The sequence below is a fragment of the Oncorhynchus tshawytscha genome, unplaced genomic scaffold, assembly GCF_018296145.1.
Source record: "Oncorhynchus tshawytscha isolate Ot180627B unplaced genomic scaffold, Otsh_v2.0 Un_contig_5383_pilon_pilon, whole genome shotgun sequence".
Classification (NCBI taxonomy): domain Eukaryota; kingdom Metazoa; phylum Chordata; class Actinopteri; order Salmoniformes; family Salmonidae; genus Oncorhynchus; species Oncorhynchus tshawytscha.
In genome coordinates, this window is record NW_024609457.1 from 1 (window position 1) to 144,179 (window position 144,179).

The 144,179-nt window shown below is 46.2% G+C and overlaps 6 protein-coding genes and 2 long non-coding RNA genes across 9 annotated transcripts in view; 3 read left to right on the forward strand and 5 right to left on the reverse strand.

The window, feature by feature from the left end:
- Positions 1-1,629: 1,629 nt before the first annotated feature.
- drg2 (developmentally regulated GTP binding protein 2) lies at positions 1,630-41,929 on the reverse strand (the record flags this gene model as incomplete). Its single annotated transcript, XM_042315392.1, is given in 5 exon segments — positions 1,630-1,690; positions 34,986-35,075; positions 35,396-35,556; positions 40,409-40,514; positions 41,853-41,929. Coding segments are annotated over 4 exon segments (376 nt in total), but the record flags the coding sequence as incomplete, so codon positions are not given.
- Positions 41,922-45,635, forward strand: gfer (growth factor, augmenter of liver regeneration (ERV1 homolog, S. cerevisiae)). Its single transcript, XM_042315391.1, has 3 exons — positions 41,922-42,355; positions 44,670-44,878; positions 45,202-45,635. The coding sequence occupies exons 1-3, from the start codon at positions 42,143-42,145 to the stop codon at positions 45,362-45,364; spliced, it is 585 nt and encodes a 194-aa protein (XP_042171325.1). The 5' UTR covers positions 41,922-42,142; the 3' UTR covers positions 45,365-45,635.
- Positions 42,369-43,050, forward strand: LOC121844905. Its single transcript, XR_006082210.1, has 2 exons — positions 42,369-42,816; positions 42,848-43,050. It is a non-coding gene; the product is annotated as an uncharacterized LOC121844905 (long non-coding RNA).
- Positions 45,636-54,473: 8,838 nt separating the features above from the next.
- Positions 54,474-59,253, forward strand: syngr3a (synaptogyrin 3a). Of its 2 annotated transcripts, XM_042315394.1 has the most exons (5): positions 54,474-55,020; positions 55,061-55,387; positions 56,973-57,207; positions 57,306-57,451; positions 57,774-59,253. In XM_042315394.1, the coding sequence occupies exons 2-5, from the start codon at positions 55,286-55,288 to the stop codon at positions 57,984-57,986; spliced, it is 696 nt and encodes a 231-aa protein (XP_042171328.1). In that variant the 5' UTR covers positions 54,474-55,020; positions 55,061-55,285; the 3' UTR covers positions 57,987-59,253. The 2 variants fall into 2 exon arrangements, with proteins under 2 accessions (XP_042171328.1, XP_042171327.1); XM_042315393.1 differs by having other exon boundaries at positions 54,474-55,387.
- Positions 59,254-65,297: 6,044 nt separating this feature from the next.
- On the reverse strand, positions 65,298-65,805 carry LOC121844906. Its single transcript, XR_006082211.1, has 3 exons — positions 65,585-65,805; positions 65,401-65,446; positions 65,298-65,364 (listed from the first exon to the last, which is right to left on the reverse strand). It is a non-coding gene; the product is annotated as an uncharacterized LOC121844906 (long non-coding RNA).
- Positions 65,806-66,225: 420 nt separating this feature from the next.
- znf598 (zinc finger protein 598) lies at positions 66,226-95,217 on the reverse strand. Its single transcript, XM_042315387.1, has 12 exons — positions 94,621-95,217; positions 86,230-86,342; positions 84,983-85,048; positions 83,439-83,690; positions 80,240-80,457; positions 80,047-80,155; positions 77,071-77,241; positions 76,715-76,879; positions 73,623-74,533; positions 68,445-68,568; positions 67,718-67,895; positions 66,226-66,938 (listed from the first exon to the last, which is right to left on the reverse strand). Exons 1-12 carry the CDS (start codon positions 94,789-94,791, stop codon positions 66,573-66,575), a joined length of 2,844 nt encoding a protein of 947 aa, XP_042171321.1. The 5' UTR covers positions 94,792-95,217; the 3' UTR covers positions 66,226-66,572.
- Positions 95,218-107,722: 12,505 nt separating this feature from the next.
- On the reverse strand, positions 107,723-119,462 carry ccdc97 (coiled-coil domain containing 97). Its single transcript, XM_042315389.1, has 7 exons — positions 117,614-119,462; positions 117,240-117,404; positions 116,651-116,810; positions 115,559-115,850; positions 115,269-115,281; positions 110,967-111,172; positions 107,723-107,989 (listed from the first exon to the last, which is right to left on the reverse strand). The coding sequence occupies exons 1-7, from the start codon at positions 117,785-117,787 to the stop codon at positions 107,860-107,862; spliced, it is 1,140 nt and encodes a 379-aa protein (XP_042171323.1). The 5' UTR covers positions 117,788-119,462; the 3' UTR covers positions 107,723-107,859.
- A 13,835-nt stretch (positions 119,463-133,297) lies between these two features.
- The window catches only part of LOC112215497 (E3 ubiquitin-protein ligase SMURF1), a gene marked incomplete at its 5' end in the record, with an annotated part of 42,140 nt that continues 31,258 nt past the window's right edge, over positions 133,298-144,179 (reverse strand). The window contains 3 exon segments of the mRNA XM_042315390.1: positions 133,298-133,376; positions 133,847-134,025; positions 134,128-134,242. Coding sequence (XP_042171324.1) covers positions 133,298-133,376; positions 133,847-134,025; positions 134,128-134,242 — 373 coding nt within the window.

Consider the following 144,179-nt stretch of genomic DNA (forward strand, 5'->3'; position numbering starts at 1 on the left):
TATTAATAGCTCAGAGATAACACAGTGCTCTATATTAATAGCTCAGAGATAACACAGTGCTCTATATTAATAGCTCAGAGATAACACAGTGCTCTATAACACAGTGCTCTATATTAATAGCTCAGAGATAACACAGTGCTCTATATTATAGCTCAGAGATAACACAGTGCTCTATATTACTAGCTCAGAGATAACAGTGCTCTATATTACTAGCTCAGAGATAACACAGTGCTCTATATTAATAGCTCAGAGATAACACAGCGCTCTATATAAATAGCTCAGAGATAACACAGTGCTCTATAACACAGTGTTCTATATTAATAGCTCAGAGATAACACAGTGCTCTATATTACTAGCTCAGAGATAACACAGTGCTCTATATTACATAGCTCAGAGATAACAGTGCTCTATATTAATAGCTCAGAGATAACACAGTGCTCTATATTACTAGCTCAGAGATAACACAGTGCTCTATAACACAGTGCTCTATATTACTAGCTATATTAATAGCTCAGCTCAGAGATAACACAGTGCTCTATATAACACAGTGCTCTATATTAATAGCTCAGAGATAACACAGTGCTCTATATTAATAGCTCAGAGATAACACAGCGCTCTATATTAATAGCTCAGAGATAACACAGTGCTCTATATTACTAGCTCAGAGATAACACAGTGCTCTATATTACTAGCTCAGAGATAACACAGTGCTCTATATTAATAGCTCAGAGATAACACAGTGCTCTATATTAATAGCTCAGAGATAACACAGTGCTCTATAACACAGAGCTCAGAGATAACAGTGCTCTATATTAATAGCTCAGAGATAACACAGTGCTCTATATTAATAGCTCAGAGATAACACAGTGCTCTATATTAATAGCTCAGAGATAACACAGTGCTCTATAACACAGTGTTCTATATTACTAGCTCAGAGATAACACAGTGCTCTATATTACTAGCTCAGAGATAACACAGTGCTCTATATTAATAGCTCAGAGATAACACAGTGCTCTATATTAATAGCTCAGAGATAACACAGCGCTCTATATAAATAGCTCAGAGATAACGCAGCGCTCTATAACACAGTGCTCTATGTTAATAGCTCAGAGATAACACAGTGCTCTATATTAATAGCTCAGAGATAACGCAGCGCTCTATATTAATAGCTCAGAGATAACACAGTGCTCTATATTAATAGCTCAGAGATAACAGTGCTCTATATTATTAGCTCAGAGATAACAGTGCTCTATATTACTAGCTCAGAGATAACAGTGCTCTATATTACTAGCTCAGAGATAACACAGTGCTCTATATTAATAGCTCAGAGATAACACAGTGCTCTATATTAATCCCACCCACATTATTAAGAGATAACACAGTGCTCTATATTAATCCCAACCACATTATTGAGAGATAACACAGCGCTCTATATTAATCCCAACCACATTATTAAGAACGTTCAGATAGATAGAAATACGTTATGTAGAACAAACATGCCTCTCAGACATGTATAACAAGGCTCAACTTGTGTCATCTGTATCTGCAACGTTCAACACCGTTTGGCTACTGAACGTGGCAGCAACCCCCTCTACAGTAGACAACCATCACGGTAACCAGTTACTGTACCTTGGGAAGCTCCTTCTATGATTCCTGGCAGATCCAGCAGCTGGATGTTGGCTCCATTATACTGCAGGACAACAGGATGGGTTATTATACACTACTGTCAGCTGGATGTTGGCTCCATTATACTGCAGGACAACAGGATGGGTTATTATACACTACTGTCAGCTGGATGTTGGCTCCATTATACTGCAGGACAACAGGATGGGTCATTATACACTACTGTCAGCTGGATGTTGGCTCCATTATACTGCAGGAGGACAACAGGATGGGTCCATTTATACACTACTGTCAGCTGGATGTTGGCTCCATTATATTGCAGGACAACAGGATGGGTTATTATACACTACTGTCAGCTGGATGTTGGCTCCATTATACTGCAGGATGGGTCATTATACACTACTGTCAGCTGGATGTTGGCTCCATTATACTGCAGGATGGGTCATTATACACTACTGTCAGCTGGATGTTGGCTCCATTATACTGCAGGACAACAGGATGGGTTATTATACACTACTGTCAGCTGGATGTTGGCTCCATTATATTGCAGAACAACAGGATGGGTTATTATACACTACTGTCAGCTGGATGTTGGCTCCATTATACTGCAGGATGGGTCATTATACACTACTGTCAGCTGGATGTTGGCTCCATTATACTGCAGGACAACAGGATGGGTTATTATAAACTACTGTCAGCTGGATGTTGGCTCCATTATATTGCAGGACAACAGGATGGGTTATTATACACTACTGTCAGCTGGATGTTGGCTCCATTATACTGCAGGACAACAGGATGGGTCATTATACACTACTGTCAGCTGGATGTTGGCTCCATTATACTGCAGGATGGGTTATTATACACTACTGTCAGCTGGATGTTGGCTCCATTATACTGCAGGACAACAGGATGGGTTATTATACACTACTGTCAGCTGGATGTTGGCTCCATTATACTGCAGGATGGGGTCATTAAACACAACTGTCAGCTGGATGTTGGCTCCATTATACTGCAGGATGGGGTCATTAAACACTACTGTCAGCTGGATGTTGGCTCCATTATACTGCAGGATGGGTTATTATACACTACTGTCAGCTGGATGTTGGCTCCATTATACTGCAGGATGGGTTATTATACACTACTGTCAGCTGGATGTTGGCTCCATTATACTGCAGGACAACAGGATGGGTCATTATACACTACTGTCAGCTGGATGTTGGCTCCATTATACTGCAGGATGGGTCATTATACACTACTGTCAGCTGGATGTTGGCTCCATTATATTGCAGGACGGGTTATTATACACTACTGTCAGCTGGATGTTGGCTCCATTATACTGCAGGACAACAGGATGGGTTAATATACACTACTGTCAGCTGGATGTTGGCTCCATTATACTGCAGGACAACAGGATGGGTTATTATACACTAATGTCAGCTGGATGTTGGCTCCATTATACTGCAGGATGGGTGATTATACACTACTGTCAGCTGGATGTTGGCTCCATTATACTGCAGGACAACAGGATGGGTTATTATACACTACTGTCAGCTGGATGTTGGCTCCATTATACTGCAGGACAACAGGATGGATTATTATACACTACTGTCAGCTGGATGTTGGCTCCATTATACTGCAGGACAACAGGATGGATCTTTATACACTACTGTCAGCTGGATGTTGGCTCCATTATACTGCAGGATGGGTCATTATACACTACTGTCAGCTGGATGTTGGCTCCATTATACTGCAGGACAACAGGATGGGTTATTATACACTACTGTCAGCTGGATGTTGGCTCCATTATACTGCAGGACAACAGGATGGGTTATTATACACTACTGTCAGCTGGATGTTGGCTCCATTATACTGCAGGATGGTCATTATACACTACTGTCAGCTGGATGTTGGCTCCATTATACTGCAGGATGGGGTTATTATACACTACTGTCAGCTGGATGTTGGCTCCATTATACTGCAGGATGGGTTATTATACACTACTGTCAGCTGGATGTTGGCTCCATTATACTGCAGGATGGGTTATTATACACTACTGTCAGCTGGATGTTGGCTCCATTATACTGCAGGACAACAGGATGGGTTATTATACACTACTGTCAGCTGGATGTTGGCTCCATTATACTGCAGGATGGGTTATTATACACTACTGTCAGCTGGATGTTGGCTCCATTATACTGCAGGACAACAGGATGGGTTATTATACACTACTGTCAGCTGGATGTTGGCTCCATTATACTGCAGGACAACAGGATGGGTCATTATACACTACTGTCAGCTGGATGTTGGCTCCATTATATGCAGGACTGCAGGATGGGTTATTATACACTACTGTCAGCTGGATGTTGGCTCCATTATACTGCAGGATGGGTCATTATACACTACTGTCAGCTGGATGTTGGCTCCATTATACTGCAGGACAACAGGATGGGTTATTATAAACTACTGTCAGCTGGATGTTGGCTCCATTATACTGCAGGACAACAGGATGGGTTATTATACACTACTGTCAGCTGGATGTTGGCTCCATTATACTGCAGGATGGGTTATTATACACTACTGTCAGCTGGATGTTGGCTCCATTATACTGCAGGACAACAGGATGGGTCATTATACACTACTGTCAGCTGGATGTTGGCTCCATTATACTGCAGGATGGGTCATTATACACTACTGTCAGCTGGATGTTGGCTCCATTATACTGCAGGATGGGTTATTATACACTACTGTCAGCTGGATGTTGGCTCCATTATACTGCAGGATGGGTTATTATACACTACTGTCAGCTGGATGTTGGCTCCATTATACTGCAGGACAACAGGATGGGTCATTATACACTACTGTCAGCTGGATGTTGGCTCCATTATACTGCAGGATGGGTCATTATACACTACTGTCAGCTGGATGTTGGCATTATACTGCATTATACTGGCTCCATTATACTGCAGGATGGGTTATTATACACTACTGTCAGCTGGATGTTGGCTCCATTATACTGCAGGACAACAGGATGGGTTATTATACACTACTGTCAGCTGGATGTTGGCTCCATTATACTGCAGGACAACAGGATGGGTCATTATACACTACTGTCAGCTGGATGTTGGCTCCATTATACTGCAGGATGGGTTATTATACACTACTGTCAGCTGGATGTTGGCTCCATTATACTGCAGGACAACAGGATGGGTCATTATACACTACTGTCAGCTGGATGTTGGCTCCATTATACTGCAGGACAACAGGATGGGTTATTATACACTACTGTCAGCTGGATGTTGGCTCCATTATACTGCAGGACAACAGGATGGGTGGATTATACACTACTGTCAGCTGGATGTTGGCTCCATTATACTGCAGGATGGGTTATTATACACTACTGTCAGCTGGATGTTGGCTCCATTATACTGCAGGACAACAGGATGGGTTATTATACACTACTGTCAGCTGGATGTTGGCTCCATTATACTGCAGGATGGGTTATTATACACTACTGTCAGCTGGATGTTGGCTCCATTATACTGCAGGACAACAGGATGGGTTATTATACACTACTGTCAGCTGGATGTTGGCTCCATTATACTGCAGGACAACAGGATGGGTTATTATACACTACTGTCAGCTGGATGTTGGCTCCATTATACTGCAGGAGGACAACAGGATGGGTTATTATACACTACTGTCAGCTGGATGTTGGCTCCATTATACTGCAGGATGGGTTATTATACACTACTGTCAGCTGGATGTTGGCTCCATTATACTGCAGGATGGGTTATTATACACTACTGTCAGCTGGATGTTGGCTCCATTATACTGCAGGACAACAGGATGGGTTATTATACACTACTGTCAGCTGGATGTTGGCTCCATTATACTGCAGGACAACAGGATGGGTTATTATACACTACTGTCAGCTGGATGTTGGCTCCATTATACTGTCAGGACATACAGGATGGGTTATTATACACTACTGTCAGCTGGATGTTGGCTCCATTATACTGCAGGATGGGTTATTATACACTACTGTCAGCTGGATGTTGGCTCCATTATACTGCAGGACAACAGGATGGGTTATTATACACTACTGTCAGCTGGATGTTGGCTCCATTATACTGCAGGACAACAGGATGGGTTATTATACACTACTGTCAGCTGGATGTCGGCTCCATTATACTGCAGGATGGGTCATTATACACTACTGTCAGCTGGATGTTGGCTCCATTATACTGCAGGACAACAGGATGGGTCTTTATACACTACTGTCAGCTGGATGTTGGCTCCATTATACTGCAGGATGGGTCATTATACACTACTGTCAGCTGGATGTTGGCTCCATTATACTGCAGGATGGGTTATTATACACTACTGTCAGCTGGATGTTGGCTCCATTATACTGCAGGATGGGTTATTATACACTACTGTCAGCTGGATGTTGGCTCCATTATACTGCAGGACAACAGGATGGGTCATTATACACTACTGTCAGCTGGATGTTGGCTCCATTATACTGCAGGATGGGTCATTATACACTACTGTCAGCTGGATGTTGGCTCCATTATACTGCAGGATGGGTTATTATACACTACTGTCAGCTGGATGTTGGCTCCATTATACTGCAGGATGGGTTATTATACACTACTGTCAGCTGGATGTTGGCTCCATTATACTGCAGGACAACAGGATGGGTTATTATAAACTACTGTCAGCTGGATGTTGGCTCCATTATACTGCAGGACAACAGGATGGGTCATTATACACTACTGTCAGCTGGATGTTGGCTCCATTATACTGCAGGATGGGTCATTATACACTACTGTCAGCTGGATGTTGGCTCCATTATACTGCAGGCAGGATGGGTTATTATACACTACTGTCAGCTGGATGTTGGCTCCATTATACTGCAGGACAACAGGATGGGTCATTATACACTACTGTCAGCTGGATGTTGGCTCCATTATACTGCAGGATGGGTCATTATACACTACTGTCAGCTGGATGTTGGCTCCTACTGCAGGACAACAGGATGGGTTATTATACACTACTGTCAGCTGGATGTTGGCTCCATTATACTGCAGGACAACAGGATGGGTCATTATACACTACTGTCAGCTGGATGTTGGCTCCATTATACTGCAGGCAGGATGGGTTATTATACACTACTGTCAGCTGGATGTTGGCTCCATTATACTGCAGGACAACAGGATGGGTTATTATACACTACTGTCAGCTGGATGTTGGCTCCATTATACTGCAGGACAACAGGATGGGTCATTATACACTACTGTCAGCTGGATGTTGGCTCCATTATACTGCAGGATGGGTCATTATACACTACTGTCAGCTGGATGTTGGCTCCATTATACTGCAGGACAACAGGATGGGTTATTATAAACTACTGTCAGCTGGATGTTGGCTCCATTATACCGCAGGACAACAGGATGGGTCATTATACACTACTGTCAGCTGGATGTTGGCTCCATTATACTGCAGGATGGGTCATTATACACTACTGTCAGCAGGATGTTGGATACATTATACTGCAGGATGGGTTATTATACACTACTGTCAGCTGGATGTTGGCTCCATTATACTGCAGGATGGGTTATTATACACTACTGTCAGCTGGATGTTGGCTCCATTATACTGCAGGACAACAGGATGGGTCATTATACACTACTGTCAGCTGGATGTTGGCTCCATTATACTGCAGGATGGGTCATTATACACTACTGTCAGCTGGATGTTGGCTCCATTATACTGCAGGATGGGTTATTATACACTACTGTCAGCTGGATGTTGGCTCCATTATACTGCAGGATGGGTTATTATATACTACTGTCAGCTGGATGTTGGCTCCATTATACTGCAGGACAACAGGATGGGTTATTATACACTACTGTCAGCTGGATGTTGGCTCCATTATACTGCAGGACAACAGGATGGGTTATTATACACTACTGTCAGCTGGATGTTGGCTCGATTATACTGCAGGACAACAGGATGGGTTATTATACACTACTGTCAGCTGGATGTTGGCTCCATTATACTGCAGGATGGGTTATTATACACTACTGTCAGCTGGATGTTGGCTCCATTATACTGCAGGATGGGTGATTATACACTACTGTCAGCTGGATGTTGGCTCCATTATACTGCAGGACAACAGGATGGGTTATTATACACTACTGTCAGCTGGATGTTGGCTCCATTATACTGCAGGACAACAGGATGGGTTATTGTACACTACTGTCAGCTGGATGTTGGCTCCATTATACTGCAGGATGGGTTATTATACACTACTGTCAGCTGGATGTTGGCTCCATTATACTGCAGGACAACAGGATGGGTTATTATACACTACTGTCAGCTGGATGTTGGCTCCATTATACTGCAGGATGGGTCATTATACACTACTGTCAGCTGGATGTTGGCTCCATTATACTGCAGGACAACAGGATGGGTCTTTATACACTACTGTCAGCTGGATGTTGGCTCCATTATACTGCAGGATGGGTCATTATACACTACTGTCAGCTGGATGTTGGCTCCATTATACTGCAGGACAACAGGACGGGTTATTATACACTACTGTCAGCTGGATGTTGGCTCCATTATACTGCAGGACAACAGGACGGGTTATTATACACTACTGTCAGCTGGATGTTGGCTCCATTATACTGCAGGACAACAGGATGGGTTATTATACACTACTGTCAGCTGGATGTTGGCTCCATTATACTGCAGGATGGGTCATTATACACTACTGTCAGCTGGATGTTGGCTCCATTATACTGCAGGATGGGTTATTATACACTACTGTCAGCTGGATGTTGGCTCCATTATACTGCAGGATGGGTTATTATACACTACTGTCAGCTGGATGTTGGCTCCATTATACTGCAGGATGGGTTATTATATACTACTGTCAGCTGGATGTTGGCTCCATTATACTGCAGGACAACAGGATGGGTTATTATACACTACTGTCAGCTGGATGTTGGCTCCATTATACTGCAGGACAACAGGATGGGTTATTATACACTACTGTCAGCTGGATGTTGGCTCCATTATACTGCAGGATGGGTTATTATACACTACTGTCAGCTGGATGTTGGCTCCATTATACTGCAGGACAACAGGATGGGTTATTATACACTACTGTCAGCTGGATGTCGGCTCCATTATACTGCAGGATGGGTCATTATACACGACTGTCAGCTGGATGTTGGCTCCATTATACTGCAGGACAACAGGATGGGTCTTTATACACTACTGTCAGCTGGATGTTGGCTCCATTATACTGCAGGATGGGTCATTATACACTACTGTCAGCTGGATGTTGGCTCCATTATACTGCAGGACAACAGGATGGGTTATTATACACTACTGTCAGCTGGATGTTGGCTCCATTATACTGCAGGACAACAGGATGGGTTATTATACACTACTGTCAGCCTGATGTTGGCTCCATTATACTGCAGGATGGATCATTATACACTACTGTCAGCTGGATGTTGGCTCCATTATACTGCAGGATGGGGTTATTATACACTACTGTCAGCTGGATGTTGGCTCCATTATACTGCAGGATGGGGTTATTATACACTACTGTCACCTGGATGTTGGCTCCATTATACTGCAGGACAACAGGATGGGTGATTATACACTACTGTCAGCTGGATGTTGGCTCCATTATACCGCAGGACAACAGGATGGGTCATTATACACTACTGTCAGCTGGATGTTGGCTCCATTATACTGCAGGATGGGTCATTATACACTACTGTCAGCTGGATGTTGGCTCCATTATACTGCAGGATGGGTTATTATACACTACTGTCAGCTGGATGTTGGCTCCATTATACTGCAGGATGGGTTATTATACACTACTGTCAGCTGGATGTTGGCTCCATTATACTGCAGGACAACAGGATGGGTTATTATACACTACTGTCAGCTGGATGGGTTATTATACACTACTGTCAGCTGGATGTTGGCTCCATTATACTGCAGGACAACAGGATGGGTTATTATACACTACTGTCAGCTGGATGTTGGCTCCATTATACTGCAGGATGGGTCATTATACACTACTGTCAGCTGGATGTTGGCTCCATTATACTGCAGGATGGGGTTATTATACACTACTGTCAGCTGGATGTTGGCTCCATTATACTGCAGGATGGGTTATTATACACTACTGTCAGCTGGATGTTGGCTCGATTATACTGCAGGACAACAGGATGGGTGATTATACACTACTGTCAGCTGGATGTTGGCTCCATTATACCGCAGGACAACAGGATGGGTCATTATACACTACTGTCAGCTGGATGTTGGCTCCATTATACTGCAGGATGGGTCATTATACACTACTGTCAGCTGGATGTTGGCTCCATTATACTGCAGGATGGGTTATTATACACTACTGTCAGCTGGATGTTGGCTCCATTATACTGCAGGATGGGTTATTATACACTACTGTCAGGATGGGTCCATTATACACTACTGTCAGCTGGATGTTGGCTCCATTATACTGCAGGACAACAGGATGGGTCATTATACACTACTGTCAGCTGGATGTTGGCTCCATTATACTGCAGGATGGGTCATTATACACTACTGTCAGCTGGATGTTGGCTCCATTATACTGCAGGATGGGCAGGATGGGTTATTATACACTACTGTCAGCTGGATGTTGGCTCCATTATACTGCAGGATGGGTTATTATATACTACTGTCAGCTGGATGTTGGCTCCATTATACTGCAGGACAACAGGATGGGTTATTATACACTACTGTCAGCTGGATGTTGGCTCCATTATACTGCAGGACAACAGGATGGGTTATTATACACTACTGTCAGCTGGATGTTGGCTCGATTATACTGCAGGACAACAGGATGGGTTATTATACACTACTGTCAGCTGGATGTTGGCTCCATTATACTGCAGGATGGGTTATTATACACTACTGTCAGCTGGATGTTGGCTCCATTATACTGCAGGATGGGTGATTATACACTACTGTCAGCTGGATGTTGGCTCCATTATACTGCAGGACAACAGGATGGGTTATTATACACTACTGTCAGCTGGATGTTGGCTCCATTATACTGCAGGACAACAGGATGGGTTATTGTACACTACTGTCAGCTGGATGTTGGCTCCATTATACTGCAGGATGGGTTATTATACACTACTGTCAGCTGGATGTTGGCTCCATTATACTGCAGGACAACAGGATGGGTTATTATACACTACTGTCAGCTGGATGTTGGCTCCATTATACTGCAGGATGGGTCATTATACACTACTGTCAGCTGGATGTTGGCTCCATTATACTGCAGGACAACAGGATGGGTCTTTATACACTACTGTCAGCTGGATGTTGGCTCCATTATACTGCAGGATGGGTCATTATACACTACTGTCAGCTGGATGTTGGCTCCATTATACTGCAGGACAACAGGACGGGTTATTATACACACTGACAACAGGATGGGTTATTATACACTACTGTCAGCTGGATGTTGGCTCCATTATACTGCAGGACAACAGGATGGGTTATTATACACTACTGTCAGCTGGATGTTGGCTCCATTATACTGCAGGATGGGTCATTATACACTACTGTCAGCTGGATGTTGGCTCCATTATACTGCAGGATGGGTTATTATACACTACTGTCAGCTGGATGTTGGCTCCATTATACTGCAGGATGGGTTATTATACACTACTGTCAGCTGGATGTTGGCTCCATTATACTGCAGGACAACAGGATGGGTGATTATACACTACTGTCAGCTGGATGTTGGCTCCATTATACTGCAGGACAACAGGATGGGTTATTATACACTACTGTCAGCTGGATGTTGGCTCCATTATACTGCAGGATGGGGTTATTATACACTACTGTCAGCTGGATGTTGGCTCCATTATACTGCAGGATGGGGTTATTATACACTACTGTCACCTGGATGTTGGCTCCATTATACTGCAGGATGGGTTATTATACACTACTGTCAGCTGGATGTTGGCTCGATTATACTGCAGGACAACAGGATGGGTTATTATACACTACTGTCAGCTGGATGTTGGCACCATTATACTGCAGGATGGGTTATTATACACTACTGTCAGCTGGATGTTGGCTCCATTATACTGCAGGACAACAGGATGGGTTATTATACACTACTGTCAGCTGGATGTTGGCTCCATTATACTGCAGGACAACAGGATGGGTCATTATACACTACTGTCAGCTGGATGTTGGCTCCATTATACTCAGCTGGATGTTGGCAGGATGGGTTATTATACACTACTGTCAGCTGGATGTTGGCTCCATTATACTGCAGGAGGACAACAGGATGGGTTATTATACTGCAGGATGGGTCATTATACACTACTGTCAGCTGGATGTTGGCTCCATTATACTGCAGGACAACAGGATGGGTTATTATACACTACTGTCAGCTGGATGTTGGCTCCATTATACTGCAGGATGGGTTATTATACACTACTGTCAGCTGGATGTTGGCTCCATTATACTGCAGGACAACAGGATGGGTTATTATACACTACTGTCAGCTGGATGTTGGCTCCATTATACTGCAGGATGGGTTATTATACACTACTGTCAGCTGGATGTTGGCTCCATTATACTGCAGGATGGGTTATTATACACTACTGTCAGCTGGATGTTGGCTCCATTATACTGCAGGACAACAGGATGGGTTATTATACACTACTGTCAGCTGGATGTTGGCTCCATTATACTGCAGGATGGGTCATTATACACTACTGTCAGCTGGATGTTGGCTCCATTATACTGCAGGATGGGTCTTTATACACTACTGTCAGCTGGATGTTGGCTCCATTATACTGTCACTGCAGGATGGGTCATTATACACTACTGTCAGCTGGATGTTGGCTCCATTATACTGCAGGACAACAGGATGGGTTATTATACACTACTGTCAGCTGGATGTTGGCTCCATTATACTGCAGGACAACAGGATGGGTTATTATACACTACTGTCAGCTGGATGTTGGCTCCATTATACTGCAGGATGGGTCATTATACACTACTGTCAGCTGGATGTTGGCTCCATTATACTGCAGGATGGGTTATTATACACTACTGTCAGCTGGATGTTGGCTCCATTATACTGCAGGACAACAGGATGGGTGATTATACACTACTGTCAGCTGGATGTTGGCTCCATTATACTGCAGGACAACAGGATGGGTCATTATACACTACTGTCAGCTGGATGTTGGCTCCATTATACTGCAGGATGGGTCATTATACACTACTGTCAGCTGGATGTTGGCTCCATTATACTGCAGGATGGGTTATTATACACTACTGTCAGCTGGATGTTGGCTCCATTATACTGCAGGATGGGTTATTATACACTACTGTCAGCTGGATGTTGGCTCCATTATACTGCAGGACAACAGGATGGGTTATTATACACTACTGTCAGCTGGATGTTGGCTCCATTATAGTGCAGGATGGGTTATTATACACTACTGTCAGCTGGATGTTGGCTCCATTATACTGCAGGATGGGTTATTATACACTACTGTCAGCTGGATGTTGGCTCCATTATACTGCAGGACAACAGGATGGGTCATTATACACTACTGTCAGCTGGATGTTGGCTCCATTATACTGCAGGATGGGTCATTATACACTACTGTCAGCTGGATGTTGGCTCCATTATACTGCAGGATGGGTTATTATACACTACTGTCAGCTGGATGTTGGCTCCATTATACTGCAGGATGGGTTATTATACACTACTGTCAGCTGGATGTTGGCTCCATTATACTGCAGGACAACAGGATGGGTCATTATACACTACTGTCAGCTGGATGTTGGCTCCATTATACTGCAGGATGGGTCATTATACACTACTGTCAGCTGGATGTTGGCTCCATTATACTGCAGGATGGGTTATTATACACTACTGTCAGCTGGATGTTGGCTCCATTATACTGCAGGACAACAGGATGGGTCATTATACACTACTGTCAGCTGGATGTTGGCTCCATTATACTGCAGGATGGGTTATTATACACTACTGTCAGCTGGATGTTGGCTCCATTATACTGCAGGATGGGTTATTATACACTACTGTCAGCTGGATGTTGGCTCCATTATACTGCAGGACAACAGGATGGGTTATTATACACTACTGTCAGCTGGATGTTGGCTCCATTATACTGCAGGACAACAGGATGGGTTGGATTATACACTACTGTCAGCTGGATGTTGGCTCCATTATACTGCAGAACAACAGGATGGGTTATTATACACTACTGTCAGCTGGATGTTGGCTCCATTATACTGCAGGATGGGTTATTATACACTACTGTCAGCTGGATGTTGGCTCCATTATACTGCAGGATGGGTGATTATACACTACTGTCAGCTGGATGTTGGCTCCATTATACTGCAGGACAACAGGATGGGTTATTATACACTACTGTCAGCTGGATGTTGGCTCCATTATACTGCAGGACAACAGGATGGGTTATTGCAGGACAACAGGATGGGTTATTATCACTACTGTCAGCTGGATGTTGGCTCCATTATACTGCAGGATGGGTTATTATACACTACTGTCAGCTGGATGTTGGGCTCCATTACTGTCAGCTGGATGTTGGCTCCATTATACTGCAGGACAACAGGATGGGTTATTATACACTACTGTCAGCTGGATGTTGGCTCCATTATACTGCAGGATGGGTCATTATACACTACTGTCAGCTGGATGTTGGCTCCATTATACTGCAGGACAACAGGATGGGTTATTATACACTACTGTCAGCTGGATGTTGGCTCCATTATACTGCAGGACAACAGGATGGGTTATTATACACTACTGTCAGCTGGATGTTGGCTCCATTATACTGCAGGATGGGTTATTATACACTACTGTCAGCTGGATGTTGGCTCCATTATACTGCAGGATGGGTTATTATACACTACTGTCAGCTGGATGTTGGCTCCATTATACTGCAGGATGGGTTATTATACACTACTGTCAGCTGGATGTTGGCTCCATTATACTGCAGGACAACAGGATGGGTTATTATACACTACTGTCAGCTGGATGTTGGCTCCATTATACTGCAGGATGGGTTATTATACACTACTGTCAGCTGGATGTTGGCTCCATTATACTGCAGGATGGGTGATTATACACTACTGTCAGCTGGATGTTGGCTCCATTATACTGCAGGACAACAGGATGGGTTATTATACACTACTGTCAGCTGGATGTTGGCTCCATTATACTGCAGGATGGGTCATTATACACTACTGTCAGCTGGATGTTGGCTCCATTATACTGCAGGACAACAGGATGGGTCTTTATACACTACTGTCAGCTGGATGTTGGCTCCATTATACTGCAGGATGGGTCATTATACACTACTGTCAGCTGGATGTTGGCTCCATTATACTGCAGGACAACAGGATGGGTTATTATACACTACTGTCAGCTGGATGTTGGCTCCATTATACTGCAGGACAACAGGATGGGTTATTATACACTACTGTCAGCTGGATGTTGGCTCCATTATACTGCAGGATGGGTCATTATACACTACTGTCAGCTGGATGTTGGCTCCATTATACTGCAGGATGGGTTATTATACACTACTGTCAGCTGGATGTTGGCTCCATTATACTGCAGGAGGACACTACTGTCAGCAGGATGGGTCATTATACACTACTGTCAGCTGGATGTTGGCTCCATTATACTGCAGGACAACAGGATGGGTGATTATACACTACTGTCAGCTGGATGTTGGCTCCATTATACCGCAGGACAACAGGATGGGTCATTATACACTACTGTCAGCTGGATGTTGGCTCCATTATACTGCAGGATGGGTCATTATACACTACTGTCAGCTGGATGTTGGCTCCATTATACTGCAGGATGGGTTATTATACACTACTGTCAGCTGGATGTTGGCTCCATTATACTGCAGGATGGGTTATTATACACTACTGTCAGCTGGATGTTGGCTCCATTATACTGCAGGACAACAGGATGGGTTATTATACACTACTGTCAGCTGGATGTTGGCTCCATTATAGTGCAGGATGGGTTATTATACACTACTGTCAGCTGGATGTTGGCTCCATTATACTGCAGGATGGGTTATTATACACTACTGTCAGCTGGATGTTGGCTCCATTATACTGCAGGACAACAGGATGGGTCATTATACACTACTGTCAGCTGGATGTTGGCTCCATTATACTGCAGGATGGGTCATTATACACTACTGTCAGCTGGATGTTGGCTCCATTATACTGCAGGATGGGTTATTATACACTACTGTCAGCTGGATGTTGGCTCCATTATACTGCAGGATGGGTTATTATACACTACTGTCAGCTGGATGTTGGCTCCATTATACTGCAGGACAACAGGATGGGTCATTATACACTACTGTCAGCTGGATGTTGGCTCCATTATACTGCAGGATGGGTCATTATACACTACTGTCAGCTGGATGTTGGCTCCATTATACTGCAGGATGGGTTATTATACACTACTGTCAGCTGGATGTTGGCTCCATTATACTGCAGGACAACAGGATGGGTCATTATACACTACTGTCAGCTGGATGTTGGCTCCATTATACTGCAGGATGGGTTATTATACACTACTGTCAGCTGGATGTTGGCTCCATTATACTGCAGGATGGGTTATTATACACTACTGTCAGCTGGATGTTGGCTCCATTATACTGCAGGACAACAGGATGGGTTATTATACACTACTGTCAGCTGGATGTTGGCTCCATTATACTGCAGGACAACAGGATGGGTTATTATACACTACTGTCAGCTGGATGTTGGCTCCATTATACTGCAGAACAACAGGATGGGTTATTATACACTACTGTCAGCTGGATGTTGGCTCCATTATACTGCAGGATGGGTTATTATACACTACTGTCAGCTGGATGTTGGCTCCATTATACTGCAGGATGGGTGATTATACACTACTGTCAGCTGGATGTTGGCTCCATTATACTGCAGGACAACAGGATGGGTTATTATACACTACTGTCAGCTGGATGTTGGCTCCATTATACTGCAGGATGGGTTATTATACACTACTGTCAGCTGGATGTCGGCTCCATTATACTGCAGGACAACAGGATGGGTCATTATACACTACTGTCAGCTGGATGTTGGCTCCATTATACTGCAGGATGGGTCATTATACACTACTGTCAGCTGGATGTTGGCTCCATTATACTGCAGGACAACAGGATGGGTCTTTATACACTACTGTCAGCTGGATGTTGGCTCCATTATACTGCAGGATGGGTCATTATACACTACTGTCAGCTGGATGTTGGCTCCATTATACTGCAGGACAACAGGATGGGTTATTATACACTACTGTCAGCTGGATGTTGGCTCCATTATACTGCAGGACAACAGGATGGGTTATTATACACTACTGTCAGCTGGATGTTGGCTCCATTATACTGCAGGATGGGTCATTATACACTACTGTCAGCTGGATGTTGGCTCCATTATACTGCAGGATGGGTTATTATACACTACTGTCAGCTGGATGTTGGCTCCATTATACTGCAGGATGGGTTATTATACACTACTGTCAGGATGGGTTATTATACACTACTGTCAGCTGGATGTTGGCTCCATTATACTGCAGGACTGTCAGCTGGATTGGCTCCATTATACAGGACAACAGGATGGGTGATTATACACTACTGTCAGCTGGATGTTGGCTCCATTATACTGCAGGACAACAGGATGGGTTATTATACACTACTGTCAGCTGGATGTTGGCTCCATTATACTGCAGGATGGGTTATTATACACTACTGTCAGCTGGATGTTGGCTCCATTATACTGCAGGATGGGTTATTATACACTACTGTCAGCTGGATGTTGGCTCCATTATACTGCAGGACAACAGGATGGGTCATTATACACTACTGTCAGCTGGATGTTGGCTCCATTATACTGCAGGATGGGTTATTATACACTACTGTCAGCTGGATGTTGGCTCCATTATACTGCAGGACAACAGGATGGGTTATTATACACTACTGTCAGCTGGATGTTGGCTCCATTATACTGCAGGACAACAGGATGGGTTATTATACACTACTGTCAGCTGGATGTTGGCTCCATTATACTGCAGGACAACAGGATGGGTCATTATACACTACTGTCAGCTGGATGTTGGCTCCATTATACTGCAGGACAACAGGATGGGTCTATTATACACTACTGTCAGCTGGATGTTGGCTCCATTATACTGCAGGATGGGTCATTATACACTACTGTCAGCTGGATGTTGGCTCCATTATACTGCAGGACAACTGTCAGGATGTTGGTTATTATACACTACTGTCAGCTGGATGTTGGCTCCATTATACTGCAGGACAACAGGATGGGTTATTATACACTACTGTCAGCTGGATGTTGGCTCCATTATACTGCAGGACAACAGGATGGGTTATTATACACTACTGTCAGCTGGATGTTGGCTCCATTATACTGCAGGATGGGTCATTATACACTACTGTCAGCTGGATGTTGGTTCCATTATACTGCAGGATGGGTTATTATACACTACTGTCAGCTGGATGTTGGCTCCATTATACTGCAGGATGGGATTATTATACACTACTGTCAGCTGGATGTTGGCTCCATTATACTGCAGGATGGGTTATTATACACTACTGTCAGCTGGATGTTGGCTCCATTATACTGCAGGACAACAGGATGGGTGATTATACACTACTGTCAGCTGGATGTTGGCTCCATTATACTGCAGGACAACAGGATGGGTTATTATACACTACTGTCAGCTGGATGTTGGCTCCATTATACTGCAGGATGGGTTATTATACACTACTGTCAGCTGGATGTTGGCTCCATTATACTGCAGGATGGGTTATTATACACTACTGTCAGCTGGATGTTGGCTCCATTATACTGCAGGACAACAGGATGGGTCATTATACACTACTGTCAGCTGGATGTTGGCTCCATTATACTGCAGGATGGGTTATTATACACTACTGTCAGCTGGATGTTGGCTCCATTATACTGCAGGACAACAGGATGGGTTATTATACACTACTGTCAGCTGGATGTTGGCTCCATTATACTGCAGGACAACAGGATGGGTTATTATACACTACTGTCAGCTGGATGTTGGCTCCATTATACTGCAGGACAACAGGATGGGTTATTATACACTACTGTCAGCTGGATGTTGGCTCCATTATACTGCAGGACAACAGGATGGGTCTTTATACACTACTGTCAGCTGGATGTTGGCTCCATTATACTGCAGGATGGGTGATTATACACTACTGTCAGCTGGATGTTGGCTCCATTATACTGCAGGACAACAGGATGGGTTATTATACACTACTGTCAGCTGGATGTTGGCTCCATTATACTGCAGGACAACAGGATGGGTTATTATACACTACTGTCAGCTGGATGTTGGCTCCATTATACTGCAGGACAACAGGATGGGTTATTATACACTACTGTCAGCTGGATGTTGGCTCCATTATACTGCAGGATGGGTCATTATACACTACTGTCAGCTGGATGTTGGCTCCATTATACTGCAGGATGGGGTTATTATACACTACTGTCAGCTGGATGTTGGCTCCATTATACTGCAGGATGGGTTATTATACACTACTGTCAGCTGGATGTTGGCTCCATTATACTGCAGGATGGGTTATTATACACTACTGTCAGCTGGATGTTGGCTCCATTATACTGCAGGACAACAGGATGGGTTATTATACACTACTGTCAGCTGGATGTTGGCTCCATTATACTGCAGGACAACAGGATGGGTTATTGCAGGATACACTACTGTCAGCTGGATGTTGGCTCCATTATACTGCAGGATGGGTTATTATACACTACTGTCAGCTGGATGTTGGCTCCATTATACTGCAGGACAACAGGATGGGTTATTATACACTACTGTCAGCTGGATGTCGGCTCCATTATACTGCAGGATGGGTCATTATACACTACTGTCAGCTGGATGTTGGCTCCATTATACTGCAGGACAACAGGATGGGTCTTTATACACTACTGTCAGCTGGATGTTGGCTCCATTATACTGCAGGATGGGTCATTATACACTACTGTCAGCTGGATGTTGGCTCCATTATACTGCAGGACAACAGGACGGGTTATTATACACTACTGTCAGCTGGATGTTGGCTCCATTATACTGCAGGACAACAGGATGGGTTATTATACACTACTGTCAGCTGGATGTTGGCTCCATTATACTGCAGGATGGGTCATTATACACTACTGTCAGCTGGATGTTGGCTCCATTATACTGCAGGATGGGGTTATTATACACTACTGTCAGCTGGATGTTGGCTCCATTATACTGCAGGATGGGTTATTATACACTACTGTCAGCTGGATGTTGGCTCATTATACTGCAGGACAACAGGATGGGTGATTATACACTACTGTCAGCTGGATGTTGGCTCCATTATACGCAGGACAACAGGATGGGTCATTATACACTACTGTCAGCTGGATGTTGGCTCCATTATACTGCAGGATGGGTCATTATACACTACTGTCAGCTGGATGTTGGCTCCATTATACTGCAGGATGGGTTATTATACACTACTGTCAGCTGGATGTTGGCTCCATTATACTGCAGGATGGGTTATTATACACTACTGTCAGCTGGATGTTGGCTCCTGGGTTATTATACACTCAGCTGGATGTTGGCTCCATTATACACTACTGTCAGCTGGACATTATAACAGGATGGGTTATTATACACTACTGTCAGCTGGATGTTGGCTCCATTATACTGCAGGACAACAGGATGGGTTATTATACACTACTGTCAGCTGGATGTTGGCTCCATTATACTGCAGGATGGGTTATTATACACTACTGTCAGCTGGATGTTGGCTCCATTATACTGCAGGATGGGTTATTATACACTACTGTCAGCTGGATGTTGGCTCCATTATACTGCAGGATGGGTTATTATACACTACTGTCAGCTGGATGTTGGCTCCATTATACTGCAGGACAACAGGATGGGTCATTATACACTACTGTCAGCTGGATGTTGGCTCCATTATACTGCAGGATGGGTCATTATACACTACTGTCAGCTGGATGTTGGCTCCATTATACTGCAGGATGGGTTATTATACACTACTGTCAGCTGGATGTTGGCTCCATTATACTGCAGGATGGGTTATTATACACTACTGTCAGCTGGATGTTGGCTCCATTATACTGCAGGGATGGGTTATTATACACTACTGTCAGCTGGACTGTCACTGTCAGCTGGATGTTGGCTCCATTATACTGCAGGACAACAGGATGGGTTATTATACACTACTGTCAGCTGGATGTTGGCTCCATTATACTGCAGGATGGGTTATTATACAACTGTCAGCTGGATGTTGGCTCCATTATACACAGGATGGGTTATTATACACTACTGTCAGCTGGATGTTGGCTCCATTATACTGCAGGATGGGTTATTATACACTACTGTCAGCTGGATGTTGGCTCCATTATACTGCAGGATGGGTTATTATACACTACTGTCAGCTGGATGTTGGCTCGATTATACTGCAGGACAACAGGATGGGTTATTATACACTACTGTCAGCTGGATGTTGGCTCCATTATACTGCAGGACAACAGGATGGGTTATTGTACACTACTGTCAGCTGGATGTTGGCTCCATTATACTGCAGGATGGGTTATTATACACTACTGTCAGCTGGATGTTGGCTCCATTATACTGCAGGACAACAGGATGGGTTATTATACACTACTGTCAGCTGGATGTCGGCTCCATTATACTGCAGGATGGGTCATTATACACTACTGTCAGCTGGATGTTGGCTCCATTATACTGCAGGACAACAGGATGGGTCTTTATACACTACTGTCAGCTGGATGTTGGCTCCATTATACTGCAGGATGGGTCATTATACACTACTGTCAGCTGGATGTTGGCTCCATTATACTGCAGGACAACAGGACGGGTTATTATACACTACTGTCAGCTGGATGTTGGCTCCATTATACTGCAGGACAACAGGATGGGTTATTATACACTACTGTCAGCTGGATGTTGGCTCCATTATACTGCAGGATGGGTCATTATACACTACTGTCAGCTGGATGTTGGCTCCATTATACTGCAGGATGGGGTTATTATACACTACTGTCAGCTGGATGTTGGCTCCATTATACTGCAGGATGGGTTATTATACACTACTGTCAGCTGGATGTTGGCTCCATTATACTGCAGGACAACAGGATGGGTGATTATACACTACTGTCAGCTGGATGTTGGCTCCATTATACTGCAGGACAACAGGAGGATGGGTGCAGGATGGGTTATTATACACTACTGTCAGCTGGATGTTGGCTCCATTATACTGCAGGATGGGTTATTATACACTACTGTCAGCTGGATGTTGGCTCCATTATACTGCAGGATGGGTTATTATACACTACTGTCAGCTGGATGTTGGCTCCATTATACTGCAGGATGGGTTATTATACACTACTGTCAGCTGGATGTTGGCTCCATTATACTGCAGGACAACAGGATGGGTCATTATACTACTGTCAGCTGCTCAGCTGGATGTTGGCTCCATTATACTGCAGGACAACAGGATGGGTTATTATACACTACTGTCAGCTGGATGTTGGCTCCATTATACTGCAGGAGGACAACAGGATGGGTACTGCAGGACAACAGGATGGGTTATACACTACTGTCAGCTGGATGTTGGCTCCATTATACTGCAGGACAACAGGATGGGTTATTATACACTACTGTCAGCTGGATGTTGGCTCCATTATACTGCAGGACAACAGGATGGGTTATTATACACTACTACTGTCAGCTGGATGTTGGCTCCATTATACAGGCAGGATGGGTTATTATACACTACTGTCAGCTGGATGTTGGCTCCATTATACTGCAGGATGGGTTATTATACACTACTGTCAGCTGGATGTTGGCTCCATTATACTGCAGGACAACAGGATGGGTCATTATACACTACTGTCAGCTGGATGTTGGCTCCATTATACTATTATTATACACTACTGTCAGCTGGATGTTGGCTCCATTATACTGCAGGATGGGTTATTATACACTACTGTCAGCTGGATGTTGGCTCCATTATACTGCAGGATGGGTTATTATAACAGGATGGGTTATTATACACTACTGTCAGCTGGATGTTGGCTCCATTATACTGCAGGACAACAGGATGGGTTATTATACACTACTGTCAGCTGGATGTTGGCTCCATTATACTGCAGGATGGGTTATTATACACTACTGTCAGCTGGATGTTGGCTCCATTATACTGCAGGACAGGGATGGGTTATTATACACTACTGTCAGCTGGATGTTGGCTCCATTATACTGCAGGATGGGTTATTATACACTACTGTCAGCTGGATGTTGGCTCCATTATACTGCAGGACAACAGGATGGGTTATTATACACTACTGTCAGCTGGATGTTGGCTCCATTATACTGCAGGACAACAGGATGGGTTATTATACACTACTGTCAGCTGGATGTTGGCTCCATTATACTGCAGGCAGGATGGGTTATTATACACTACTGTCAGCTGGATGTTGGCTCCATTATACTGCAGGACAACAGGATGGGTTATTATACACTACTGTCAGCTGGATGTTGGCTACCATTATACTGTCAGCTGGATGGCTCCATTATACTGCAGGACAACAGGATGGGTTATTATACACTACTGTCAGCTGGATGTTGGCTCCATTATACTGCAGGACAACAGGATGGGTTATTATACACTACTGTCAGCTGGATGTTGGCTCCATTATACAGGATGCAGGATGGGTCATTATACACTACTGTCAGCTGGATGTTGGCTCCATTATACTGCAGGAGGACAACTGGAGGCTCCATTATACTGGGTTATTATACACTACTGTCAGCTGGATGTTGGCTCCATTATACTGCAGGACAACAGGACAGGTTATTATACACTACTGTCAGCTGGATGTTGGCTCCATTATACTGCAGGACAACAGGATGGGTTATTATACACTACTGTCAGCTGGATGTTGGCTCCATTATACTGCAGGATGGGTCATTATACACTACTGTCAGCTGGATGTTGGCTCCATTATACTGCAGGAGGGGGTTATTATACACTACTGTCAGCTGGATGTTGGCTCCATTATACTGCAGGATGGGTTATTATACACTACTGTCAGCTGGATGTTGGCTCCATTATACTGCAGGATGGGTTATTATACACTACTGTCAGCTGGATGTTGGCTCCATTATACTGCAGGACAACAGGATGGGTTATTATACACTACTGTCAGCTGGATGTTGGCTCCATTATACTGCAGGACAACAGGATGGGTTATTATACACTACTGTCAGCTGGATGTTGGCTCCATTATACTGCAGGATGGGTTATTATACACTACTGTCAGCTGGATGTTGGCTCCATTATACTGCAGGACAACAGGATGGGTTATTATACACTACTGTCAGCTGGATGTTGGCTCCATTATACTGCAGGATGGGTCATTATACACTACTGTCAGCTGGATGTTGGCTCCATTATACTGCAGGACAACAGGATGGGTTATTATACACTACTGTCAGCTGGATGTTGGCTCCATTATACTGCAGGATGGGTTATTATACATTACTGTCAGCTGGACATTATACTGTGGGTTATTATACACTACTGTCAGGATGTTGGCTCCATTATACTGCAGGACAACAGGATGGGTTATTATACACTACTGTCAGCTGGATGTTGGCTCCATTATACTGCAGGACAACAGGATGGGTTATTATACACTACTGTCAGCTGGATGTTGGCTCCATTATACTGCAGGATGGGTCATTATACACTACTGTCAGCTGGATGTTGGCTCCATTATACTGCAGGATGGGTTATTATACACTACTGTCAGCTGGATGTTGGCTCCATTATACTGCTCCATTATACTGCAATGGGTTATTATACACTACTGTCAGCTGGATGTTGGCTCCATTATACTGCAGGACAACAGGATGGGTTATTATACTACTCAGCTGTCAGCTGGAACCATTATATACTGTCAGGACAACAGGATGGGTTATTATACACTACTGTCAGCTGGATGTTGGCTCCATTATATACTGTCAGCTGGATGTTGGCTCCATTATACTGCAGGATGGGTCATTATACACTACTGTCAGCTGGATGTTGGCTCCATTATACTGCAGGATGGGTTATTATACACTACTGTCAGCTGGATGTTGGCTCCATTATACTGCAGGATGGGTTATTATACACTACTGTCAGCTGGATGTTGGCTCCATTATACTGCAGGACAACAGGATGGGTTATTATACACTACTGTCAGCTGGATGTTGGCTCCATTATACTGCAGGACAACAGGATGGGTCATTATACACTACTGTCAGCTGGATGTTGGCTCCATTATACTGCAGGATGGGTCATTATACACTACTGTCAGCTGGATGTTGGCTCCATTATACTGCAGGATGGGTTATTATACACTACTGTCAGCTGGATGTTGGCTCCATTATACTGCAGGATGGGTTATTATACACTACTGTCAGCTGGATGTTGGCTCCATTATACTGCAGGACAACAGGATGGGTTTTATACACTACTGTCAGCTGGATGTTGGCTCCATTATACTGCAGGACAACAGGATGGGTCATTATACACTACTGTCAGCTGGATGTTGGCTCCATTATACTGCAGGATGGGTTATTATACACTACTGTCAGCTGGATGTTGGCTCCATTATACTGCAGGATGGGTTATTATACACTACTGTCAGCTGGATGTTGGCTCCATTATACTGCAGGATGGGTTATTATACACTACTGTCAGCTGGATGTTGGCTCCATTATTATACAACAGGATGGGTTATTATACACTACTGTCAGCTGGATGTTGGCTCCATTATACTGCAGGACAACAGGATGGGTTATTATACACTACTGTCAGCTGGATGTTGGCTCCATTATACTGCAGGATGGGTTATTATACACTACTGTCAGCTGGATGTTGGCTCCATTATACTGCAGGACAACAGGATGGGTTATTATACACTACTGTCAGCTGGATGTTGGCTCCATTATACTGCAGGACAACAGGATGGGTTATTATACACTACTGTCAGCTGGATGTTGGCTCCATTATACTGCAGGATGGGTTATTATACACTACTGTCAGCTGGATGTTGGCTCCATTATACTGCAGGACAACAGGATGGGTTATTATACACTACTGTCAGCTGGATGTTGGCTCCATTATACTGCAGGATGGGTTATTATACACGACTGTCAGCTGGATGTTGGCTCCATTATACTGCAGGACAACAGGATGGGTCTTTATACACTACTGTCAGCTGGATGTTGGCTCCATTATACTGCAGGATGGGTCATTATACACTACTGTCAGCTGGATGTTGGCTCCATTATACTGCAGGACAACAGGATGGGTTATTATACACTACTGTCAGCTGGATGTTGGCTCCATTATACTGCAGGACAACAGGATGGGTTATTATACACTACTGTCAGCTGGATGTTGGCTCCATTATACTGCAGGATGGGTCATTATACACTACTGTCAGCTGGATGTTGGCTCCATTATACTGCAGGATGGGTTATTATACACTACTGTCAGCTGGATGTTGGCTCCATTATACTGCAGGATGGGTTATTATACACTACTGTCAGCTGGATGTTGGCTCCATTATACTGCAGGACAACAGGATGGGTGATTATACACTACTGTCAGCTGGATGTTGGCTCCATTATACTGCAGGACAACAGGATGGGTTATTATACACTACTGTCAGCTGGATGTTGGCTCCATTATACTGCAGGATGGGTTATTATACACTACTGTCAGCTGGATGTTGGCTCCATTATACTGCAGGATGGGGTTATTATACACTACTGTCAGCTGGATGTTGGCTCCATTATACTGCAGGATGGGTTATTATACACTACTGTCAGCTGGATGTTGGCTCCATTATACTGCAGGACAACAGGATGGGTTATTACACACTACTGTCAGCTGGATGTTGGCTCCATTATACTGCAGGATGGGTTATTATACACTACTGTCAGCTGGATGTTGGCTCCATTATACTGCAGGACAACAGGATGGGTTATTATACACTACTGTCAGCTGGATGTTGGCTCCATTATACTGCAGGACAACAGGATGGGTCATTATACACTACTGTCAGCTGGATGTTGGCTCCATTATACTGCAGGATGGGTCATTATACACTACTGTCAGCTGGATGTTGGCTCCATTATACTGCAGGACAACAGGATGGGTTATTATACACTACTGTCAGCTGGATGTTGGCTCCATTATACTGCAGGACAACAGGATGGGTTATTATACACTACTGTCAGCTGGATGTTGGCTCCATTATACTGCAGGATGGGTCATTATACACTACTGTCAGCAGGATGTTGGATACATTATACTGCAGGATGGGTTATTATACACTACTGTCAGCTGGATGTTGGCTCCATTATACTGCAGGATGGGTCATTATACACTACTGTCAGCTGGATGTTGGCTCCATTATACTGCAGGACAACAGGATGGGTTATTATAAACTACTGTCAGCTGGATGTTGGCTCCATTATACCGCAGGACAACAGGATGGGTCATTATACACTACTGTCAGCTGGATGTTGGCTCCATTATACTGCAGGATGGGTGATTATACACTACTGTCAGCTGGATGTTGGCTCCATTATACTGCAGGACAACAGGATGGGTTATTATACACTACTGTCAGCTGGATGTTGGCTCCATTATACTGCAGGATGGGTCATTATACACTACTGTCAGCTGGATGTTGGCTCCATTATACTGCAGGACAACAGGATGGGTCTTTATACACTACTGTCAGCTGGATGTTGGCTCCATTATACTGCAGGATGGGTCATTATACACTACTGTCAGCTGGATGTTGGCTCCATTATACTGCAGGACAACAGGACGGGTTATTATACACTACTGTCAGCTGGATGTTGGCTCCATTATACTGCAGGACAACAGGATGGGTTATTATACACTACTGTCAGCTGGATGTTGGCTCCATTATACTGCAGGATGGGTCATTATACACTACTGTCAGCTGGATGTTGGCTCCATTATACTGCAGGATGGGGTTATTATACACTACTGTCAGCTGGATGTTGGCTCCATTATACTGCAGGATGGGTTATTATACACTACTGTCAGCTGGATGTTGGCTCAATTATACTGCAGGACAACAGGATGGGTGATTATACACTACTGTCAGCTGGATGTTGGCTCCATTATACTGCAGGACAACAGGATGGGTTATTATACACTACTGTCAGCTGGATGTTGGCTCCATTATACTGCAGGATGGGTCATTATACACTACTGTCAGCTGGATGTTGGCTCCATTATACTGCAGGATGGGTTATTATACACTACTGTCAGCTGGATGTTGGCTCCATTATACTGCAGGATGGGTTATTATACACTACTGTCAGCTGGATGTTGGCTCCATTATACTGCAGGACAACAGGATGGGTTATTATACACTACTGTCAGCTGGATGTTGGCTCCATTATACTGCAGGATGGGTTATTATACACTACTGTCAGCTGGATGTTGGCTCCATTATACTGCAGGATGGGTTATTATACACTACTGTCAGCTGGATGTTGGCTCCATTATACTGCAGGACAACAGGATGGGTCATTATACACTACTGTCAGCTGGATGTTGGCTCCATTATACTGCAGGATGGGTCATTATACACTACTGTCAGCTGGATGTTGGCTCCATTATACTGCAGGATGGGTTATTATACACTACTGTCAGCTGGATGTTGGCTCCATTATACTGCAGGATGGGTTATTATACACTACTGTCAGCTGGATGTTGGCTCCATTATACTGCAGGACAACAGGATGGGTCATTATACACTACTGTCAGCTGGATGTTGGCTCCATTATACTGCAGGATGGGTCATTATACACTACTGTCAGCTGGATGTTGGCTCCATTATACTGCAGGATGGGTTATTATACACTACTGTCAGCTGGATGTTGGCTCCATTATACTGCAGGACAACAGGATGGGTCATTATACACTACTGTCAGCTGGATGTTGGCTCCATTATACTGCAGGATGGGTTATTATACACTACTGTCAGCTGGATGTTGGCTCCATTATACTGCAGGATGGGTTATTATACACTACTGTCAGCTGGATGTTGGCTCCATTATACTGCAGGACAACAGGATGGGTTATTATACACTACTGTCAGCTGGATGTTGGCTCCATTATACTGCAGGACAACAGGATGGGTTATTATACACTACTGTCAGCTGGATGTTGGCTCCATTATACTGCAGGACAACAGGATGGGTTATTATACACTACTGTCAGCTGGATGTTGGCTCCATTATACTGCAGGATGGGTTATTATACACTACTGTCAGCTGGATGTTGGCTCCATTATACTGCAGGATGGGTGATTATACACTACTGTCAGCTGGATGTTGGCTCCATTATACTGCAGGACAACAGGATGGGTTATTATACACTACTGTCAGCTGGATGTTGGCTCCATTATACTGCAGGACAACAGGATGGGTTATTATACACTACTGTCAGCTGGATGTTGGCTCCATTATACTGCAGGATGGGTTATTATACACTACTGTCAGCTGGATGTTGGCTCCATTATACTGCAGGACAACAGGATGGGTGATTATACACTACTGTCAGCTGGATGTTGGCTCCATTATACTGCAGGACAACAGGATGGGTTATTATACACTACTGTCAGCTGGATGTTGGCTCCATTATACTGCAGGACAACAGGATGGGTTATTATACACTACTGTCAGCTGGATGTTGGCTCCATTATACTGCAGGATGGGTTATTATACACTACTGTCAGCTGGATGTTGGCTCCATTATACTGCAGGATGGGTTATTATACACTACTGTCAGCTGGATGTTGGCTCCATTATACTGCAGGACAACAGGATGGGTTATTATACACTACTGTCAGCTGGATGTTGGCTCCATTATACTGCAGGATGGGTTATTATACACTACACTACTGTCAGCTGGATGTTGGCTCCATTATACTGCAGGACAACAGGATGGGTTATTATACACTACTGTCAGCTGGATGTTGGCTCCATTATACTGCAGGACAACAGGATGGGTTATTATACACTACTGTCAGCTGGATGTTGGCTCCATTATACTGCAGGATGGGTCATTATACACTACTGTCAGCTGGATGTTGGCTCCATTATACTGCAGGATGGGTTATTATACACTACTGTCAGCTGGATGTTGGCTCCATTATACTGCAGGATGGGTTATTATACACTACTGTCAGCTGGATGTTGGCTCCATTATACTGCAGGACAACAGGATGGGTGATTATACACTACTGTCAGCTGGATGTTGGCTCCATTATACTGCAGGACAACAGGATGGGTTATTATACACTACTGTCAGCTGGATGTTGGCTCCATTATACTGCAGGATGGGTTATTATACACTACTGTCAGCTGGATGTTGGCTCCATTATACTGCAGGATGGGTTATTATACACTACTGTCAGCTGGATGTTGGCTCCATTATACTGCAGGACAACAGGATGGGTCATTATACACTACTGTCAGCTGGATGTTGGCTCCATTATACTGCAGGATGGGTCATTATACACTACTGTCAGCTGGATGTTGGCTCCATTATACTGCAGGACAACAGGATGGGTGATTATACACTACTGTCAGCTGGATGTTGGCTCCATTATACTGCAGGACAACAGGATGGGTTATTATACACTACTGTCAGCTGGATGTTGGCTCCATTATACTGCAGGACAACAGGATGGGTTATTATACACTACTGTCAGCTGGATGTTGGCTCCATTATACTGCAGGATGGGTTATTATACACTACTGTCAGCTGGATGTTGGCTCCATTATACTGTCAGCTGGGCTCCATTATGCAGGATGGGTATTATACACTACTGTCAGCTGGATGTTGGCTCCATTATACTGCAGGACAACAGGATGGGTTATTATACACTACTGTCAGCTGGATGTTGGCTCCATTATACTGCAGGACAACAGGATGGGTTATTATACACTACTGTCAGCTGGATGTTGGCTCCATTATACTGCAGGATGGGTTATTATACACTACTGTCAGCTGGATGTTGGTTATTATACACTACTGTCAGCTGGATGTTGGCCATTATACTGCAGGACAACAGGATGGGTTATTATACACTACTGTCAGCTGGATGTTGGCTCCATTATACTGCAGGATGGGTCATTATACACTACTGTCAGCTGGATGTTGGCTCCATTATACTGCAGGACAACAGGATGGGTCTTTATACACTACTGTCAGCTGGATGTTGGCTCCATTATACTGCAGGATGGGTCATTATACACTACTGTCAGCTGGATGTTGGCTCCATTATACTGCAGGACAACAGGATGGGTTATTATACACTACTGTCAGCTGGATGTTGGCTCCATTATACTGCAGGACAACAGGATGGGTTATTATACACTACTGTCAGCTGGATGTTGGCTCCATTATACTGCAGGATGGGTCATTATACACTACTGTCAGCTGGATGTTGGTTCCATTATACTGCAGGATGGGGTTATTATACACTACTGTCAGCTGGATGTTGGCTCCATTATACTGCAGGATGGGTTATTATACACTACTGTCAGCTGGATGTTGGCTCGATTATACTGCAGGACAACAGGATGGGTGATTATACACTACTGTCAGCTGGATGTTGGCTCCATTATACTGCAGGACAACAGGATGGGTTATTATACACTACTGTCAGCTGGATGTTAGCTCCATTATACTGCAGGATGGGTTATTATACACTACTGTCAGCTGGATGTTGGCTCCATTATACTGCAGGATGGGTTATTATACACTACTGTCAGCTGGATGTCGGCTCCATTATACTGCAGGACAACAGGATGGGTCATTATACACTACTGTCAGCTGGATGTTGGCTCCATTATACTGCAGGAATGGGTCATTATACACTACTGTCAGCTGGATGTTGGCTCCATTATACTGCAGGACAACAGGATGGGTTATTATACACTACTGTCAGCTGGATGTTGGCTCCATTATACTGCAGGATGGGATTATACACTACTGTCAGCTGGATGTTGGCTCCATTATACTGCAGGATGGGTCATTATACACTACTGTCAGCTGGATGTTGGCTCCATTATACTGCAGGACAACAGGATGGGTTATTATACACTACTGTCAGCTGGATGTTGGCTCCATTATACTGCAGGACAACAGGATGGGTCTTTATACACTACTGTCAGCTGGATGTTGGCTCCATTATACTGCAGGATGGGTCATTATACACTACTGTCAGCTGGATGTTGGCTCCATTATACTGCAGGACAACAGGATGGGTCTTTATACACTACTGTCAGCTGGATGTTGATTCCATTATACTGCAGGATGGGTCATTATACACTACTGTCAGCTGGATGTTGGCTCCATTATACTGCTGGACAACAGGATGGGTTATTATACACTACTGTCAGCTGGATGTTGGCTCCATTATACTGCAGGATGGGTCATTATACACTACTGTCAGCTGGATGTTGGCTCCATTATACTGCAGGATGGGTCATTATACACTACTGTCAGCTGGATGTTGGCTCCATTATACTGCAGGATGGGTCATTATACACTACTGTCAGCTGGATGTTGGCTCCATTATACTGCAGGACAACAGGATGGGTCATTATACACTCCTGTCAGCTGGATGTTGGCTCCATTATACTGCAGGATGGGGTTATTATACACTACTGTCAGCTGGATATTGGCTCCATTATACTGCAGGATGGGTCATTATACACTACTGTCAGCTGGATGTTGGCTCCATTATACTGCAGGATGGGTCATTATACACTACTGTCAGCTGGATGTTGGCTCCATTATACTGCAGGATGGGTTATTATACACTACTGTCAGCTGGATGTTGGCTCCATTATACTGCAGGACAACAGGATGGGGTTATTATACACTACTGTCAGCTGGATGTTGGCTCCATTATACTGCAGGATGGGTCATTATACACTACTGTCAGCTGGATGTTGGCTCCATTATACTGCAGGACAACAGGATGGGTTAATATACACTACTGTCAGCTGGATGGTATATGGTATGGTGTGTGGTATGGTGTGTGGTATGGGGTGTGGTGTATGGTATGGTGTGTGGTATGGCGTGTGGTGTATGTGGTATGGTGCATGTGGTGTGGTTGGTATGGTGTGGGGTGTGTGGTATAGTGTGTGGTATGGTGTGGTATGTGGTATGGTGTATGAGGTGTGGTATATGGTATGGTGTATGAGGTGTGGTATATGGTATGGTGTATGAGGTGTGGTATGGGGTATGGTGTATGAGGTATGGTATGGGGTATGATGTATGAGGTATGGTGTGGTATGGTATGTGGTGTGGTGGTATGGTGTGGTGTATGGGGTGTGGTGTGTGTGGTATGGTGTGTGGGGTATGGTATGGTGTGTGTGGTGTGGTTGGTATGGTGTGGAGTGTGTGGTATATGTGGTATGGTGTGGTGGTATGGTGTGTGGTGTGTGTGGTATGGTGTGTGTGGTATGGTATGGGGGTGGTGTGGTGTGTGGTGTGTGTGGTGGTGTGTGGTATGGTGTGCGTGGTGTGTGGTGGTGTATGGTGTGTATGGTATATGGTGTGTGTGGTATGGGTGTGTGGTATGGTGTGTATGTGGTGTGGTGTGTGGTATGGGTGTGTGGTATGGTGTGCGTGGTGTGGTGTGAGGTGTGGTATGTGTGTGTGTGGTGAGGTATGGTATGGATGGTGGTGGTATGGTGTGTGGTGTATGGGTGTGGTGGTATGGGTGTGGGTGTGGTGGTATGGTGTGTGGTGTGGGTATGTGTGTGGGGTTTGTGGTATGGTGTGTGGGGTATGGTGTGTGGTGTGGTATATGGTGTGTGTGGTATGGTATGGTGTGTGTAGTATGGTGTGTGTGGTATTGTGTATGAGGTGTGGTATGGTGTGTGTGGTATGGTGTATGAGGTATGGTATGGTATATGGTGTGTGTGGTATGGTATGGTGTGTGTGGTATGGTGTGTGGGGTGTGGTATGGTGTATGGGGTGTGTGGTATGGTATGGTGTGTGGGGTGTGGTATGGTGTATGAGGTATGTGTGTGTGTGGTATATGGTGTGTGTGGTATGGTGTGTGTGGTATGGTGTGTGTGGTGTATGGTGTATGGGGTGTGTGTGGTATGGTGTGTGGGGTGTGGTATGGTGTGTGGTATGGGTGTGTGGTGGTGTGTGGGGTGTGTGGTGTGGTGTGTGTATGGTGTGGTGTATGGGGTGTGTGTGTGTATGAGGTGTGGTGTGTGGTGTGGTGTGTGGTATGGTGTGTGGTATGGTGTATGAGGTGTGGTATGGTGTGTATGGTATGGGGTGTGTGGTGTGGTGTGGGTGGTGTGTGTGGTGTGTGGTATGGGTGTGTGTGGTGTATGGTGTATGGTGTGTGTGGTATGTGTGTGTGGTATGGTGTGGTATGTGTGTATGGGGTATGGTGTGGTGTGGGTATGGTGGTATGGTGTGTGTATGGTGGTGTGTGGTGTGGTTTGGGGTGTGGTGGTGTGGTATGGGTGGTGTGGTGGTGGTGTGTGGTGGTGTGGTGTGTGGGTGTGGTATGGGTGTGGGTGGGTGTGTGGTGTGTGGTGGTGTATGGTATGGTGTGTGTGGTATGGTGTGTGTGGTGTGGTGTGTGGTGGTGGTGTGAGGTGTGGTGGTGTGTGGTGTGGGTGTGTGTGGTATGGTGTGCGTGGTGTGGTGTATGAGGTGTGTGTGGTATGGTGTATGAGGTGGTGTGGTGTGGTGGTGTGTGGTATGTGTGGTGGTGTGGTGTGTGGTATGTGTGTGGTATGTGTGTATGGTGTGGTGTGGTATGGTGTGTGTGGTATGGTATGGTGTGTGTAGTATGGTGTGTGTGTATGAGGTGTGGTATGTGTGTGTGGTATGGTGTATGAGGTATGGGTGTGGTGTGGGGGTATGTGTGTGGTGTGTGTATGAGGTGTGGTATGGTGTATGGTGTGGTATATGAGGTGTGGTTTGGGGTGGATGTACCTCTATAACTCCAGGGATACAGGTCAGGGTGGTGAACTCATAGGAAGCTGCTTCACTGGCTGTTGCTGTCATCAGACTGAGGAAGGTGGACTAGAAGACAGAGACATGAGTTAACACAGGACTAGAAGACAGAGACATGAGTTAACACAGGACTAGAGGACAGAGACAGAGACATGAGTTAACACACAGGACTAGAAGACAGAGACATGAGTTAACACAGGACTAGAGGACAGAGACATGAGTTAACACAGGACTAGAGGACTAGAAGACAGAGACATGAGTTAACACAGGACAGGACAGAGACAGAGACAGAGACATGAGTTAACACAGGACTAGAAGACAGAGACATGAGTTAACACACAGGACTAGAGGACACGTTGTAAGCGTGCTCAGTCTGTTTCCTGTCTGACCTTTCCGACGGAGGGGAAGCCAATCAGTGCAACACGTGCGTCTCCAGATTTCATGACATCGAAGCCCTCTCCTTTGGCTCCTGCAGACTTGGACGGTTCCAGCAGCTGGGCGCGGTACTTCGCTAGCTTAGCCTTCAGCAGGCCCAGATGGTACTCCGTGGCTACACACACAGGGGGAAATACTGGGACTTAGCCTTCAGCAGGCCCAGATGGTACTCCGTGGCTACACACACAGGGGGAAATACTGGGACTTAGCTAGCTTAGCCTTCAGCAGGCCCAGATGGTACTCCGTGGCTACACACACAGGAGGAGATACTGAGACTTAGCCTTCAGCAGGCCCAGATGGTACTCCGTGGCTACACACACAGGGGAAAATACTGAGACTTAGCCTTCAGCAGGCCCAGATGGTACTCCGTGGCTACACACAGGGGTAAAATACTGGGACTTAGCTAGCTTAGCCTTCAGCAGGCCCAGATGGTACTCCGTGGCTACACACACAGGGGTAAAATACTGGGACTTAGCTAGCTTAGCCTTCAGCAGGCCCAGATGGTACTCCGTGGCTACACACACAGGGGTAAAATACTGGGACTTAGCTAGCTTAGCCTTCAGCAGGCCCAGATGGTACTCCGTGGCTACACACACAGGGGGTAAAATACTGGGACTTAGCTAGCTTAGCCTTCAGCAGGCCCAGATGGTACTCCGTGGCTACACACACAGGGGGAAATACTGGGACTTAGCCTTCAGCAGGCCCAGATGGTACTCCGTCTGGAGTACAACAAGCTGCACAAGAACTCACTACTGTAATGGTCCAGGTGAAGACACACACACACACACACACACACACACACACACACACACACACACACACACACACTACACACACACACACACACACACACACACACACACACTACTATACAGACACACACACACACACACACTACTATACAGACTACACACACACACACACACATACACACTACTATACAGACACATACACACACTACATACACACACACTATACAGACACATACACACACACTACAGACACACACACACTATACACACACACTACACACACACACACACTACACACACACACTATACTACACACACACACACTACTATACACACACACACACACACTACTATACAGACACACACACTACTATACAGACACACACACACACACAGACACACACTACTATACACACACACACACACACACACACTACACACACACACACACACACACACACACACACACACAGACACATACACACACACACACACACTACTATACAGACACACACACACACACACAGACACACACACACACACACACTATACAGACACACACACACACACACTATACAGACACACACACACACTACTATACAGACACACACACACACACACTACTATACAGACACACTACTATACACACACACACATACACACACTACTATACAGACACACACACACACTACTATACAGACACACACACACACTACACAGACACACACACACACTACTATACAGACACACACACACACACTACTATACAGACACACACACACACACACTACTATACAGACACACACACACACACTATACACACACTACTACTACAGAAACACACACACACACACACTACTATACAGACACACACACACACTACTATACAGACACACACACACACTACTATACAGACACACACACACTACTATACAGACACACACACACACTACTACACACACACACACACACTACTATACAGACACACACACACACACACACACACACACACACACACACTACAGACACACACACACACACACTACTATACAGACACACACACACACACACATACACACACTACTATACAGACACACACACACACACACTACTATACAGACACACACACACACACTACTATACAGACACACACACACAGACACACACTACTATACAGACACACACACACACACTACTATACAGACACACACACACACACTACTATACAGACACACACACACACACACTACTATACAGACACACACACACACACACTACTATACAGACACACACACACACTACTATACAGACACACACACACACTACTATACAGACACACACACACACTACTATACAGACACATACTCACTACTATACAGACACATACTCACTACTATACAGACACATACACACACTACTATACAGACACACACACACACACTACTATACAGACACATACACACACTACTATACAGACACATACACACACTACTATACAGACACATACACACACTACTATACACACACATACACACACTACTATACAGACACATACTCACTACTATACAGACACACACACACACTACTATACAGACACACACACACACTACTATACAGACACATACACACACTACTATACAGACACACACACACACACACACACACACACACACACTACTATACAGACACATACACACACTACTATACAGACACATACACTCACTACTATACACACACATACACTCACTACTATACACACACATACTCACTACTATACAGACACACACACATGTATTTAGTGTTGTAGATATGTGGTAGTGGAGTAGGGGCCTGAGGTGTGTAGTGAATTCTGGTGGAGTAGGGGCCTGAGGGCAAACACATAGTGTGTAGTGAATTCTGGTGGAGTAGGGGCCTGAGGGCAAACACATAGTGTGTAGTGAATTCTGGTGGAGTAGGGGCCTGAGGGCAAACACATAGTGTGTAGTGAATTCTGGTGGAGTAGGGGCCTGAGGGCAAACACATAGTGTGTAGTGAATTCTGGTGGAGTAGGGGCCTGAGGGCAAACACATAGTGTGTAGTGAATTCTGGTGGAGTAGGGGCCTGAGGGCAAACACATAGTGTGTAGTGAATTCTGGTGGAGTAGGGGCCTGAGGGCAAACACACAGTGTGTAGTGAATTCTGAAATGAATGTATTGTAATGTTTTTAAAATTGTGTAACTGCCTTCATTTTGCTGGATCCCAGGGAGAGTAGCCGAGCTAATGGGGATCCATAATAAACCCCAGGAAGAGTAGCCGAGCTAATGGGGATCCATAATAAACCCCAGGAAGAGTAGCAGAGCTAATGGGGATCCATAATAAACCCTGAGCTAATGGGGATCCATAATAAACCCCAGGAAGAGTAGCCGAGCTAATGGGGATCCATAATAAACCCCAGGAAGAGTAGCCGAGCTAATGGGGATCCATAATAAACCCCAGGAAGAGTAGCTGAGCTAATGGGGATAAACCCCAGGAAGAGTAGCCGAGCTAATGGGGATCCATAATAAACCCCAGGAAGAGTAGCTGAGCTAATGGGGATCCATAATAAACCCCAGGAAGAGTAGCTGAGCTAATGGGGATCCATAATAAACCCCAGGAAGAGTAGCTGAGCTAATGGGGATCCATAATAAACCCCAGGAAGAGTAGCTGAGCTAATGGGGATCCATAATAAACCCCAGGAAGAGTAGCTGAGCTAATGGGGATCCATAATAAACCCCAGGAAGAGTAGCTGAGCTAATGGGGATCCATAATAAACCCCAGGAAGAGTAGCCGAGCTAATGGGATCCATAATAAACCCCAGGAAGAGTAGCCGAGCTAATGGGGATCCATAATAAACCCCAGGAAGAGTAGCTAATGGGGAGCTAATGGGGATCCATAATAAACCCCAGGAAGAGTAGCTGAGCTAATGGGGATCCATAATAAACCCCAGGAAGAGTAGCTGAGCTAATGGGGATCCATAATAAACCCCAGGAAGAGTAGCTGAGCTAATGGGGATCCATAATAAACCCCAGGAAGAGTAGCTGAGCTAATGGGGATCCATAATAAACCCCAGGAAGAGTAGCTGAGCTAATGGGGATCCATAATAAACCCCAGGAAGGAAGAGTAGCCGAGCTAATGGGGATCCATAATAAACCCCAGGAAGAGTAGCCGAGCTAATGGGGATCCATAATAAACCCCAGGAAGAGTAGCCGAGCTAATGGGGATCCATAATAAACCCCAGGAAGAGTAGCCGAGCTAATGGGGATCCATAATAAACCCCAGGAAGAGTAGCTGAGCTAATGGGGATCCATAATAAACCCCAGGAAGAGTAGCTGAGCTAATGGGGATCCATAATAACCATAATAAACCCCAGGAAGAGTAGCTGAGCTAATGGGGATCCATGATAAAAATACACTAATTCGTGCTCACACTCTAACTGTGACATAAGTTGATTGAAATGTCCTGGTTAGACAGACCCCACTAACGAGGCCTGACAGAGGAACTGGCTAGCTAAAATTGTCCAAGTTCACCTTTTCCCCCCGATGCCTTGAGATGGATGAAATCATATCTTGAAGGCAGAACTCAGTGTGTCAGAGTGATCCTTAATGGCCTGGCTCCCCCTCCACTCAGTACTTTTGTTTAACAGAAAACCCAAACATATGGCAACAGATCCACAAGGTCTGCCATGAGAGGTGACTACAGTTCCCTTAAGGAAAAGCACCTTTAGTAAATCCCTTTTCTCTGTGAGAGCTTCCCATGTCTGGAATACACTGCCATCAGACACACAACTGCACCACATATCACACTTTCACAAAATGCTTGAAGACATGGCTAAAGGTCAATCAGATTTGTGAACATGGTCCCTAGCTGTGTGTTGCCGCTCTCCATGTTGTCTGTTGTCTGTAGCTTGTGAGGTGTGGAAACACTTTGTTGCTTTTATGAATTTTGTCTTGCTGCTTTTTGTCCTATGTTGCTCTGTCTGTATGCTACGTCTTGCTTGTCCTATGTTGCTCACTGCTCAATGATTGTCTGTATTGTAATTGTTTTTAATAACCTGCCCAGGGACTGCGGTTGAAAATTAGCCGGCTGGCTAAAACCGGCACTTATACTGAAACGTTGATTAATGTGCACTGTCCCTGTAAAAATAAAATAAACTCAAACTCAACCCAGCCGGCCACTCTCGGCACACCTCTGTCTTACCTTTGTTTTTCTGTGTTCGAGAGATCTCTCTCTCTATCTCTCCTATCTTCTCCAAGATACCCATGTTGTCGTAGCGGGCAGGTTACACTTCTAGTCTGGTTACTGCCTGGAGAGAGACACACATCAGACTGGTTACTGCCTGGAGAGAGACACACATCAGACTGGTTACTGCCTGGAGAGACACACACATCAGACTGGTTACTGCCTGGAGAGAGACACACATCAGACTGGTTACTGCCTGGAGAGAGACACACACTACATCAGACTGGTTACTGCCTGGAGAGAGACACTACATCAGTCTGGTTACTGCCTGGAGAGAGACAGGCATCAGACTGGTTACTGCCTGGAGAGAGACAGACATCAGACTGGTTACTGCCTGGAGAGAGACACACATCAGACTGGTTACTGCCTGGAGAGAGACACACATCAGACTGGTTACTGCCTGGAGAGAGACACTACATCAGTCTGGTTACTGCCTGGAGAGAGACAGGCATCAGACTGGTTACTGCCTGGAGAGAGACAAGCATCAGACTAGTTACTCTCCTGGAGAGAGACAGACACACTACATCAGACTGGTTAGTGCCTGGAGAGAGACAAGCATCAGACTAGTTACTCTCCTGGAGAGAGACAGACACACTACATCAGACTGGTTAGTGCCTGGAGAGAGACACACACTACGTCAGACTGGTTACTGTCTGGAGAGAGACTGACATCAGACTGGTTAGTGCCTGGAGAGAGAGACACTACATCAGACTGGTTAGTGCCTGGAGAGAGACACACACTACATCAGACTGGTTACTGTCTGGAGAGAGACTGACATCAGACTGGTTAGTGCCTGGAGAGAGACACACATCAGACTGGTTACTCTCCTGGAGAGAGACACACTACATCAGACTGGTTACTGTCTGGAGAGAGACACACTACATCAGACTGGTTACTGTCTGGAGAGAGACACACTACATCAGACTGGTTACTGTCTGGAGAGAGACACACTACATCAGACTGGTTAGTGCCTGGAGAGAGACACACTACATCAGTCTGGTTACTGTCTGGAGAGAGACACACATCAGACTGGAACCACTGGAGGCTGCTGGGTGGAGGACGGCTCATAATAATGGCTGGAACGGAGCGAATGGAAACCATGTGTTTGATACCATTCCACTCCAGCCATTACCACGAGTCCACCCTCCCGAATGAAGGTGCCACCAACCTCCTGTGACTGAAACGTGTCAACACTGCTACTCCCCAATAGCCTAGCAAGCTCGCTAACTAGCGGTAGCTTCCTGTGTTAGGCAACTAGTGAGAAGACCGCAACATTCATTTGTCAATCAAATAAAAACTACAGATTTAACTAAAAATTAAGAAGTTAACATACAAACACAAAACTGATCAGCCAGTAGTAATATCTATGAAAAATATACACTTTAAATGTGTTCGACTCAACTGCATGCATAGAAAAATGACATCACAAACCGGAACTACAGGGTTCCGTTCTCTTTTGATTCCGGTGGGGAACAAAACATCTAACGTTAAATACCTGGAAAAATAGTTCCTGGTCAAATATCAAGTAGTTTACAGAACACTATTCGAGTGGACTTACTGCCCTACATGTTTAGAATAAATTCAGACGTGTAGTTGGTGAACATGGAGGCCGGGTGTCATATATAGAACACATGGAGGAGGAGTTATAAAGCGTTATAACGGAAGCGTCCTTCAGCCGCGGGTTCTGGTCCGATGACAGATCCTTCCCACGGTAACACAGCGGACATGGCCGCGTCCACCGGAGGATCATCCACCGCGGGCATCCAGGGGTTCCCCATCATAACCGGCAGGCCCCCGGAGGACAGCACCGGTAAGGACCCGGAGCAGACCGGAGAACCGAAGAAAAAGCCGTGCAGGGCTTGTACCGACTTCAAGTCGTGGATGAAGGTCCAGAAAACGCCACAGGTGAGCATGGCTCTCGACCTTCGCCCCTCCCGAGTCCGTACGGGAGTTGCAACGATGGGACAAGACTGGAACTACTACCAATTGGATTTCACTAAATTGGAGAGCGAACGGAATTTTAAAAAATAAGATTTTTAATTTTTTTATTCCATGGGAGAGAAACTGTGAATTTAATTATCTGCAGTTGACATAGCTAAGTAAATGGAAGAATACTCTTATTGCAATGTGGGTGGCTCTTAAAATAGTATTTGGTTGTGCATAGTGTAGTCTTCGGCACAAGGTGTTGCCAGGGAACAGCACCCTCTTAGATGTAGGAGGTGACGATCTGCAACACGGATTGGCTCCCGTGCTGAGGTGAAGAGCTCAGAAGTCCCTGCCCTATCCAGAGGTCCCTGCCCTATCCAGAGGTCCCTGCCCTATCCAGAGGTCCCTGCCCTATCCAGAGGTCCCTGCCCTATCCAGAGGTCCCTCCAGAGGTCCCTTCCCTATCCAGAGGTCCCTGCCCTATCCAGAAGTCCCTGCCCTATCCAGAAGTCCCTGCCCTATCCAGAAGTCCCTGCCCTATCCAGAAGTCCCTGCCCTATCCAGAAGTCCCTGCCCTATCCAGAATAGCCTTCTCTCTAGATCTTTGACAGCTGGATCTGCTATCCTTTCACCCTCCTCCATGGCCATAAATTCATTAAACTATTTACCCATTTAATAACCAGACCTTCATACAAACTTGCTATATGCTGAATTCTTGACGCACAATCGACTGTTCTGCAATATGCTGCCAGCACACCCACAAGTGAGCTACGCATGATGTACTGACGCGCACGGCCAGTTTCACTACCGTGCATTCTAATTCCAGCGTCTGCACTCTCCTTCACGTGTATAAAAACACACGTTTCTTTTGATTTGGCCTTTAGAAACTGACTGTCCTCTCAGACTGAAGGTTATGAGCGTCAACCTACCGTAAAGCTACTTGTTTGAGACAAACGTCAACCGGCCATAAAGCTACTTGTTTGAGACAAACGTCAACCGGCCATAAAGCTACTTGTTTGACACAAACATCAACTGACCATAAAGCTAATTGTTTGACACGACCATAAAGCTACTTGTTTGAGACAAACGTCAACCGACCATAAAGCTACTTGTTTGAGACAAACGTCAACCGACCATAAAGCTACTTGTTTGACACAAACGTCAACCGACCGTAAAGCTACTTGTTTGAGACAAACATCAACCGACCGTAAAGCTACTTGTTTGAGACAAACATCAACCGACCGTAAAGCTACTTGTTTGAGACAAACATCAACCGACCATAAAGCTACTTGCTTGACACAAACGTCAACAGACCATAAAGCTATCACTGTTTATGTAGCTGATAAGATGTTTCCTCATGGACACCTCTGTAAGCTGCCACTTTGTTCTGACTCGGCCAGGCCTCTACTATTATCTAATAGAGGATCTATTTAGATTAGTAGACCTGACTGATGTCAGTGTGGATAGCCTACTAACTCTGCCAGGCCTCTACTATTATCTAATAGAGGATCTATTTAGATTAGTAGACCTGACTGATGTCAGTGTGGATAGCCTACTAACTCTGCCAGGCCTCTACTATTATCTAATAGAGGATCTATTTAGATTAGTAGACCTGACTGATGTCAGTGTGGATAGCCTACTAACTCTGCCAGGCCTCTACTATTATCTAATAGAGGATCTATTTAGATTAGTAGACCTGACTGATGTCAGTGTGGATAGCCTACTAACTCTGCCAGGCCTCTACTATTATCTACTGATGTAGAGGATCTATTTAGATTAGTAGACCTGACTGATGTCAGTGTGGATAGCCTACTAACTCTGCCAGGCCTCTACTATTATCTAGTAGAGGATCTATTTAGATTAGTAGACCTGACTGATGTCAGTGTGGATAGCCTACTAACTCTGCCAGGCCTCTACTATTATCTAATAGAGGATCTATTTAGATTAGTAGACCTGACTGATGTCAGTGTGGATAGCCTACTAACTCTGCCAGGCCTCTACTATTATCTAATAGAGGATCTATTTAGATTAGTAGACCTGACTGATGTCAGTGTGGATAGCCTACTAACTCTGCCAGGCCTCTACTATTATCTAATAGAGGATCTATTTAGATTAGTAGACCTGACTGATGTCAGTGTGGATAGCCTACTAACTCTGCCTGTGTTTCATCATGTGGTAATGCCCATCAGACAACGCAGTCAAGCAGAATGTGTGTCTATCTGTATCCCTGTGTGTGTGTGTCTATCTGTATCCCTGTGTGTGTGTGTCTATCTGTATCCCTGTTTGTGAGTAGGCGGCCCCAGCTGAGCATGTGGAGCGGCAGCCGGAGTGTCCGCTGGACAGGGAAGAGTTAGGGCGTAACACCTGGTCCTTCCTGCACACCATGGCAGCTTACTACCCAGACCGGCCCTCCCCCAGACAGCAGACAGACATGGGACAGTTCATCAACCTCTTCTCTAAGGTCTTCCCCTGCGAGGAGTGTGCTGAGGACCTGCGGACAAGGTCAGGGGTTAGAGGTTATGTTATTGTGTGTTACGTTGGCTGGTGTTGAGAGTTGTATAATTGGTTCTAGTGGGTTAAAGGTCACAGATGATTGGCAGTAGATACAGGTCCACTTCCTGCCCAACTAGATACCCAGGAGTTGCATTGCATCAATCAATGGTTGCATGCCACGTCATCCACTATGCAGTCGGGCGTCAGATTGCTATATTATATGTGGTTAGCTGATCTGTTAAATACCTGTCCAGGCATTGTAAGATCGTCTGCAATGTAGTCGAGTAGGGACTCCACCACAGTGTTGATGACATCACTTCCTGTTTCCTCAGGCTGAAGACCAATCAGCCAGACGCCAGTAGTCGCCACGCCCTCTCCCAGTGGCTGTGTGGCGTCCATAACGACGTCAACGCTCGGCTGGGGAAGCAGCCGTTTGACTGTTCCCTCGTGGATGAGAGGTGGAGGGACGGTTGGAAAGATGGCAGCTGTGACTGATTCATTACTGTTACCTGGGAACTGAGAGATACAGGACACGTCTATTCACATCCTGTTCCCTGTATAGTAGCGTTTAGGGAACTATCTGGCATCTGACACAGAGACTGTTCTATTTTCTGATTGGCTACGGATCTACATGATGTTCACTATCAATCTGTTGTCCAGTTCCTTCAGAAAGTATTCAGACCCCTGGACTTATTACACATGTTGTTGTGTTACAGCCTGAACTCAACATGGATTACATACCCCATAATGACATCACAATACCCCATAATGACATCACAATACCCCATATTGACATAATGACATCACAATACCCCATAATGACATCACAATACCCCATAATGACATCACAATACCCCATAATGACATCACAATACCCCATAATGACAAAAGTGAAAACAGGTTTTTAAAAATGTTATCAAATGTATTGAAAATTAAATACAGAAATATCTAATTTTACAAGTATTCACACCCCTGAGTCAGTACATGTTAGAATCATCTTTGGCATCGATTTACAGCTGTGAGTCTTTCTGGGTAACCTTTGTGGGTAATTCTCTAAGAACTTTACACACTTGGATTGTACAATATTTGTACATTATATTTTTTGCATGTTTTGGAATACTCCCCGTATCTGTTGGGAAGCAGACAACCAGGTTTTCCTCTGGGATTGTGTCTGTGCTTCGCTCTATTCCGTTTATTTTTATCCTAAAAAACTCCCCTAGTCCTTGCCGATGACAAGCATACCCATAACATGATGCAGCCACCTCATCTTTGAAATTATGAAGAGTGGTACTCAGTGATGTTGTGTTGGATTTGCCCCAAACATAACGCTTTGTATTCAGGACATAAAGTTAATTTCTTTGCCACATTTTTGAAGTTTTACTTTAGTGCCTTATTGCAAACAGAATGTATGTTTGGAATATTTTTATTCTGTACAGGTGTCCTTCTTTTCACTCTGTCAATTGGGTTAGTATTGTGGAGTAACTACAATGTTGTTGATCCATCCTCGTTTTTCTCATATGATCACAGCCATTAAACTCTAACTGTTTTGCAGTCGCCATTGGCCTCATGGTGAAAACACTGAGCGGTTTCCTTCCTCTCCGTTAACTGAGTTAGAAAGGACGCCTGTATCATTGTAGTGACTGGGTGTATTGATACACCATCTAAAGTGTAATTACTAACTTCACCATGATCAAAGGTTTGATTCTGTGTTTGAAATTCACTGCTCAACCGGAGGGACCTTACAGATAATTATATGTGTGGGGTACAGAGATGAGGTAGTCATTGTATGTGTGGGGTACAGAGATGAGGTAGTCATTCAAAAATCATGTTATTATTGCACACAGAGTGAGTCCATGTGACTTGTTAAGCACATTTCTACTCCTGAACTTATTTAGACCGTAACAAAGGGGTTTAATCAAATCAAATGTTATGTGTCACATGCGGCGAAATGCTGAATACCAACTATGCAGTTAAGAAAAATACATGTTAAGTAAAATATAAGAAAGAAAAGTAACAAATAATTAAAGAACAGCAGTTCAATAACAAGGCTGTATACAGGGGGTACCGATACAGAGTCAATGTTCGGGGGCACTGGTTAGTTGAGGTAATATATATACACTACCGGTCAAAAGTTTTAGAACACCTCATTCAAGGGTTTTGATTTATTTTTCTTTTGTAGAATAATAGTGAATTGACTACAGGACTATTGACACATGGAGTCAAGTAGTGACCAAAAAAGAGTTAAACAAATCAAAATAGATTTTATATTTGAGATTCTTCAAATAGCAGCCCTTTGCTTTGATGTCAGTGTTGCACACTCTTGGCATTCTCTCAACCAGCTTCATGAGGTAGTCACCTGGAATGCATTTCAATTAACAGGTGTGCTGCCTGAATTTGTGGAATTTATTTCCTTAATACGTTTGAGCCAATCAGTTGTGTTGTGACATGGTAGGTGTGGTATACAGAAGATAGCCCTATTTAGTAAAATACCAAGTCCATATTATGGCAAGAACAGCTCAAATAAGCAAAGAGAAACGACAGTCCATCATTACTTTAAGACATGAAGGTCAGTCAATACGGAAAGTTTCAAGAACTTTTAACGTTTCTTCAAGTGCAGTCGCAAAAACCATCAAGCGCTGTGATGAAACTGGCTCTCATGAGGACTGCCACAGGAAAGGAAGACCCAGAGTTACCTCTGCTACAGGAAGACCCAGAGGTAACTACAGGAAGACCCAGAGTTACCTCTGCTGCAGAGGATAAGTTAATTATAGTTACCAGCTTCAGAAATTGCAGCCCAAACAAATTGCTTCACAGAGTAACAGTAACAGACAAATCTCAACATCAACTGTTCAGAGGAGACTGTGAATCAGGCCTTCATGGTCAAATTGCTGCAATGAAACCACTACTAAAGGACACCAATATGAAGAAGAGACTTGCTTGGGCCAAGAAACACGAACAATGGACATTGGACCGCTAGATATTTGTCCTTTGGTCTGGAGTCCAAATTGGAGATTTTTGGTTCGTACCGCTTTGTCTTTGTGAGATGAGGTGTGGCAGAATGGATGATCTCTGCATGTATGGTTCCCACCGTGAAGCATGGAGGAGGAGGTGTGATGGTGTGGAGGTGCTTTGCTGGTGATGCTGTCTGTGATTTTTTTTTACATTCAAGGCACTCTTAACCAGCATGGCTACCACAGCATTCTGCAGCGATGCGCCATGCCATCTGGTTTGCTCTTAGTGGGACTATCATTTGTTTTTCAACAGGACAATGACCCAACACACCTCTAGGCTGTGTAAGGGCTATTTGACCAAGAAGGAGAGTGATGGAGTGCTGCATCAGATGACCTGGCCTCCACAATCCCCCTACCTCAACCAAATTGAGATGGTTTGGGATGAGTCGGACCGCAGAATGAAGGAAAAGAGGCCAACAAGTTCTCAGCATATGAGGAAACTCCTTCAAGACTGTTGGAAAAGCATTCCAGGTGAAGCTGGTTGAGAGAATGCCAAGAGTGTGCAAAGCTGTCATCAAGGCTATTAGTTGTGATGTCTTCACTATTAGAAAATAGTGACAATAAAGAAAACCCCTGAATCAGTAGGTGTTCTAAAACTGTTGACCAGCAGTGTACATGTAGGCAGAGTTAAAGTGACTATGCATAGAATAGCAGCAGTGTACATGTAGGCAGAGTTACAGTGACTATGCATAGAATAATCAGAGAATAGCAGCAGTGTACATGTAGGCAGAGTTAAAGTGACTATGCATAGAATAATCAGAGAATAGCAGCAGTGTAAAAAAGAAGGGGGGTCTTATAGCTGGGGGTAGAAGTCTTATAGCTGGGGGTAGAAGCTGTTGAGGAGTCTTATAGCTGGGGGGGGTAGAAGTCTTATAGCTGGGGGGGGTAGAAGCTGTTCAGGAGTCTTATAGCTGGGGGTAGAAGCTGTTCGGGAGTCTTATAGCTGGGGGTAGAAGCTGTTCAGGAGTCTTATAGCTGGGGGGGGTAGAAGCTGTTCAGGAGTCTTATAGCTGGGGGTAGAAGCTGTTGAGGAGCCTTTTGGACCTAGACTTGGTGCTCCGGTACCGCTTGCTGTGCAGTAGCAGAGAGAACAGTCTATGACTTGGGGGTAGAAGCTGTTGAGGAGCCTTTTGGACCTAGACTTGGCGCTCCGGTACCGCTTGCTGTGCGGTAGCAGAGAGAACAGTCTATGACTTGGGGGTAGAAGCTGTTGAGGAGCCTTTTGGACCTAGACTTGGCACTCCGGTACCGCTTGCCATGAGGTTGCAGAGAGACCAGTCTATGACTGGGGTGGCTGGAGTCTTTGACAATTTTTAGGGCCTTCCTTTGACACCTCCTGGTATAGAGGTCCTGAATTGCAGGAAGCTTGGCCCCAGTAATGTACTGGGCCGTACGCACTACCCTCTGTAGTGCCTTGCTTTCGGAAGCCGAGCAGTTGCCATACCAGGCAGTGATGCAACCAGTCAGGATGCTCTCGATGGTGCAGCTGTATAAATCCTTTTGAGGATCTGAGGACCCATGACAAATCTTTTCAGTCTCCTGAGGGGGAATAGGTTTTGTCGTGCCCTCTTCATCACTGTCTTGATGTGCTTGGACCATGTTAGTTTGTTGGTGATGTGGACACCAAGGAACTTGAAGCTCTCAACCTGCTCCATTACAGCCCCGTCAATGAGAATGGGGGCGTGCTCAGTTCTCCTTTTTCCTGTAGTCCACAATCATCTCCTTTGTCTTGATTACGTTGAGGAAGAGGTTGTTGTCCTTGCACCACACGGTCAGGTCTCTGACCTCCTCCCTATAGGCTGTCTCATCGTTGTCGGTGGCCATGCAGTCATGAGTGAACAGGGAGTACAGGAAGGGACTGAGCACGTACCCCTGAGGGGCTCTTGTGTTGAGGATCAGCGTGGCGGATGTGTTGTTACCTACCCTTACCACCTAGGGGGCGGCCCGGCCGTCAGGAAGTCCAGGATCCAGTTGCAGAGGGAGCTGTTTAGTCCCAGGATCCTTAGCTTAGTGATGAGCTTTGAGGGCTCTATGGTGTTGAACGCTGAGCTGTAGTCAATGAACAGCATTCTCTCATAAGTGATCCTTTTGTCCAGGTGGGAAATACTTCATGACTGAAGATTTGTATTAATTTAATTTGTAAAAATGTCTAAAAACATAATTTCACTTAGACATTTTGTATTGTGTGTATTATTGATCCCCAAAATCTCAATTGAATCCATTATAAATTCAGGCTATAACACAACAACCACGTGGAAAAGTCAAGGGGTGTGAAAACATTCTGAAGGCTCTGCAGATATTCAAACATATCGAAGATACTTGCACATATTTCCCTGGGGAAAATCCCTTTGAATTTACAGTACCTGACCTATCCAACTACAGAGCTCCTGGTGTACCTGAACTATCCAACTACAGAGCTCCTGGTGTACCTGACCTATCCAACTACAGAGCTCCTGGTGTACCTGACCTATCCAACTACAGAGCTCCTGGTGTACCCTGACCTATCCAACTACAGAGCTACCCTGGTGTACCTGACCTATCCAACTACAGAGCTCCTGGTCTACCTGACCTATCCAACTACAGAGCTCCTGGTGTACCTGATCCAACTACAGAGCTCCTGGTCTACCTGACCTATCCAACTACAGAGCTCCTGGTCTACCTGACCTATCCAACTACAGAGCTCCTGGTCTACCTGTCTACCTATCCAACTACAGAGCTCCTGGTGTACCTGACTACTATCCAACTACAGAGCTCCTGGTCTCCAACTACAGAGCTCCTGATCTATCCATCTACAGAGCTCCTGGTCTACCTGACCTATCCATCTACAGAGCTCCTGGTCTACCTGACCTATCCATCTACAGAGCTCCTGGTCTACCTGACCTATCCATCTACAGAGCTCCTGGTCTACCTGATCTATCCAACTACAGAGCTCCTGGTCTCCAACTACAGAGCTCCTGACCTATCCAACTACAGAGCTCCTGGTGTACCTGACCCTATCCAACTACAGAGCTCCTGGTGTACCTGACTACAGAGCTCCTGGTCTACCTGACTACAGAGCTCCTGGTCTACCTGACTACAGAGCTCCTGGTGTACCTGAACTACAGAGCTCCTGGTCTACCTGACCTATCCAACTACAGAGCTCCTGGTGTACCTGACTACAGAGCTCCTGGTGTACCTGAACTACAGAGCTCCTGGTCTACCTGACTACAGAGCTCCTGGTCTACCTGACCTATCCAACTACAGAGCTCCTGGTGTACCTGAACTACAGAGCTCCTGGTCTACCTGACTACAGAGCTCCTGGTGTACCTGACTACAGAGCTCCTGGTACCTGACTACAGAGCTCCCTGACTACAGAGCTCCTGGTGTACCTGACTACAGAGCTCCTAGTGTACCTGAACCACCTGACTACAGAGCTCCTGATCTACCTGAACTACAGAGCTCCTGGTCTACCTGACCTATCCAACTACAGAGCTCCTGGTGTACCTGACTACAGAGCTCCTGGTCTACCTCAAATCAAATCAAATCAAATGTATTTATATAGCCCTTCGTACATCAGCTGATATCTCAAAGTGCTGTACAGAAACCCAGCCTAAAACCCCAAATAGCAAGCAATGCAGGTGTAGAAGCACGGTGGCTAGAAAAACTCCCTAGAAAGGCCAAAACCTAGGAAGAAACCTAGAGAGGAACCAGGCTATGTGGGGTGGCCAGTCCTCTTCTGGCTGTGCCGGGTAGATTATAACAGAACATGGCCAAGATGTTCAAATGTTCATAAATGACCAGCATGGTCGAATAATAATAAGGCAGAACAGTTGAACTGGAGCAGCAGCACAGTCACCTGTGTCACCAGTCACCAGTCTACCTGACCTATCCAACTACAGAGCTCCTGATGTACCTGGCTACAGAGCTCCTGATGTACCTGGCTACAGAGCTCCTGGTGTACCTGGCTACAGAGCTCCTGGATCTGACTACAGAGCTCCTGGTGTACCTGACTACAGAGCTCCTGGTGTACCTGACTACAGAGCTCCTGGTGTACCTGATCTACAGAGCTCCTGGTGTACCTGACTACAGAGCTCCTGGTGTACCTGACTACAGAGCTCCTGGTCTACCTGACTACAGAGCTCCTGGTCTACCTGACTACAGAGCTCCTGGTCTACCTGACTACAGAGCTCCTGGTCTACCTGACTACAGAGCTCCTGGTCTACCTGACTACAGAGCTCCTGGTCTACCTTACAGTCTGTCTGGGTGTTAATACATGTCCTGGATGTTACATAGTAGATGTTAGTGTATGATCTATATAGTGTATGATCTACATAGTGTATGATCTACATAGTGTATGATCTATATAGTGTATGATCTATTTAGTAGATGTTAGTGTATGATCTATATAGTGTATAATCTACATAGTGTTTGATCTACATAGTGTATGATCTATATAGTGTATGATCTATATAGTGTATGATCTATATAGTGTATGATCTATATAGTAGATGTTAGTGTATGATCTATATAGTGTATGATCTATATAGTAGATGTTAGTATATGATCTATATAGTGTATGATCTATATAGTGTATGATCTATACATAATGTATGATATATATAGTGTATGATCTATATAGTGTATGATCTATATAGTAGATCTATATAGTGTATGATCTATATAGTAGATGTTAGTGTATGATCTATATAGTAGATGTTAGTGTATGATCTATATAGTAGATGTTAATGTATGATCTATATAGTGTATAATCTACATAGTGTTTGATCTACATAGTGTAAGATCTATATAGTGCATGATCTATATAGTGTATTATCTATATAGTGTATGATCTATATAGTAGATGTTAGTATATGATCTATATAGTAGATGTTAGTGTATGATCTATATAGTAGATGTAGATAGTGTATGATCTATATAGTGTATCTATATAGTAGATAGTGTATGATCTATATAGTGTATGATCTATAAGTGTATGATCAGATATATAGTGTATGATCTATGTAGTAGATGTTAGTGTATGATCTATATAGTAGATGTTAGTGTATGATCTATATAGTAGATGTTAGTGTATGATCTATATAGTAGATGTTAGTGTATGATCTATATAGTGTATGATCTATATAGATGTTAGTGTGTGATCTATATAGTGTATGATCTATATAGTGTATGATCTATATAGTAGATGTTAGTGTATGATCTATATAGTAGATGTTAGTGTATGATCTATATAGTAGATGTTAGTGTATGATCTATATAGTAGATGTTAGTGTATGATCTATATAGTAGATGTTAGTGTATGATCTATATAGTAGATGTTAGTGTATGATCTATATAGTAGATGTTTGTGTATGATCTATATAGTAGATGTTAGTGTGTGATCTATATAGTAGATGTTAGTGTATGATCTATATAGTGTATGATCTATATAGTGTATGATCTATATAGTAGATGTTGTGTATGATCTATAGTAGATGTTAGTGTATGATCTATAGATGTAGTAGTGTGATCTATAGTAGATAGTATGATCTATAGTCTAGATGATCTATATAGTAGATGTTAGTGTATGATCTATATAGTAGATGTTAGTGTATGATCTATATAGTAGATGTTAGTGTATGATCTATATAGTAGATGTTAGTGTATGATCTATATAGTAGATGTTAGTGTATGATCTATATAGTGTATGATCTATATAGTAGATGTTAGTGTATGATCTATATAGTAGATGTTAGTGTATGATCTATATAGTGTATGATCTATATAGTAGATGTTAGTGTATGATCTATATAGTGTATGATCTATATAGTAGATGTTAGTGTATGATCTATATAGTGTATGATCTATATAGTAGATGTTAGTGTATGATCTATATAGTGTATGATCTATATAGTAGATGTTAGTGTATGATCTATATAGTGTATGATCTATATAGTAGATGTTAGTGTATGATATATATAGTAGATGTTAGTGTGTGATCTATATAGCTCCTCAACAGATGTGTAGTCTAGACCTCCTATAGCTCCTCAATAGATGTGTAGTCTAGACCTCCTATAGCTCCTCAACAGATGTGTAGTCTAGACCTCCTACCTCCTCAACAGATGTGTAGTCTAGACCTCCTATACCTCCTCAACAGATGTGTAGTCTAGACCTCCTACCTCCTCAACAGATGTGTAGTCTAGACCTCCTATAACTCCTCAACAGATGTGTTGTCTAGACCTCATACCTCCTCAACAGATGTGTAGTCTAGACCTCCTTTAACTCCTCAACAGATGTGTAGTCTAGACCTCCTACCTCCTCAACAGATGTGTAGTCTAGACCTCCTTTAACTCCTCAACAGATGTGTAGTCTAGACCTCCTTCGTCCTATACCTCCAACAGATGTGTAGTCTAGACCTCCTATAGCTCCTCAACAGATGTGAAGTCTTGACCTCCTATAGCTCCTCAACAGATGTGTAGTCTAGACCTCCTATAGCTCCTCAACAGATGTGTAGTCTAGACCTCCTATAGCTCCTCAACAGATGTGTAGTCTAGACCTCCTATAGCTCCTCAACAGATGTGTAGTCTAGACCTCCTATAGCTCCTCAACAGATGTGTAGTCTAGACCTCCTATAGCTCCTCAACAGATGTGTAGTCTAGACCTCCTATAGCTCCTCAATAGATGTGTAGTCGAGACCTCCTATAGCTCCTCAACAGATGTGTAGTCTAGACCTCCTATAACTCCTAAACAGATGTGTAGTCTAGACCTCCTATAGCTCCTCAATAGATGTCTAGTCTAGACCTCCTATACCTCCTCAACAGATGTGTAGTCTAGACCTCCTATAGCTCCTCAACAGATGTGTAATCTAGACCTCCTATAGCTCCTCAGATGTTTAGTCGAGACCTCCTACCTCCTATAACTCCTCAACAGATGTTTAGTCGAGACCTCCTACCTCCTATAACTCCTCAACAGATGTTTAGTTGAGACCTCCTACCTCCTATAACTCCTCAACAGATGTTTAGTCGAGACCTCCTATAACTCCTCAATAGATGTGTAGCGTAGACCTCCTATAGCTCCTCAACAGATGTGGTCTAGACCTCCTTCGTCCTATGGCTCCTCAACAGATGAGTAGTCTAGACCTCCTATAGCTCCTCAACAGATGTGGTCTAGACCTCCTTCGTCCTATAGCTCCTCAACAGATGAGTAGTCTAGACCTCCTACCTCCTCAACAGTAGATGCTACTGCTGTTTTCATGCCACAGCAGCCCTGTGCGTGTTCCCGCTCCGTCGAGCACGCCCCCGCCCAGTAGGAGCGTGCACATCGTGTGCGCGCAGGACCCTTCCCTAGACTACAAGACAGTACCAAACCCAGCCTGGAGCCTGACGCAAGGTAGCGCACCCAGAGAACAGAGAGAGAGAGAGAGAGAGAGATGGACGGAGTGGGATCGTTCGGAGCGGGCCTGGCGGGTGCTGCCTTCGACCCGGTTTCCTTCATCAAGCAGCCGACCACCATCCTCAGGGTCTTGTCCTGGGTAAGAGACCGACAGATAACGGGGTCTGTCACGGCGTCCTCCCTCGGCCTGCCGCTCGGTGGCGAGTGTTCGCTCCGTAGAGCGCAGCAGATAAGAGTCTGGAAACGGCAGTAGGCTTATAGATGGACGGGGTCCAGGGGAGAGGAGGCTGTCGAAGAACGGTCCATCCTGTTCAGATACACGGATATGTACCATGTTTTAGAACCTACGGTCGTTTTAGAAAACAGATTTGTAAAGAATGTCAAAAAATGAATGTGGCCTTAAAATGTATTGAATTAGGTAGCTAGGCTACAGATGATAACTAGACTGTTGCGTTGAGAGAAACGTATCTTTATGATGTCTATCTGTAGGCCTTAAGCAGGTCTATATCATAGTGTTATTATTAAATCCCGTGTGTGTATATAGGCTGTGGGTTTGTGATATGGATAATTCCACCACTCCTCGGGAGGGGGCCGTATAGTGGCGTCGCATCCTCTCTCTATTCGCCAGTGTGGATCATTCTCCATGTGTTAATACCCCGGGTGGTTTGTCGTTATATTGACCGGATAGTTCTACTACAGAGTGGTGATATATACACATGTGTTAATACCCCGGGTGGTTTGTCGTTATAGTGACCGGATAGTTCTACTACAGAGTGGTGATATATACACATGTGTTAATACCCCGGGTGGTTTGTCGTTATAGTGACCGGATAGTTCTACTACAGAGTGGTGATATATGCACATGTGACCCCGGGTGGTTTGTCGTTATATTGACCGGATAGTTCTACTACAGAGTGGTGATATATACACATGTGTTAATACCCCGGGTGGTTTGTCGTTATAGTGACCGGATAGTTCTACTACAGAGTGGTGATATATACACATGTGCGATCTACAGTGGAAAAGGATTTGTCCCCTTTCTGATTTTCTCTACTTGTGAATATTTTGTAAACTGAACGTTATCAGGTGTTCAACCAAAACCTAATATTAGATAAAGGGGAACCTGCGTTTACAAATAACAAATAAATGTTATGTATTTAATTTAATTAATACAGTAAATAAGTCTGCACTTTTGGTCCACACAGGTGTACCCCTCCCTCCCCCTCCCTCCTCCCCTCCCTCCCCTCCCCCCCCTCCCTCCCCCCCCTCCCCTCCCCCCCCCCCCCCCCTCCCCTCTTCAGGTATTCTCCCTGGTGGTGTTTGCCTCTATAGTGAACGAGGGCTATGTGAACCTGGGTAGTGAACGTCTCTTCTCCCTCCCCCCCCCCCCTCCCCTCTCCTCCTCAGGTATTCTCCCTGGTGGTGTTTGCCTCTATAGTGAACGAGGGCTATGTGAACCTGGGTAGTGAACGTCTCTTGAACGAGGGCTATGTGAACCTGGGTAGTGAACGTCTCTTCTCCCCCCCCTCCTCCTCTCCCTGGTGGTGTTTGCCTCTATAGTGAACGAGGGCTATGTGAACCTGAACGTCTCTTCCTCCCCTCTCCCCTCCCCTCTTCAGGTATTCTCCCTGGTGGTGTTTGCCTCTATAGTGAACGAGGGCTATGTGAACCTGGGTAGTGAACGTCTCTTCTCCCCCTCCCCTCTCCTCCCCTCTCCTCCTCAGGTATTCTCCCTGGTGGTGTTTGCCTCTATAGTGAATGAGGGCTATGTGAACCTGGGTAGTGAACGTCTCCACTGTGTGTTCAATAAGAACCCTGATGCGTGTAACTACGGAGTGTTCTGTGGTCTGGTGGGCTTGTTGCTGTGCTCCTTCTTCTTCCTGTTGGATGTGAAGTTTCAACAGATCAGCTCTATTAAGGACAGGAAGAAGGCTGTGATGCTGGAGGTCGGGGTTTCAGGTAGGCTAAAACACACAGACGGACACTCTTTATTTCAATGTGTATGCTGTGATTGGTTGGCTGTCCTCTGACTGTGTGCTGTGATTGGTGGTTTTCAGGTTTCTGGACGTTCCTGTGGTTTGTGAGTTTCTGTTTCCTGGCCAATCAGTGGTCTAGGACCGCCCCTGAGGACCTGCCACTCAATCAGGGGGCTGACGCAGCCAGGGCATCTATCGCCTTCTCATTCTTCTCCATCCTCACCTGGGTACACACACACACACACACACACACACACACACCCTATAGCTGCTCCAGGGGCACTGCACTGTGGCATTGTACTTCTCATTCTTCTGCTCCTGCTCTCCTTCTCCTCTTAATCCTTCTCCTCCTACTCTTCCTTCTCCTCTTCCTTCTTCTCTCCTCCTACTCTTCCTTCTCCTCTTCATTCTTCTTCTCCTCCTCTCCTCTTCCTTCTCCTCCTCTTCATTCTTCTCCTCCTCCTTCTCTTCCTTCGCCTTCTCTTCCTTCTCCTTCTCCTCCTTCTCCTCCTCATTCTTCTTCTCTCCTTGTTCTTCTTCTCCCTCCAGGCTGGTCTGACGGTGCGTGCAGTCCAGAAATATCTCCTGGGAACAGACATGACCCTCTTCACCACCGACCATCTGGACGGAGTCGCCCCTGTAACACCATACCCCCCCACCACCACCGGGGGCACCATCGAACCCAGCGACAACTACCAGAGCCCCCCGTTCACAGAGGGGCTGGAAGCCCCTGCCCCCACATACCAGGTCCCCATATACTAGTCCCTCCCTGTCCCCACATACCAGGTCCCCATATACTAGTCCCTCCCTGTCCCCATATACTAGTCCCTCCCTAGTCCCCACCTCCCTGTCCCCCTAGTCCCTCCCTGTCCCCACATACCAGGTCCTATCCACTAGAGAACATAGTGCTGGAAGCGCTGAAGGGGACCTAGTTACATGTACAGTCCCTCCATGGTAATGTTTTTAAGGGGATGTTCTGTTCTTGGGTTCGGTGTTATCTGCATGTTCTGTAAGACTGACTAAGTGCCAAACTGTCTTGTGTGTCTGACAGTGACTGTAGATAGTAACTTTCACCACTATGATGTTAACGTGACCAAGTGCAATATCTCCCTCCACCCAGTAGCCACTCTGCAGACCAGTCATACACTATTCCCTATGTAGTGCATTAATGATGGCCAGCTGAGCCTTTACCACCAGTGCACTTTGTAAGGTAATAGTGGTTTCAGATGCGCCCTAAACTAATGTGTGCAAACATCACAGAAGATTCTGGCTGGTTTATGTTTACATTCTAGAAGTGGTTTGTTTACATTTAGCTGTTTATTTATGTTTTAGAAGCTGTTTATTTATGTTTTAGAAGCTGTTTGTTTACTTTCTAGAAGCTGTTTGTTTACGTTCTAGAATCTTTTTGTTTCTTTTCTAGAAGCTGTTTGTTTACATTCTAGAATCTTTTTATGTTTCTTTTCTAGAAGCTGTTGGTTTCATTCTAGAAGCTGTTTGTTTACGTTCTAGAAGCTGTTTTTACATTCTAGAATCTTTTTGTTTCTTTTCTAGAAGCTATTTGTCATTCTGGAAGCTGCCAAACTGCCCTGCTAGTTGTCTTCCTTCACAGAGCATCAGTCAGTCAGCTACCCAGAGATAAACTAGACATACCATGATGGCTCTTTATTACTGTATATACCCTGGGTCTGGGTCTCTCTAAATCTGCTCTGTGGAATACAACCGTGCCCATTGTTACCATGGTGACAACACACCCACACACACTCACTAGTGAACCTCACTGCCCAGTGTGTGTGTGTGTGTGTGTGTGTGTGTGGTATTTGTTGTTTCAGGTCTGAAGAAAAAGAAAGACAAGTAAAGCGTTCTTCTGTTGGTGGTGTTCCGGAACAGAGGTGTTCCGGAACAGAGGTGTTCCGGAACAGAGGTGTTCCGGAACAGTCTGTCTCACCATCTTGTACAGTGTCTCTAGGTGAAGCCTAGACATTACATGTCACTGTCTGTATTGACAGTCATATTACATATTATATTACAATTCAAGAGGTTTTGTGTTTCTTGATATAACAGTCAACAGATGAATATAATGCTGAATATAACTGACCTCCAGAAAGCCTCGTCTGTGGTGCCATCTGCTCCTTGTAACACTAGTGGTGTATCAGCGCCCTCTAGCTGCCGAGGGACTCAAGCTTTTGTACTAAACGAATTAGTACATATCTGTTATTCCTTTTGACCATTTTAATTGAAAACAAACAAAAAAATAGCAATATCTCAAGCAAGAATTTAGCTAGGACTGTCGGAGTGGTGAGGGGGAAACTAGCTGTTATTGGCAGAGAGATTTCGAACTCTCTTATTGGTCTATTAACTAATTAACCGCCGGGTGACGTCACCAGGCAGGCCAAAACTCCATCCCACCAAAACAGACAAATTTCAGACGGTCTTTTCAAACAGCTCTTCAACTAAAACGGCATTATGAATTTCACAGTATTCTTCCAACATCATAGCGTGGAAATATATCAAACACAGGAACGTTTGACTGCCTTGGGCCTTTAAAATACGCTTGAAAGTGATATTGTGGGCAAAATGTTCTGTTGAATTCTGTGTAATTTTGATTTAAAGAGCCGTTTTGTTTTGATTTGAAAATTCATTTGATTTGAATTGATATGGAAAAACGTTGATTTACCCCAAAAAACCCCTGAAAGGTTGAATAAATTGACACATAGGACCTACAGTATAACGAAGGGAGTTCTATGTTCAGATAGAGGATTTTCAGTATGTAGATCAGGGACGGGTAACTCAAGGATGGCCAATATACAGCACCAGTCAAAAGGTTGGACACCTACTCATTCCAGGGTTTTTATTTATTTGTATTACTATTTTCTACATTGTAGAATAATAGTGAAGACATCAAAACGATTAAATACTCCCTATTAATGTAGAATGTCCTCTGGGTCTAATAGACCTATTAAGGATTAATCGTATAACTTTTAAAATGTTTTCCCTTTTAAATGTGTTGTAAACACAACCAGTCATGTTTTCAGCTTGCCAAACAATCACTTCCCTAAAGGTGCTCCTGTTGGCTTGCCGCGCATGCGCCGGTCGTTTGATGAATGGAAAGAAATCTGTTACAAAATAAACGAGAAGTGTAATGACATTCAGTGATTGTCAATGGTAACCATTAGGCTTGTAGTCTGAATTGATGCGTCCGCTGCTGTAAGAGCGCGTCTGTCTCTCTGCCTTGGTAGAAATGTTGTCGAACGCAATTTGGAGGGAATTACTGCCCGTTTTAATGTCAATTCGCTCATTTTCATGCAGCTGACATGCGGTAATGTTAATCCTTAAGAGTTTGAGTTTAGTGCGTCAATCTCAGTAACATAATACAAAAATCCCCATCTAAACATGTCAGTTTAAAGATAGAGATGGCCTGGGCTCAATGCACCGCATCCTCCTGTCGGGATTCCGCATCAGCGGGGGAAGGTGGCCGAGCTAAAGCAGTGTTTGACAGAACATGAGACATCCCGAAAATCAGAGAACCGTTTGGGCTTCTCCGTTTAGCTCTACGAACCCCACAAGTGTCATAGGACTCCTCTGAAGGTAACCAGGTACCGGTACAAAAACAATCAATAAATGGAAGTATGGAGGTAGTTTTGTTAAATATGTCCAAAAAACTACAATATTTCCTGATCTTATATCTCCTAGATATACAGAACCAATCAAACGTTTGGACACACCTACTCATTCAATGATGTTTTATTTTTTAAACTGTTTTCTACATTATAGAATAATAGTGAAGAAGTCAACTATGAAACAACACATGGAATCATTTAGTAAACAAGAAAGTGTTAAACAAATCAAAATATATTTTAAATTTGAGATTCTTCAAAGTAGCCACCCTTTGCCTTGATGACAGCTTTGCACACTGGTCTCTGCAATCACCTGACCTCATCCCAATTGAGATGGTTTGGGATGAGTTGGATCGCAGAGTGACGGAAAAGCAGCCAACAAGTGCTCAGCATATGTGGGAACTCCTTCAAGAATGTTGGAAAAGCATTCCAGGTGAAGCTGGTTGAGAGAATGCCAAGAGTGTGCAAAGCTGCCATCAAGGCAAATATATTTTGATTTATTTAACACTTTTTTGGTTACTGCATGATTCCATATGTGTTATTTCATCAGTTTTGATGTCTTCACTATTATTCTACAATGTAGAAAATAGTACAAATAAAGAAAAGCCCTGGAATGAGTAGGTGTGTCCAAACTTTTGACTGGTACTGTAGGACAGACACTTCAAAAACCTTGTTTCGTATCATTTCTTGTTTTGCCATTGCTGAATGTGTTATTCAATGTGTTTCTATAGGTCATTAGTAGTAATAATAAATATTAAAGGCCAAATTCAATATTTGAAATGGCTCCATACGGAACACACTTACTTACTCTACACATCACAGCAGCGTGTCTGTTCTATATCCTATAATTCTATGTTGTGTTGATGTTCTCAGTACTCTAGTCTGAGTGATAGAGGGGTCAGGAGACAGGGAGGAGGGGTCTGGAGACAGGGAGGAGGGGTCTGGAGACAGGGAGGAGGGGTCTCCTTCAGTAGAATGAGTAAGACATTTCAGACGTGTCAACTCATTTCTGCCCAGACTGTTGATCCTCAGAGCAACACAGCTGGGGTGTGTTTACAGTGGACAGGTATCTCAGTCAACCAATCCCTATACTGTAGTGCTTCAGTCTGCTGTTCCTCTGTTGGAAATGGACATGCTTCATGTGAGGGCCACCTGGTTCCTGTTTTTAAAGGAAAGCACCTAAGGTAACTGTCCTTCCATTGTTCTCTCTCTGATGTCTGACTGCCGATCACCTCACTGAAATAAAGCACTCATTTTTCATGACTGGTCATCATGAAGTCCTGTTGAGACACTATCAAGGACCAATCACCTCCACCCTGTGACACCCTGTTGTGACCCACTCCCTTTGTTGTTACCGCCCAAATAAAGGTCCACCCTTCGATGTTAATCTCAACCACACTGCACATGCCCTCTGTTGGACAATGGAATACCTATGTGAGAATGCTGTTCATAAAGACTACAGTCGGCATTCAAACCATAGTACCCTCCATGTTTTGAGCTCGTCATCAGGTGCTTCCTGAGACCCTGGATGTCTCTGATTGGAGTCCCCTGTGCAACTGGGACATGATTTGGACTTCCTGATAAGGCAGAACAGGTTGTGAGGGTGAGGTTGAAGGAATTGTCCATCCCCGTCTGATAACAGTCTTGGGGCCAGATCAGGGTTGTGTTACATCTATATCCCTGGTCCCCTGTTGTGGCCTCCACATCTCCAATAAGTTTGGTCAAGTTTCCTGGACCTGGCCAACCTTCTGAAGGTGTGACCAAGAACATCTATAAGAGGTCCCCTCTGTTGTCAGGAAAATAACCATCTATAAAACTAAGGAGATGATTGTGTTCAGGAAACATCTAGGGAACAGGTCCCCGATGGAACAGTAGTGGAGAGGGTCAAGTTTTAAGTTCCTCGGCCAATCACAGACAAACTGAATTGGTCCACTCACACAGACAGCATCGTGAGGAAGGGGACAGACTAGCGCCTCTTCAACCTCAGGAGGCTGAAGAAATTCAGCAGCTTGGACCAAAAGCACTCACAAACTTCTACAGATGCATTGATCATCCTGGGATGTTTCTAACCTGGTATTGACTGGAGTCCCTCAACCGTGATAAAGGACCTCCTCAGAGGGTAGTGATCTGCACAACATCACTAGGGTAGGGGCAAACTACCTGCCCTGGAAAGGCACAACACCTGTGCTACAGGAAGGTCCATAAAGATAGGGTCAGAGGACAAAACCAAGCCACTGAGGTGTGAAGCTGTCATTGTCCAGGTAGTACAGCTGCATCAAAGCTGGGACCGAGAGGAAGACAGGGGAAAAACAGCTTTCTCTATCTTGAGGGGTCAGACTGTTAAACAGCCACCACCAACATTGAGTGGCTACTGGCCAACACACTGTCAATGACACTGACTCAGACTCCAGCCACTTAACACTAGAGTTGGATCATGGGAATTGATGGGAAATTATGAAATATATCACTAGCCACTTGGAAACAAGCTACCTTAACATGTTACTTACCCTACATTGAGGACCTCTAACACTAGGGTAGGGGATCATACTGGTGAGGAGACAGACTGCATCCTTAACATGGTCACAGTATCAGAAGCCACTTAACACTATGGTTGGGGACATACTTATCTCATATAGGGAGATAGACTGGACCTCCTCTAACACTAGGGTAGGGGACAGCTGCTAGGACCATCACTAGGGTAGGGGACAGCACTATGGACATATTCTCCTAACACTAGGGTAGGGGACAGTAGTTTTTTTTTAATTGTTAGTTATGGACAGACTAGACCTCCTCTAACACTAGGGTAGGGACAGACTAGGACCTCCTCTAACACTAGGGTAGGGGATGGGGACAGATAGACCTCCTCTAACACTTGGGTAGGGACAGACTAGGTCCCCCTAACTGTTGGAGGGGAGACAGACCTCCTCTAACACTAGGGTAGACAGCTATAAAGGTCCCCCTTCTGTTGGTAAAGGTCCCCCTTCTGGGTGTTACATCTATAAAGGTCCCCCCTTCTGTTGTGTTACATCTATAAAGGTCGCCCCTTCTGTTGTGTTACATCTATAAAGGTCGCCCCTTCTGTTGTGTTACATCTATAAAGGTCCCCCCTTCTGTTGTGTTACATCTATAAAGGTCCCCCTTCTGTTGTGTTACATCTATAAAGGTCCCCCCTTCTGTTGTGTTACGTCCATTAAAAAAATGTACGTAAATATTCAGACCCTATGTTTTGAGACTCGAAATTGAGGTCAGGTGCTTCCTGTTTCCATTGATCATCCTTGAGATGTTTCTACAACTTGATTGGAGTCCACCTGTGATAAATTCAATTGATTGGACATGATTTGGAAAGGCACACACCTGTCTATATAAGGTCCCACAGAGTATGTCAGAGAAAAAACCAAGCCATGAGGTTGAAGGAATTGTCCATAGAGCTCCGAGATAGGATAGTCTTGAGGAACAGATCAGGGGAAGGAACCAAAACATTTCTGCCATATTGATGGTCCCCAAGAACACAGTGGCCTCCATCATTCTGAAATGGAAGAAGTTTGGAACCAAGACTATTCCTGGACCTGGCCGCCCGGCCAACTGAGCAATCGGGGGAGAAGGACCTTGGTCAGGAGGTGACCAAGAACCCGATGGTCACTCTGAAAGAGCTCCAGAGTTCGTCTGTGGAGATGGGAGAAACTTCCAGAAGGATAACCATCCCTGCAGCACTTCACGAATCAGGCCTTTATGGTAGAGTGGCCAGACAGAAGCCACTCCACTAGGGTAGGGGACAACAGTATGGTGGAGACAGACTAGGACCTCCTCTAACACTAGGGTAGGGGACAGACTAGGACCTCCTCTAACACTAGGGTAGGGGACAGACTAGGACCTCCTCTAACACTAGGGTAGGGGACAGACTAGGACCTCCTCTAACACTAGGGTAGGAGACAGACTAGGACCTCCTCTAACACTAGGGGTAGGGGACAGACTAGGGTAGGGACCTCCTCTAACACTAGGGTAGGAGACAGCAGTATGGAGGAGACAGACCTCCTCTAACACTAGGGTAGTGGACAGACTAGGACCTCCTCTAACACTAGGGTAGGGGACAGACCTCCTCTAACACTAGGACTAGACAGACCTCCTCTAACACTAGGGTAGGGGACAGACTAGGACCTCCTCTAACACTAGGGTAGGGGACAGACTAGGACCTCCTCTAACACTAGGGTAGGGGACACAGACCTCCTCTAACACTAGGGTAGGGGACAGACTAGGACCTCCTCTAACACTAGGGTAGGGGACAGACTAGGACCTCCTCTAACACTAGGGTAGGGGACAGACTAGGACCTCCTCTAACACTAGGGTAGGGGACAGACTAGGACCTCCTCTAACACTAGGGTAGGGGACAGACTAGGACCTCCTCTAACACTAGGGTAGGGGACAGACAGACCTCCTCTAACACTAGGAGGGGACAGACCTCCTCTAACACTAGGGTAGGGGACAGACTAGGACCTCCTCTAACACTAGGGTAGGGGACAGACTAGGACCTCACTCTAACACTAGGGTAGGGGACAGACTAGGACCTCCTCTAACACTAGGGTAGGGGACAGCAGTATGGAGGAGACAGACCTCCTCTAACACTAGGGTATGGGGACAGACTAGGACCTCCTCTAACACTAGGGTAGGGGGACAGACTAGGAAACACCTCCTCTAACACTAGGGTAGGGGACAGACAGACCTCCTCTAACACTGGAGGGGAGACTAGACCTCCTCTAACACTAGGGTAGGGGACAGACTAGGACCTCCTCTAACACTAGGGTAGGGGACAGACTAGGACCTCCTCTAACACTAGGGTAGGGGACAGCAGTATGGAGGACAAATAGACCAAAATGGACCAAAGCTGTTTAATCAAAATTGGGGCAAACAGAAATATTCTGGTTTTATATGATGTGGGTTTACAGACTGGTTGTGGGTTTACAGACTGGGTTTACAGACTGGGGTCTTACAGACTGTTGAGAGAGGAGTAGACAGAAGAGAAACTGTCTGACTGTCTCCAGAGGGTCAACTATCTGAGGGAGTAGTACCTGACTGACTGTCTCCGAGGGAGTAGTAGAGGGTCTGACTGACTGTCTTAACAAGGTCTGACTGACTTACCGAGGGAGTAGTAGAGGGTCTGACTGACTCTGAGGGAGTAGTAGAGGGTCTGACTGTCTCCGAGGGAGTAGTAGAGGGTCTGACTGTCTCCGAGGGAGTAGTAGAGGGTCTGACTGTCTCCGAGGGAGTAGTAGAGGGTCTGACTGTCTCCGAGGGAGTAGTAGAGGGTCTGACTGTCTCCGAGGGAGTAGTAGAGGGTCTGACTTAATAAACTCTCCTCAGTCATCAAACCTGATAAAAGAACCAACGCGTCACTCCTTCAACACTTTATCAACATCATGAAAATGTGATCAGAAGAGAGAGGGGAGAAAAATCAAATATATAGAACCATTCTTCTTATTAATACACAACATGTGGTACTTGTAGGGCCCTCCAGGTTCGGGTCGCCAGGCTGGGTCCAGGTCCAGCCGGAATCACACCGGGAATCAGGTCAACATCTGGCAACCAGAATTCAGTTCAACCTCCTGCTGGCCCCAGCCTTGCCATCAAATACACTACCCAACGTCCTCTCTGGCCATGGTCACCATGGAAACAGGCTCCCCCTGAATGGCAACAGGCAGGGCTGAGATTGGGCAGTGTGCATGTCTGTCCCAGGCCAGGGCTAGCTGATGATGCGGCTGATGTCCTGCAGGGAGGGGAAGTCCTCGTTGTCCCCCAGGTGCAAGGTCTTATGGGAGTTGAAGTCTTTAGGGTCCAGCACCTGGCAGCAGGTGGGGCATACCTGGCAGTCCAGCGCGGCTGCATTAGAGATGGCGCTGGAGGGGGTCTGCCAGGCACTCTTCCTGTTCTTCCTGGTCCCGCCCCCTCCCTGTCTTTCCATGGCCCGGTTGTCTGCGTGGGCCGTCAGCAGCTCCTGCTGTTTCCTCGTGTCAGGAAGTAGCACCAGCAGCTCATTGAAGACGCCGCCAAAGTTGTCCCCTAACAGAGTCCTACAGCTCTGGTGGTAGAGCACGGCTGACATCAGACCCTGTTAGAGAGAGAGAGAGAGATGTTACCGAATTCACTGTCCCCATGAGAGAGATGTTAGGGTCTACATCAGACCCTGTTAGAGAGAGAGAGAGAGATGTTAGGGTCTACATCAGACCCTGTTAGAGAGAGAGAGAGAGATGTTAGGGTCTACATCATCTGCTGGTCTTACTGAGTCTATAGGAACATTAGCCTGCTGGTCTTACTGAGTCTATAGGAACATTAGCCTGCTGTTCTTACTGAGTCTATAGGAACATTAGCCTGCTGGCCTTACTGAGTCTATAGGAACATTAGCCTGCTGGTCTTACTGGCTCTATAGGAACATTAGCCTGCTGGTCTAACTGGGTCGAAAGGAACATTAGCCTGCTGGTCTTACTGGGTCTATAGGAACATTAGCCTGCTGGTCTTACTGAGTCTATAGGAACATTAGCCTGCTGTTCTTACTGAGTCTATAGGAACATTAGCCTGCTGGCCTTACTGAGTCTATAGGAACATTAGCCTGCTGGTCTTACTGGCTCTATAGGAACATTAGCCTGCTGGTCTAACTGGGTCGAAAGGAACATTAGCCTGCTGGTCTTACTGGGTCTATAGGAACATTAGCCTGCTGGCCTTACTGAGTCTATAGGAACATTAGCCTGCTGGCCTTACTGAGTGTTTGGTGTCAGGGTTAGGAGTCAGGATTAGGAGTCAGGGTTAGGGGGTTAAGGTTAGGAGTCAGGGTTAGGGGGTTTAAGGTTAGGAGTCAGGGTTAGGGGGTTAAGGTTAGGAGTCAGGGCTTACCTGTCTAAACTGTCCAGAGTAGTCCTTGAACTGGTTGAATCGTGACTGGTCGTTCTGCAGGAGGTTCTTAATGGACTGGATCAGTTCCATGTTCCTCTGCTGGAAGTTCTCTGGAGCCAGGTACACCCCCGGGGACTGGGGAGAGCTGAACACCCCCCATATGGAGTCATTTAGAACACACAGTTTGAATCAAATATGTGTTGTTGTGTCTGTAAAGGTGATGTCTGGTCTGTAATGGTGATGTGATGCTTGGTCTGTAAAGGTGATGTCTGGTCTGGAAAGGTGATGGTTGGTCTGGAAAGGTGACGTGATGGTTGGTCTGTAATGGTGATGTGATGGTTGGTCTGTAATGGTGATGTGATGGTTGGTCTGTAATGGTGATGTGATGGTTGGTCTGTAATGGTGATGTGATGGTTGGTCTGTAATGGTTGGTCTGGAAAGGTGATGTGATGTCTGGAAAGGTGACGTGATGGTTGGTCTGGAAAGGTGATGGTTGGTCTGTAATGGTGATGTGATGGTTGGTCTGTAATGGTGATGTGATGGTTGGTCTGTAATGGTGATGTCTGGTCTGTACGTGATGGTCTGTAATGGTCTGGTCTGTAATGGTGATGTCTGGTCTGTAAAGGTGGTGTGATGTCTGGTCTGTGTCTCACCGGGGCTGGATGCAGGGGGCAGGCTCCACCACGTTGCTGTTGAGGGGGATGCCAGTAAACCCTGGGGGGCTTACTGGGAGGGGTGGTGCTGCCCTGGCCTGTAAAGGTGATGACAGGTCTGTAAAGGTGGGGGGAGGGGGACAGGTTTCTGGAAAGGGGTCTGGTCAGAACTCTTCAGGACGAAGGAACTTTTAAAGCCTGGAGGAGACAAACAGCATGGTCAACATCAGGGGGACAGGTTTCACTATCACATTACGAAGGAACTTTTAAAGCCTGGAGGAGACAAACAGCATGGTCAACATCACTACATTATCACTGATACTATCATCCATTACCCCAACTTAAAACCTAGAGACAAACAGCATGGTCAACATCACTACATTATCACAGTTACTATCATCCATTACCCCAACTTAAAACCTAGAGACAAACAGCATGGTCAACATCACTACATTATCACAGTTACTATCATCCATTACCCCAACTTAAAACCTAGAGACAAACAGCATGGTCAACATCACTACATTATCACTGATACTATCATCCATTACCCCAACTTAAACAGCATGGTCAACATCACTACATTATCACTGATACTATCATCCATTACCCCAACTTAAAGCTGCAATTTGGAACTTTGGTCACAGAACTAAATTCACATAGAAAAGTATGTTAAAGATCTGTCATTATCATTGACGGCAAGTCTAAGAAGCGGTAGGACTGTTCTGTGACCTATTTCTATGCTCCCTGTTCTTATGTTTAGTTTGTGCGTCTTGTACTTTCGGTGTTCAACAGCAGCATCAAAACAACTGAAGACACAATACTTTAGGTTATTGCATAGGCATTTCACAGCGGTTTAGATGGACAATGATCCGCCATGCGATTGGCTAAAACATGAATACTTCAATGTCCATAAATAAAATGGCTGAGGTCCAAATTGTTCTGGAGAAGAAAAAATCCATTGCTAAATAATGATGGAAACCCAGTGGACGAGTTCCAACTTCAAAGACCAATGTACCTCATAGACCAACACATCCTCACTGCCGAGACGTTACGCCCTCATAGACCAACACATCCTCACTGCCGAGACGTTACGCCCTCATAGACCAACACATCCTCACTGCCGAGACGTTACGCCCTCATAGACCAACACATCCTCACTGCCGAACACGTTACGCCCTCATAGACTGCCGGACGTTACGCCCTCATAGACCAACACATCCTCACTGCCGAGACGTTACGCCCTCATAGACCAACACATCCTCACTGCCGAGACGTTACGCCCTCATAGACCAACGCCCTCACATCCTCACTGCCGGACGTTACGCCCTCATAGACCAACACATCCTCACTGCCGAGACGTTACGCCCTCATAGACCAACACATCACTGCCATTGCTGAGACGTTACTCCCTCATAGACCAACACATCCTCACTGCCGAGACGTTACGCCCTCATAGACCAACACATCCTCACTGCCACGTTACGCCCTCATAGACCAACACATCCTCACTGCCGAGACGTTACGCCCTCATAGACCAACACATCCTCACTGCCGAGACGTTACTCCCTCATAGACCAACACATCCTCACTGCTGAGACGTTACTCCCTCATAGACCAACACATCCTCACTGCTGAGACGTTACTCCCTCATAGACCAACACATCCTCACTGCTGAGACGTTACTCCCTCATAGACCAATACAAATCCCACTGCTGAACGTTACGCCCCAGGGGTAAGACCAACACATCCTCACTGCCGGACGTTACGCCCTCATAGACCAAAAGATACGCCCTCATAGACCAACCTCACATAGACCAACACATCCTCACTGCCAGACGTTAATCCCTCATAGACCCCTCCTAAGTGCCAAAACCCCTGAGACGTTACGCCCTCATAGACAAACCCCCTTAACACATCCTCAGGGGTTACTGCACAAAACACCCCCCAGGGGTACGCCCTCTGACCAACACATCCTCACTGCAGGGGTAATACTGCACAAACCCCCCTCACTCTCCCAGACCAACACATCCTCACTCCCGGGACGCATTACGCCCTCAGGGGTAGACCAACCCCCCCATCCTCAAAACCCCCCTCCCGTAATACTGTAAAACCCCCTAACCCACTGCACAAAACCCCCACCAGGGGTATACTGCACAAAATCCTCACTGCCAGGGTTACGCACCCTAACCTCCATAGACCAACACATCCTCACCCTGCCGGGGTTACGCCCTCCAGGGGTAGACCAACACATCCTCACTGCTGAGACGTTACGCCCTCATAGACCAACACATCCTCACTGCCAAAGACGTTACCCCGGGGTGACCAACACAAAAACAAAAACCCCCCAATGTACGCCCTGCACATAAACCAACACATCCTCACTGCTGAGATCCTTCACGCCCTCCTAACCAACACATCCTCACTGCCGAGACGTTACGCCCTCATAAGACCAAAACATCCTCACTGCCGGGGTAATACGCACAAAACCCTCACTACGCCAAAACCCCCAGGGGTAATACTGCACCCCATAACCAACACATCCTCCTGCCCAGGGGTTACGCCCTCATAAACCAATACATCACTCACCCCCCCAGGGGTGATACTGCACAAAAAGACGTTACTGCCAAAAACTCCCCATAGACCAACACATCCTCACTGCTGAGACGTTACTGCCCTCATAGACCAACACATCCTCACTGCTGAGACCCTCAGACCAACCATCCTCACTGCCGAGTAATACGTTACGCCCTCATAGACCAACACATCCTCACTGCCAAACCCCGTTACGCCCTCATAGACAAAACATCCTCACTGCCCAGACGTTACGCCCTCATAGACAAAAACATCCTCCTGCCGGACGTTACTGCAAAAACATCCCCTGCTGAGACGTTACTCCCTCATAGACCAACACATCCTCACTGCTGAGACGTTACCCTCAAGACCAACACATCCTCACTGCTGAGACGTTACCCCTAACCCCAATACTGCACAAAACCCCCTAACCCTCCCAGGGGTAATGCTGCACAAACCCCCAGGGTAATACTGCACACCCCTAGACCTAACAAAACCTCCCAGGGGTAATACCACAAAACCCCCGTTACGCCCACATAAAAACCCCCCAACCACAACCCCCACCAGGGGTAATACTGCACAAACCCCCTTAACTCTCCCAGGGGTAATACTGCACAACCCCACCCTCCCAGGGGTAATACTGCACAAAACCCCCTAACCCTCCCAGGGTAATACTGCACAAAACCCCCTAACCCTCCCAGGGGTAATACTGCACAAAACCCCTCCTAACCCTCCCAGGGGTAATACTGCACAAACCCCCTAACCTAACCCTCCCAGGGGTAATACAACAAAAACCCCCCGGGTGTATCCCCACTGCTGAAACCCCTTAACGCCCCCCAGGGGTAATACTGCACAAAACCCCCCTGCACAACCCCCCCAGGGGTAATACTGCACAAAACCCCTAACCCTCCCAGGGGTAATACTGCACAAAACCCCCCAGGGGTAATACTGCACAAAACCCCCAAAACCCTCCCAGGGGTAATACTGCACAAAACCCCCACCCCTAAACCACCCCCCCCAGGGGTAATACTGCACAAAACCCCCCTACTGCACCCTCCCAGGGGTAATACTGCACAAAAACACAACCCCAACCCCCCAGGGGTAATCCTTCACAAAACCCCTCCTAACCCCCCCAGGGGTAATACTGCACAAAACCCCCCAGGGGTAATACTGCACAACCCCCACCAGGGGTAATACTGCACAAACCCCCTTAACTCTCCCAGGGGTAATACTGCACAAAACCCCCTAACCCCCCAGGGGTAATACTGCACAAAACCCCCCACCCTCCCAGGGGTAATACTGCACAAACCCCTCCTAACCCTCCCAGGGGTAATACTGCACAAAACCCCCCTAACCCTCCCAGGGGTAATACTGCACAAAACCCCCCCAGGGGTAATACTGCACAAACCCCTAACCTAACAAAACCCCTCCCAGGGGTAATACTGCACAAAACCCCCCCCCCAGGGGTAATACTTCACAAAACCCCCCTGCACAACCCCCCAGGGGTAATACTGCACAAACCCCCTTAACCTCCCAGGGGTAATACTGCACAAAACCCCCTAACCCTCCCAGGGGTAATACTGCACAAAACCCCCTAACCCTCCCAGGGGTAATACTGCACAAAACCCCCCTAACCCTCCCAGGGGTAATACTGCACAAAACCCCCCTAACCCTCCCAGGGGTAATACTGCACAAAACCCCCCTAACCCTCCCAGGGGTAATACTGCACAAAACCCCCCACAACCCCCCAGGGGTAATCCTCACAAAACCCCCTAACCCTCCCAGGGGTAATACTGCACAAAACCCCCCCCCAGGGGTAATACTGCAAAACCCCCCCCAGGGGTAATACTGCACAAAACCCCTAACCCTCCCAGGGGTAATACTGCACATAAAACCCCCCAGGGGTAATACTGCACAACCCCCCTAACCTAACAAAACCCCCCCAGGGGTAATACTGCACAAAACCCCCCCAGGGGTAATACGGCACAAAAACCCCCCAGGGGTGATACTGCACAAAACTCCCGGGGGGTGATACTGCACACAAAAACTCCCCCGGGGTAATACTGCACAAAAACTCCCCAGGGGTAATCCTTCACAACCCCCCCCAGGGGTAATCCTTCACAAAACCCCTCCTAACCCCCAGGGGTAATACTGCACAAAAACCCCCCAGGGGTAATACTGCACAAAAACCCCCCAGGGGTAATACTGCACAAACCCCCCCTAACCCTCCCAGGGGTAATACTGCACAAAAACCCCCTAACCCTCCCAGGGGTAATACTGCACAAAACCCCTAACCCTCCCAGGGGTAATACTGCACAAAACCCCTCCTAACCCTCCCAGGGGTAATACTGCACAACCCCCCTAACCTAACAAAACCCCTCCCAGGGGTAATACTGCACAAAACCCCCAGGGGTAATAAAAAACCCCCCCAGGGGTGATACTGCACATAAAACCCCCCCAGGGGTGATACTGCACAAAAACTCCCCCCCCAGGGGTGGGGTGATACTGCACAAAAACTCCCCCCGGGGGTAATACTGCACAAAAACTCCCCCCGGGGGTAATACTGCACAAAAACTCCCCCCGGGGGTAATACTGCACAAAAACTCCCCGGGGGTAATACTGCACATAGAAATGTATTGTGTAGAGCAAATATGAATTGGGATAGTTATGTTATGTACCTGGGGGGGGTTTCTTGGAGATGAGGGCAGGGAACTCCTCCTCTACCTCCAGGGGGGGTTCCGGCTGGGCTTTAGGGAGGGGGGCCACTGTGACTGGTTTATCCAGGTGGCCGTTAGCCAATCCACTTGCTTTGACCTTTGCTTTTACAGCTGTTTTAACTGCTGCCGTCGTCATAGCAACCAGTGGCTTGGAGGCGTGGCTCTCCGGAACGTTCTCCTTCTGTACCCTGGAGACCGTTTCCATGAGAACAGGAACTTGGTTCCCAAATGATGATGGAGGGGGCGTGGCCTGTTTCTTCTTCTTGGCTGTCTTGGATGGGGGGCTTGGGGCGGGAATAGGAGTGGGGTTAGATGTCACGGGGGAGGGCTTAGAGGTTGGTGGGAGGGGCTTAGCTGTCAATTGGAGGGGCTTAGAGGCAGTAGGGGCAGATTTAGAGGGTCCTTTGACGATGAGAAGAGAGGAGATATCCAACATGGTTGGAACTGCTCGGTGCTCCTGCATCGTCTTGGCAACGCAATTGTCATCATCAGATGGGGGGGAGGGGCGGCGGACGGGGTGCTTTTTCCTCCGAGAGGAGGAGGAGAGGAGCTGGGGGCCAGCGGGGAGGGGGAGAGGAGGGTTGTTAGGGGGAGGTCTAGAGGAAGAGGAGGGAAGGATGACCGTCTTGGAGGTGTTGCTGCTGCTGCTGGCTTGGCTCCAGGCTGAGGTAGCTCCGCCCGCTGGTCTGGGAGGGCGGATCTTAGAGACCAGGGCGGGGAAGTCTTCTTCTTGGAAGGAGGAGTGCTTCCTGGGTTGGGCGGAGTAGGCAGGGGTCATGGGGGTCATAACCATGGAAGCAGATAGACTGGGGAAGTCATCCTCCTTCAGAGGGACCTGGGCTGGAGTCTTCAGGGCTGGGGGGGGCTTTACACTGTAACACACAATATATATATACCTATAACATACATCACTACAGAGAGACCTGGGGGGGGGTAACACACAATAGATATTAACACTAGACACACACATATATATCACTACAGAGAGACCTATAACATACATCACATCACTCCAGAGAGACCTGGGGGGGCTTTACACTGTAACACACAATAGATATACCTATAACATACATCACTACAGAGAGACCTGGGGGGGCTTAACACTAACACACAATATATATACCTATAACATATACACTATATAACACTACAGAGAGACCTGGGGGCTTTACACTAACACACACCTATAACATATATCACTACAGAGAGACCTGGGGGGGGCTTTACACTGTAACACACAATATATACACCTATAACATACATCACTACAGAGAGACCTGGGGGGGGCTTTACACTGTACACTGTAACACAATATATATACCTATAACATACATCACTACAGAGAGACCTGGGGGGCTTTACACTGTAACACACAATATATATACCTATAACATACATCACTACAGAGAGACCTGGGGGGGGCTTTACACTGTAACACACAACATATATACCTATAACATACAGTACCAGTAAAAAGTTTGGACACACCTACTCATTCAAGGGTTTTTCTTTATGTTTTCTATTTAATAAGAGAAGACATCAAAACTATGAAATAACATAAAGTGTTAAATCAAAATATATTGTATATTTTAGATTCTTCAACAGTAGCCACCCTTTGCCTTGATGACAGCATTGCACAGTCTTGGCATTCTCTCAACCAGCTTCATGAGGAATGCTTTTCCAACAGTCTTGAAGGAGTTCCCACATATGCTGAGCACTTGTTGGCTGCTTTTCCGTCACTCTGCGATCCAACTCATCCCAAACCATCTCAATTTGGTTGAGGTCAGGTGATTGTGGAGGCCAGCTCATCTGATGCAGCACTTCATCACTCTCCTTCATCAAATAGCCCTTACCCAGCCTGGAGGTGTGCTGCGTCATTGTCCTGTTGAAAAATCAATGATAGTCCCACTAAGCCCAAACCAGATGGGATGGCGTATCGCTGCAGAATGCTGTGGTAGCCATGCTGGTTAAGTGTGCCTTAAATAAATAACAGACAGTGTCACCAGCATTTCAGTTGAATACAGTCAGTGGGATAACTGACTAGGTATCCCCCTTTCCCAAAGCACCCCTACACCATCACACCACCTCCTCCATGCTTCACGGTGGGAACCACACATGCAGAGATCATCCTTTCACCTACTCTGCGTCTCACAAAGACACGGTTGGAACCAAAGATCTCAAATTTGGACTCACCAGAAGGACAGATTTCCACTGGTCTAATGTCTATTGCTTGTGTTTCTTGGCCCAAGCAAGTCTCTTCTTCTTATTGGTGTCCTTTAGTAGTGGTTTCATTGCAGCAATTTGACCATGAAGGCCTGATTCACACCGTCTCCTCTGAACAGTTGATGTAGTGGTAGTAGTGGTAGTGTAGTGGTAGTAGTGGTTTCTTTGCAGTAATTTGACCATGAAGGCCTGATTCACACCATCTCCTCTGAACAGTTGATGTTGAGATGTGTCCGTTACTTGAATTCTGTGAAGCATTTATTTGGGCTGCAATCTGAAGTGAGGTTACCTGTAATCTCTTTGCTTCTTGCCATAATGTGGACTTGGTCTTTTACCAAATAGGGCCAACTTCTGTATACCACCCCTACCTTGTCACAACACAACTGATTGGCTCAAACGCATTAAGGAAAGAAACTCCACAAATGAACTTTTAACAAGGCACACCTGTTAATTGAAAAGCATTCCAGGTGACTACCTCAAGAAGCTGGTTGAGAGAATGCCAAGAGTGTGCAAAGCTGTCATCAAGGCATCTTTGAAGAATCTCAAATATAGAATAATTTTGATTTTGTTTAACACTTTTTTGGTTACTACATCATTCCATATTTGTTATTTCATAGTTTTGACATCTTCATTATTGTTCTACAATGTAGAAAATAGTACAAATAAAGACAACCCCTGGAATGAGTAGGTGTCCCAACTGTTGACTGGTACTGCACATCACAACAAAGAGACCTGGGCCGGGGAGTGGGGGGGGGCTTTACAGTGTAATATACACATAAATGATAACACAGCTGGTATACACCTTCACCTCGGGGTGTGTGTGTGTGTACCTCAGTGTGGGTGCTGCAGCCCCCAGGAGAGCTGGGAAGTCGTCTCCTGTTAGAGGGTTACTCTTCATGGTCCTCACTGGGGGAGCTTCTGCTGGAGGTTTGACAGGAATACTCCTGTGTCTCTCCTCAGTCTCCATCCGCTCGGGCCTCTCCATCCGCTCGGGCCTCGGGCCGCTCCATCCGCTCGGGCCGCTCCATCCGCTCGGGCCGCTCCATCCGCTCGGGCCGCTCCATCCCGCTCCATCCGCTCGGCCTCTCCATCCGCCGGGCTCCATCCGCTCGGGCCTCTCCATCCGCTCGGGCCTCTCCATCCCTCGGGCCTCTCCATCCGCTCGGGCCTCTCCATCCGCTCGGGCCTCTCCATCCGCTCGGGCCTCTCCATCCGCTCGGGCCTCTCCATCCGCTCCTCTTTGCGGTGTTTGGGCGCTGCGCTCCTGTCCTGGGTGTCTCGTCCTCCGTCCTCCTGTCTCCTCTGCTGCATCAAAGAGGCTCTGACTGCTACTGCCAACTCCCTGTCCTCCTCCTCACTACCAAAACACAGCACTGTTATAGTCTATCACAGAGTCATAATACCCAGAAAACACTGGTGAAACACGCAAACGGTTCCAATCGTTTATCCACAATTCATTTTTATTCATTGTGGATATTAGAGTCACTTCAAATAAGGACTGTTTGGTGTAGGCTCACCCTGGCCCTGTTGTGATAACCATGGAGGCTCACCCTGGCCCTGTTGTGATAACCATGGAGGCTCACCCTAGCCTGATGTTGTGATAACCATGGAGGTTCACCCTGGCCTGATGTTGTGATAACCGTGGAGGTTCACCCTGGCCTGATGTTGTGATAACCATGGAGGCTCACCCTGGCCTGATGTTGTGATAACCATGGAGGCTCACCCTGGCCTGATGTTGTGATAACCATGGAGGTTCACCCTGGCGTGATGTTGTGATAACTGTGTAAATCTCTAAGACAAGGTGACTTGTATCAATATAGTCGCCTGTATTTACAACCCCCAAAAATGATATGCTAATTAGCTGCTAACGTGGCTATCATACAGAACTAGAAACGCCTGTCAAGCTTCACGTCACTCACCAGGGCCGTGATGATCTGGACCAGACTGACGAATCAAGGTTTTTAAATTGAAAACGCCTCTAACCTAGCTAGCTAGCTCATGGTTAGCTAGCAAGCAACATTAGCCTGGCTAGATACATTCGTAACTTGTTTAGGTTTTTATAAACCAACAGCCTAGCTTGCTAGTTGACTAGCTAGCTAACTTAGATGGTGAAGCTGGGGCTACGTGTTCATGATGTTTGTTTGTGTCTGCGGGTGAGAGGTGGGTAGCCTACTTCAAGTAACGTAAACTCACGTAAACTCATACATCGCCTTGGTCCGTACAATTGCCCTTATTTTAGCGCCTCCAAAACGTAATACTTCCAGATCAACTGTAATGTCAATACCAGTGTAAAGCACAATTTCTCCCCTTTCCAACAGAATCAATTACATGACCTAAACGCTGCCCGTTTCTGCATAATTCAAGCAGGCAATGAGCCTGTCGGGTCTTTTTAAAAATGGCAGGTGGGGAAGCGAAACTAATGCGTGATAGTGAGAAGGAGAGAGATGTTAATTAAACTAATGCGTGATGAGAAGGAGAGATGTTAATTAAACTAATGCGTGATGAAAAGGAGAGATGTTAATTAAACTAATGAGTGATGAGAAGGAGAGATGTTAATTAAACTAATGCGTGATGATGAGAAGGAGAGATGTCGTCGTGTGGGAAAATAGTTTTTTTCACTCGGATCTGTCCAACTTATCACCTTATCGCCTCTAAAATGTCAATAAAACTCTATAAAGAGTTTATATAATGTGTCATTACATACCTATTTGAAGGTTTGTGTCGAATTTAAATCGGGTTATTAGGGCGGTTCTAAAGTGATCTTAGAAGTAAACAGCGGCTTTGAGAATGATGATCGCATGCAATGATGATGGAAAAAATGACTAGGATGATAGAAGTGCTACACCTGGTGGAGAGAGATTGTAAGACAGAAATAGTTGCTTTATGCTGTACGTTACGACACGTCGAGATGTAACGGAGGGTTTTCTCAACTTTTCTCCAATACTATAGAGCCGTTACCATGTCGATCAACGCTTGAATAGAAACCTACCGTAATTTCCGGACTATAAGCTGCTACTTTTTTCCCACGCTTTGAACCTCGCGGTTTATACAATGACGCGGCTAATTTATGGATTTTTCCCGCTTTCACAAGATTCATGCCGCCAAAAAACTGAGCACCGTCACATAATGTGACGTAAATCGAGTGCGCTCAAACTTCCCATCATTCTGATTACGGTAGTAATTTTGTCACCCTCATCATGGCAAAGACACAGAGAAATGCATCTGATGCAGCTTTCAAGTTGAAGGCGATCGATCTGGCTGTTGGAAAAGGAAATGGAGCTGCTGACAGCGTGGAGCATTGTCAAAAAATCCACTATCATCTACGGGTTTCGAAAGGCTGGACTGCTGCGTGTTGAAGAGGGCAGCGATCCAACATCGGATGAAGCAATTCTGAGGCTATTCAACTCCGACACGGAAGGAGATGACTTCAGTGGTTTCAGTGCACAGGAGGAGGAAGACAGTGACCAATGACTTTCTTGGTAGGCTGCTGTTTAATGTTTGTTACAAGCCGTGTTTCGTTTAAAGGCTGTGTAAAGTCCATTTGTTTCAATGTACCGGTAGGCACCTGTGGCTTATAGACATGTATTTTGTACATAAATAAGCCGCACATCTTTTTTAATAATTCAGTGGGTGCGGTTTATATTCAGGTGCGCTTAATAGTCCAGCAATTACGCTAGTTCACACCCCCGATTTTGACGTCAACACAGTCGCTACAGTCCCATTAGTTTTCTTTGTAGCCTTGTTTGAATGTTGCGGACATTTGTACGGAATGGGGCGAGTTTACGTTACTTGGGGGTATGATATAAAATGCTAACCTCCCCTGTTATTGTAATGGTGAGAGTTTAGCATGTCCTGGGGTATGATATAAAATGCTAACCTCCCCTGTTATTGTAATGGTGAGAGGTTAGCATGTCTTGGGGGTATGATATAAAATGCTAACCTCCCCTGTTATTGTAATGTAATGGTGAGAGGTTAGCATGTCTTGAGAGTGATCAGCTAACTTTAGCCACCGCTAGCTAGAAATCAATAAGAATAATGGGTGCAACCCAGCAATGTTTTGGACAAATGAACTGAAATCAACTGCTTTGAAGTTACTTAAAGTTGATTAGTGTGATGTGTCACGGATGTCATGGTGGTCTCATAGTGATGATGTCATACTGACCGGTTGTATCTCCAGCTACCTCTGGTGTTCGGTTGGTTCCCTTGGCTCCTTCCTCTTCCCCCCCGACCCGACCTCGCCTCCTCATAGTCCTCTCCAGACACCATGCCTCCTTGAAGGAACACACAGTGTGTTGTTACCAAGCAGGCCTGAAATCTAGTTTGTTGAGACAGAAAAGCACAGTATCCAGTCTCACCATCGTTGCGTCGGGTCTGGCGAGGGGCATAGCTGAACTGCAGGTCTATGTGTCGGTTCTGTCGTGCTTCGGCTCGGTTCTTGCTGTGTGCTGAGGCCTTGTGGGCTTTGTAGTCGATCTGGCTCCTGAAGGCGTGGGTGAACTGCTCCGTAGCACAGCGCCCCTCCTCACACAGGTAGTGGGCCTCCCGGAAGTGTTCGCTCAGGTACTGGTAGTCACTGTGGAGAGAAGGGGGGCACCAACATGCTTAGGACAGATACAGGGGGGGGGGGTGTACACACCTACTCATTCAAGAGTTTCTCAATTTTGACCATTTTCTACTTGGTAGAATAATAGTGAAGACATCAAAATTATGAAATAACACATTTGGAATCATGTAGTAACCAAAACAATTTTTAAAAAACGTCCCTTTTTCAGGACCCTGTCTTTCAAAGATAAATTGTTAAAATCCAAATGACTTCACAGATCTTCATTGTAAAGGGTTTAAACACTGTCCCATGCTTGTTCAATGAACCATAAACAATTAATGAACATGCACCTGTGGAACGGTCGTTAAGACACTAACAGCTTACAGACGGTAAGCAATTAAGGTCACAGTTATGAAAATTTAGGACACTAAAGAGGCCTTTCTATGGACTCCGAAAAACACCAAAAGAAAGATGCCCAGGGTCCCTGCTCATCTACGTGAATGTGCCTTAGGCATGCTGCAAGGAGGCATGAGGACTCCAGATGTGGCCAGGGCAATAAATTACAATGTCCGTACTGTGAGATGCCTAAGACAGCGCTACAGGGAGACAGGACGGACAGCTGATCATCCTTGCAGTAGCAGACCACGTGTAACAACACCTGCACAGGATCGGTACATCCGAACATCACACCTGCGGGACAGGATGGCAACAACAACTGCCCAAGTTACACCAGGAACGCACAATCCCTCCATCAGTGCTCAGACTGCCCGCGAAAAGCTAAGAGAGAGGCTGGACTGAGGGCTTGTAGGCCTGTTGTAAGGCAGGTCCTCTCCAGACATCACCGACAACAACGTCACCTATGGGCACAAACCCACCGTCGCTGGACCAGACAGGACAGACAAAAAGTGTTCATTCAAAAAGTCCTCCTCACTGACGCGTCGAGGTTTGTCTCACCAGGGGTGATGGTCGGATTTGCGTTTATCATCGAAGGAATGAGCGTTACACCGAGGCCTGTACTCTAGAGCAGGATCGAGGTGGAGGCTCCGTCTTGGTCTGGGGAGTGTCACAGCATCATCGGACTGAACTTGTTGTCATTGCAGGCAATCTTAACGCTGTGCGTTACAGGGAAGACATCCTCCTCCCTCATGTGGTACCCTTCCTACAGGCTCACCCTGACATGACCCTCCAGCATGACAATACCACCAGCCATACTGCTCATTCTGTGCGTGATTTCCTGCAAGACAGGAATGTCAGTGTCCTGCCATGGCCATCGAAGAGCCTGGATCTCAATCCCATTGAGCACGTCTGGGACCTCTTGGATCAGAGGGTGAGGGCTAGGGCCATTCCCCACGGAAATGTCTGGGACCTCTTGGATCAGAGCGTGAGGGCTAGGGCCATTCCCCACGGAAATGTCCGGGAACTTGCAGTGCTTGGTGGAAGAGTGGGGTAACATCTCAAAGCAAGAACTGACAAGTCTGGTGCGGTCCATGAGGAGGAGATGCAGTGCAGTACTTAATGCAGCTGGTGGCCACACCAGATACTGACTGTTACTTTTGATTTGGACCCCCCCTTTGTTCATTCCATTTCTGTTAGTCACATGTCTGTGGAACTTGTTCAGTTTATGTCTCAGTTGTTGAATCTTGTTATGTTCATACAAATATTTACACGTAAAGTTTGCTGAAAATAAACGCAGTTGACAGTGAGAGGAAGTTTATTTATTTTACAGAGTTTATATTTGAGATTCTTCAAAGTAGCCACCCTTTGCCTTGATGACAGCTTTGCACACTCTTGGCATTCTCTCAACCAGCTTCATGAGGAATGCTTTTCCAACAGTCTTGAAGGAGGTCCCACATATTCTGAGCACTTGTTGGCTGCTTTTCCTTCACTCTGCGATCCGACTCATCCCAAACCATCTCAATTTGGTTGAGGTCGAGTGATTGTGGAGGCCAGGTCATCTGATGCAGCACTTCATCACTCTCCTTCATCAAATAGCCCTTACCCAGCCTGGAGGTGTGCTGCGTCATTGTCCTGTTGAAAAATCAATGATAGTCCCACTAAGCCCAAACCAGATGGGATGGCGTATCGCTGCAGAATGCTGTGGTAGCCATGCTTGTTAAGAGTGCCAGTGTCACAAGCAAAGCACCCCCACCCCATCACACCTACTCCTCCATGCCTCCTCCATGCTTCACGGTGGGAACCACACATGCGGAGATCTTCCGTTCATTGCTTGTGTTTCTTAACCTAAGCAAGTCTACAGTCTATTGGTAAATAGCCCACCCATTTTCACCTACCTCATCATACCTCATCCCCATACTGTTTTTATTTATTTATTTACTTTTCTGCTCTTTTGCACACCAATATCTCTACCTGTACATGACCATCTGATCATTTATCACTCCAGTGTTAATCTGCAAAATTGTAATTATTCGTCTACCTCCTCATGCCTTTTGCACACATTGTATATAGACTCCCCCTTTGTTTTCTACTCTGTTATTGACTTGTTTATTGTTTACTCCATGTGTAACTCTGTGTTGTCTGCTCACACTGCTATGCTGTATCTTGGCCAGGTCACAGTTGCAAATGAGAACTTGTTCTCTACTAGCCTACCTGGTTAAATAAAGGTGAAATAAAAATAAAATAAAAAAAGTATCTTCTTATCGGTGTCCTTTAGTAGTGGTTTCTTTGCAGCAATTCAACCATGAAGGCCTGATTCACTCAGTCTACTCTGAACAGGTGCATTTAACTAATACACTTATCCTCTGCAGCAGAGGTAACTCTGGGTCTTCCTTTCCTGTGGCGGTCCTCATGAGAGCCAGTTTCATCACAGCGCTTGATGGTTTTTGCGACTGCACTTGAAGAAACGTTCAGAGTTCTTGGCATTTTCCGTATTGACTGACCTTCATGTCTTAAAGTAATGATGGACTGTCGTTTCTCTTTGCTTATTTGAGCTGTTCTTGCCATAATATGGACTTGGTCTTTTACCAAACATGTGACTGGTTGTGTGTGTGTACCTGTAGTACTCCTGGGCTCCGTCAGCATCACAGAAGTGACAGAAGTAATGGTCTCTACGGAGGTGTTTCAGCAGCTCGTCGTTGTCAAGGTAACGGTCATCACAGAACTTGCAGAGCGGGTGTCCGCGGTGAGACGTGTCATCTGGGTCACCATGGGTACGGTGACGTGCCAGATCCTTCCGGTTATACCACTTCCTCTCATGGGAGAAGATCTGGTGGGAACAGGTTACATACATATTAGACAGACAGGTATAACAGGCAGACAGGTATAACAGGCAGACAGACAGGTATAACAGAGACAGGTATAACAGGCAGACAGGTATAACAGGCAGACAGGTATAACAGAGACAGGTATAACACAGACAGGTATAACAGGCAGACAGGTATAACAGGCAGACAGGTATAACAGAGACAGGTATGACAGCCAGACAGGTATAACAGGTATAACGGGCAGACAGACAGGTATAACAGGCAGACAGACAGGTATAACAGGCATAACAGCAGACAGGTATAACAGCAGACAGACAGGTATAACAGGCAGACAGACAGGTATAACAGAGACAGGTATAACAGGCAGGTATAACAGAGACAGGTATAACAGGCAGACAGGTATAACAGACAGACAGGTATAACAGGCAGACAGGTATAACAGGCAGACAGGTATAACAGAGACAGGTATAACAGGCAGACAGACAGGTATAACAGGCAGACAGGTATGACAGCCAGACAGGTATAACAGGTATAACGGGCAGACAGACAGGACAGACAGGTATAACAGGCAGACAGGTATAACAGGCAGACAGGTATAACAGGCAGACAGGTATAACAGGCAGACAGGTATAACAGGCAGACAGGTATAACAGAGACAGGTATAACAGGCAGACAGACAGGTATAACAGGCAGACAGGTATAACAGGCAGACAGACAGGTATAACAGAGACAGGTATAACAGACAGACAGGTATAACAGAGACAGGTATAACAGGCAGACAGACAGGTATAACAGAGACAGGTATAACAGGCAGACAGACAGGTATAACAGAGACAGGTATAACAGGCAGACAGACAGGTATAACAGAGACAGGTATAACAGAGACAGGTATAACAGGCAGACAGACAGGTATAACAGAGACAGGTATAACAGGCAGACAGACAGGTATAACAGAGACAGGTATAACAGAGACAGGTATAACAGGCAGACAGACAGGTATAACAGAGACAGGTATAACAGAGACAGGTATAACAGGCAGACAGACAGGTATAACAGAGACAGGTATAACAGGCAGACAGACAGGTATAACAGAGACAGGTATAACAGGCAGACAGACAGGTATAACAGAGACAGGTATAACAGAGACAGGTATAACAGGCAGACAGACAGGTATAACAGAGACAGGTATAACAGAGACAGGTATAACAGAGACAGGTATAACAGGCAGACAGACAGGTATAACAGAGACAGGTATAACAGAGACAGGTATTAGACAGACAGGACACACAGGACAGGTATAACAGGCAGACAGACAGGTGCAGCAGTGTCCTAACAGGCAGACAGGTATAACATGAGAAGAGACTCTGGACACACAGGACAGGTCAGACTGCAGCAGTGTCCTAACAGGCAGACAGACAGAGACAGAGTAGACAGAGACAGGTATAACAGACAGACAGGAAGACAGAGGAAGACAGGTATAACAGACAGGGGAAACAGAGACAGGAGGAAGAGAGACAGGACAGGAGACAGACAGGGACAGAGACAGGTATAACAGGCAGACAGACAGGTAGAGGAAGAGAGGGACAGGAGGAAGGAGAGAGAGGTCCAACAGGCAGACAGGAGAACAAGACAGGTAACAGGCAGACAGACAGGATAACAGAGAGAGGAAGACAGGCAGACAGGTAAACAGAGACAGGTATAACAGGAGACAGGACAGGAGGGAAGAGCAGGTCCAGGAGGAGGACAGGAGAGGAAGAGCAGGTCCAGGGGAGGACAGGAGAGGAAGAGCGGTCCAGGGGAGAGGACAGAGAGGAAGAGCAGGTCCAGGAGACAGACAGGAGAGGAAGAGAGGTCCAGGAGGAGAGACAGGAGAGGCAGACAGACAGGACAGGAGGAAGACAGGCAGACAGGTATAACCAGGGGAGAGACAGGTATAACAGGGAAGAGAGGTCCAGGAGGAACAGGCAGACAGGGAAGACAGCCAGACAGACAGGTAAGGGCAGGTGAGGTACAGAGAGCAAGAAGGTTCAGGCTGAGGACAGGAGAGGAAGAGCTGTCCAGGAGGAGGACAGGAGAGGAAGACTCTGGACCACAGGACACAGACTGCAGCAGTGAAAAGGCAGAGGAGGACAGGAGACAGAGACTGAGGAAGAGACGGTCCAGGAGGAGGACAGGAGAGGAAGAGCGGTCCTGGAGGAGGACAGGAGAGGAAGAGCAGTGTCCTACAGGCAGAGACATGAGGAAGAGAGACAGACAGAGACTGATAGTAGATAGAGAGGTCCAGGGGGAAGACAGGAGAGGAAGAGAGGGATAGGAGGAAGAGAAGAGAGGGCCAGGGGGAGGACAGGAGAGGAAGAGCGGTCCAGGAGGAGGACAGGAGAGGAAGAGCGGTCCAGGAGGAGGACAGGAGAGGAAGAGCGGTCCAGGAGGAGGACAGGAGAGGAAGAGCGGTCCAGGAGGAGGACAGGAGAGGAAGAGCGGTCCAGGAGGAGGACAGGAGAGGAAGAGCGGTCCAGGAGGAGGACAGGAGAGGAAGAGCGGTCCAGGAGGAAGAGGAGAGAGGGATAGGAAAGCAGTGTACCTGAACTGAGCGTATATCTTGGAGTCTGTAAAGTAGATGTCATGTTTCCTTTCCACCTGCAGCGTCTGGAGGGGCTGAGAGGAGAACGCCACCAACTTCTGCACAAACAGCACCTAGACACAAACACCCTGTCAATGGGAATCAGCCTTTACCTGACCTGTCCACTGGTAGCTGGGGTCAAGCCCTTGGGGGTTTACTTGTTATCCCAACCAACATTACAGTGACAATCAAAGTACAGCTGTTAAATGAAGCTAACCCTACCCTGGGGCACTAGCTCACAAACTAACAGAGACAGGGATTAGCCAGCTAGTTAAAGTGAGTGAAGAGTAGTGAAATCAGTCTGTAGTCCCACTACTGAACAGACCAGAGTAGTGTTTATAATGAGATGGAGAATCTGTCTCAGAGACCAGACTTATTTTGGGAGACTGCAAAAAACAGGATAAAATATTGTTTCAGGTGTTTAGTTACTTTTTCCTCAACTAGTTTCTCTAATTTTAGCTTGCACTGCAGGCTAGGTTGAAGGTACCACTGTAGCTAGCTGAATGCTAGGCTAGGTTGAAGATACCACTGTAGCTAGCTGAATGCTAGGCTAGGTTGAAGATACCACTGTAGCTAGCTGAATGCTAGGCTAGGTTGAAGATACCACTGTAGCTAGCTGAATGCTAGGCTAGGTTGAAGATACCACTGTAGCTAGCTGAATGCTAGGCTAGGTTGAAGATACCACTGTAGCTAGCTGAATGCTAGGCTAGGTTGAAAATACCACTGTAGCTAGTGGAGTGGAATCCCAATATCCCTTGTGGTTCAAGGCTCAGTTGCGAGAAACACCACACACTTTACATTTTTCCTAACTCTGGGTGTTCTTCAGTCCTGCCAGAGTGCCCTGAAGAACAGGAAGTTGCCATACCACAGAAGATTAAAATATGTGTTGGGGGGGTTATGGGATAGCTAGCAACTTGTAAACAATGACCTGTTAAGACAGTTATACTTTGACTGTTGCCTCCAGTTTCAAAAGAACAAATGTCAGGCTCTTTTTTTCTGGCAATTGTGCTGTTATCAGATATCAAACCTACAAAATGTTATAAAATGGCCTATTAGCGAGATTGACTTGTCATTTCAATAGGCACAGGATACTAACTAAAATCTGGTTGTATGATTGGAATTAAACGTTACCATGGTTTGCTTAGCTAAATACAGGTAGCCTATAGCCCCTGATAAAACGTAATCTCATTTCAGATAGCCTACAGTAGCCAAGACAATGTGGAGGCTAAATGTAAACTGAATGATTTAGCAGTTTGCTTAGTTCAAATTCAACATGAATAGAGAGGACATTGAGGCAAGTGCTTGTGTTTCCCAATAGCCTAATCTGATTTACCTTCAATCTAATGCTGATCACCTGTTGTCTAATTACCTTCAATCTAATGCTGATCACCTGTTGTCTAATCTGATTTACCTTCAATCTAATGCTGATCACCTGTTGCCTAATCTGATTTACCTTCAATCTAATGCTGATCACCTGTTGTCTAATCTGATTTACCTTCAATCTAATGCTGATCACCTGTAACCTAATCTAATGCGGATCACCTGTTGTCTAATCTGAGTTACCTTCAATCTAATGCTGATCACCTGTTGTCTAATCTGACTATCAGCTTCAATCTAATGCTGATCACCTGTAACCTAATATAATGCTGATCACCTGTTGCCTAATCTGACTATTACCTTCAATCTAATGCTGATCACCTGTTGTCTAATCTGACTATTACCTTCAATCTAATGCTGATCACCTGTTGCCTAATCTGACTATTACCTTCAATCTAATGCTGATCACCTGTTGCCTAATCTGACTATTACCTTCAATCTAATGCTGATCACCTGTTGCCTAATCTGACTATTACCTTCAATCTAATGCTGATCACCTGTTGCCTAATCTAATTTACCTTCAATCTAATGTTGATCACCTGTAGCCTAATCTAATGCTGATCACCTGTAGCCTAATCTAATGCTGATCACCTGTAGCCTAATCTAATTTACCTTCAATCTAATGTTGATCACCTGTAGCCTAATCTAATGTTGATCACCTGTAGCCTAATCTAATTTACCTTCAATCTAATGCAATCTAACAGCTGATGGGAAGATATATTGCAGTTGCCAATGTAATGAACTAAACATGGCCATTAATAAGTGCTTAACAACACAAGGCTAAAACAAACTGAACGTAGACCATTACATCTGACTGCCAGATCCAGGCATGACACACAGTCTGCACACATTGATGTGTAATGACTCCAGTGACAGTCATTTCCACAGGTTTACTGTCTCAAATGGTAGGCTACAGTAGCACGACAGTCTGTTCCACAGGTTTACTGTCTCAAATGGTAGGCTGCAGTAGCACGTTGAAGATACCACTGTAGCTAGCTGAATGCTAGGCTAGGTTGAAGAAACCACTGTAGCTAGCTGTGTTCCACAGGTTTACTGTCTCAAATGGTAGGCTGCAGTAGCACGACAGTCCTTTCCACAGGTTTACTGTCTCAAATGGTAGGCTACAGTAGCACGTTGAAGATACCACTGTAGCTAGCTGTGTTCCACAGGTTTACTGTCTCGAATGGTAGGCTGCAGTAGCACGACAGTCATTTCCACAGGTTTACTGTCTCAAATGGTAGGCTACAGTAGCACGACAGTCATTTCCACAGGTTTACTGTCTCAAATGGTAGGCTACAGTAGCACGACAGTCCTTTCCACAGGTTTACTGTCTCAAATGGTAGGCTACAGTAGCAGGACAGTCATTTCCACAGGTTTACTGTCTCAAATGGTAGGCTGCAGTAGCACGACAGTCCTTTCCACAGGTTTACTGTCTCAAATGGTAGGCTGCAGTAGCAGGACAGTCCTGGTCTCAAATGGTAGGCCACAGGCAAATTTATCTGTCTCAAATGGTAGGCTCAGTAGCAGGAACTTTTCCCCACAGGTTTACTGGAACTTTTCCCCATAACAGAGGCCCTGGACTGTCCCCCCCCAATAACAGAGGCCACTGGACTGTTCCCCCCCCAATAACAGAGGCCCTGGACTGTTCCCCCCCCCCAACAGAGGCCACTGGACTGTCCCCCCCCCCAATAACAGAGGCCACTGGACTGTTCCCCCCCCAATAACAGAGGCCACTGGACTGTTCCCCCCCCAATAACAGAGGCCACTGGACTGTTCCCCCCCCAATAACAGAGGCCACTGGACTGTTAACAGAGGCCACTGGACTGTTCCCCCCCCAATAACAGAGGCCACTGGACTGTCCCCCCCAATAACAGAGGCCACTGGACTGTTCCCCCCCCCCAATAACAGAGGCCACTGGACTGTTCCCCCCCCAATAACAGAGGCCACTGGACTGTTCCCCCCCCCCCCAATAACAGAGGCCACTGGACTGTTCCCCCCCCCCAATAACAGAGGCCACTGGACTGTTCCCCCCCCCAATAACAGAGGCCACTGGACTGTCCCCCCCCCCAATAACAGAGGCCACTGGACTGTTCCCCCCCCCCAATAACAGAGGCCACTGGACTGTTCCCCCCCCAATAACAGAGGCCACTGGACTGTCCCCCCCCCCAATAACAGAGGCCACTGGACTGTTCCCCCCCCAATAACAGAGGCCACTGGACTGTTCCCCCCAATAACAGAGGCCACTGGACTGTTCCCCCCCCCCCCAATAACAGAGGCCACTGGACTGTTCCCCCCCCCCCAATAACAGAGGCCACTGGACTGTTCATAACAGAGGCCACTGGACCCCCCCAATAACAGAGGCCACTGGACTGTTCCCCCCCCCCAATAACAGAGGCCACTGGACTGTTAAGCCCCCCCCCCCCCAATAACAGAGGCCACTGGACTGTTCCCCCCCCCCAATAACAGAGGCCACTGGACTGTTCCCCCCCCCCAATAACAGAGGCCACTGGACTGTTCCCCCTCCCCAATAACAGAGGCCACTGGACTGTCCCCCCTCCCCAATAACAGAGGCCACTGGACTGTTCCCCCTCCCCAATAACAGAGGCCACTGGACTGTTCCCCCCCCCCAATAACAGAGGCCACTGGACTGTTCCCCCCCCCCCAATAACAGAGGCCACTGGACTGTCCCCCCCCAATAACAGAGGCCACTGGACTGTCCCCCCCCCCAATAACAGAGGCCACTGGACTGTTCCCCCCCCAATAACAGAGGCCACTGGACTGTCCCCCCCCAATAACAGAGGCCACTGGACTGTTCCCCCCAATAACAGAGGCCACTGGACTGTTCCCCCCCCCCAATAACAGAGGCCACTGGACTGTTCCCCCCCCCAATAGAGGCCACTGGACGGTCCCCCCCCACTGGAACAGAGGCCCTGGACGGTTCCCCAATAACAGAGGCTCCTGGACGGTTCCCCAATAACAGAGGCTCCTGGACTGTTCCAGAATAACAGAGGCCCCTGGACTGTTCCAGAATAACAGAGGCCCCTGGACTGTTCCAGAATAACAGAGGCCCCTGGACTGTTCCAGAATAACAGAGGCCCCTGGACTGTTCCCCAATATCAGAGGCACGGAAGGGAGTTGCATAAATTCCACTCGAGACCCAAGAACTGAGCATGCGTAAAAACCCTCCACTTGATACGGTTTTCCATAAGCAGAGTCGATATTACAATGCAGTTTAAACCACCTACAACCGAATGTATCTAATGCGCTGTAGTGCCTAGTGGTTTTCCAGTGCTTTAACACACTAGAACTGCTATGTTTCATGGAAAAAGATGTCTCCACAATGACAAATTAAACAGCCTAACTACAACCGGTGAAACAGTTGTCAGGACGTGCGTCTGCTGTTCACATGCTAGTCGGAATTGGAAGCTCAGAAACGTCCGACTTGCTGATTGATTGAACGAGGCACGTGTAGAACTACAACCAGTTAAGCAAGTCGGACATTTCAGACTTTCCTAGTTCCGACTAGCATGTGAAGGCCGCAAATGTCTCCGCTCACTCAGGTGACTCAGCTGCCTGCTGCAGCGCTCTCTCAACGCACACCCAAAGACCGTAGGAACATGGGCAGGAACTCACCCAAAGACCGTAGGAACATGGGCAGGAACTCACCCAAAGACCGTAGGAACATGGGCAGGAACTCACCCAAAGACCGTAGGAACATGGGCAGGAACTCACCCAAAGACCGTAGGAACATGGGCAGGAACTCACCCAAAGACCGTATGAAGATGGGCAGGAACTGCTTTTCCAATACAAATCCAAGCTCATGCTTGTAGGTGATGTCATTGCGACATTGGCTAGCTCAGCTCATACGCAGGAACATGTCATCAGGTTTAACGCTCGTTTTGCGCTTGTGCAGGCTGTCAAATCAAAGGCGTATGAGCCTTTCATAGAAAAAGGGTTTTTACCCCCTTTTTCATGACATCCAATTAGTAGTTACGATCTCGTCTCAACTCCCCAACGAGCTCAGGGGGAGGTTGAAGGTCAAGTCTTGCGTCCTTCGTAACATGACCCGCCAAGACGAGCTACTTCTTCACACTGCTCGTTTTACCCGGAAGCCAGCCACAACAATGTGTCGGAGGAAAACCCATTCAACTGACAAACGAGGTTAGCTTGCAGGCGCCCGGGCCCACCACAAGGAGTCGCTAGAGCGCAGTGAGCCAAGGAAATTCCACCGGTCAGCTGCGCCACTCGGGAGGCGCCACTCGGGAGGCCGATGAAGTTGTTTTTTGCCAAAAATGAAAACGTGTCAGTTTGTCACCTTTATGAGGTTGGAGAAATAACATGTCCAACTACTTAAGACTTAAGCTCAAATCTAGGTTGCGCCTTTAGATTAAAAAAATGAACAACTAAAGCCAGAATTGTTCACTTATATTTATTGACTTCTCAAACCCCAAACCGGTCTGGTCTGCTTCAAAAGCGTTCCCGGAAGTCTTGCGATTTTGCACTTCTGGGTTTAGAAACTCTGACACACCCCTACGGCCCTCCCCTTCCCCACCACTCACTCAGCAACAGCTGGCCTCACTGCCTGATCACAGATCGAACAATGAGACAGATATTTCACCGGATGTATAAATGTGAAGCATCCGGTCGGCGTTTCAACTCACTACCAAATATGGTGATGAGAGGAAACCCACCCGGTCGGCGTTTCAACTCACTACCAAATATGGTGATGAGAGGAAACCCATCCGGTCGGCGTTTCAACTCACTACCAAATATGGTGATGAGAGGAAACCCATCCGGTCGGCGTTTCAACTCACTACCAAATATGGTGATGAGAGGAAGCCCAGTGGGAGAAGATGGAGCGGGATGGATTTTGGCCGACATTCTGCAAATGTTCTCGTCGATGAAACGTTTGATCTCAATACAGTTCCCAAAACTAAAATCAGTTATGAACAGAGTGGACTAAGTTGAGTTTACTTTTTCTTCCCCTCATCATTTGCCAATATTTCCAAAAAGTGCAAAGGCGAATTTAGTTTTGCACACCCGCACTTCAGAGTAGGCGTTCCCTAATGAAAATATGCAAATACACGCATAAAATGAGCCAATAGGATCTTGGGAGCTTGTGCTTTGCTCTGCCTCCATCCTTACTTGTTCTGCCAACTATGACTCATTTGTTCCCATTGCAAACCACAGGTTGTGGTCTCTCTTGGATTAGCTATAAACATCTTTGGCCTGATTCTCTGACAGTCAGCAGGTCACAGTGAAATATAGATTTTTGTTGTTGTTGAGAAATGCCATGGCGACCGCGGTGCAATTTAGAAGTAGTCCGAAAAACCTGCAACCAATACATTTTCACATTGATTTCAAAGTAGCTCAATTTCAGGAAAACCGCGGACATGGCATCCCCGCCGTCCCGTAGCGAAAACCACGGCAACCCCGCCGTCCCGTAGCGAAAACCAAGGCATCCCCGCCGTCCCGTAGCGAAAACCACGGCATCCCCGCCGTCCCGTAGCGAAAACCACGGCAACATCGTTGGAAGCAACATCGTTGGAAGCTTCATGAAAATGGGTTTCCATCCCCGAGCTGCCACACACAAGCCTAAGATCACCGTGCGCAATGCCAAGCGTCAGCCGGAGTGGTGTAAAGCTTGTCGCCATTGGACGTAGGAACAGTGGAAACTGTTATAGCAGCAAAGGGGGGGGGACCAACTCCATATTAATGCCCATGATTTTGGAAGGAGATGTTGGATGAACAGGTGTCCACATGCTTTTGGTCATGTAGTGTACTTCACAATGTAAACAGGGCATAATGCCTGCCTCATGCCGCAGAACTAGGACACTTGGAAATGACCGAGTTGCCAAACGAGACAAACATAGAATCACATGGCTTATCCGTCTGAACGCTGATGACGTCAGAACAAAGTCGACTACAAAGTTCAACGTCTTTGATGTGAAGTATGAAAAGCTACTTCAAGTGAAAGAAATTAGATGAATGCATTCAAATTTAAACATTAGGCTATAGGCTCATTTCACGTATATTGACATTACATTTCATGTTCAATTAATTGATTTCTATTTTCCTACTTTTCACAAAATCTGTAATTTGTCAAAAATATATCATGTGTAGCCTAACATGCGAGCAATGACGTGCCAAATCTGTGATTTAGTGCATTTTTATTGAGTAAGCATTAGGCCTAATGTCTGTCTAGGAGCTGATCCGTCGTCTGCATTGTGAAATAATTACCATGTTAATAAGGTCATATTTGAATGGAGAAAACTTATCCTAGAGCAGTGATCCCTTTCTTCAGATCCATCAGACCGCTGTCTCTACGTGGTGTTTTTGGGAAACGCATGTAACATCATCGGCCGTTGTAGGAAAGATGGATAGGATAGTTAAAACAGTCCAACTAAAATGCTGTCGGGAAACCGGGCCCTGGTCAATATAATGGATCATCTGTGGCTAGGTCCATGGTACGGGGAGGGGTGACTGTCCCGTCCCCGGTAGTAAATTACAAACCATTACATAACCACCACCCTTCATGAAGCCTGACAGCTCTCTCTCATAAGACAACCTTACATGGCCTTATAGCATCGGTTACATACTTATTAGTTACCTACATAAATACAAAAACTACTTACCTGGTGACAATAACACCAAAATATGTGTTATAACGAGCCTCTTTGTTCTACTTGTGATAACACTCAAGCTAACGTTAGTCATTACGTTTCTTAGATCATTTAACTGTGTGTGGAGGGGTTAGCTCGTGCCTGCCTATTACCACTTACAAACTACAAATATATGTGTTGACTTTGACGAATAACTATCTAAGTAAGTAAATAAACCCCCTCCGACCTAACTGAAGTAGTTAGATAAGAGTCCGTGAGAGATCATTAGAAACGTAGCTGAGCAGATACCACGGCCTGCAGTGTTCCCAGCGCATCCCCGCTGTAGAGTAGTCGGGCCGGTAGTCGGTGTTACCTTGTCGAGCTGCTCCCGGCACACGGCGCAGTACTTCTGGTCGCACAGCACCCTCATTTTGGTCGAGCAGCGGTAACACACCGGGTGGTCGCATTTCCCCAGGGCGAAGATGTCGAGCTCCTGACAACACAGAACACAGTTCCGCTCGTAGTTGTTAGATGTTGATTCCATGGTGGTTATTTGTTTTTAAAGGAGTTAAAACCCGGAGTTATATTTGGTTTTCCGGTCTGAATCGTAGACGTCAGGAAGTAGCTGGGTGGTTCAATAGAAGGAGGTATCGTCTGTTTGTGTAATGACACGGAAGTCCTAAAGTCACTCGCCAATGCAGAGATTTACTGGTGTATAAACCATAAGGATAGACTGTTGAATGGTAGCTGTGCTTCTCCTATCCCTCGCCAATAGAGATTTACTGGTGTATAAACCATAAGGATAGACTGTTGAATGGTAGCTGTGCTTCTCCTATCCCTCGCCAATAGAGATTTACTGGTGTATAAACCATAAGGATAGACTGTTGAATGGTAGCTGTGCTTCTCCTATCCCTCGCCAATAGAGATTTACTGGTGTATAAACCATAAGGATAGACTGTTGAATGGTAGCTGTGCTTCTCCTATCCCTCTAGACTGTTGAATGGTAGCTGTGCAAGCCAATAGAGATTTACTGGTGTATAAACCATAAGGATAGACTGTTGAATGGTACACAGGCTGGGTGCCATCTCCACGTGCCTGTCTCAGTGACTCAAAACATGTCAGATGATTCTTTATGTCAATCCGACACGCATTACATATAGTATGTATTTATTTGTGGGTGTCCATCATCCATAATATGTATATATTATGAAGACGTGTCAGACTTTGGTGAGTTTTCCGGCTGTTCAGGCACACATCTACAGGCGAGCCGCAGCGCGGACCCGCAGCCCCTTCGCCGGTGATTGGTCAACGGTGGGGATTCTTCAATAAAGTCTGTCATTCAACGAGATACGACTTGTTTCCATGCAAATGTTTTATTTAAAAATACTTTACCAAATATCTTAGTTCAATGTAAAATTGCGCAACTAGGATCTCTAAAGGAAAAAATGTCAAAACTAACGTCAGATTTCTTGAGTTATTTTGGCTACAGCCTCTCAAAATGGACAAACAGTACTATTGACACTTTTTTCTCGTTTTTTAAAATCAAATCAAATGTTATTTGTCACATACACGTGTTTAGCAGATGTTATTGCGGGTGTAGCTTGTGTTTCTAGCTCTAACAGTGCAGTAATATCTAACAGTAATATTTAACATTTCACAACAATCCACACATCTAAAGTAAAGGAACTGCCTTTAAGAAGGAGGCCTTTAGCTAACATGTAAAGGAGATGCCTTTAGCTAACATGTAAAGGAGATGCCTTTAGCTAACATGTAAAGGAGATGCCTTTAGCTAACATGTAAAGGAGATGCCTTTAGCTAACATGTAAATGAGATGCCTTTAGCTAACATGTAAAGGAGATGCCTTTAGCTAACATGTAAAGGAGATGCCTTTAGCTAACATGTAAAGGAGATGCCTTTAGCTAACATGTAAAGGAGATGCCTTTAGCTAACATGTAAAGGAGATGCCTTTAGCTAACATGTAAAGGAGATGCCTTTAGCTAACATGTACTGGAGATGCCTTTAGCTAACATGTAAAGGAGATGCCTTTAGCTAGCTAACATGTAAAGGAGATGCCTTTAGCTAACATGTAAAGGACATGTAAAGGAGAGGCCTTTAGCAAACATGTAAATGAGATGCCTTTAGCTAACATGTAAAGGAGATGCCTTTAGCTAACATGTAAAGGAGATGCCTTTAGCTAACATGTAAAGGAGATGCCTTTAGCTAACATGTAAAGGAGATGCCTTTAGCTAACATGTAAAGGAGATGCCTTTAGCTAACATGTAAAGGAGATGCCTTTAGCTAACATGTAAAGGAGATGCCTTTAGCTAACATGTAAATGAGATGGCCTTTAGCTAACATGTAAAGGAGATGCCTTTAGCTAACATGTAAAGGAGATGCCTTTAGCTAACATGTAAATGAGATGCCTTTAGCTAACATGTAAATGAGATGCCTTTAGCTAACATGTAAAGGAGATGCCTTTAGCCTTTAGCTAACATGTAAAGGAGATGCCTTTAGCTAACATGTAAAGGAGATGCCTTTAGCTAACATGTAAAGGAGATGCCTTTAGCTAACATGTAAAGGAGATGCCTTTAGCTAACATGTAAAGGAGATGCCTTTAGCTAACATGTAAAGGAGATGCCTTTAGCTAACATGTAAAGGAGATGCCTTTAGCTAACATGTAAAGGAGATGCCTTTAGCTAACATGTAAAGGAGAGACCTTTAGCTAACATGTAAAGGAGATGCCTTTAGCTAACATGTAAAGGAGATGCCTTTAGCTAATGGAGATGCCTTTAGCTAACATGTAAATGAGTGGCCTTAAGCTAACATGTAAAGGAGAGGCCTTTAGCTAACATGTAAAGGAGAGGCCTTTAGCTAACATGTAAAGGAGAGGCCTTTAGCTAACATGTAAATGAGTGGCCTTAAGCTAACATGTAAAGGAGATGCCTTTAGCTAACATGTTAAGGAGAGGCCTTTAGCTAACATGTAAAGGAGAGGCCTTTAGCTAACATGTAAAGGAGAGGCCTTTTGCTAACATGTAAAGGAGATGCCTTTAGCTAACATGTAAAGGAGGTGCCTTTAGCTAACATGTAAATGAGATGCCTTTAGCTAACATGTTAAGGAGATGCCTTTAGCTAACATGTTAAGGAGATGCCTTTAGCTAACATGTAAAGGAGATGCCTTTAGCTAACATGTAAAGGAGAGGCCTTTAGCTGACATGTAAAGGAGATGCCTTTAGCTAACATGTAAAGGAGATGCCTTTAGCTAACATGTTAAGGAGATGCCTTTTGCTAACATGTAAAGGAGATGCCTTTAGCTAACATGTAAAGGAGGTGCCTTTAGCTAACATGTAAATGAGATGCCTTTAGCTAACATGTAAAGGAGATGCCTTTAGCTAACATGTAAAGGAGGTGCCTTTAGCTAACATGTAAATGAGATGCCTTTAGCTAACATGTTAAGGAGATGCCTTTAGCTAACATGTAAAGGAGATGCCTTTAGCTAACATGTAAAGGAGATGCCTTTAGCTAACATGTAAAGGAGATGCCTTTAGCTAACATGTTAAGGAGAGGCCTTTAGCTAACATGTAAAGGAGAGGCCTTTAGCTAACATGTAAAGGAGAGGCCTTTTGCTAACATGTAGGGGAGATGCCTTTAGCTAACATGTAAAGGAGGTGCCTTTAGCTAACATGTAAATGAGATGCCTTTAGCTAACATGTTAAGGAGATGCCTTTAGCTAACATGTTAAGGAGATGCCTTTAGCTAACATGTAAAGGAGATGCCTTTAGCTAACATGTAAAGGAGAGGCCTTTAGCTAAAATGTAAAGGAGATGCCTTTTGCTAACATGTAAAGGAGATACCTTTAGCTAACATGTAAATGAGATGCCTTTAGCTAACATGTAAATGAGATGCCTTTAGCTAACATGTAAAGGAGATGCCTTTAGCTAACATGTTAAGGAGATGCCTTTAGCTAACATGTAAAGGAGAGGCCTTTAGCTAACATGTAAAGGAGATGCCTTTAGCTAACATATTAAGGAGAGGCCTTTAGCAAACATGTAAAGGAGAGGCCTTTAGCAAACATGTAAAGGAGAGGCCTTTAGCTAACATGTTAACGAGAGGCCTTTAGCTAACATGTAAAGGAGATGCCTTTAGCTAACATATTAAGGAGAGGCCTTTAGCAAACATGTAAAGGAGAGGCCTTTAGCAAACATGTAAAGGAGAGGCCTTTAGCTAACATGTTAACGAGAGGCCTTTAGCTAACATGTAAAGGAGATGCCTTTAGCTAACATGTAAAGGAGTGGCCTTAAGCTAACATGTAAAGGAGAGGCCTTTAGCTAATGGAGATGCCTTTAGCTAACATGTAAAGGAGTGGCCTTTAGCTAATGGAGATGCCTTTAGCTAACATGTAAAGGAGTGGCCTTAAGCTAACATGTAAAGGAGATGCCTTTAGCTAACATGTAAAGGAGATGCCTTTAGCTAACATGTAAAGGAGTGGCCTTAAGCTAACATGTAAAGGAGATGCCTTTAGCTAACATGTAAAGGAGATGCCTTTAGCTAACATGTAAAGGAGTGGCCTTTAGCTAACATGTAAAGGAGAGGCCTTTAGCTAACATGTAAAGGAGATGCCTTTAGCTAACATGTAAAGGAGATGCCTTTAGCTAACATGTAAAGGAGTTGCCTTTAGCTAACATGTAAAGGAGAGGCCTTTAGCTAACATGTAAAGGAGAGGCCTTTAGCTAACATGTAAAGGAGATGCCTTTAGCTAACATGTAAAGGAGATGCCTTTAGCTAACATGTAAAGGAGATGCCTTTAGCTAATGGAGATGCCTTTAGCTAACATGTAAATGAGATGCCTTTAGCTAACATGTAAATGAGATACCTTTAGCTAATGGAGATGCCTTTAGCTAACATGTAAAGGAGAGGCCTTTAGCTAACATGTAAAGGAGATGCCTTTAGCTAACATGTAAAGGAGATGCCTTTAGCTAACATGTAAAGGAGATGCCTTTAGCTAACATGTAAAGGAGATGCCTTTAGCTAACATGTAAAGGAGTGGCCTTTAGCTAACATGTAAAGGAGAGGCCTTTAGCTAACATGTAAATGAGAGGCCTTTAGCTAACATGTAAATGAGATGCCTTTAACTAACATGTACATGAGATGCCTTTAGCTAACATGTACATGAGATGCCTTTAGCTAACATGTAAAGGAGATGCCTTTAGCTAACATGTAAAGGAGAGGCCTTTAGTTAACATGTAAAGGAGATGCCTTTTGCTAACATGTAAAGGAGATGCCTTTAGCTAACATGTAAATGAGATGCCTTTAGCTAACATGTAAAGGAGATGCCTTTAGCTAACATGTTAAGGAGATGCCTTTAGCTAACATGTAAAGGAGATGCCTTTAGCTAACATGTAAATGAGATGCCTTTAGCTAACATGTAAAGGAGAGGCCTTTAGCTAACATGTTAAGGAGATGCCTTTAGCTAACATGTAAAGGAGATGCCTTTAGCTAACATGTAAAGGAGATGCCTTTAGCTAACATGTAAAGGAGAGGCCTTTAGCTAACATGTAAAGGAGATGCCTTTAGCTAACATGTAAAGGAGATGCCTTTAGCTAAAATGTAAAGGAGATGCCTTTTGCTAACATGTAAAGGAGATACCTTTAGCTAACATGTAAATGAGATGCCTTTAGCTAACATGTAAAGGAGATGCCTTTAGCTAACATGTTAAGGAGATGCCTTTAGCTAACATGTAAAGGAGAGGCCTTTAGCTAACATGTAAAGGAGATGCCTTTAGCTAACATGTTAAGGAGATGCCTTTAGCTAACATGTAAAGGAGATGCCTTTAGCTAACATGTAAAGGAGAGGCCTTTAGCAAACATGTAAAGGAGAGGCCTTTAGCAAACATGTAAAGGAGAGGCCTTTAGCTAACATGTTAAGGAGATGCCTTTAGCTAACATGTAAAGGAGATGCCTTTAGCTAACATGTAAAGGAGCTGCCTTTAGCTAACATGTAAAGGAGAGGCCTTTAGCAAACATGTAAAGGAGAGGCCTTTAGCTAACATGTTAACGAGAGGCCTTTAGCTAACATGTAAAGGAGATGCCTTTAGCTAACATGTAAAGGAGTGGCCTTAAGCTAACATGTAAACCATAAAATTATGGTTCCTGCCAAGGCAGCAGCTACTCTTCCTGGGTTTATTATGGATCCCCATTAGTTCCTGCCAAGGCAGCAGCTACTCTTCCTGGGGTTTATTATGGATCCCCATTAGTTCCTGCCAAGGCAGCAGCTACTCTTCCTGGGTTTATTATGGATCCCCATTAGTTCCTGCCAAGGCAGCAGCTACTCTTCCTGGGGTTTATTATGGATCCCCATTAGTTCCTGCCAAGGCAGCAGCTACTCTTCCTGGGGTTTATTATGAATCCCTATTAGTTCCTGCCAAGGCAGCAGCTACTCTTCCTGGGGTTTATTATGGATCCCCATTAGTTCCTGCAGCAGCTACTCTTCCTGGGGTTTATTATGGATCCCCATTAGTTCCTGCCAAGGCAGCAGCTACTCTTCCTGGGGTTTATTATGGATCCCCATTAGTTCCTGCCAAGGCAGCAGCTACTCTTCCTGGGGTTTATTATGGATCCCCATTAGTTCCTGCCAAGGCAGCAGCAAGGCACTCTTCCTTCCTGGGGTTTATTATGGATCCCCATTAGTTTCCTGCAGCAGCTACTCTTCCTGGGGTTTATTATGGATCCCCATTAGTTCCTGCCAAGGCAGCAGCTACTCTTCCTGGGGTTTATTATGGATCCCCATTAGTTCCTGCAGCAGCTACTCTTCCTGGGGTTTATTATGGATCCCCATTAGTTCCTTGAGCAGCTACTCTTCCTGGGGTTTATTATGGATCCCCATTAGTTCCTGCCAAGGCAGCAGCTACTCTTCCTGGGGTTTATTATGGATCCCCATTAGTTCCTGCCAAGGCAGCAGCTACTCTTCCTGGGGTTTATTATGGATCCCCATTAGTTCCTGCAGCAGCTACTCTTCCTGGGGTTTATTATGGATCCCCATTAGTTCCTGCAGCAGCTACTCTTCCTGGGGTTTATTATGGATCCCCATTAGTTCCTGCAGCAGCTACTCTTCCTGGGGTTTGATATGGATCCCCATTAGTTCCTGCCAAGGCAGCAGCTACTTTTCCTGGGGTTTATTATGGATCCCCATTAGTTCCTGCAGCAGCTACTCTTCCTAGGGTTTATTATGGATCCCCATTAGTTCCTGCAGCAGCTACTCTTCCTGGGGTTTGTTATGGATCCCCATTCGTTCCTGCCAAGGCAACAGCTACTCTTCCTGGGGTTTATTATGGATCCCCATTAGTTCCTGCAACAGCTACTCTTCCTGGGGTTTATTATGGATCCCCATTAGTTCCTGCAGCAGCTACTCTTCCTGGGGTTTATTATGGATCCCCATTAGTTCCTGCAGCAGCTACTCTTCCTGGGGTTTGTTATGGATCCCCATTAGTTCCTGCCAAGGCAGCAGCTACTCTTCCTGGGGTTTATTATGGATCCCCATTAGTTCCTGCAGCAGCTACTCTTCCTGGGGTTTATTATGGATCCCCATTCGTTCCTGCAGCAGCTACTCTTTCTGGGGTTTATTATGGATCCCCATTAGTTCCTGCCAAGGCAGCAGCTACTCTTCCTGGGGTTTATTATGGATCCCCATTAGTTCCTGCCAAGGCAGCAGCTACTCTTCCTGGGGTTTATTATGGATCCCCATTAGTTCCTGCCAAGGCAGCAGCTACTCTTCCTGGGGTTTATTATGGATCCCCATTAGTTCCTGCAGCAGCTACTCTTCCTGGGGTTTATTATGGATCCCCATTAGTTCCTGCAGCAGCTACTCTTCCTGGGGTTTATTATGGATCCCCATTAGTTCCTGCCAAGGCAGCAGCTACTCTTCCTGGGGTTTATTATGGATCCCCATTAGTTCCTGCAGCAGCTACTCTTCCTGGGGTTTATTATGGATCCCCATTAGTTCCTGCAGCAGCTACTCTTCCTGGGGTTTATTATGGATCCCCATTAGTTCCTGCCAAGGCAGCAGCTACTCTTCCTGGGGTTTATTATGGATCCCCATTAGTTCCTGCCAAGGCAGCAGCTACTCTTCCTGGTTTATTATGGTTTATTATGGATCCCCATTAGTTCCTGCAGCAGCTACTCTTCCTGGGGTTTATTATGGATCCCCATTAGTTCCTGCAGCAGCTACTCTTCCTGGGGTTTATTATGGATCCCCATTAGTTCCTGCAGCAGCTACTCTTCCTGGGGTTTGTTATGGATCCCCATTAGTTCCTGCAAGGCAGCAGCTACTCTTCCTGGGGTTTATTATGGATCCCCATTAGTTCCTGCAGCAGCTACTCTTCCTACATTAGTTCTTCTCTTCCTGGGGTTTATTATGGATCCCCATTAGTTCCTGCAGCAGCTACTCTTCCTGGGGTTTGTTATGGATCCCCATTAGTTCCTGCCAAGGCAGCAGCTACTCTTCCTGGGGTTTATTATGGATCCCCATTAGTTCCTGCAGCAGCTACTCTTCCTGGGTTTATTTTCCCCATTATGCAGATCTTCCCATTATGGTTCCTGCAGCAGCTACTCTTCCTGGGGTTTATTATGGATCCCCATTAGTTCCTGCCAAGGCAGCAGCTACTCTTCCTGGGGTTTATTATGGATCCCCATTAGTTCCTGCCAAGGCAGCAGCTACTCTTCCTGGGGTTTATTATGGATCCCCATTAGTTCCTGCAGCAGCTACTCTTCCTGGGGTTTATTATGGATCCCCATTAGTTCCTGCAGCAGCTACTCTTCCCTGGGATTTAGTTCCTGCCAAGGCAGCAGCTACTCTTCCTGGGGTTTATTATGGATCCCCAGTTTAGTTCCTGCAGCAGCTACTCTTCCTGGGGTTTATTATGGATCCCCATTAGTTCCTGCAGCAGCTACTCTTCCTGGGGTTTATTATGGATCCATTAGTTCCTGCAGCAGCTACTCTTCCTGGGGTTTATTATGGATTAGTTCCTGCCAAGGCAGCAGCTACTCTTCCTGGGGTTTATTATGGATCCCCATTAGTTCCTGCCAAGGCAGCAGCTACTCTTCCTGGGGTTTATTATGGATCCCCATTAGTTCCTGCAGCAGCTACTCTTCCTGGGGTTTATTATGGATCCCCATTAGTTCCTGCAGCAGCTACTCTTCCTGGGGTTTATTATGGATCCCCATTAGTTCCTGCAGCAGCTACTCTTCCTGGGGTTTGTTATGGATCCCCATTAGTTTCTGCAGCAGCTACTCTTCCTGGGGTTTATTATGGATCCCCATTAGTTCCTGCAGCAGCTACTCTTCCTGGGATTTATTATGGATCCCCATTAGTTCCTGCAGTAGATACTCTTCCTGGGGTTTGTTATGGATCCCCATTAGTTTCTGCAGCAGCTACTCTTCCTGGGGTTTATTATGGATCCCCATTAGTTCCTGCAGCAGCTACTCTTCCTGGGTTTGTTATGGATCCCCATTAGTTCCTGCAGCAGCTACTCTTCCTGGGGTTTATTATGGATCCCCATTAGTTCCTGCAGCAGCTACTCTTCCTGGGTTTGTTATGGATCCCCATTAGTTCCTGCAGCAGCTACTCTTCCTGGGTTTGTTATGGATCCCCATTAGTTCCTGCAGCAGCTACTCTTCCTGGGGTTTATTATGGATCCCCATTAGTTCCTGCAGCAGCTACTCTTCCTGGGTTTGTTATGGATCCCCATTAGTTCCTGCAGCAGCTACTCTTCCTGGGGTTTATTATGGATCCCCATTAGTTCCTGCAGCAGCTACTCTTCCTGGGGTTTATTATGGATCCCCATTAGTTCCTGCAGCAGCTACTCTTCCTGGGGTTTATTATGGATCCCCATTAGTTCCTGCAGCAGCTACTCTTCCTGGGGTTTGTTATGGATCCCCATTAGTTTCTGCAGCAGCTACTCTTCCTGGGGTTTATTATGGATCCCCATTAGTTCCTGCAGCAGCTACTCTTCCTGGGATTTATTATGGATCCCCATTAGTTCCTGCAGTAGATACTCTTCCTGGGGTTTGTTATGGATCCCCATTAGTTCCTGCAGCAGCTACTCTTCCTGGGGTTTGTTATGGATCCCCATTAGTTCCTGCCAAGGCAGCAGCTACTCTTCCTGGGGTTTATTATGGATCCCCATTAGTTCCTGCAGCAGCTACTCTTCCTGGGGTTTATTATGGATCCCCATTAGTTCCTGCAGCAGCTACTCTTCCTGGGTTTGTTATGGATCCCCATTAGTTCCTGCAGCAGCTACTCTTCCTGGGTTTGTTATGGATCCCCATTAGTTCCTGCAGCAGCTACTCTTCCTGGGGTTTATTATGGATCCCCATTAGTTCCTGCAGCATCTACTCTTCCTGGGTTTGTTATGGATCCCCATTAGTTCCTGCAGCAGCTACTCTTCCTGGGTTTGTTATGGATCCCCATTAGTTCCTGCAGCAGCTACTCTTCCTGGGGTTTATTATGGATCCCCATTAGTTCCTGCAGCAGCTACTCTTCCTGGGTTTGTTATGGATCCCCATTAGTTCCTGCAGCAGCTACTCATCCTGGGGTTTATTATGGATCCCCATTAGTTCCTGCAGCAGCTACTCTTCCTGGGGTTTATTATGGATCCCCATTATTTCCTGCAGCAGCTACTCTTCCTGGGGTTTATTATGGATCCCCATTAGTTCCTGCAGCAGCTACTCTTCCTGGGGTTTGTTATGGATCCCCATTAGTTCCTGCAGCACCTACTCTTCCTGGGGTTTGTTATGGATCCCCATTAGTTCCTGCAGCAGCTACTCTTCCTGGGGTTTGTTATGGATCCCCATTAGTTCCTGCAGCAGCTACTCTTCCTGGGTTTGTTATGGATCCATTAAAGATAAAACAATACGTTATATAACAGTATGGGGATGAGGTAGTTGGATGGGCTATTTACAGATGGGCTATGTACAGGTGCAATGATCGGTAAGCTGCTCTGGCAGCTGATGCTTAAAGTTAGAGGGAGATATGAGACTTTGCTTTATCTTGGCCAGGTTGCAGTTGTAAATGAGAACTTGTTCTCAACTGGCCTACCTGGTTAAATAAAGGTGAAATAAATAACTCCAGCTCCAGTCATTTTCGATAAACACTAATCTGCCTTCCCAATGAAAAATAAAAGATTCTAACATGAATTTAATGGAAAAGAGATGTTTCTGGACAATGCACCATGCTGCCTCGTTGACAAAATGACAGAGCAGCACAGATGACTGTTTGATTTGAGAAGGGTGCTTCTCCCTGCCTGCTTTCACCTGATGGGTCTTTACCTCAGGCTCATCGAATCTGCCCCTTATAAACCGGGTAGTTTGGCTCCTGGATGCTGATTGGCTGAAAGCCGTGGTATACCACAGGTATGACAAAACATTTATTATTACTGCTCTAATTACGTTGATAAACTCGGTCTCAACCTTTAAGTCTTTACTGAAGACTCATCTCTTCAGTGGTTCATATGATGTGTGTAGTCTGGCCCAGGCGTGTGAAGGTGAACGGAAAGGCTCTGGAGCAACGAACCGCCCTTGCTGTCTCTGCCTGGCCGGTTCCCCTCTCTCCACTGGGATTCTCTGCCTCTAACCCTATTACAGGGGCTGAGTCACTGGCTCACTGGAGCTTTTCCATGCCGTCCCTGGGAGGGGTGCGTCACTTGAGTGGGTTGAGTCACTGATGTTATCTTCCTGTCTGGGTTGGCGCCCCCCCCCTTGGGTTGTGCCGTGGCAGAGATCTTTCTGGGCTATAATCGGCCTTGTCTCAGGATGATAAGTTGGTGGTTGAAGATATCCCTCTAGTGCTGTGGGGACCACACATGCAGAGATCATCCGTTCACCTACTCTACATCTCACGAAGACAAAGCGGTTGGAACCAAAAATCTCCAACTAGCCTACCTGGTAAAATAAAGGTAAAGTGGGTGGGGTTATATCCTTCCTGTTTGGCCCTGTCCGGGGGTGTCATCGGATGGGACCACAGTGTCTCCTGACCCCTCCTGTCTCAGCCTCCAGTATTTATGCTGCAGTAGCTTGTGTCGGGGGCTAGGGTCAGTTTGTTATATCTGGAGTACTTCTCCTGTCTTATCCGGTGTCCTGTGTGAATTGAAGTATGTTCTCTCTTTCTTTCTCTCTCTCGGAGGACCTGAGCCCTAGGACCATGCCTCAGGACTACCTGGCATGATGACTCCTTGCTGTCCCCAGTCCACCTGGCCATGCTGCTGTTCCAGTTTCAACTGACCTGAGCCCTAGGACCATGCCCCAGGACTACCTGACATGATGACTCCTTGCTGTCCCCAGTCCACCTGGCCGTGCTGCTGCTCCAGTTTCAACTGTTCTGCCTGTGATTATTATTATTTGACCATGCTGGTCATTTATGAACATTTGAACATCTTGGCCATGTTCTGTTATAATCTCCACCCCACATAGCCTGGTTCCTCTCTAGGTTTCTTCCTAGGTTTTGGGCTTTCTAGGGAGTTTTTCCTAGCCACCGTGCTTCTACACCTGCATTGCTTGCTGTTTGGGGTTTTAGGCTGGGGTCTGTACAGCACTTTTGATTTGATAACCAGTTTATAAAAGCAATAAGGCACGAGGTGGTGTGATATATGGCCAATATACCACGGCTAAGGCTCTGTGTCCAGGCACTCTGCGATGCGTCGTGCCTAAGGACAACCCTTAGTCGTGGTATATTGGCCATATATCACACCACCTCGTGCCTTATTGCTTAAATATAAGACTGGTCTAGTGAACCATAAGAGCGGTATTACATGGTTGGGACAATCATGAGCACTTTTAATTTACAGGATTCATTAGCTAGTTGAAATTCAATCCCTGACTGTGTTCTCCCCCATTCATGGAAATGGACCGGGAAAAATCCCTCTGAAATAAAAATACCCGATTTCACTCCTGGTACCCAAAATCCACCTGTTTTCAGCCCTTTGAAAAACTACAATCAGCTCGCTGACTCATTCAGAAAAACTAACTCAGTTACATTCAGCTCTCTGCCTCATTCAGATATACTAACTTTTCATTGAGTTGCTGACTCAGTTACATTCAGCTCTCTGCCTCATTCAGAAAAACTAACTTTTCATTGAGTTGCTGACTCAGTTACAATCAGCTCGCTGACTCATTCAGAAAAACTAACTCAGTTACAATCAGCTCTCTGACTCATTCAGAAAAACTAACTCAGTTACAATCAGCTCTCTGACTCATTCAGAAATACTAAGTCAGTTACATTCAGCTCTCTGCCTCATTCAGATATACTAACTTTTCATTGAGTTGCTGACTCCGTTACAATCAGCTCTCTGACTCATTCAGAAATACTAACTCCGTTACAATCAGCTCTGACTCATTCAGAACAACTTCAGTGGCCAGTGTTGTCAGCAGGGTGTGGAGTCCCGTCCAATCAGGAACTAGTAAGAAATAATTCAACTGACTAACAACGTGCGTAAACACACATGATTTATTGCTATCCATGCAAACTGAATATTAAATGAATGTGAGGAGAATAACAGAGTAGAAACATTACATAGTATAGTTATTACAGAAGTTAATATATTTACAGTCCAATGACAGCTGCTGTCATGACACATCTATAGTCATGTCCTCCTCTTCCTCCTCATCCTCCTCTTCATCCTCATCGAAGTACTTCTCCTCTGCATCTCTGTTGACGATGTCCAGGTTGTCGTAGTCGGGGTTCCCGTCCACTTCACTACAACACAAACAGCTCGTAAAGTAGTTCAGTCTGTCCACTTCCCTACACACAGCTAGTGCAGTAGTTCAGTCTGTCCACTACACTACACACAGCTAGTACAGTAGTTCAGGCTGTCCACTACACTACAACACACACAGCTAGTACAGTAGTTCAGTCTGTCCACTACAACACACACAGCTAGTACAGTAGTTCAGTCTGTCCACTTCACTACACACAGCTAGTACAGTAGTTCAGCCTGTCCACTTCACTACAACACACACAGCTAGTACAGTAGTTCAGTCTGTCCACTACAACACACACAGCTAGTACAGTAGTTCAGTCTGTCCACTACAACACACACAGCTAGTACAGTAGTTCAGTCTGTCCACTACAACACACACAGCTAGTACAGTAGTTCAGTCTGTCCACTACACTACAACACACACAGCTAGTACAGTAGTTCAGGCTGTCCACTACACTACAACACACACAGCTAGTACAGTAGTTCAGTCTGTCCACTACACTACAACACACACAGCTAGTACAGTAGTTCAGTCTGTCCACTACAACACACACAGCTAGTACAGTAGTTCAGTCTGTCCACTACAACACACACAGCTAGTACAGTAGTTCAGTCTGTCCACTACACTACAACACAAACAGCTAGTACAGTAGTTCAGTCTGTCCACTTCACTACACACAGCTAGTACAGTAGTTCAGTCTGTCCACTACACCACAACACACACAGCTAGTACAGTAGTTCAGTCTGTCCACTACAACACACACAGCTAGTACAGTAGTTCAGTCTGTCCACTTCACTACGCACAGCTAGTACAGTAGTTCAGTCTGTCCACTACAACACACACAGCTAGTACAGTAGTTCAGTCTGTCCACTACACTACAACACACACAGCTAGTACAGTAGTTCAGTCTGTCCACTACAACACACACAGCTAGTACAGTAGTTCAGTCTGTCCACAACACTACAACACACACAGCTAGTACAGTAGTTCAGTCTGTCCACTACAACACACACAGCTAGTACAGTAGGTCAGTCTGTCCACTACAACACACACAGCTAGTACAGTAGTTCAGTCTGTCCACTACACTACACACAGCTAGTACAGTAGTTCAGTCTGTCCACTACACTACACACAGCTAGTACAGTAGTTAAGTCTGTCCACTTAGTTGGTCAGCCCGGTTGGTCTCCCCGGTTGGTCAGCCCGGTTAGTCTCCCCAGTTGGTCAGCCCGGTTAGTCTCCCCAGTTGGTCAACCCGGTTAGTCTCCCCAGTTGGTCAGCCCGGTTAGTCTCCCCAGTTGGTCAACCCGGTTAGTCTCCCCAGTTGGTCAGCCCGGTTAGTCTCCCCAGTTGGTCAGCCCGGTTAGTCTCCCCAGTTGGTCAGCCCGGTTAGTCTCCCCAGTTGGTCAGCCCGGTTAGTCTCCCCAGTTAGTCAGCCCGGTAAGTCTCCCCAGTTAGTCAGCCCGGTAAGTCTCCCCAGTTGGTCAGCCCGGTTAGACTCCCCAGTTAGTCAGCCCGGTTAGTCTCCCCAGTTGGTCAACCCGGTTAGTCTCCCCAGTTGGTTAGTCTCCCCAGTTGGTCAGCCCGGTTAGTCTCCCCAGTTAGTCAGCCCGGTTAGTCTCCCCAGTTAGTCAGCCCGGTTAGTCTCCCCAGTTAGTCAGCCCGGTTAGTCTCCCCAGTTAGTCAGCCCGGTTAGTCTCCCCAGTTAGTCAGCCCGGTTAGTCTCCCCAGTTAGTCAGCCCGGTTAGTCTCCCCAGTTAGTCTCCCCAGTTAGTCTCCCCAGTTAGTCTCCCCAGTTAGTCAGCCCCCAGTTAGTCTCCCCAGTTAGTCCCCAGCCCAGTTAGTCTCCCCAGTTAGTCAGCCCGGTTAGTCTCCCCAGTTAGTCAGCCCGGTTAGTCTCCCCAGTTAGTCAGCCCGGTAAGTCTCCCCAGTTAGTCAGCCCGGTTAGTATCCCCAGTTAGTCAGCCCGGTTAGTCTCCCCAGTTAGTCAGCCCGGTTAGTCTCCCCAGTTAGTCAGCCCGGTTAGTCTCCCCAGTTAGTCAGCCCGGTTAGTCTCCCCAGTTGGTCAGCCCGGTTAGTCTCCCCAGTTGGTCAGCCCGGTAAGTCTCCCCAGTTAGTCAGCCCGGTTAGTCTCCCCAGTTAGTCAGCCCGGTTAGTCTCCCCAGTTGGTCAGCCCGGTTAGTCTCCCCAGTTGGTCAGACCGGTTAGTCTCCCGGTTAGTCTCCCCAGTTGTCAGCCCGGTAAGTCTCCCCAGTTAGTCAGCCCGGTTAGTCTCCCCAGTTAGTCAGCCCGGTTAGTCTCCCCAGTTAGTCAGCCCGGTAAGTCTCCCCAGTTAGTCAGCCCGGTTAGTCTCCCCGGTTAGTCTCCCTGGTTATCAGCCCGGTTAGACTCCCCAGTTAGTCAGCCCGGTTAGTCTCCCCAGTTAGTCAGCCCGGTAAGTCTCCCCGGTTAGTCAGCCCGGTAAGTCTCCCCGGTTAGTCTCCCCGGTTAGTCAGCCTGGTTAGTCTCCCCAGTTGGTCAGCCCGGTTAGTCTCCCCAGTTGGTCAGCCCGGTTAGTCTCCCCAGTTGGTCAGACCGGTTGGTCTCCCCAGTTAGTCAGCCCGGTTAGTATCCCCAGTTAGTCAGCCCGGTTAGTCTCCCCAGTTAGTCTCCCCGGTTAGTCAGCCCGGTTAGTCTCCCCGGTTAGTCAGCCCGGTTAGTCTCCCCAGTTGGTCAGCCCGGTTGGTCTCCCCAGTTAGTCAGCCCGGTTAGTCTCCCCAGTTGGTCAGACCGGGTGGGCTCCCCAGTTAGTCAGCCCGGTTAGTCTCCCCAGTTGGTCAGACCGGGTGGGCTCCCCAGTTAGTCTCCCCAGTTAGTCAGCCCGGTTAGTCTCCCCAGTTGGTCAGCCCGGTTAGTCTCCCCAGTTGGTCAGCCCGGTTAGTCTCCCCAGTTAGTCAGCCCGGTTAGTCTCCCCAGTTGGTCAGCCAGCTACTAACCTGTAGTTAAAGTCTTTGTCGTGTCCGTCCAGGAAGCGTTGGTACATCTGAGTGATGAACTCGTCCCTGAGCAGAGCTTTCTCCTGGGGTGTTGGCTCATAGCCCTCTGCCCCCAACCCTCCACCTGGAGGCACCACACACACAGTACCGTGAGACACACACACACACAGTACCATGAGACACACACACACACACACACACAGTACCGTGAGAGACACACACACACACACACACACACACAGTACCGTGAGACACACACACACACACACACACAGTACCGTGACACACACACACACACACACACAGTACCATGAGACACACACACACACACACACACAGTACCATGAGACACACAGTACCACACACACACACACACAGAGTACCACACACACACACAGTACCATGACACACACACACACACACAGTACCGTGAGACACACACACACACACAGTACCGTGAGACACACACACACACACAGTACCGTGAGACACACACACACACAGTACCGTGAGACACACACACACACACAGTACCGTAAGACACACACACACACACAGTACCATGAGACACACACACACACACAGTACCGTGAGACACACACACACACACACACACACAGTGAGACACACACACACAGTACCGTGAGACACACACACACAGTACCGTGAGACACACACACACACAGTACCGTGAGACACACACACACACAGTACCGTGAGACACACACACACAGTACCGTGAGACACACACACACACACAGTACCGTGAGACACACACACACAGTACCGTGAGACACACACACACAGTACCGTGAGAGACACACACACAGTACCGTGAGACACACACAGTACCGTGAGACACACACACACACAGTACCGTGAGACACACACACACACACACACACACACAGTACCATGAGACACACACACACACAGTACCATGAGACACACACACACAGTACCATGAGACACACACACACACACAGTACCATGAGACACACACACACACAGTACCATGAGACACACACACACAGTACCATGAGACACACACACACACACAGTACCGTGAGACACACACACACACACAGTACCGTGAGACACACACACACACACAGTACCGTGAGACACACACACACAGTACCATGAGACACACACACACAGTACAGTAGACACACACACACACACACACACAGTACCATGAGACACACACACACAGTACCACACACACACACACAGTACCACACACACACACACAGTACCATGAGACACACACACACACAGTACCAACACACACACACACAGTACCGTGAGACACACACACACACACAGTACCGTGAGACACACACACAGTACCATGAGACACACACACACACACAGTACCGTGAGACACACACACACACAGTACCGTGAGACACACACACACACAGTACCGTGAGACACACACACACACAGTACCATGAGACACACACACACAGTACCACACACACAGTACCATGAGACACACACACACACACAGTACCATGAGACACACACACACACAGTACCATGAGACACACACACACAGTACCATGAGACACACACACACACACACACACACACACAGAGTACCATGAGACACACACACACACAGTACCATGAGACACACACACACACAGTACCATGAGACACACACACACACACAGTACCATGAGACACACACACACACAGTACCATGAGACACACACACACACAGTACCGTGACACACACACACACAGTACCATGAGACACACACACACACAGTACCATGAGACACACACACACACACAGTACCATGAGACACACACACACACAGTACCATGAGACACACACACACACACAGTACCATGAGACACACACACACACAGTACCACACACACACACACAGTACCATGAGACACACACACACACACACACACACACAGTACCATGAGACACACACACACAGAGTACTAGATATTACTGTGAGACGTTACGATTCTTTGCTATTCTTATACATTATATATGGACACATCACATTACGTTGCTATTCTAACTACATGGACACATTACGTTGCTATTCTAACTACATGGCCACATTCCATTACGTTGCTATTCTAACTACATGGCCACATTACATTACGTTGCTATTCTAACTACATGGACACATTACGTTGCTATTCTAACTACATGGCCACATTCACATTACGTTGCTATTCTAACTACATGGACACATTCCATTACGTTGCTATTCTAACTACATGGCCACATTACATTACGTTGCTATTCTAACTACATGGATACATTACGTTGCTATTCTAACTACATGGACACATTACGTTGCTATTCTAACTACATGGCCACATTACGTTGCTATTCTAACTACACGGCCACATTACGTTGCTATTCTAACTACATGGGCACATCACGTTACATTGCTATTCTAACTACACGGCACACACACACATTACGTTGCTATTCTAACTACATGGCCACATTACATTACCGTGAGACACTATTCTAACTACATGGCCACATTACGTTGCTATTCTAACTACATGGCCACATTACATTACGTTGCTATTCTAACTACACGGCCACATTACGTTGCTATTCTAACTACATGGACACATTACATTACGTTGCTATTCTAACTACATGGCCACATTATATTACGTTGCTATTCTAACTACATGGCCACATACATGGACACACACGTTGCTATTCTAACTACATGGCCACATTACATTACGTTGCTATTCTAACTACATGGCCACATTACATTACGTTGCTATTCTAACTACATGGCCACATTACATTACGTTGCTATTCTAACTACATGGCCACATTACATTACGTTGCTATTCTAACTACATGGCCACATTACATTACGTTGCTATTCTAACTACATGGCCACATTACATTACGTTGCTATTCTAACTACATGGATACATTACGTTGCTATTCTAACTACATGGATACATTACGTTGCTATTCTAACTACATGGATACATTACGTTGCTATTCTAACTACATGGATACATTACGTTGCTATTCTAACTACATGGATACATTACGTTGCTATTCTAACTACACGGATACATTACGTTGCTATTCTAACTACACGGCCACATTACGTTGCTATTCTAACTACATGGCCACATTACATTACGTTGCTATTCTAACTACATGGACACATTACGTTGCTATTCTAACTACATGGACACATTACGTTGCTATTCTAACTACACGGCCACATTACATTGCTATTCTAACTACATGGCCACATTACTTTACGTTGCAATTCTAACTACATGGACATATTACGTTGCTATTCTAACTACATGGCCACATTACATTACGTTGCTATTCTAACTACACGGCCACATTCCATTACGTTGCTATTCTAACTACATGGCCACATTACATTACGTTGCTATTCTAACTACACGGCCACATTACATTACGTTGCTATTCTAACTACATGGCCACATTACATTACGTTGCTATTCTAACTACATGGATACATTACATTACGTTGCTATTCTAACTACACGGCCACATTACATTACGTTGCTATTCTAACTACATGGCCACATTACATTACGTTCGCTATTCTAACTACACGGCCACATTACATTACGTTGCTATTCTAACTACATGGCCACATTACGTTGCTATTCTAACTACATGGCCACATTACGTTGCTATTCTAACTACATGGCCACATTACGTTGCTATTCTAACTACATGGCCACATTACATTACGTTGCTATTCTAACTACATGGCCACATTACGTTGCTATTCTAACTACATGGCCACATTACATTACGTTGCTATTCTAACTACATGGCCACATTACGTTGCTATTCTAACTACATGGCCACATTACATTACGTTGCTATTCTAACTACATGGCCACATTACATTACGTTGCTATTCTAACTACATGGCCACATTACATTACGTTGCTATTCTAACTACATGGCCACATTACATTACGTTGCTATTCTAACTACATGGCCACATTACGTTGCTATTCTAACTACATGGCCACATTACATTACGTTGCTATTCTAACTACATGGCCACATTACGTTGCTATTCTAACTACATGGCCACATTCTAACTACATGGCCACATTACATTGCTATTCTAACTACATGGCCACATTACGTTGCTATTCTAACTACATGGCCACATTACGTTGCTATTCTAACTACATGGCCACATTACGTTGCTGTTCTAACTACATGGCCACATTACATTACTTTGCTATTCTAACTACATGGCCACATTACATTACTTTGCTATTCTTACTACATGGCCACATTACATTACTTTGCTATTCTAACTACACGGTCACATTACATTACGTTGCTATTCTAACTACACGGTCACATTACATTACGTTGCTATTCTAACTACACGGCCACATTACATTACGTTGCTATTCTAACTACAAGGTCACATTACATTACGTTGCTATTCTAACTACACGGCCACATTACATTACGTTGCTATTCTAACTACACGGCCACATCGTACAGACTACCTTCTCAAACTGTTAGTCAACTGTAGTGAATGTTGGCAAACTATTTCCCTTGTTGATGCTGTGTCTTACCCTCCTCCCCCTCCTCCTCCTCCTCCTCCCTGTCCTGCTCCTCCTGCAGCCGGCTCTGGATCAGTCTCTCCTGGTAGGAGGTGAGGAGGAGGTGGGCCAGCCCCCCCTCTGCTCCCCCCGGCCCCCGCTCCTCCCCTGATCCTCCCTGCATGGCCTCGAGGGAGCGATGTAGCAGCTCCTCCTCTGTCAGGTATTGGCCGATGTATTGCTCATACAGTAGGGGCTCCCGGCTTCTCATCTGGTCCTCACTGAAGTACTGGCCCTCTGGGGGGGTTAGAGACATGTTGAAGTACTGGCCCTCTGGGGGGGGTTAGAGACATGTTGAAGTACTGGCCCTCTGGGGGTTAGAGACATGTTGAAGTACTGGCCCTCTGGGGGGGGGTTAGAGACATGTTGAAGTACTGGCCCTCTGGGGGGGGGTTAGAGACATGTTGAAGTACTGGCCCTCTGGGGGGGGGTTAGAGACATGTTGAAGTACTGGCCCTCTGGGGGTTAGAGACATGTTGAAGTACTGGCCCTCTGGGGGGGGGGACAGAGAACATCCCTGGTGATCTGATCTGGAGGACTCACTAAACAGAGAACATCGCCAGTCATCCCCACTGCCTCTGATCTGGAGGACTCACTAAACACACGTTTCGTTTGTAAATGATGTCTGAGTGTTGGCGTGGGCCCCTGGTGCCGTCTGGTTTGTAAATGATGTCTGAGTGTTGGCCCCTGGTGCCGTCTGGTTTGTAAATGATGTCTGAGTGTTGGCGTGGGCCCCTGGTGCCGTCTGGTTTGTAAATGATGTCTGAGTGTTGGCGTGGGCCCCTGGTGCCGTCTGGTTTGTAAATGATGTCTGAGTGTTGGCGTGTAGTATTTTACTGGGTGACTTTCACTTGAGTCATTTTCTATTAAGGGATCTTTACTTTTACTCAAGTATGAGAATTGGGTACTTTTTCCACCGCTGATTACCAGTAGCTTTGCAACCCTGGACCTGTGTGATCATCAGTGTTTGAGTACCAGGGTCTGTGATTGGTGCTGAAGACTGAGTACCAGGGTCTCTGATTGCTTGCTAGGCTCACCCCTCTGCAGCTCCCTGAGGGCAGCGTAGCGTTGGTTGCGTACCCGGGTCCTGTTGGTCCGTCCCGCTGCTCTCCGCCTCACCTCCCGGCAGTAGTACTGCGCCCGGGGGTCAGAAGTCAGATGGCAGAATACTGACAGGTGCTGTGGCTTCAGGTGGGCCTGTGGGAGAGGGTTAGAGGTCAGAGGTGATGGGGCAGAGGGTTAGAGGTCAGAGGTGATGGGGGAGCAGGGGTTGGTCATATGTCAGTTTCTATATAATACCAAGTTGTACTCAGGCCAGTCTCATCTTCAAGGACCCAACTGAGACCAGGGTCTCATCTTCAGAGACCCAACTGAGACCATGGTCTCATCTTCAGAGACCCAACTGAGACCAGGGTCTCATCTTCAGAGACCCAACTGAGACCAGGGTCTCATCTTCAGAGACCCAACTGAGACCAGGGTCTCATCTTCAGAGACCCAACTGAGACCAGGGTCTCATCTTCAGAGACCCAACTGAGACCAGGGTCTCATCTTCAATGGTGCCCTGAGACCATAAGTAAAAGAAAGACCAGCCCAGTTCTGGTTGTCAGGGTTCGAGCAAAGAGGTACCTGGTATCGCTCCAGGAACACCAGGGGCTTGGTCCGGTACTGTCTCAGCAGCTCCTCTCTCCGCTGGGCTATGGTCAGTTCTGCCTCACCGACCTGCTGGCTCTTCACCTGAATACCACTCACAGCCACCACCTCCACCATGGCACACACACCGATGGGATCCGCCTGGGAAAAAACACACACACACACACACACACACACACACACACACACACACACACACGCACTTGTCTTCGCCAATTCCTTGTCATACGCCGGTTGGTAGCTAGCTAGTTCACACATTAACATCACAGATGAAAGGGGCGTAGTCATCAATATTTTTGGTAACATCTGGTTTCTACGTCACTATCTCCCTCCTTGTTGCTGTTTCTCACCTGGTTGTCCTGCGGCTCGTCCTCCTCGGTGTGGGCGGTTTCAGAGCAGCTAGAAGCTGGTCCGGTTCCCCTGGGGTCGGGCTGTGGTCTCCGGGGGTCGGGCTGTCTGCAGAACACTGGTTCAACGCTGACAGGCGGACTGGGCTCGGGAACAGGGTCGATCTCCCCCCACATGGCTGAGAGCACAATGACGACACCTCTATGGTCTAACTTAACTTACTAGAAATGTTAGCGCGGACGGAAAGTCCCTCTTTCTTGCGAAACGAGACTAATCTCATAAATATTGGTTGAATACAATTTTAGAATTCTCACTGCATTTCAAAGTTTATAAACCTTTTACATTTCTTGCTAATTCGAAAATGTCGCTTCCTGGTCCGTCGTTGTTGTCAGTCCCCTGATTACCAAGGTACATCGCTCAAGGTTCCTACTTACGGTTCATTATTTTTTTTCTTTATTTTTTTTCTTGAACTTTTCCATTTAATCAAACATATACGGGAGTTAAATGATACATTTAAAATGCATATTTAACAAAGAACATAACCAAACACACAGGTTGAAGAATATATATTTGAACAAACGTCAGATCTTATACTGTATACAAAACATTCAATTATACAGGTCATATCAGCAATGAGATTCAGGGCATGTTTGTTTTTAACAAATGTCTATGTGTAGTGTATGTTAAGGCGTTTCTCATGAACCCTCCATTATGATTTGCACCAGTTCTTCTCCAGAATAAAGACAAGTTGGAACTCAACTTTATTTTCAATTTAGTTTCTTTAATAGAATCTTATTTACACAGTATTTTGTCATTAATGTTTAGTAGCCAGGAAGTTACAATACTCTGTTTCCATCTTTACACAACGAACAACCTCTCCACTGTTACCAACACACTCATACTGCAGTACTGGGAGCTGTGGTCCTGTAGCCCACTGAGCTAAAGGCATCAGGTCTCAGGTCAGAGATCACTCATACTGCAGTACTGGGAGCCGTGGTCCTGTAGCCCACTGAGCTAAAGGCATCAGGTCTCAGGTCAGAGATCACTCATACTGCAGTACTGGGAGCCGTGGTCCTGTAGCCCACTGAGCTAAAGCCTCAAGGCATCAGGTCAGAGGTCACTCATCATGCGAGTGCAGTCATCTGTTATGTTCCACCAACGTCCAGTCTTCATCATATTTGACCTTCAACATTTAGTTTGATTTCATTTGTTTCTATGGAGGTTTAACGACGGTTGGGATTCACTCATTCAAAAATAAACAGAAAAGTAACCATAGTAACCAATCCCCAACCTTATGTCTGTCTGTTCAGAGGGGAGATGGAGGGGGGAGGGACACAGATGTAGAGATGTGAAGTTTGGAGGGAGAGAGAGATGGAGGTAGGGAGAGACAGGTGGAGAGAGAGGGATGGAGGTAGGGAGGGACACAGATGGAGAGAGAGGGATGGAGGTAGGGAGAGACAGGTGGAGAGAGAGAGGGATGAGGTAGGGAGGGACACAGGTGGAGAGAGAGGGGGATGGAGGTAGGGGAGGGACACAGATATGGAGAGAGCGGTGAAGTTTGGGGGTTTATTGCATATTTCAGACAGGTGTGGGGATGAGACAGGCTGGGGAGTGAGGCAGGTTAGATTATTGTGGAGCTCACAGCCAGTCTGTTTGTCAGACCCAGATGAACCCTAACAAGGATGAGGGAGGATGAGAGGAGAGAAGGAGAGAGGGTTAACCTAGGGTTAATAAGGGGTCTGAAGAGGAGTGGAGGAGGGATGAGAGGAGAGAGGGTTAATGGCTGTGAGGGAGGAGAGGGAGAGAGGGAGGAGAGAAGGAGGGATGAGAGGAGAGAAGGAGGGATGAGAGGAGAGAAGGAGGGATGAGAGGAGGGGAGAGGGAGGGAGGGATGAGAGAAGGAGGGATGAGAGAGGGATAATGGCTGTGAGTGGAGGAGAGGGAGAGAGGGATGAGAGGAGAGAGGGAGGAGGAGAGAATGAGGGATGAGAGGACAGAATGAGGGATGTGAGGAGAGAAGGAGGGATGAGAGGAGAGTAGGAGGGATGAGAGGACAGAATGAGGGATGTGAGGAGAGAAGGAAAGATGAGGCGAGGGAGGAGAAGTGGAGAGATGAGAGGGGGATGAGGAGAGAGGAAGACAAAAGAAGGAGGGATGAGAGGAGGGGTTAGGGGGTCCGTCTCTGTAGAGTAGCAGCAGGTCAGTATCATCATCATCACAGTAAATAAATAAAATAATAATCAGAGAGACATACAGGCTTAATACCATTATACAGAGGACCAGGTGCTATGCACACACACACACACACACACACACACACCACACACACACACACACACACACACACACACACACACACACACACACACACACACACACACACACACACACACACACACACACACACACGCACACACACACACACACACACACAACAGTGGTTAAACATGAAGCATGAACATTAATCAATCTGCTTTCTGATTGGAGGATTTCAGCTCAGATCGTCTCTGATTGGCTTATTCTGTACAGAGACTGCGTGTGATTGGAGACAGAATCAAAGTCATTGGTTGTTCTGAAGAGTGACATCATAGCTCGATAAAACTGAAGGATAAAAATGTTCCTTCAAAATCTGAAAAACCTCTAAAATACAGGAACCGATGATATCCCCGGATCATGCAACCATGGTAACAAACCCGGCCGTGACCCATGATGACAGTTCCCCTGGAGATCAGTCTGGTCGGGATGGGAGGGGCTAGGTGGTATTGTCCTGTGATTGGTCAATAGTAGTTCTGTAGGGGCGGGGGGTTATTGCAGGGTGACGTGTGTGTGTGTTTCACTCCACAGCGAAGCCGCAAGTTTCCTCCACGGCCGTCAGCAGTTTCTCATAAAGTTTCTCGTACGACTCGTAGGGAGGGATATCTATTCTGTTAAAACTAAAGGAGGAGAAGGAGAGAGTGAGATCGAGAGAGAGGGAGGGAGGGAGGAAGGGAGAGAGAGAGAGAGAGAGAGAGAGAGGGAGGAAGGGAGAGAGAGAGAGAGAGAGGGAGGAAGGGAGAGAGAGAGAGAGAGGGAGGAAGGGAGAGAGAGAGAGGGAGGGAGGAAGGGAGAGAGAGAGAGGGAGGGAGGAAGGGGAGAGAGAGGGAGGGAGGAAGGAGGGAGAGAGAGAGGGAGGGAGGAAGGGAGAGAGGAGAGGGAGGGGAGGGAGGGAGAGAGGGAGGGAGGGAGGGAGGGGAGGGAGGGAGAGAGGGAGGGAGGGAGGGAGGGAGGGAGGGAGGGAGAGAGGGAGGGAGAGAGGGAGGGAGGGAGGGAGGAAGGGAGAGAGGAAGGGAGGGAGGGAGGAAGGAGGGAGGGAGGGAGGGAGGGAGGGAGGGAGGGAGGGAGGGAGGGAGGGAGGGAGGGAGGGAGGGAGGGAGGGAGGAAGGGAGAGGAAGGGAGGGAGGGAGGGAGGAAGGGAAGGGAGAGGAAGGGAGGGAGGAGGGAGGGAGGGAGGGAGGGAGGGAGGGAGGGAGGGAGGGAGGGAGGGAGGGAGGGAGGGAGGGGGAGGGAGGGAGGGAGGGAGGGAGGGAGGGAGGAGGAGGGAGGAAGAGAGGGAGGAAGAGAGGGAGGGAGAGGGAGGAAGGGAGAGAGGGAGGAGGAGGGAGGAAGGGGAGAGGAAGGGAGGGAGTAAGAGAGAGAGGAAGGGAGGGAGTAAGAGAGAGAGGGAGGGAGGGAGAGAGGGAGGAAGGGAGGGAGGGAGGGAGGAAGAGAGAGAGGAAGGGAGGGAGGAAGAGAGAGAGGAGGGAGGAGAGGGAGAGAGGAAGGGAGGGAGGAAGAGAGGAAGGAGGGAGGAAGAGAAGGGAGGAAGGGAGGAGGAAGGGAGGGAGAGAGAAGAAGGGAGGATCCAGAGAGAGGAAGGAGAGAGAGAGAGGGAGGAGAGAGAGAGAGAGAGGGAGAGAGAGAGAAAGGGAGAGAGGAAGGGAGGAAGAGAGGAAGGGAGGGAGAGAGGGAGGAAGGGAGAGAGGGAGGGAGGAAGAGAGAGAGAGGGAGGAAGAGAGAGATTAATATCCAGACAGTGATGTTCAGTGCCTTCAGAATGTATTCACACCCCTCGACTTTTTCCACATTTTCTGTTACAGCCTGAATTTAAAATGGATCCATTTGAGATGTTGTTTAGGCCAGTGACACACAAATACCCCATAATGTCAAAGTGGAATTATGTTTTTAGAAATGTGTACAAATCAATAAAAAATTAAAAGCTGAGATGTCTTGAGTCAATAACTATTCAACCCCTTTGGTCACAGTCTAAATACGTTCAGGAGTGAAAATCTACTTAACAAGTCCCATAGTCAGGTTATACCTGTTAGTGGCGCTAGCGGAGTCCCATGGTCAGGTTATACCTGTTAGTGGTGCTAGTGGAGTCCCATAGTCAGGTTATACCTGTTAGTGGCGCTAGTGGAGTCCCATAGTCAGGTTATACCTGTTAGTGGCGCTAGCGGAGTCCCATGGACTCACTCAGGTTATACCTGTTAGTGGCGCTAGTGGAGTCCCATGGTCAGGTTATACCTGTTAGTGGTGCTAGTGGAGTCCCATAGTCAGGTTATACCTGTTAGTGGTGCTAGTGGAGTCCCATAGTCAGGTTATACCTGTTAGTGGCGCTAGTGGAGTCCCATAGTCAGGTTATACCTGTTAGTGGCGCTAGTGGAGTCCCATAGTCAGGTTATACCTGTTAGTGGCGCTAGCGGAGTCCCATGGTCAGGTTATACCTGTTAGTGGTGCTAGCGGAGTCCCATGGTCAGGTTATACCTGTTAGTGGCGCTAGTGGAGTCCCAGTCAGGTTATACCTGAGTCCCATGGAGTCCCATGGTCAGGTTATACCTGTTAGTGGCGCTAGCGGAGTCCCATGGTCAGGTTATACCTGTTAGTGGTGCTAGTGGAGTCCCATGGTCAGGTTATACCTGTTAGTGGTGCTAGTGGAGTCCCATGGTCAGGTTATACCTGTTAGTGGTGCTAGTGGAGTCCCATGGTCAGGTTATACCTGTTACCTGTGGTGCTAGTGGAGTCCCATGGTCAGGTTATACCTGTTAGTGGTGCTAGTGGAGTCCCATGGTCAGGTTATACCTGTTAGTGGCGCTAGTGGAGTCCCATGGTCAGGTTATACCTGTTAGTGGTGCTAGTGGAGTCCCATGGTCAGGTTATACCTGTTAGTGGTGCTAGCGGAGTCCCATGGTCAGGTTATACCTGTTAGTGGTGCTAGTGGAGTCCCATGGTCAGGTTATACCTGTTAGTGGTGCTAGTGGAGTCCCATGGTCAGGTTATACCTGTTAGTGGTGCTAGTGGAGTCCCATGGTCAGGTTATACCTGTTAGTGGTGCTAGCGGAGTCCCATGGTCAGGTTATACCTGTTAGTGGTGCTAGTGGAGTCCCATGGTCAGGTTATACCTGTTAGTGCTAGTGGAGTCCCATAGTCAGGTTATACCTGTTAGTCCCATGGTCAGGTTATACCTGTTAGTGGTGCTAGTGGAGTCCCATGGTCAGGTTATACCTGTTAGTGGTTGCTGTTAGTGGAGTCCCATGGTCAGGTTATACCTGTTAGTGGTGCTAGTCCCATGGAGTCCCATGGTCAGGTTATACCTGTTAGTGGTGCTAGCGGAGTCCCATGGTCAGGTTATACCTGTTAGTGGTGCTAGTGGAGTCCCATGGTCAGGTTATACCTGTTAGTGGTGCTAGTGGAGTCCCATGGTCAGGTTATACCTGTTAGTGGTGCTAGTGGAGTCCCATGGTCAGGTTATACCTGTTAGTGGCGCTAGCGGAGTCCCATGGTCAGGTTATACCTGTTAGTGTGTAAAGCTCTTAGAGACTTACCCAGAAAGACTCACAGCTGTAATCGCTGCCAAAGATGATTCTAACATCTTAGATTCTAACTCAGGGGTGTGAATACTTCTGTCAATGAGATATCTCTGTACTTTATGTTCCATACATTTGAAAGGGGTACTGCGTGTAGATGGGTGATGATAACATATATTTCAATCCATTTTGAATTCAGGCTGTAACACAACAAAATGTGGAATAAGTCCAGGGGTGTCAATACTTTCTGAAGATACTGTCAGAGTTACATGTTAAAGCAGGGGGGTGTCAATACTTTCTGAAGATACTGTCAGAGTTACATGTTAAAGCAGGGGGGTGTCAATACTTTCTGAAGATACTGTCAGAGTTACATGTTAAAGTTACATGTTAAAGCAGGGGGTGTCAATATTTTCTGAAGATACTGTCAGAGTTACATGTTAAAGCAGGGGGTGTCAATACTTTCTGAAGATACTGTCAGAGTTACATGTTAAAGCAGGGGGTGTCAATACTTTCTGAAAGATACTGTCAGAGTTACATGTTAAAGCAGCAGGGGGTCAATACTTTCTGAAGATATACATGTTAAAGCAGGGGGTTCTACTTTCTGAAGATACTGTCAGAGTTACATGTTAAAGCAGGGGGGGGTGTCAATACTTTCTGAAGATACTGTCAGAGTTACATGTTAAAGCAGGGGGTGTCAATACTTTCTGAAGATACTGTCAGAGTTACATGTTAAAGCAGGGGGGTGTCAATACTTTCTGACGATACTGTCAGAGTTACATGTTAAAGCAGGGGGGTGTCAATACTTTCTGAAGATACTGTCAGAGTTACATGTTAAAGCAGGGGGGTGTCAATACTTTCTGAAGATAGTGGATATCCATATGTCAGAGTGTGGATGGCTGTTACCAAGCTGGGAAGAGTAAAGAGACCAGGGTTGGCGTCTATGCTGTCTGGACAGTGAAACAGCACGTCTCAGTATGGGGCCTGGTCTGCTCTGGACCAGTACCTCTCTGCCAGTGCTGTCAAGTGAAAAGCATATTTATCATTTATTCTGATGCTGTCTGGACAGTGACAGCACTGTCTCAGTATGTGGAGAAATCTGATGCTGTCTGGACAGTGAAACAGCCATGTCTCAGATGTGGAGACCATGCTGATCTGGTTATGTGGGACCATGTATCTGATGCTGTCTGGACAGTGAAACAGCACCTCTCTGTCTCAGTATGTGGAGACCATGTATCTGATGCTGTCTGGACAGTGAAACAGCACCTCTCTGTCTCAGTATGTGGAGACCATGTATCTGATGCTGTCTGGACAGTGAAACAGCACCTCTCTGTCTCAGTATGTGGAGACCATGTATCTGATGCTGTCTGGACAGTGAAACAGCACCTCTCTGTCTCAGTATGTGGAGACCATGTATCTGATGCTGTCTGGACAGTGAAACAGCACCTCTCTGTCTCAGTATGTGGAGACCATGTATCTGATGCTGTCTGGACAGTGAAACAGCACCTCTCTGTCTCAGTATGTGGAGACCATGTATCTGATGCTGTCTGGACAGTGAAACAGCACCTCTCTGTCTCAGTATGTGTAGACCATGTATCTGATGCTGTCTGGACAGTGAAACAGCACCTCTCAGTCTCAGTATGTGGAGACCATGTATCTGATGCTGTCTGGACAGTGAAACAGCACCTCTCTGTCTCAGTATGTGGAGACCATGTATCTGATGCTGTCTGGACAGTGAAACAGCACCTCTCTGTCTCAGTATGTGGAGACCATGTATCTGATGCGGTCTGGTCATAAAGAGTATTGCATGTCATACTCTCTCTGGTGAGATAGTTTCAGCAAAGAGGAAGAGGAAGCCGTGGGCAGTGTGTTTGACACCCTGGTGGTAAAGGCATGGTTCTTTGAAAGTGTGTGTGTGTGTTCTTACCATGTGTGTGCCTTGGGTAGGTTGTCTGTGTTGGCCTCTATCAGATGGATGGTGAACAGCCTTGGGCCTGCTGAACCTGTAGAACCTTACACACACACATTCCAGTTATCACTGTTCTAGAACACATTCTAGTTATCAAAGTTCTAGAACACATTCTAGTTATCACTGTTCTAGAACACCAACATTACTGATGTACAACACATTCTAGTTATCACTGTTCTAGAACACCAACATTACTGATGTACAACACATTCTAGTTATCACTGTTCTAGAACACATTCTAGTTATCACTGTTCTAGAACACCAACATTACTGATGTACAACACATTCTAGTTATCACTGTTCTAGAACACATTCTAGTTATCACTGTTCTAGAACACCACCATCACTGTTCTAGAACACATTCTAGTTATCACTGTTCTAGAACACCAACACTGCTGATGTACAACACATTCTAGTTATCATTGTTCTAGAACACATTCTAGTTATCACTGTTCTAGAACACCATCATTACTGATGTACAACACATTCTAGTTATCATTGTTCTAGAACACATTCTAGTTATCACTGTTCTAGAACACATTCTAGTTATCACTGTTCTAGAACACCACCATCACTGTTCTAGAACACATTCTAGTTATCACTGTTCTAGAACACCAACACTGCTGATGTACAACACATTCTAGTTATCATTCTAGTTATCATTGTTCTAGAACACATTCTAGTTATCACTGTTCTAGAACACCAACATCACTGTTCTAGAACACATTCTAGTTATCACTGTTCTAGAACACCAACACTACTGATGTACAACATTCTAGTTATCACTGTTCTAGAACACCACCATCACTGTTCTAGAACACATTCTAGTTATCACTGTTCTAGAACACCAACACTGCTGATGTACAACACATTCTAGTTATCATTGTTCTAGAACACATTCTAGTTATCACTGTTCTAGAACACCAACACTACTGATGTACAACACATTCTAGTTATCATTGTTCTAGAACACATTCTAGTTATCACTGTTCTAGAACACCAACATTACTGATGTACAACACATTCTAGTTATCATTGTTCCAGAACACATTCTAGTTATCACTGTTCTAGAACACCAACATTACTGATGTACAACACATTCTAGTTATCACTGTTCTAGAACACTTTCTAGTTCTCTTTTCTCTGTATATATCAATGATGTTGCTTTTGCTGCGGGCGAATCCCTGATCCACCTCTACGCAGACGACACCATTCTGTATACTTCCGGCCCGTCCTTGGACACTGTGCTATCTAACCTCCAAACGAGCTTCAATGCCATACAACACTCCTTCTGTGGCCTCCAACTGCTCTTAAACGCTAGTAAAACCAAAAGCATGCTTTTCAACCGTTCGCTGCCTGCACCCGCACGCCCGACTAGCATCACCACCCTGGATGGTTCCGACATTGAATATGTGGACATCTATAAGTATCTAGGTGTCTGGCTAGACTGTAAACTCTCCTTCCAGACTCATATCAAACATCTCCAATCGAAAATCAAATCTAGAGTCGGCTTTCTATTCCGCAACAAAGCCTCCTTCACTCACGCCACCAAACTTACCCTAGTAAAACTGACTATCCTACCGATCCTCGACGATGTCATCTACAAAATAGCTTCCAACACTCTACTCAGCAAACTGGATGCAGTTTATCACAGTGCCATCCGTTTTGTCACTAAAGCACCTTATACCACCCAACACTGCGACCTGTATGCTCTAGTCGGCTGGCCCTCGCTACATATTCGTCGCCAGACCCACTGGCTCCAGGTCATCTACAAGTCCATCCTAAGTAAAGCTCCGCCTTATCTCAGTTCACTGGTCACGATGGCAACACCCATCCGTAGCACGCGCTCCAGCAGGTGTATCTCACTGATCATCCCTAAAGCCAACACCTCATTTGTTCGCCTTTCGTTCCAGTTCTCTGCTGCCTGTGACTGGAACGAATTGCAAAAATCGCTGAAGTTGGAGACTTTTATCTCCCTCACCAACTTCAAACATCAGCTATCTGAGCAGCTAACCGATCGCTGCAGCTGTACATAGTCTATCGGTAAATAGCCCACCCATTTTTACCTACCTCATCCCCATACTGTTTTTATTTATTTACTTTTCTGCTCTTTTGCACACCAATATCTCTACCTGTACATGACCATCTGATCATTTATCACTCATTATTCGCCTACCTCCTCATGCCTTTTGCACACAATGTATACAGACTTTTTTTCCTACTGTGTTATTGACTTGTTAATTGTTTACTCCATGTGTAACTCTGTGTTGTCTGTTCACACTGCTATGCTTTATCTTGGCCATGTCGCAGTTGCAAATGAGAACTTGTTCTCAACTAGCCTACCTGGTTAAATAAAGGTGAAAAAAAAATGAAAAAAAAAAAGTTAGCACTGTTCTAGAACACATTCTAGTTATCACTGTTCTAGAACACATTCTAGTTATCACTGTTCTAGAACACATTCTAGTTATCACTGTTCTAGAACACATTCTAGTTATCAGTTCTAGAATACCAACATCACTGATGTACAACACATTCTAGTTATCACTGTTCTAGAACACCAACATCAACTGTTCTAGTTATAGCTGTTCTTTGTTAATAGTGATGTGGGGTGTGCGTGCGACCCACCCTGTAGTGCCTTGAATCCCTGTAGTGGAACTCTGGTAGAACCGGTAACAAACTGCAGTAGTCGTCCTCTCCTCTCCTCAGTGAAGCTCTCTACAGCCTCCCAGAACCAGCAAACCACATTACTGTCTACAGCACAGTGCTTCAAACGGGTGTTAGACTTCCAATCTGCTAGGTCTATCTTCCCCAGGCCTCCGATTATCAACTAGGGAGAGACAGGGAGACAGGCCTCCGATTATACACTAGAGAGAGACAGGCCTCAGATTATACACTAGAGAGAGACAGGGAGACAGGCCTCCGATTATACACTAGAGAGAGACAGGCCTCCGATTATACACTAGAGAGACAGGGAGACAGGCCTCCGATTATACACTAGAGAGAGACAGGCCTCCGATTATACACTAGAGAGAGACAGGGAGACAGGCCTCCGATTATACACTAGAGAGAGACAGGGAGACAGGCCTCCGATTATACACTAGAGAGAGACAGGGAGACAGGCCTCCGATTATACACTAGAGACAGGGAGACAGGCCTCCGATTATACTAGAGAGAGACAGGGAGACAGGCCTCCGATTATACACTAGAGAGAGACAGGGAGACAGGCCTCCGATTATACACTAGAGAGAGACAGGGAGACAGGCCTCCGATTATACACTAGAGAGAGAGGAGACAGGGACAGGGAGACAGGCCTCCGATTATACACTAGAGAGAGAGACAGGGAGACAGGCCTCCGATTATAACTAGGGAGAGACAGGGAGACAGGCCTCCGATTATACACTAGAGAGAGACAGGGAGACAGGCCTCCGATTATACACTAGAGAGAGACAGGGAGACAGGCCTCCGATTATACACTAGAGAGAGACAGGCCTCCGATTATCAACTAGAGAGAGATAGACAGGGAGAGAGAGTTAGACAGGCCTCAGATTATCAACTAGAGAGAGACAGGGAGAGAGAGTTATACAGGCCTCAGATTATCAACTAGGGAGAGAGAGACAGGGAGACAGGCCTCCGATTATCAACTAGAGAGAGAGACAGGGAGAGAGAGTTAGACAGGCCTCCGATTATCAACTAGAGAGAGAGACAGGGAGACAGGCCTCCGATGATCAACTAGAGAGAGAGACAGGGAGAGAGAGTTAGACTGTCTTCAGATTATCAACTAGAGAGAGAGACAGGGAGAGAGAGTTAGACAGGCCTCCGATTATCAACTAGAGAGAGAGACAGGGAGACAGGCCTCCGATTATCAACTAGAGAGAGACAGGGAGAGAGAGTTAGACAGGCCTCAGATTATCAACTAGAGAGAGACAGGCCACCGATTATCAACTAGAGAGAGAGAGACAGGGAGAGAGAGTTAGACAGGCCTTAGATTATCAATTAGAGAGAGACAGGGAGACAGGCCTCTGATTATCAACTAGAGAGAGAGACAGGGAGAGAGTTAGACAGGCCTTAGATTATCAATTAGGGAGAGACAGGGAGAGAGTTAGACAGGCCTCAGATTATCAACTAACAGGGAGAGAGTTAGACAGGCCTCAGATTATCAACTAGAGAGAGAGAGACAGGAGAGGAGAGAGTTAGACAGGCCTCAGATTATCAACTAACAGGGAGAGAGAGTTAGACAGGCCTCAGATTATCAACTAACAGGGAGAGAGAGTTAGACAGGCCTCAGATTATCAACTAACAGGGAGAGAGAGTTAGACAGGCCTCAGATTATCAACTAACAGGGAGAGAGAGTTAGACAGGCCTCAGATTATCAACTAACAGGGAGAGAGAGTTAGACAGGCCTCAGATTATCAACTAGAGAGAGAGAGAGAGACAGGGAGAGAGAGTTAGACAGGCCTCAGATTATCAACTAGAGAGAGAGAGAGAGACAGGGAGAGAGTTAGACAGGCCTCAGATTATCAACTAGAGAGAGAGAGAGAGACAGGGAGAGAGAGTTAGACAGGCCTCAGATTATCAACTAGAGAGAGAGAGAGACAGGGAGAGAGTTAGACAGGCCTCAGATTATCAACTAACAGGGAGAGAGAGTTAGACAGGCCTCAGATTATCAACTAACAGGGAGAGAGAGTTAGACAGGCCTCAGATTATCAACTAGAGAGAGAGAGAGAGACAGGGAGAGAGAGTTAGACAGGCCTCAGATTATCAACTAGGGAGAGAGAGACAGGGAGAGAGAGTTAGACAGGCCTCAGATTATCAACTAGAGAGAGAGACAGGTATAACAGCCAGCCAGCCAGAAAGGCAGAAACAGACAGACAGGTATACAGTTGAAGTCAGAAGTTTACATACACTTAGGTTGGAGTCATTAAAACTCGTTTTTCAACCCCTCCACACATTTCTTGTTAACAAACTATAGTTTTGGCAAGTCGGTTAGGACATCTACTTTGAGGATGACACAAGTCATTTCTCCAACAACTGTTTACAGACAGATTATTTCACTGATAATTCACTGTTTCACAATTCCAGTGGGTCAGAAGTTTACATACACTAAGTTGACTGCCTTTAAACAGCTTGGAAAATTCCAGAAAATTATGTCATGGCTTTAGAAGCTTCTGATAGGCTAATTGACATCATTTGAGTCAATTGGAGGTGTACCTGTGGATGTATTTCAAGGCCTACCTTCAAACTCAGTGCCTCTTTGCTTGACATCATGGGAAAATCAAAAGGAATCAGCCAATACCTCAGAAAAAAAATTGTAGACCTCCACAAGTCTGGTTCATCCTTGGGAGCAATTTCCAAACGCCTGAAGGTACCACGTTCATCTGTACAAACAATAGTACGCTAGTATTGTCCAAATGGACAATGACCCCAAGCATACTTCCAAAACTGCTTAAGGACAACAAAGTCAAGGTATTGGAGTGGCCATCACAAAGTCCTGACCTCAATCCCATAGAAAATGTGTGGGCAGAACTGAAAAAGCATGTGCGAGCAAGGAGGCCTGCAAACCTGACTCAGTTACACCAGCTCTGTCAAGAGGAATGGGCCTAAATTCACCCAACATATTGTGGGAAGCTTGTGGAAGGCTACCTGAAACATTTGACAGAAGTTAAGCAATTTAAAGGCAATGCTACCAAATACCAATTGAGTGAATGCAAACTTCTGACCCACTGGGGATGTGATGAAAGAAATAAAAGCTGAAATAAATCATTCTCTCTACGATTATTCTGACATTTCACATTCTTAAAATAAAGTGGTGATCCTAACGGACCTAAAACAGGGAATTTTTACTAGGATTAAATGTCAGGAATTGTGAAAAACTAAGTTTAAATGTATTTGGCTAAGGTGTACTGTATACCTGTAGTGTGTTGGTGTACTAAGGTGTACTGTATACCTGTAGTGTGTTGGTGTACTAAGGTGTACTGTATACCTGTAGTGTGTTGGTGTACTAAGGTGTACTGTATACCTGTAGTGTGTTGGTGTACTAAGGTGTACTGTATACCTGTAGTGTGTTGGTGTACTAAGGTGTACTGTATACCTGTAGTGTGTTGGTGTACTAAGGTGTACTGTATACCTGTAGTGTGTTGGTGTACTAAGGTGTACTGTATACCTGTAGTGTGTTGGTGTACTAAGGTGTACTGTATACCTGTAGTGTGTTGGTGTACTAAGGTGTACTGTATACCTGTAGTGTGTTGGTGTACTAAGGTGTACTGTATACCTGTAGTGTGTTGGTGTACTAAGGTGTACTGTATACCTGTAGTGTGTTGGTGTACTAAGGTGTACTGTATACCTGTAGGTGTGACAGGTGTACTAAGGTGTACTGTATACCTGTAGTGTGTTGGTGTACAGGTGTACAGTAGGTATAACAGACAGTGACAGGTGTACTACAGGTGTACTGTACAACTGACAGTGTGTACAACAGGTGTACTAAGGTGTAACAGACAGGTACAACTGTAGTAACAGACAGACAGGTGTACAGACAGGTGTAACAGACAGGTACAGACAGACAGGTAGTGACAGGTACAACAGACAGGTGTATTTAAACTAACAGACAGGTACAACTGTAACAGACAGACAGGCATAACAGACAGGTATAACAGACAGGTATAACAGACAGGTACAACAGACAGACAGGTACAACAGACAGATACAACAGACAGGTATAACAGACAGACAGGTACAACAGACAGACAGGTATAACAGACAGGTATAACAGACAGGTACAACAGACAGACAGGTATAACAGACAGACAGGTATAACAGACAGACAGGTATAACAGACAGACAGGTATAACAGACAGACAGGTATAACAGAAAGACAGGTACAACAGACAGGTATAACAGACAGACAGGTACAACAGACAGGTATAACAGACAGACAGGTATAACAGACAGACAGGTATAACAGACAGGTACAACAGACAGGTATAACAAACAGGTATAACAGACAGACAGGTATAACAGACAGGTACAACAGACAGACAGGTACAACAGACAGACAGGTACAACAGACAGGTACAACAGACAGACAGGTACAACAGACAGGTATAACAGACAGGTACAACAGACACATACAACAGACAGGTACAACAGACAGACAGGTACAACAGACAGGTACAACAGACAGGTATAACAGACAGACAGGTACAACAGACAGTACAACAGGTACAACAGACAGACAGGTATAACAGACAGACAGGTACAACAGACAGACAGGTACAACAGACAGGTACAACAGACAGACAGGTACAACAGACAGGTATAACAGACAGACAGGTACAACAGACAGACAGGTATAACAGACAGGTATAACAGACAGACAGGTACAACAGACAGACAGGTACAACAGACAGGTATAACAGACAGACAGGTACAACAGACAGACAGGTACAACAGACAGACAGGTACAACAGACAGGTATAACAGACAGACAGGTACAACAGACAACAGGTATAACAGACAGACAGGTATAACAGACAGGTACAACAGGACACAACAGACAGACAGGTACAACAGACAGACAGGTACAACAGACAGGTACAACAGACAGACAGGTACAACAGACAGACAGGTACAACAGACAGGTACAACAGACAGACAGGTACAACAGACAGACAGGTACAACAGACAGGTATAACAACAGACAGGTACAACAGACAGACAGGTACAACAGACAGACAGGTATAACAGACAGGTACAACATACAGACAGGTACAACAGACAGACAGGTATAACAGACAGACAGGTATAACAGACAGGTATAACAGACAGGTATAACAGACAGGTATAACAGACAGGTATAACAGACAGGTACGGTTACCGGGAGGTTCTGACCGTTGGGTTTCAGCTCATGTTGAAGGAACTTCCCGAAGGCACTGTGTTCCACGACAGAACGTATGATCTAGAACCGACGAGATGTCATTCTCCCACACACACACACACACACACACACACACCACACACACACACACACAGATAACATTGTAATACCCAGAAACGAAGAGACACTGCTGGCACAAAGCTAGTGTAATTCCTAGTGTGTGGTACTCACAGTATCCAGACTCGTGTCTAGTCCAGGATCAGTAAGGCTAGTGTAATTCCTAGTGTGTGGTACTCACAGTATCCAGACTCGTGTCTAGTCCAGGATCAGTAAAGCTAGTGTAATTCCTAGTGTGTGGTACTCACAGTATCCAGACCAGACACGTGTCTAGTCCAGGATCAGTAAAACTAGTGTAATGCCTAGTGTGTGGTATTCACGGTATCCAGACTCTTGTGTAGTCCAGGGTCAGTAAAGTTAGAGTAATTACTAGTGTGTGTGTGTGGTACTCACAGTATCCAAACTCTTGTCTAGTCCAGGGTCAGTAAAGCTAGTGTAATTACTAGTGTGTGGTACTCACAGTATCCAGACCAGACTCTTGTGAAGTTCAGGATCAGTGGTCTCCAGGTCTTGTAGCATAATAGGTTTCCCCAGCAGCTGCTTGTAGAAGGGCAGGGTGAAGCCTCCGTTGATATAGTGACTATGGAACACTGCCAGGCCCATCACACGACCCACAAAGTGGAAATACGACAGGTGGTCCTATACACACACCATCATCATCATCATCACCAGTACTCACAGGGTTGATCTGTAGTGTGTGTGTACTCACAGGGTTAATCTGTAATGTGTGTGTGTACTCACAGGGTTGATAGAGGAGTCAGGGTTGATCTGTAGTGTGTAAATGTTGTCTGTTGAGTACTGGAACAGGCCGTAGTACGGGTTCAACATCTCATGGCACAGCAGGTACAGCCACTCCCTGTATAACCCGAATACAACGTTACCACAGCAGGTACAGCCACTCCCTGTATAACCTGAATACAATGTTACCACAGCAGGTACAGCCACTCCCTGTATAACCTGAATACAACGTTACCACAGCAGGTACAGCCACTCCCTGTATAACCATAATACAACGTTACCACAGCAGGTACAGCCACTCCCTGTATAACCACAATACAATGTTACCACAGCAGGTACAGCCACTCCCTGTATAACCTTAATACAACATTATTACAACGTTACCACAGCAGGTACAGCCACTCCCTGTATAACCATAATACAACATTATTACAATGTTACCACAGCAGGTACAGCCACTCCCTGTATAACCATAATACAATGTTACCACAGCAGGTACAGTCACTCCCTGTATAACCACAATACAACGTTACCACAGCAGGTACAGCCACTCCCTGTATAACCACAATACAATGTTACCACAGCAGGTACAGCCACTCCCTGTATAACCATAATACAACATTATTACAATGTTACCACAGCAGGTACAGCCACTCCCTGTATAACCACAATACAATGTTACCACAGCAGGTACAGCCACTCCCTGTATAACCATAATACAACGTTACCACAGCAGGTACAGCCACTCCCTGTATAACCATAATACAATGTTACCACAGCAGGTACAGCCACTCCCTGTATAACCACAATACAATGTTACCACAGCAGGTACAGCCACTCCCTGTATAACCATAATACAACATTATTACAATGTTACCACAGCAGGTACAGCCACTCCCTGTATAACCACAATACAATGTTACCACAGCAGGTACAGCCACTCCCTGTATAACCACAATACAATGTTACCACAGCAGGTACAGCCACTCCCTGTATAACCATAACACAATGTTACCACAGCAGGTACAGCCACTCCCTGTATAACCATAATACAATGTTACCACAGCAGGTACAGCCACTCCCTGTATAACCACAACACAATGTTACCACAGCAAGTACAGCCACTCCCTGTATAACCATAATACAATGTTACCACAGCAGGTACAGCCACTCCCTGTATAACCACAATACAATGTTACCACAGCAAGTACAGCCACTCCCTGTATAACCATAATACAATGTTACCACAGCAGGTACAGCCACTCCCTGTATAACCTTAATACAACGTTATTACAACGTTACCACAGCAGGTACAGCCACTCCCTGTATAACCACAATACAACGTTACCACAGCAGGTACAGCCACTCCCTGTATAACCACAATACAATGTTACCACAGCAGGTACAGCCACTCCCTGTATAACCATAATACAACATTATTACAATGTTACCACAGCAGGTACAGCCACTCCCTGTATAACCTTAATACAATGTTACCACAGCAGGTACAGCCACTCCCTGTATAACCATAATACAATGTTACCACAGCAGGTACAGCCCCTCCCTGTATAACCATAATACAACGTTACCACAGCAGGTACAGCCACTCCCTGTATAACCATAATACAATGTTACCACAGCAGGTACAGCCACTCCCTGTATAACCTCAATACAACGTTATTACAACGTTACCACAGCAGGTACAGCCACTCCCTGTATAACCATAATATAATGTTATTACAATGTTATTACAATGTTACCACAGCAGGAACAGCCACTCCCTGTATAACCATAATACAACATTATTACAATGTTACCACAGCAGGAACAGCCACTCCCTGTATAACCATAATACAACATTATTACAATGTTACCACAGCAGGTACAGCCACTCCCTGTATAACCATAATACAATGTTACCACAGCAGGTACAGTCACTCCCTGTATAACCATAATACAATGTTACCACAGCAGGTACAGTCCCTCCCTGAATAACCATAATACAATGTTATTACAATGTTATCTCAGCAGGTACATGTTTGACTAATGGTGTTTCTGCACCAATCAAGAGACTGGTGTTTGACTAGCCGTGTTTCTGCACCTAGCAAGAGACTGGTGTTTCTGCACCTAGCAAGAGACTGGTGTTTGACTAGTGTTGTTTCTGCACCTAGCAAGAGACTGGTGTTACTGCACCTAGCAAGAGACTGGTGTTTCTGCACCTAGCAAGAGACTGGTGTTTCTGCACCTAGCAAGAGACTGGTGTTTGACTAGTGTTGTTTCTGCACCTAGCAAGAGACTGGTGTTTCTGCACCTAGCAAGAGACTGGTGTTTCTGCACCTAGCAAGAGACTGGTGTTTCTGCACCTAGCAAGAGACTGGTGTTTGACTAGTGTTGTTTCTGCACCTAGCAAGAGACTGGTGTTTCTGCACCTAGCAAGAGACTGGTGTTTCTGCACCTAGCAAGAGACTGGTGTTTCTGCACCTAGCAAGAGACTGGTGTTTGACTAGTGTTGTTTCTGCACCTAGCAAGAGACTGGTGTTTCTGCACCTAGCAAGAGACTGGTGTTTCTGCACCTAGCAAGAGACTGGTGTTTCTGCACCTAGCAAGAGACTGGTGTTTCTGCACCTAGCAAGAGACTGGTGTTTCTGCACCTAGCAAGAGACTGGTGTTTCTGCACCTAGCAAGAGACTGGTGTTTCTGCACCTAGCAAGAGACTGGTGTTTCTGCACCTAGCAAGAGACTGGTGTTTGACTAGCTGTGTTTCTGTGATGGCAGAGTTTGCACAACAACAAAAAATACCCATGTGATTCATACAAATAATCCAATGGTTCTGCCAGGTCAGACTACAGGTCAGACTACAGGTCAGACTACAGGTCAGACTACAGGTCAGACTACAGGTCAGACTACGGGTCAGACTACGGGTCAGACTACGGGTCAGACTACGGGTCAGACTACGGGTCAGACTACAGGTCAGACTACAGGTCAAACTACGGGTCAGACTACGGGTCAGACTACGGGTCAGACTACGGATCAGACTACGGGTCAGACTACAGGTCAGACTACAGGTCAGACTACAGGTCAGACTACGGGTCAGACTACAGGTCAGACTACAGGTCAGACTACGGGTCAGACTACGGGTCAGACTACGGGTCAGACTACAGGTCAGACTACAGGTCAGACTACGGGTCAGACTACGGGTCAGACTACAGGTCAGACTACAGGTCAGACTACAGGTCAGACTACAGGTCAGACTACGGGTCAGACTACAGGTCAGACTACGGGTCAGACTACAGGTCAGACTACGGGTCAGACTACAGGTCAGACTACGGGTCAGACTACAGGTCAGACTACAGGTCAGACTACAGGTCAGACTACAGGTCAGACTACGGGTCAGACTACGGGTCAGACTACGGGTCAGACTACAGGTCAGACTACAGGTCAGACTACGGGTCAGACTACGGGTCAGACTACAGGTCAGACTACAGGTCAGACTACGGGTCAGACTACGGGTCAGACTACGGGTCAGACTACAGGTCAGACTACAGGTCAGACTACAGGTCAGACTACGGGTCAGACTACGGGTCAGACTACGGGTCAGACTACGGGTCAGACTACAGGTCAGACTACGGGTCAGACTACGGGTCAGACTACGGGTCAGACTACAGGTCAGACTACGGGTCAGACTACAGGTCAGACTACAGGTCAAACTACGGGTCAGACTACAGGTCAGACTACGGGTCAGACTACAGGTCAAACTACAGGTCAAACTACAGGTCAGACTACAGGTCAGACTACAGGTCAGACTACAGGTCAGACTACAGGTCAGACTACGGGTCAAACTACAGGTCAGACTACAGGTCAGACTACAGGTCAGACTACGGATCAGACTACAGGTCAGACTACGGGTCAGACTACAGGTCAGACTACAGGTCAGACTACAGGTCAGACTACAGGTCAGACTACAGGTCAGACTACAGGTCAGACTACAGGTCAAACTACAGGTCAGACTACAGGTCAGACTACATTGCCGTTAACATTTAATTGGGAAGGTTTTATGGAAAAGCCTGTAGAAAGAGTTGTTCTGGCATAGCTAACTGGCTAAACACGAGCCACTTTAAACTATACCACTTTATGTTTACATGCCCTACATTACTCATCTCACATGTTTCTACTGTACTCGATACCAGCTACTGTATCTTGCCTATGCCGTTCTGTACCATCACTCATTCATATATCTTTATGTACATATTCTTTATCCCTTTACACTTGTGTGCATAAGGTAGTAGTTTTGGAATTGTTAGTTAGATTACTCGTTGGTTATTACTGCATTGTCGGAACTAGAAGCACAAGCATTTCGCTACACTCGCATTAACATCTGCTAACCATGTGTATGTGACAAATACATTTGATTTGAAACAACGTGGTCAACAGGGATTCCCTTGCCCAGCTAACTGGCTAAACAACGTGGTAGACAGGGACTCCCATGACCAGCTAACTGGCTAAACAACGTGGTAGACAGGGATTCCCTTGCCCAGCTAACTGGCTAAACAACGTGGTAGACAGGGACTCCCATGACCAGCTAACTGGCTAAACAACGTGGTAGACAGGGCCTCCCATGCCCAGCTAACTGGCTAAACAACGTGGTAGACAGGGACTCCCATGACCAGCTAACTGGCTAAACAACGTGGTCGACAGGGCCTCCCATGACCAGCTAACTGGCTAAACAACGTGGTAGACAGGGACTCCCATGACCAGCTAACTGGCTAAACAACGTGGTAGACAGGGACTCCCATGACCAGCTAACTGGCTAAACAATGTGGTAGACAGGGACTCCCATGACCAGCTAACTGGCTAAACAACGTGGTCGACAGGGCCTCCCATGACCAGCTAACTGGCTAAACAACGTGGTCGACAGGGCCTCCCATGACCAGCTAACTGGCTAAACAACGTGGTCGACAGGGCCTCCCATGACCAGCTAACTGGCTAAACAACGTGGTAGACTGGGGACTCCCATGCCCAGCTAACTGGCTAAACAATGTGGTAGACAGGGGATCCCATGCCCAGCTAACTGGCTAAACAATGTGGGAGACAGGGGATCCCATGCCCAGCTAACTGGCTAAACAACGTGGTCGACAGGGATTCCCATGCCCAGCTAACTGGCTAAACAACGTGGTAGACAGGGACTTCCATGCCCAGCTAAACAACGTGGTAGACAGGGACTTCCACGCCCAGCTAAACAACGTGGTAGACAGGGACTCCCATGCCCAGCTAACTGGCTAAACAACGTGGTCGACAGGGATTCCCAGGCCCAACTAACTGGCTAAACAATGTGGTAGACAGGGGATCCCATGCCCAGCTAACTGGTTAAACAACGTGGTAGATAGGGACTCCCATGCCCAGCTAAACAACGTGGTAGACAGGGACTCCCCAGCTAACTGGCTAAACAACGTGGTAGACAGGGATTCCCAACTAACTGGCTACACAACGTGGTTGACAGGGGATCCCATGACCAGCTAACTGGCTAAACAACGTGGTAGACCGGGACTTCCATGCCCAACTAAACAACATGGTAGGTGGGGCTCCCATGTCCAGCTAACTGGCTAAACAACGTGGTCGACAGGGATTCCCATGCCCAGCTAACTGGCTAAACAACGTGGTAGACAGGGATTCCCATGCCCAGCTAACTGGCTAAACAATGTGGTAGACAGGGGATCCCATGACCAGCTAACTGGCTAAACAACGTGGTCGACAGGGATTCCCATGCCCAGCTAACTGGCTAAACAACGTGGTAGACAGGGATTCCCATGCCCAGCTAATTGGCTAAACAATGTGGTAGACAGGGCCTCCCATGCCCAGCTAAACAACGTGGTAGACAGGGATTCCCAGCTAACTGGCTAAACAACATGGTCGACAGGGCCTCCCATGCCCAGATAACTGGCTAAACAATGTGGTCGACAGGGACTCCCATGCCCAGCTAAACAACGTGGAAGACAGGGGCTCCCATGCTCAGCTAACTGGCTAAACAACGTGGTAGACAGGGACTCCCATGCCCAGCTAAACAACATGGTAGGTGGGGCTCCCATGCCCAGCTAACTGGCTAAACAACGTGGTCGACAGGGACTCCCATGCCCAGCTAAACAACGTGGTAGACAGGGACTCCCTTGTCCAGCTAACTGGCTAAACAACGTGGTAGACATGGACTCCCATGCCCAGCTAAACAACGTGGTAGACAGGGACTCCCTTGTCAGGCTAACTGGCTAAACAACGTGGTAGACATGGACTCCCATGCCCAGCTAAACAACATGGTAGGTGGGGCTCCCATGCCCAGCTAACTGGCTAAACAACGTGGTCGACAGGGACTCCCATGCCCAGCTAAACAACGTGGTAGACAACGTGGTAGACAGGGACTCCCATGCCCAGCTAAACAACGTGGTAGACAGGGACTCCCATGCCCAGCTAAACAACGTGGTAGACAGGGACTCCCATGCCCAGCTAAACAACGTGGTAGGTGGGGCTCCCATGCCCAGCTAACTGGCTAAACAACGTGGTCGACAGGGATTCCCATGCCCAGTTAAACAACGTGGTAGGTGGGGCTCCCATGCCCAGCTAACTGGTTAAACAACGTGGTAGACAGGGGCTCCCATGCCCAGCTAACTGGTTAAACAACGTGGTAGACAGGGGCTCCCATGCCCAGCTAACTGGCTAAACAACGTGGTAGACAGGGATTCCCCAGCTAACTGGCTAAACAACGTGGTTGACAGGGGATCCCATGACCAGCTAACTGGCTAAACAACGTGGTAGACAGGGACTCCCATGCCCAGCTAACTGGCTAAACAACGTGGTAGACACGGATTCCCATGCCCAGCTAACTGGCTAAACAACGTGGTAGACAGGGGATCCCATGACCAGCTAAACAACGTGGTAGACAGGGACTCCCATGCCCAGCTAAACAACGTGGTAGACACGGATTCCCATGCCCAGCTAACTGGCTAAACAACGTGGTAGACAGGGACTCCCATGCCCAGCTAACTGGCTAAACAACGTGGTAGACAGGGATTCCCATGCCCAGCTAACTGGCTAAACAACGTGGTCGACAGGGCTTCCCATGCCCAGCTAACTGGCTAAACAATGTGGTAGACAGGGACTCCCATGCCCAGCTAAACAACGTGGTAGACAGGGATTCCCCATCTAACTGGCTAAACAACATGGTCGACAGGGCCTCCCATGCCCAGATAACTGGCTAAACAACGTGGTCGACAGGGATTCCCATGCCCAGTTAAACAACGTGGTAGGTGGGGCTCCCATGCCCAGCTAACTGGCTAAACAACGTGGTCGACAGGGATTCCATGCCCAGCTAAACAAAGTGGTAGGTGGGGCTCCCATGCCCAGCTAACTGGTTAAACAACGTGGTAGACAGGGATTCCCATGCCCAGATAACTGGCTAAACAATGTGGTCGACAGGGACTCCCATGACCAGCTAACTGGCTAAACAACGTGGTCGACAGGGCCTCCCATGCCCAGATAACTGGCTAAACAATGTGGTTGACAGGGGATCCCATGACCAGCTAACTGGCTAAACAACGTGGTAGACAGGGGATCCCATGACCAGCTAACTGGCTAAACAACGTGGTAGACAGGGGAACCCATGACCAGCTAACTGGCTAAACAACGTGGTCGACAGGGATTCCCATGCCCAGCTAACTAGCTAAACAACATGGTAGACAGGAACTTCCATGCCCAGCTAAACAACGTGGTAGACAGGGACTCCCATGCCCAGATAACTGGCTAAACAACGTGGTCGACTGGGATTCCCATGCCCAGCTAAACAACGTGGCAGACAGGGGCTCCCGTGCCCAACTAACTGGCTAAACAACGTGGTCGACAGGGGATCCCATGACCAGCTAACTGGCTAAACAACATGGTCGACAGGGATCCCATGCCCAGCTAACTGGCTAAACAAGGTGGTCGACAGGGATTCCCATGCCCAGCTAACTGGCTAAACAAGGTGGTAGACAGGGATTCCCATGCCCAGCTAACTGGCTAAACAACGTGGTCGACAGGGCTTCCCATGCCCAGCTAACTGGCTAAACAATGTGGTAGACAGGGACTCCCATGCCCAGCTAAACAACGTGGTAGACAGGGATTCCCCATCTAACTGGCTAAACAACATGGTCGACAGGGCCTCCCATGCCCAGATAACTGGCTAAACAACGTGGTAGACAGGGACTCCCATGCTCAGCTAACCGGCTAAACAACGTGGTAGACAGGGATTCCCATGCCCAGCTAACTGGCTAAACAACGTGGTAGACAGGGACTCCCATGCCCAGCTAAACAACGTGGTAGACAACGTGGTAGACAGGGACTCCCATGCCCAGCTAAACAACATGGTCGACAGGGCCTCCCATGCCCAGATAACTGGCTAAACAATGTGGTCGACAGGGACTCCCATGACCAGCTAACTGGCTAAACAACGTGCTAGACAGGGACTCCCATGCCCAGCTAAACAACGTGGTAGACAGGGACTCCCATGCTCAGCTAACCGGCTAAACAACGTGGTAGACAGGGATTCCCATGCCCAGCTAACTGGCTAAACAACGTGGTAGACAGGGACTCCCATGCCCAGCTAAACAACGTGGTAGACAACGTGGTAGACAGGGATTCCCATGCCCAGCTAACTGGCTAAACAACGTGGTAGACAGGGACTCCCATGCCCAGCTAAACAACGTGGTAGACAGGGACTCCCATGCCCAGCTAAACAACGTGGTAGGTGGGGCTCCCATGCCCAGCTAACTGGTTAAACAACGTGGTCGACAGGGATTCCCATGCCCAGCTAACTGGCTAAACAACGTGGTCGACAGGGATTCCATGCCCAGCTAAACAACGTGGTAGGTGGGGCTCCCATGCCCAGCTAACTGGTTAAACAACGTGGTATACAGGGATTCCCATGCCCAGCTAACTGGCTAAACAATGTGGTAGACAGGGGATCCCATGCCCAGCTAACTGGTTAAACAACGTGGTAGACAGGGGCTCCCATGCCCAGCTAACTGGCTAAACAACGTGGTAGACAGGGATTCCCCAGCTAACTGGCTAAACAACGTGGTTGACAGGGGATCCCATGACCAGCTAACTGGCTAAACAACGTGGTAGACAGGGACTCCCATGCTCAGCTAACTGGCTAAACAACGTGGTAGACACGGATTCCCATGCCCAGCTAACTGGCTAAACAACGTGGTAGACAGGGGATCCCATGACCAGCTAAACAACGTGGTAGACAGGGATTCCCATGACCAGCTAAACAACGTGGTAGACAGGGGATCCCATGACCAGCTAACTGGTTAAACAACGTGGTAGACATTTTTATTTATTTATTTTTTATTTATTTCACCTTTATTTAACCAGGTAGGCTAGTTGAGAACAAGTTCTCATTTACAACTGCGACCTAGCCAAGATAAAGCATAGCAGTGTGAGCAGACAACACAGAGTTACACATGGAATAAACAATTAACAAGTCAATAACACAGTAGAAAACAAAGGGGGAGTCTATATACATTGTGTGCAAAAGGCATGAGGAGGTAGACGAATAGTTACAATTTTGCAGATTAACACTGGAGTGATAAATGATCAGATGGTCATGTACAGGTAGAGATATTGGTGTGCAAAAGAGCAGAAAAGTAAATAAATAAAAACAGTATGGGGATGAGGTAGGTGAAAATGGGTGGGCTATTTACCAATAGACTATGTACAGCTGCAGCGATCGGTTAGCTGCTCAGATAGCTGATGTTTGAAGTTGGTGAGGGAGATAAAAGTCTCCAACTTCAGCGATTTTTGCAATTCGTTCCAGTCACAGGCAGCAGAGTACTGGAACGAAAGGCGGCCAAATGAGGTGTTGGCTTTAGGGATGATCAGTGAGATACACCTGCTGGAGCGCGTGCTACGGATGGGTGTTGCCATCGTGACCAGTGAACTGAGATAAGGCGGAGCTTTACCTAGCATGGACTTGTAGATGACCTGGAGCCAGTGGGTCTGGCGACGAATATGTAGCGAGGGCCAGCCGA

Coding starts and splice junctions, on each gene's coding strand:
- znf598 (XM_042315387.1), bottom strand. CDS start 94,791: ATGGAATCAACATCTAACAACTACGAGCGGAACTGTGTTCTGTGTTGT. Junction 77,242..80,046: donor GGTAGCTGGAGATACAACCG/GTCAGTATGACA, acceptor GTGTTTTGGTAG/TGAGGAGGAGGACAGGGAGT. Junction 68,569..73,622: donor CTCCAAGAAACCCCCCCCAG/GTACATAACATA, acceptor TGTCTCCTCCAG/GCTTTAAAAGTTCCTTCGTC.
- ccdc97 (XM_042315389.1), bottom strand. CDS start 117,787: ATGTGGGGGGAGATCGACCCTGTTCCCGAGCCCAGTCCGCCTGTCAGC. Junction 117,405..117,613: donor ACGAGCCGCAGGACAACCAG/GTGAGAAACAGC, acceptor GTTTTTTCCCAG/GCGGATCCCATCGGTGTGTG. Junction 107,990..110,966: donor GACAAAGACTTTAACTACAG/GTTAGTAGCTGG, acceptor TTTGTGTTGTAG/TGAAGTGGACGGGAACCCCG.
- syngr3a (XM_042315393.1), top strand. CDS start 55,286: ATGGACGGAGTGGGATCGTTCGGAGCGGGCCTGGCGGGTGCTGCCTTC. Junction 55,388..56,972: donor TCCTCAGGGTCTTGTCCTGG/GTAAGAGACCGA, acceptor TCTCCTCCTCAG/GTATTCTCCCTGGTGGTGTT. Junction 57,452..57,773: donor TCTTCTCCATCCTCACCTGG/GTACACACACAC, acceptor TTCTCCCTCCAG/GCTGGTCTGACGGTGCGTGC.
- gfer (XM_042315391.1), top strand. CDS start 42,143: ATGACAGATCCTTCCCACGGTAACACAGCGGACATGGCCGCGTCCACC. Junction 42,356..44,669: donor AGGTCCAGAAAACGCCACAG/GTGAGCATGGCT, acceptor GTTTGTGAGTAG/GCGGCCCCAGCTGAGCATGT. Junction 44,879..45,201: donor GCTGAGGACCTGCGGACAAG/GTCAGGGGTTAG, acceptor CTGTTTCCTCAG/GCTGAAGACCAATCAGCCAG.